Source organism: Chelmon rostratus, chromosome 13 (genome assembly GCF_017976325.1).
Source record: "Chelmon rostratus isolate fCheRos1 chromosome 13, fCheRos1.pri, whole genome shotgun sequence".
NCBI lineage: Eukaryota > Metazoa > Chordata > Actinopteri > Chaetodontiformes > Chaetodontidae > Chelmon > Chelmon rostratus.
Window position 1 is genome coordinate 11,402,090 of NC_055670.1, and position 143,172 is coordinate 11,545,261.

Below are 143,172 nucleotides of genomic sequence, written 5' to 3' on the forward strand. Positions count from 1 at the left end.
TTCTGTGAGCAAGTATGAACTATCAAAATACTCTCAGCTGAAATATGTGAATATATTTTGAATAACTGAAAAAAAACCGAAAGGATTGTGTAATTTGAGGTAGTCATGAAGCACACCGTGCTTCTGGTTATACAGTATACTGTACAAATGAGTTGCTTTCAGTGCTAGTATAAAGAATAGTTCTTTAAGTGTGTATAATTTGCCAGTATTTGTGTAGTGTGAATTTAGAGACTGTTTGGTGCCTCATGTAAATATAGCCTGTCTCAAGGACCACAGAGAAGAGTATCTGTTTTCTCTATTTTTTTCAAATTCTCTATTCTTCCAGGAGGGGGAGACATAGTTCAGCACTTGCCAAGATGTTCAAAGAGCCAATAGGTAGACAAAAGGCCATGTGTTGCTAAACACTTTGCCTATAATCTACACATAAAATGAGTTTTGTCTTTCTAGTGACACAATCCGGCTGCTCTGTCACCTGGATTGCAGGAGTGTTTTAATGCAGCAGGTCTGGCTCATCGTGATTTGTAGTTTAACGCGTTCTGCAGAGATCTGAACATGAATCTCAGCTGTAAGTGAGTGGAATTTTACCAGCGGTGCTGATTGATTGTCTGCTCTGTCCCTTTTCTCTCAGCAGAGGTCCCTGTCTGTCTGTTTTCTGCTGACTGAAGTAAGCCGCATCACATCCTGAAGGAGAGTACAGGTTGAGACACATTATAAAAAGAGGTTGTTATTGATGGCTGAGTGGTCTACTTTGCCGTTTCCTGTAGCCATTAACATGGAGTTTTATCATTTTTATGGAATATGTCCGATCTAGACTTGACTCACACTTGGCCTTTTTCATGTATTGACTTAAGATAAATGCTATTTGCCTTTGTCTCCTTTTGTTTAAAAACTGGCAGCATGTGGTGCAGCACTTTGTTGAGGCATCTTCAGGAAGTGTGCCTCCCCGCTTCCTGGCATTAACTCAGGCCAGTACTCTCCTTTCACTTAAATCGATGCCAAGCTTGTAGACATGAGTCAATAAGGTTATAATCTGATAATGCAGCCGATACCGGGATTAGCAGGATCCAGTAACCCCATGTTACTCCCACCGTCCCTCTGTAAGATACATCATTTTTACAGTAGTCGGTGGCCCCTACGTGGGCAAACATTTCCACCCACTCAGAGGCCCTCACCGTGGCCCCTATCACTATGAGCAAGGCTTTGACTATAAAAGGAGAGACAAGGCTGTTGAGGAGTTATTTTGAAAGGGTGTGTGTACACAACCACATCCTGTCTTGAGTGGGAGATGAAATGAGCAATGAATGCGCTGCAGCGACTACAGACTGCTGTGAAAATGGGCCACTGCTCATCAAAGATATTGTGGCGTACCCTTCGAGGTAATGCGTTTAAATACGGCTGTCGGATTTTATGGAAGTTTACATAACAGTAACATTTAAAAAGGCTATTTGCAACAATCATTGGTGCACTCATTTAAATTCGGTTAACTGTTGGGATAAACTGGGGATCTTGAGGTTGTATATCACTCGAGGAAGATCTGTGCAGAGAGGGGGCTGTGGCTTCCCCCCGCAATAATAGATCAGACCTTGAGAAATCTTTTTGACTACAATTCTGGCTGGAGTATCCTTCATGCCCACCTGTGAGGATGGATAGAACTACCTTTATACAGGCAACTTTCTGATGTTTTTTTATATTTCTCACATTTAGTGTCCAAAAGAAGCCTCACCTCTCAGACTTCAATTGCATTTTTGTGCTAATAGTTGTCATTTTATGGCGTTGTCCTTTATGTGACCCAACACAAACCTCCTGTAATTCAGATGTATAAGTCCAGGTGCTCCTCCTGGAACATCTGCTGCCCCCAGATTACACAATGGCAGGCTGCTGCTAAGCGAGGTTGGACCCAGCCCAACCAGGGAGACAAACCTTGGGGAATTCAGACTGTCTGCGAGATCACACAGACACTTTTACCCCTCAACACGACAGGCTAAACGCAGGCTTCGGCCTCAGCTGGACGCCTCCCGTTCTCCTCTCATTAATAATGCAGCAGCAGACACAGTTGTGCCATGCTGTGAGGGCGGCTTGATGGGGAAGCACCAGACATCTCAAGAGGGTTGATGTGTGGCTCACCATTATTTATTAATGGGCTTGCCTGGTCAGAGACATTACAGTGGCCTATTAAATCTGCCACGGTCTCAAACAAAGCTGTTGCGCTGCCCACTCTGCTGCAGAGCTGATGGTGTACTAGCTTCACAGACGTAGCACCACACTACATCCGATGCTTTGCATCGGGTTGCACCACCGTCTTCCTGTATTAGAAGAGGAGACCAGTCTTTGTTGCATTAATGCTGACTTTCCAAGAATTTGAGTGATGAATAAACGCAGCGTTTTCATGTGATTCAGTCTCCTCGCACACCATTTGTCAACATCACATGTATATGTGTACATGAGACGCAGCGGTTTTTGATCTGCATTTCTTCAAGTCTGTGGTTAGCTAATGGGGAACTTCCCCAGTGCAGATCCTGCTACATGACCAAATCTAGATTCTTGTTCTTTTAAAACAGCCTCTTTTATGAACCTCCTTTACAGATGAGCTCTGGCATCTTTAAAACTTTCTTTTCCTCATGTCCTAATATTTTCTTTTTTGTCACTAATGGTCTGTCCTGGTATGTAGCTGTATTCTGCTTCTGGTGGTGCACATGCTACCAGTGTGTAGTTACAGTCACAAGTTGTTCAATTAGTTCTGGGAAACATGGCAGCCTTTGTATGATTTCTAGTTGCAATGCAAACCAAACTTTTCCATGCTGCTATTATAAAGTTATCATTAAGGAATGTGTTATTGTGATAGTGGCCCCTCTTGTCACAGTGGTACAGTTTCATATTGTAGCTACAATTTGCATTGTTCTTTGATGTCTGGAGGGGTTCCATTCGTCATTTAACCATTTTAAAGTGGCAAGACCCCAAAGGTCAGAGTTTAAAATGGCCCTTTGTTCTTCTTACCTGGGGAGGTGCATGCTGGGTATAATTACACAACTATGTACCCTAAGAAGAGAACCCACTTCACCTTCGTGCAGCGATCATGAAAAGCGCATGCCTAACAGGATAAGACATGCTACAGTATCATTTTTAACTCCCACCGTGTGTGCACCGGAGTTTTAATGCTCCTGCACTTTTGCAGGGGTTATAGGCTCCTGACAATACATTTTAAAAATGTCTGTGCTCTTATGCACTTATGCACAGCACAATGAAAACAACCACATTTCATTTCCTGTCTCTTGTTAGAACGAGCTTTGTAGCTATTGCTGGAGGGACACACAAAAGACAGGAATGAAAGAAAAAAACCTCCAGTAATGAACTGTTTGTGGATGTATACGATATGTAGAGGGCTATTATTTAACTGTTTTGGTGTTTACACACATACTGTGTGTAGGTATGATTTATTCCCAGACAATTATGTAATTCAACATGGTTCACTTTATCATAACGTTTAGCTCTTAGCAGACAGGAATGAGGCTTGTGTGTCACACCTACATGTTCCTCTGTAGCGGTGCACAGCATGAAGTAGAAGCAGCCTGCCTCAAAAGGAAGAGAAAAAAACCCCGTCATAAATAGCAGACGTCGGAAGTTACAGTTCACAAACTAGAAGCAAGCTTTGTCTCAATGGCTTTCATAGACCCACTTTGAGCTGCTGACACACACACACACACACACACGCACGCACGCACACACACACATATCTCCAAGTGCTTATCCACATTAATTAAGGGGCGATCAAACCATTCTCAGATCTAATCTGAATGCCTTAGCTTTAGTTGCCTTGTTTCACAACAAGCTTCTCAGGCTACTGCAAACACAGTTGCAGAGCAGCCATTAGATGTAATGGAAGTCTGTGTGCTTTTGTGATACTACCACAAAGGCAAACATAGCTGCAAGCCTGTACAAAGGATCAACACATAAACCCCTGCACTTTGCCAATATACTGTTGAGACATGCTGTATGTGGCCAGGACTATTGGAGCACCGATAGCTAAGCACATTCCTCAGACGGTTTTCATCAAGCTGTCTGGATCCTCCTGGTTTAGTGTGTTTCTGTCACATGAGCTATCTACTTTCAGCTAAACTTACTCTGGACCATGGTGCTTAGCAGTGAAAGCTATAATGCAGCCATTGCTTATGTTTGTTCAACACGACTCACAAAAGCTAAACACATGCTCGACCCACAATCATATGCGCAGTGTGAAATCTTGACACACACATTAACATCCTGGTGACATCGCCGTAAGTGACCTTAAGTCTCGAGACACACTTCTCTGTTTACCTATGCCTCATGTGAACAGGATGCAGACGTGTTCAATTTTGTTTAAATACCATTTCAGTGTGTACATGCTGCAAGTCCACCAGCACAGTTCATTTAAGAGTGGTTTTGCTTCTGCAGCTCTTTAACCACATCCTGTCACACACCTTTGAAACTTCTGGGTTCAGACGAATTCACAAACAAGCTCCTGCAACATACAGCAGCAATGTAAATTGCACGAAGTGACATATGAGAGAAATTTAAGATTCAGGGAAATGATAGGATTGGATAAGGAGTGATAATATGATTCTGTTTTTTGGCCATCGCTAGACCAGTATCAAACACTAACACAAGTGCTTTGAATAATTTAAATTGGCACCATCTAAGTGCTCAAAAAGTTATTACGTATCGTCTCAGAGAAATGCTAATCCTGTGCAGACAGCGTAACGAGCAGTCTAGCAAGCCGCACTGCAAGTCAGAAAAACATCAGTGTGACTGCGCAAGTGGGAGGAGGAGAAGTTGGCTCATTGAGGAGCTCTGAGGATTTGTCAAGAGCATTATCCTGCTCTGGTATGATGATGTATACAAGCCACACGGACTCAACTGCAGGGCAACGTCATGAGCGGAACTTGTTCTTTGCGTCCAATAACAGCAATCACAGCAATGATATGTCAATGTCCTGTCTTATTACTCATGGGAAATATCGCCAGGAATCTTTCATGCGACTATTAAAACAATGTCTGACAGAGAAAAGCGAAGCAAAGCTGGATTGTTGTTTTGTCTTTCTTGCAAGTATTTCACTATCGCAGAGATGCTTCCTTCAGGAAGGTACTTAACTTAATGTTTGCCTTTCTGGTCACTGCTTCCAGCTCAACTTCAGTCTGCACTGTGGACAGATAGAGACACTCAGCCTTGTCTCATAAGGAAACGACTGCGTGATGTGACAAAGCACCATCTACATAAACTAATGTGGTAAACAAAGGCTTAATAAGAAGAAAAGACAGAACAGAAGAGACAGCTGCATTAGATAAAAGCCATAAAATAGAAAAATCCCTGGCTCCATATCTTAATTCATCTGCCTGTTGCCTAGTAGCTGCATGTCCCTGTAGAGGTCATGTTCATTCATTTCTTTGGAGCCACACGGCCCACACCGCCGAGTGAAAGGACCTCTTACTCAGCATCTGAGACAGAAGGACGAGCCTGAAATTCCTGCATGTGCATTTTTTTCCCGAACGCATTACATTTCCCTCAGCTTGAACTAATGTCACGACAAGAATATTCAATATGCAGATTTATCATCGTACTCATTTTTCCAGTTCTGTTTAAAAATGTACAAAAACCTGATGAATATATGACCTGAAAGCTCATCTCACGAGTCCACTCTCTAAACCTCTCCTGTCATTTTGAATGTAGATGTCAGATATTTTGCTCAGCTGACAGCTTTAAGGCAGCTTGTCCAAGTGTCTGTGTTTGCTCTGCCCAACGACCTAAAACACTCACTTCCAGTGCTTCCTTCACGTGATTACTGCCACACAGTCTCTATGTCCCCCTTTACCAACATGTACACAGGCGTCTCACTTCACTTCACACTTATTCCTGTCACTTCCTGCCTCTTTGTCGCACATGATCACTCTTATCGTGCTCGCTTACACCCTCACCTTGTTCTCAGTAATCTGCATGCGTGATGCAGGCTGTAGTACTGAAGTTATAGCATATAACACTGTGAATTCCTCCTGCTCGTACACATATACTGTAAGGGCAGTAGTGCTGAAAAGGGGGAGGGGGGCATTTGGGTTGCCAGACTCGCAGCTGGTGAGCTACTGAGCTCACCAGGGTGACTCTTGCAGCTGAGAGGTTGCATGCACATGTCACACTGAATCACGCTTCACTGCATCTCCGTCAGCGCACTCGGGTCACATCTGCCTGGCAAATCAGTTTGGAGAAATCTAGTCCGGCACGCCGAAGAAGCAGCAAGCTCTTTCTTCTCGGAAGAAGGTTGCGTTTGTATAATTAACCCATTAACTCTGCAACGTCTCTCACTTCCTCAATGTTCCGAAATACACGCCTGCAAGTTCAGAGAGAGCTTCAGAACAACATTAACACCGCAGATACGCAGGATAAAAAAAATGTTTAATGAATAGAAAAAAAATTACTTGTATTTTTAGGGATTTTTTATGACTACTGAAAAATTTCTCAGGTAGATGGACTCATGACCTCAGTATTTCTGAACTCCTAGCTCCTGGCCCCCTGTTAGTTTCACTACTTTTACTTGTTTCTCTTTTTCAGTTCAGTTTGTGTCTGGCGTATGTTGTCATAACACTGTTGATTGCCAAACCGACACGTCCTGCAAATTGACTTTCTGATCACGAGTGATTGTGAGGGGGTACATCTGTGTTTACACGCTTCTCGCAGCAGGTATTTAAACTGTTCTGTTTAAAGAAGCACAACTCACCGTGGAATTGAGTTGTTCCTGTTTGACTTGACCTAACTAGCTACTTCCAAAGGATTAGCCGACAGCCCATTAGATAGAAGAATACAAGCTCACAAGCGTCAAAAACTGAGAATTTGTGAGGAAGTTTTTTTTTTTTTTTTTTTAACACATTTCACATTCCTCCTACTTCTACTTTAGTTTTGGAGCGCTCATGTTTCACATGATGACCCATAGGCCCTTTTGGCTGCTATGCAATTCTGTAGGATGGACACCATCAATGCTGAGCACATTCTCTACTAAGTAGGTGTTTGCTTGTCATTACTCTAACTAAAGGTTAACAGCCCTCTGAGCATAAGAAACAGGTCAGGCAACTCCGCCTTTGTATTTGCTCTGTTAATCGGGTTTCAAACAGCTATGAGAAATTTTAAAAAGCTCCACAGCTTCTCCAGAGATTCCTATTAAAATCTGCACACAGACAAATATTTGTATATCTCTGCTAAGTGATCAGTTTGTCGGCCAGATGGATAAAAATCTCCCATCTGCCTCAAATCTCAAGTATAGCACAAGGGCACGTTTCTGGGAGTTTCTTTGTCACACATAGCAACCGTTATGGTGCGTCACTGGATTGGCCAGCTCACACCCTCAGCTTTTGTGTCTGCCTATCACACAATAGCTCAACTGCTTTTTCCCACCGTGGCTACGATAAAGAAGACAAAGATGAATTGTCCCTCCCTTAGTGCACTCTGAGTTAAGAGCATAAAGACGCTGAACCTCCCCATACAGAGGAATGAACATTTTTGTCTCTGCTCCAGCTTTTTATCACACTTATGATTAATGTTGGAAATGGAGTAAACCTTTAATGACAGATTTTATCACATTAAATAATATGTAACACTCCTTGTAAGTGTGTATTTGATCCAAAGTGTCTGTGCTATGACTAAGCTGTGCTCATAATAATTTCATCCCATAACGTCCCTCTTCCTAATGTATATATTAATAATTATTCTATTATTCTGCTGTCATTCTGCTCTGTTATTCTCTGCCAGTGAACAAAACAGATAGATAGTCGACACATCCATTTGGTGCCATTAGGATTTGATTTAAATGGACTAAATAAACTTTTGAATTATTCATGTCATGTCTTCTGTTATATTTTGGTGTCCCTGTGGGTTTCTCCTTAGCGCTCAAAGTAAGCCTTTCCTTTCCTATGCAGAATGATAAAGATGGAAACATTCTCTCATGTGGCGTGCACAAGCGTAGCGCCTGAAAATCCTTGTTTTCCTTTCACACAAGGAAGACCCGCCCAAAACATGTTTGATATCTCTTAACGAATTCAAGAAATGTTTTTGTCGTTTTAACTGCGGCATACACGACAGTAAAGTGCTGGCTGGCTGCAACAAGCATGCTGGAGATGCGATTTAATCACAAAAATACATTAGACGGTTCTGTTAGAGCACAATGTATTGGCTACATTGCTCAACCGCATTTGTGCAGCATATTTAAACCCCTAAAAAATGCAAAGCTGTGCCTAGACATGAGAGGCAGGCTTGGACAGGTAGACGATTTTCCCAGAGGGTGTCGAGCGTGTCGAGCATTCTGTTGACAGGCACGGTTTGAAGCAAACCAGCAGAAAACAACTCACTGTGGAATTGAGTTTTTCCTGTTTGACTTGACCTAACTAGCAATTTCCAAAAGATTAGCTGAAAGCCCATTAGATAGAAGAATACAGGCTAATGAGCGTCAAATACTACTGACCTCAGTGAAACCACCACACTGTGTCAAAAGAGAAGTGGAGGCTCAAGCTAGCGCCTGAAATCGCTGCTCCTCCTCCGATATAGTGATTCTAGTTAAGAAAAATGCTTGCATGGATATCAGCATTACATTATGAGCTCTGAACAATACTGCACACTCTCTGATCCTGTGTCTGAATTCTCCTGTCTGCTACCATGGAAACAGAGCGCAAGAAACATGGATGGGGCATTCATGTTTTAGCCTGAACATGAGGAAGGAGCAGAGGCGGAGAGATGAGTTTCACAGTGCAGCAGCTGTGTGAGAGCCTGTCACTTCCTCCTGTGTGTAAAAATAATGACCTGTACGAACAAGTCCTGTTTTTGCCGCTGTGGCATTTCCTGCTAAAAAAAAAAAGAGACAATGTCAGGGTATGATTTTACATGAATCAAGGGGTGTTTATTAAGTCTTACTGTGTGTTTTTGTATAAAAAAATAGACACAGATTGGCAGCAGAATCATGTCAATCCCACTTTTGTTTAAGCCTCCTGTCAGTTATTTCTGAGCATCAGCCAAAGTGACAGTGCACCGTGGCTGTTGGTATACAGAATAAGCCTTGTTTGGGGAGCAGCATTCCCAGTGATTTCATTCTCAAAGCACATTACGTACGTAGCCATAGGCAGTCTCAGAGGCATCTGTGTTCTTCGTAGTGGGCCGCAGTCGGTCCGAGCTACAGCCGGTCCAGAGGGTGCCCGTCACAACACTGGCAGATGGCCTTTTGGCGCCTCAAGCCAAGTTCGCCACAATCAGCCCTTAGTGTCACTTGAGGGTCATTTGCATCCCTTTTCATGGACAGCTATCGGGCCTTGACTAGGAAGACAAGCAGTTTTAATATAAGCTACGTATAATATAGTAAATATTTATGTTAATGTTCTGCTCCCCACACACAAAGGATCAGGTTTAATCTCTCCAACATGTCTTCTCTTGACGTGTCCTTGAGCAAGAAGCCGAACCCTCGAGCTGCGTTCACGTTGAAACGTTGTCAGGATAAATCTGTCTGAGGCTCGATTTATCATTTCTGAGCATAACAAAGTGTGGAGAGAGTGTGACACGGGGGCAGTGCTTTGTAATGTGTAGTATTGGCTACTGTTTTCCCTAAAGCACACATTGCTTTCTGAGGAGCTGTTGTGTGACCGGACTGCACCTAAGGATGGTAGACGACTTGGGGGGCTGGCGTATATAATTGTGGTCTTTTAGTGCTTCTTAAAAGGGCAAATAAAAAGACTAACTAGCTAACAGGCCTTTTTCCCATGCTAAAAATGACTTCTGATTAAACACAGCCTCATGGGAAAGAGGATGAACGTGAACTTGTGCCAATCCCTCAGCAGAGCCTATTGTTGTTATTACAGCACAGCTGTTATGGTCTATAGACTCGTTGCAGTTATGTAATCCCCCCCCCACCCCCCACCCCCCACGCTCCTCTCTCTCTCTTCCCCCCACATGAGATCCAGCTGCTGTCCCTGTGCAGGAGAGTGAGGTAGAACAGGTTCTGTTTCTTCTTCTTTGAATGGGTTTTTCTTTATTGGTGACAGCCTCCATATAGTGCCGCCTCATCAGTGCTGTCAATGAGATCATCAAGGCCAAAGCATTTGTTCTATAAACCCCTCACTTGCATTGCTACTCACTTCACTTACAGTATGATAACAGTCCTGGACCAGGAAACTTGTTGGCACCTAGTTATCAAAGTGTTAGCTTTTGTTACATTTTAACTAACTTTGCAACAAAACGCTCTTTAGAAAACAGAGGCTGAACTTGGGTATTCAATAACTCTTCGGGTCCACCTGGCAGCTGAAGCTGTAAAGCTCCCGTCTTTCTTATCTGTATGAGTGCATATGACCTCAGCTCCACCAGGTTCAGGTACAGGCTGTTCAGTGCGTACCTGTCACCTGAGGTACCCTACAGGGCGTCAAGGGAAACCCAGCCTACAGCAGACGCAGGGAATTCTCACTGCAATTCATTTTTTCTAACATTAGGTTTGCTGTTACAAACCTAATGCTCTTATGCCACAGCATTTATTTTAAAGCAAGTCTGAATGCTGCTTTCTGATCCAGCTGGACACTGAAAAGTCAATCAATGGAGGTCCATTTGACCTGCCTGCTGTTAGGCAGGATAGACACTCAAACTGCCTCTTTGCAGTTTCACAGTGGGAGGCTGCTGTAGCTACAGCTGGGGGCAGAGTGGGGTGGGCGGGGGGCGTTGGGAGAGGTGCTCCTGCTCAGGGTAGGCTGAACATGGGCCTGCAAGGAACGAACTTGTGAGTGCACCGAAACAGGATTAGACAGGACTGCGAGGGTGGTTCAATTCAAGGTATTTTCTCACAAGCACGATGCAAAGGATAGGGTTGCCTCTGGAGTCAAAATATGAAGCAATAAGTTATGGAAACAGCTTAAGGTTTGTTCAGCTGTAGTCATTCCAGGATGTGAGCAGATGCTTTGGAGGGCTTCAGTCATACCTGTGTGGTTTGAAGAAGTCTATTGAAAACAGCTACCACCTGTGCAAGTATAGCAAAATACTGCAGCTCATGAAAAATGGTTTTGATCCATAAGCTTATATATATATATATAAGAAACAGCAATCCTAAACATCTTAACCTTGAAGTGCACGATCAGTTCAGATGCACCAGATTTAATTGTCGTTTTACTTGAGTTATCCCAAACCTCAGCTTTTGCTGTGGGAGCATGATTTACAACTAGAGCAAGCCGTTCAAGCTTTAGCAGTGATTATCAGCACTTTCTAGGTCAGTTGGGAACTTTACTGTGCCGGCACTGAAGACAGATGCAACACCTACAAAGTGTTCACATGCTGTCAGAGCTGCTTGACATTAGAAGCCAAACTTTGACACTCAAGACTGGTTGCAGCACAAATCTGAGAAATTAGTGTACTAAAAAAAAAAAAAAAAAAAAAAAAAAAAAAAAAACCACAAAACAAGGACACATTAAGTCAATTTCCATTTTTTATTTTGCATATTTGACAAACTTGTGCATTCCAGATTTTTACAAAAAAGAAAAACCTGCTTGCTTTGTTAACATTCACAAGTGGCCAGAGCAGGGCTACAAATCAAAGTGTCGGTCCCTCAGTTGTTTCATGGCACGCCTGCTCTTAGACGCCACACTGGAGATGCAGCCGCAGCAACAGATGACCAGGAACCCCATGCTGACATCACGCCACACTTCCTTACTGTACAGAGGGCCATCAAGGCGAGTGGGCAGTGTGGGGTTGCACAACCATTGTTTTGTCAATTAGTAGGTATTTCAACTTGGAATACATATTGGAAAGAAGGGGCCTGTCTAGTGGAATGTACATTGCACAGGAGAACCAGTCCGCATTATGACGACTTCTCCTGTTCGATGGCTGCAAAAGTAGGAAGAAAGTTGCATCATTAGTTCTGCAGGTTGTGAACCACAGCATCTGAATGTTCTGGATTAAAGTCATGAGCTACTGCACGTACTCTCTTTGGTTGGCAGTGTGTTTTTCTCTTGAGTCTCAGTCTTCTTCAGCTTGGTCTTGTCAAAGGTTGTGACTTCTGAGATGTTAGGTTTGTCAGACATGTCTGCAGAGGCTCTTAAAGAGAAAAGACAAGAAACCAGACACTTAAATTATGCTGCTTCTCCCCCAATTGAGTTCAATCAGAACACACCTGAGCATATGCACGGCTAATTATACTAGGTAAGTTTTAACAGAGCCTGAAAGACTAACATTATCAGTTTCATGTAAATGTGACCATAGTGCTGAAAACCACAAGAACATTTATGCAAAACACGCCGCATGTGCCGCTGTTCATCTGTGTGAACAGCTTTGTGTCAGTAGGGGTGTGCAGCTGAGGGACCACCGCCCTTTTAAGCAATCTAAAAAGGAGCGGACTGCCTTCCGCTGTGGCATCCCACCTCTGCACACTACAACTGACTTAGAAAAAAAAAAAAGGGCAGAGCACAGGAAATGTTAGGTTTAACGTGCTGAGCCTAATACAATATTATCCAAGTAACTGACACAGCATGCAGCATTTGATAAATTTCACAGACTGAACACAGCAACAACGTTACGCCCTTCACTCATCCTGTCGCATGTCTTTTCTTTGAATACGTCAGACTTTCGCCATTTTCTGATTAATTCCGGTATCTTTGAACACATCACGCGCAGCGGACACAGTTTGATGTGGAGGCAGGACACTGCGAGGCGACGACGAGACATGTAATAAACTCAACGACCGTGATTTAATCATTCAACGGCGAGGCCGAAATAAAAGCAGGCTCGAAATAACCTGACATCTGATCAGACGCACACAGAAACACACTCACCAGGGTTTTAGTCAGAGAAACGACAGCGTGCACGTCTCGCGGGCGCAGGGACACAGTGGCGACTCCGGCGTCAATCACATCTTAAATACTGCGCAGTATGCAAATGACCCTCTGACGTCACGCCCACTGACTCCAAAACCAGCTTTTCTACAATTTATTTTTGCTTTAAGAGTGATAAGAGCCGAAGGCCGGATATATCTTCAACACATTTCACATTCAGCCAAATCTGCGCTTTAAACTCGAGGAAAACTAACCGCCTTTAGTGCGCTGCGACCACCTGCATCAGATGAGGTGAGTGAAATCAGTTTATCAGTTTCCTCCCGCCCGTCGTAGAAGGCTTCTTGGCGGATCCGGGTGTTTGTTTGTGGCGCAAAGTGTTGAAAACTTGTGCTAAGAAGTGATTTATAATCGAGTTAACTGGCTTAGGTTCGACTTTCATACTAATAGCACTGTATCAGGGACGACACCGTGCGGCCAAACAAAGTAATAACCAGGAAGTAAAGCAACGAGGCGTAGATAGGGATATGTAGATTATTATTATTATTATTATTATTATTATTATTTAACTTAGGATCGCGGAGTCACGACCCGCCCTACTCTGTAAACTTTGTCGGTCGTGTTTGTGAGGTTTAGGCATGATCGGGGTGAGCCAATCAGAGGCAGAGTAGGGCGGGCCATGCCGTCTCCATCCTTGGTAAAAAACAAACAAACAAACAAAAAAAACTCGCCCTTAGCTATGAGTATACATCAGAATTATGTCTGGACATTGAGAAGTTCTATCATTGCGGAGAGTTTTGGTCGTGCAGGTTTTTATTTTAAGTCATTAATAGAATTCTCTAATAGCAAACTACCAGTAATCACTCAAAATAAAGGAAAATGCAGTGCATTTTTTCTTATAATAAATTGCAAAATTGTTGGTTGACCTCGTGACCAAAGATATTTTCTAGGTTAGATGGAGACCAGATAACAGAGTGAACAGTGAACAGGTTTGAAATGACCTTATTTATTCATACACATTTTTTTTACACATAAATCACATTCAGTATCATTCTTATTGTATTAGAAAGCCATTATGAAATAAGGTCTTTATCCGTCTTCTTTTACACCCCAGGCTGAGTGATTAAAGTCTCAAAAACATAAACTTCAAAACCAGGCTCCAGATATTTTTGTCCACATCGTAAAGTCACAAATCATTGTCAGAGAGCTGGCCTTCAGTGGCTGGTGAAGTACTTTGAATAAGTCTTGTTGTATATGACCTGATTGTCTACTCTGACCACATTCCTCAGGTTTTGCCAAAACCAGGGCTCTGCCGCAGCTGTTCGCGGCCACTCCACCACACTTTTCCCGCACAGCCTCCTCCTCAGGCGCAGGAAGTGAGAGTGCTGCAGGACAGGCTCCAGCATCAGCAGCACGATCACGTCCACATTCTCGTCAAGCAGTCTTTGGTGGGCCAGATACATCGCCAGCTTGAAAACCCCGGTCTTAACGTATCCCTCTGTCAAGACAAACAGGGTCTTGTGACTGTATCGGATGCTCTGAGTGAGGTTATCCACCAGCGGGACTCCAGGCGGCCAATCCCTCTCCTCCAGACACAGAGGATATTGCTTCTCTCCTTCCTCTTCCAGTTTAACTCGCAGATTCCTCATCACCCAATCAGAGACATGTGGATCTTTGGTGTCATAAGTCACAAAGACACCATAAGCACTGTCTGGTGAGTTGAAGGAGCTGTATCCCTTCATCTTAGCTTTCACATAGTGCAGGACATAGGAAGCATCCCAGTAAAATAAGTGAGCAACTGTTGTCACAACCATAAAAACAATAATGAAGAAATGCGAGAGAATGTACATCAAGAAGGCCTGACTGCCATTCACACACTCGTTAATGTCAAAGTATATCAGAACTTTATCCTTCTGGTTTGCTGGTGTGTCACAGGTCACCTCTGTGGTCAGTCTCGGGATCTTTATGTCACTGTTTTCAATCCACAGAATGAAATCTAACGAATCACAGGTACACTGGAACAGGTTTCCGTGCAGGAATAAAGTCTGAATCTGGTTCTCAGGTTTCGGTTGGAAGGTGGATTGATTGATGATAGTCAGTTTGTTGTTGCTAAGGCTAAGAACCTTCAGGCTTTTTGCACCCTTTAGAAAGCCATTGTCCAAGTGGAAAATGTGATTATGACTCAGGTCCAGGAACGTCAAAGTGTGGGTGCCGTTTGAGTTCATTCTTGTCACGTTAACTAAAGAATTGAAGCTCAGGTCTAAAATTTGAAGTTGATGGAAAAACCTCAGATTGTCCCATGTAAAATCAGTAAGTGAGTTGTGACTTATGCTGAGTTTAGTGAGATTACGTGGCAAATATTCATAAACGTCGTCTGGAATCTTTGTAATGTGGTTGTAGGATATATCTAAAATTGTCAAATTAGTAAGATTAGTAAAAAGCATTGTATATGAGCCATCTCTCTGTTTCCAAAGAGTCCCAAGATAATTATTTGTAAACTGAAGTTCTGCCAATGATTTGCTGTACATCTGTTTTGTCGTCAGTGTGTAAATTGAGTTATAGCTCATATTCAGCACTCTCAGGGCTGGCAGGTTTTTTGTAAAATTTAAATTATGCGTCACCCCGAATGCTTTGAAGTAGTGAGCATTGTAGCTGAGGTCTAGTACTTGTAGTTTCTTTAGGTTTTTGAAGGCGTAGTCATAGGCCAGATCAATCTTATTGAAGGACAGGTCCAGGTATGTCAGATCAGGCAGCGAGGAGAACTCTGTTCCATTAGGTGCTGCTGAAAATCCGTTTCTTGAGAGGTTGAGACATGCAATATTCCCATAGCCCTTAAATTGCTCTGGAGAAATGAAGAACAGATTATTAGAGCTGAGGATGAGCACTCGTCCGGAGTCGAAGCACTCTTGCTTGACCAGGCTGTGCGACAGCTCGTAAGAGAAATCTTTTGGATGGGGTTTTATGAGCGATGAAATGGAAAGGCCCGACCTCTGATTGTATCCCTCACTTGGATGTGGGGGACTTTGCGCTGGAATGGGATACAGCCTGTTTTCTGCGAGGTATATCATTTTCAGGTGGGAGAATTTGCTGAATATGGTTGGATCAGAGTGAATAATGAAGTTAGTGCCTAAATTCAGTGCAGACAGATTTTTGAGCTGGTACAGAGGTTTGAGTGTGTCTGGTCCAATATTCTGGAAGACCAAACCCTCCAAATGCAAAGTTCTCAGTGATACGAGATTTGAAAACTCCTTTGAAAGATTTATTGTGGTAGGATAGTACTTGAGAGCAAAGTTGAATGAGAGATCAATTTTTTCCAGCTTGGGAAGGTAAGTTAGAAATGATGCCTCCTCAGTAATTGCTTTTAGCAAGAAGTTGAAAGCCAGGAACAATTGTTTAAGCTTGTTCAGCCTCTCAAACCAGGAGGGCTTCAGGTGGTTCAGGGAGTTTCCCCCCAGGTTCAGTATCTCAAGCTGTGTCAAACTGTGAAATGCATTAGGATGGATACCGAGAGAAATGTTTTGGCAAGGAACACAGGGAAATGGAGCATTTTGACATCTTGGACAGTTCCCATGTATTTTCAGGATTTTTAAATTTTGTAGCCCTCGCAAATCATCTTCAGAGATGTACTCTATTTTGTTCGAACCCATCTTTAATGTGTGTAATGATTTGGGCAATCCTTTGGGAACTTTAGTTAAGTTGTTGAGGGACAAGTCCAGAGCCTGCAGTTTGGTCAGATCCGCAAAGCTGTCGTCCATAATCGTAACCACTTTCCCACAAGGATTCCAGAAGTAGCAGTTTCTCGCTAAGAATAAATGTGTCACGTTCGTCAAGCCAGCGAGGCTCCTGTTATCCAGTGACATAATCTTGTTATTGGTTAGCTCAAGGATTTTCACACTGAGTGGGAGATTGCTGGGAATTTCGTTTAGACAGTTACCAGTCAGTCTCAGTTCATGCAGTTTTGTCAGATTTTTGAAAGCATTCGCAGCAATGATCAGTGCATTGTTCTTGTTTGCCCAGCTGAGATTGAGTTGAGTCAGATTCCACAGGTTAGAGAATGAATTAGCTGAAATATTCTTAATGTAATTTTCTGATAAGTTGAGCCAGGTTGCATTACTAGTTATGCCGTCAGGTACGCTATGCAGATGGCGCCCTTTACAGTCAAAGAGGACCTGAGAGTCGTTGTAGGTTGTGACATCACAAGGGAACTGGGGCAACATCCACGTAGGTACACACGCAGCAGGCTGGGTCTCAAAATGGCAACACAGACAGAACAGCAGCAAGCGCATCCACCGTGTGACACTCTGTAGATACACAATATAATTAGTCAAATGAAGGAATTTATACAGTATGACTAAACAGACTATATCATCAGTCATCACTCATTTTTAATGAGCATACATGTATGGACACCTATGGGCACTCTTGTTTTAAGACATACTTGACAAATTGTGAACCTGTCCTTCAAGTATTGAAAAGTACTTTTCAGAATGATACCAGCTGTATCCAGCAGGTGGCAGTAGTCTGTAAATTAAATATCACTCAAATGGAATAACACTCCTGGTATATTCTCAGAATTGTGAATTCTGGTAGCCCCTTACAGCAAGACTTTGTGGTGGGACAATGATAAACACCAAATACTACACTGCAAAAAGTGGCACAAGTAAAGAAAAATCATAAAGTCACTGAAGTGACAGTAATGTCAGAAACCGAAAGTGTGATCATTAGCTAACATTAGCCACCATAAGCTGCTGGTCATACAAGACCAGCTAAGACTTAATCAGCAAAACTCCTGAGTGTACTGAGCAATGGTTTGTTTTACTGCTATGAATTCTACTTTCTAATATCTAAATGAGTAAATTATTTCTTCCTCCAAAAGCTGCATAATCTCTCTTTAACATCCAGTTGCCCCATTAGTTGCTGTAGGTTGTCAAAAGTGTTTTATTCCACACTGATATTTATTCTGTATGAAGTTGTTCCAGCTCTTCATTAAAGCAGAATGATACAGTGAGTTAAATATGGCTATATTCTAAAAAGTCTTATGAATTATTGAATTGAGGGAATTACTTCCTGAAATTTCAGCCTGACACACGGCATTTTATTTAAAATGAGGTTGTCTGGGTTCGCCTCCAGACTGCTGCTTGGTAAGTGGCTAACTGTTACTTTCTAAAAATGAGCAGTGATACTGACAGAACAAAGATGGTATTTCCCCACACGGCTGTGAGTAAAGTTTAATATACTGTATTTACTCTAGAACACTCCATGATCCAAAAAAAAAAAAAGTTTTTGGAGTCAAACATATACACAGTTGGTATTTGTAAGTACAAGTAGCAGTACAAGTATCTTTTGCTGTAAAGTTCTTAGCACAAAACCACATACGCACAGAATCATTCAAGTTTATATTACAGAAACATCCATTAAAAAAGCAAATGCAGGTAACGAGTAAATCCACAAACACATGCTGAGGAAGAAGTCTGATGAGTCACACGTTAGTTCATTTCGAGCAGATAAATCTATTCTCTGCTATGCATGGAGCAAAGCTTAAAAACACACAGAGAAACTTGAATCAATAAAACTCACCATTGTGCATGTGTTGTATTGGCTCGTTGAAAGCAGGTGACTTTCTGGCACTGGAAAATGGACTTCAGGTAAAAATCTATGCCCCCTGTGCGTGTGTCATCAAGTCAACACAAGTCAAAATGTCCTACTTGATCTCTGTGCTCTCCATTTTAATAAACAGCACACTTAAAGAAATCCCCAATGTTGCTGTAGTCAATTACAACAGTAACAAATTGACCAGTTCGCACATCAAAATAAGCCCTGGGACAGAAGTAGCACGTCAATTGAAGAAGTACCTCTGTTTCATTTCCCTATTTCATCATGGGCCGGCAGTTTGATTGCTATCTCAGTGCAGATGACAAAGCTTGCCAGGCATGAGTGGGGGTAAACAGGCGATTCAAAATTCATTGATATTACAAAACTGTTCTTTTTCTACATTTAAATGTGCACACATTAAAGTTCATATACAGATGTACATTCAGAGCAAGCTTACATGAAAGGAGGAGCTATGTCTTACAGTGTATTTACAGTGTCTCTTTAAAGAGGTTGTTGTATTGTTTGTGGCTTTCCGTTGCTAATACACTCCTCAGGCTGAACCAGAAGTATGGCTGGGCTTGAGGGTTCGTCGGCCACTCCAGCACAGACCTCTTATACAGTCTCTTCCTTAACCTCAGGTACTTTGAATTGCAAGGTACATTCTCCAGGAATATCAGAACGATAACATCGTTTTCTTCATCCATTAGCCTTTGGTGGGCCATGTAGAAAGCTGTCTTGAAGTTTCCACTTTTAATATATCTGCTGGTGAGAATGAACACGGTCCTGTTGCTCTTGTGGATGCTCTGGGAGAGGTTGTCAATCAGGGGGCATCCGGGGATCCAGTCTCGTTCCTCCAGACACAGCGTCAGGCGGCGGTCTCCGCGGTCCTCCAGATGAACGCACATTTCCTTCATCACCCACTCTGACACCGCAGGATCCTCCTTGTCATATATCACAAAGGCATCATAGATGGAGCTTTGGGAGTACAGACGGGTGTAGCCTTTGAGCTTGGCCCTGCAGAAGTGGTAGATGTACCAGAAGTCCCACAGGAAGAGATGGCTGGAGATGGACAGGGTGAGGGAGCTGAGGATGAGGCAAGTTGTGAGGATGTAGAGGATGATTGACAGGTAGCTGTGCTGGCAGGCCAGCAGGTCCACTGAGACCACGGGATGACCTCTTTGCGCCCCTGGAGAGGCACAGGTGACATCTGTGGCCAGTCTGGGGATGGGGACTGTGGTCCTGTTGAGCCAATCAACAAACCAAGTGGCGTTGCAACTGCACAAGAACCTGTTTTTGTGCAGAAGCAGCATGTCCATCTGATTAACAACATCATCTGGAAAGCTAGATTTGTCAATGTGCTGTATGTGATTAAAGCTAAGATCCAGATATTTTAAGTTGTAGGCGTCCTTGAGGAAGTCTGGCGTGAGTTTTAGGATTTGGTTCTTATGTAAAATGAGCTTCCTGAGAGATTTGGTGCAGTTTGACAGCATGCGTGGAACAGTAGTTAAGCTGTTTCCACTGAGATCTAAGACTTGCAAAGAATGTAGAAGTTGCAGTCTGCCCCAAGCGAAGGATTTTAGTCTGTTGTTTTTGATGTAGAGCTCAGACAGTTTGCCTGGCAGGCCGCTGAACACTTGCGGTGGAATGAAATTGAGGTTGTTCTGAGAGATGTCGAGGACAGTCAGATTAAGTAATTTCTTGAAATAATTGACATATCTGGTGTCCCCATCTCTCCACAGCATATCTAGGCGGTTATCTCTGAACTCAAACCTCTCCAGAGACTGACTCTCCAGCTCTGTGTTCGTGGAAGTAGAGATCTTGTTGTGGTTCATCATCAGTATCTTGAGATTTTTTAAGTTTTTTGTGAAATTAAGCATGTGAGTTAAGCCCTCAGACTCAAAATAATGGTTGTTGTTACTTATGTCCAAGATGACCAGACTCTTCAGCTCTTGAAATGCAGTGGAGTAGAGCAAGTCCAGGCGGTTTGAAGAGAAGTCCAGATACTGTAAATTAGTCAGATAGGCGAACTCAGAGCCATTCAAACTTTGGCTCATTGCATTTCCGGACAGGTTGAGGCACCTCAGCTCTCCGAGATTTAAAAACCTCGAATGCAAGAAGAATATGTTGTTTCTGCTTACATCCAGGGTTTTGCCAAACTGACTGCATTCTTTGTTGACAAAGGATGTAATAACTCCTAGTTCTTTATCTTTGTATTTGCAGCTGCGTGCATACTCATCATATCTGAAGTAATGTATCTCTCTCACTTCCTTATTTTGGTACTCAGAAGCAGCAGACATGGGAGACCAGCGCAAAGGCTCTCCTCCAGAGAAACCAACAGCATCTTGGCCGTCAGAGGGGGAAGATATTTTGTTGTCAGACAGACTGATGATTTTAAAACTTCTTAATTCCATCAGAATACTAAGGTTTGCCATTTTAATGAAATTTGTACCCAGATCTAACACCTCCAAGCCTGTGAGAGGTTTTAAAGGAGCAATGCTCTCTGGCTTTAGCTGCTGAAACACAAAGCCCTTTATTCTGAGAATTCTCAGGGATTTGAGGGAGGAGAAACTGCTGCTCAGCCTCAGTGTTTGAGGGTATTTCTGCAGCTCATAGTTAAATGAAAGGTCCAGTTCTTGCAGTTTGCCCAGGAAGCGTGGGAAAGCGGTGACTCCTATCTCTCTTGCCAAAAAGTTTGACGAGAGATCGAGCACCCTGAGCTCCGTTGTGCTGGCGAACCACTCAGACGGCACAGATGTCAGAGAGTTACTGTGCAGGCGGAGCGTCTTAAGTTTTGTCAACATCTTGAAAGCGGTCTTGCTGATTTGAAGTGGCGAATTGTTTGGGCACGGGGAGCAGGGGAAGGGAGCATTGTAACATCGAGGGCAGTTTCCGCTGATATCCAGAATCTCAAGGTTTGTTAGGTTTTTGAAATCCTCATCAGTGACGCTCTGAATGTTGTTGTTGTAGAGATACAGCTCCTTCAGACTTGTGGGTAGTTGATGTGGGATAAAGGATAAGTTGTTTGACTTAAGGCACAACAGCCTTAAGTTGTTAAGCTGCAAAAATGCACCCTCCTCTATGTCATACGAAACATTACATGGGTTGCGATAATAGCAGTTTTGACTGAGGTAAAGCATCTCAACATTTCTGATGTCAGAGAGGTTTGCTTTGGAAATATAATAGATGTGATTCACTTCCAAACTCAGCAAAATCAGGCTTGAAGGCAGGTCTTTAGGTATGCTGTACAGCTGATTGCCATCTAGATACAGCGCTCGCAGATTCCTAAGGCCGGTAAAAGTATTTTCCATTATCGCCACACTCTCTGTGCACATGCGGTCCTTGGGGCCGATTTTGATGGGGACACAGTTGCACCTCATGTCAATCTCAGTCAGATTCTCTAGACCTCGGAAGGAGGTGGAGTTTAATTCAGGAATATGGTTGATGGTGAGCGTCAGGTTGGTAGTGTTTCTTGGGATGCCCCGGGGGATATCTTTGAGGCTTCTCTCAGTGCAGTCCACCTTCACTGCACTGCCGTTGTCGGCCTCACTGACATCACACGGCAGAGTTTTTGGGTAAAAAATCCTAGCTGTCAACATGGAGAGACAGCACCACAGGCCCAGCAGTGCCACACACATCTGTACAGAAACACAGGGTGGTTCACTGAGAAATGCATGCAGGTGGAAAGCTAGTAATGCAGCTACATTCACACATTACTCATAGAACACTTAATGCACACATCAATCAGAGTCACATGCTAGTATCAGCATTTTGAGTACGGTATGCACAGGATATGCTGCTTCATAAGAAAACTAGGGACTGGTACAAGCTAGCGTTTCATTTTCCACCTCCCACCTGATCAAACCAGCCTGCCATTTCACTACTTATAGTATGAATGTGAATATTAAACAATACAGTATATTACAAAGTTAATTGATACTCACCAGGCGGAAGAGCATTGTTCATGTGAGAGACTGAAAAGAGGTCCTGCTACGAGTCCTGTTGTCAAGTTAGATCGAGCACTAACAGAACGTTGTAACACTGCAATATTGATGTTCAGTGAAGAGGTGAAAGTAGCAGGTGGCTGGGGTAGCACATTGTGTATATAATTATTCAGAAGCACTTCCCTTTTGTCAAACCACACATCCAAAACTTCCATCTTTTACAGTGTCTGTGTGGTAACAGTTTTGATTGCTATTTGTTATGTAATGGTGCAAACACGTGCTTCATGCTAAGATAACTATGGCGATGACCTGTAGGATAGACAGGATGAAGGATAATAGTCTCTGGCTCTTATAGTGTAGCATAATGGCACAGCTGGAGGAGCTGTGGGTTATTCAGTGGCTACCACCAGTGAAAAGAACGGTTTCATTTCTGATTAGCCTGCAGGGGAAAGTGAAACCTATGCTTGTGTAGAGGTTCATCATCTTACATGGTAAACACGCTAATCTAAGCTAGGCTACTTTGTGGCTCTATGGCTGAGTAACAATCACTCTCACCTGTGATCCTGTTCAGCCAGTATGTATGTATGTATGTATCGCCCTTCATTTGAGACACCCAAAGCAGGAATAGACATGGTGTTTGGATGAAAACATTTGCCTGATCAGAAAAAAGGCATGATGACAAAGTGGCCTTTTAGCTCTATTGATTGCAGTGTCGGCCTGCCTGTTATCAAATATTGGATGCACATTCGTGGTCCCCAGAGGATGAATTTTATCGACTTGTATTTGTATTGACTTCTGACCTCTGGCATCGCTCCCTGTGAAATATCGCAACATCCACCAGGCGGGTCGGCACAAAATGTGACATCCTTGGTGACCCCCCTGACTTTTCCTCTTGCGTCACGTGAAGTTGACATTTGTGGTTCAGAGTGAAATGTCTTGACACGTATTCGATGGGCTGCCATCAAAGTCGATCCAAAAATTGCATGTTAGCATGCTGGTGTTAGCGTTTAGCTCACAGATGCATTAGCATCATGCGGCGTGTGCTTGGCTGCTCTCACACACAACACTGCAAACACTCTCTCCAGCCCCACAAGTGAAATGGGCCATCATCATTATTAATTGAAAAAGCATTACCAACACTCAGGCTTGAGTAAATAGTAAAATCATGAATGATTAAATATAGTTATAAAACTAAACATAGGTCAAGCAACTTTTCTGTATGAATAATGCAATTTTCTGAGCAAACTTGTACAATCGAGAAGAGTCATTCTGTCAGCCTGTTATTCTGTTTTTAATGCTTCACAGGTCAACTGGAAAGAGAATGAATTATTCTGAATGTGCCATGAATGTAGGCTACCACTGCGAAATTATCTAAAAATACGGCTTGTGTGAGGGGCTGGTAATAAACTGACGCGAACTCATGTTTATGAAAACACAAACAGACGAAAAGTATTTGAGATAAGACTTCTTAAAAGTTTTAATCTTTTTAATGATGCTGACAAAAAGTAACAGGAAAGTACTCAGTGTTCATGTGTAAAGTATTCATTAAATTAAGGTGAATCCAGCAAATGAAAAAGTCATGTGTTACTTTTAATTGATCGTCTTGTCCTGTGCAATGATTTGTCTAGAGCTGTATATAGTCTATGCATTTCTTCAACATAATATATATCTTTACAATTTATAAACAAGGTACTAATAAGGTTGTAATAATCTACATGTTATGCCCCTAATATAACCAATAAATCATTAAAATAATCCCTATTATGTAATATTAGAGAATATACTTGAGAGGAGGGTCATAAGATTCTTCATAGAGGCCTTAATATAATCTATTTAAAACTTTAATGACTCATATAATTTTATTTTTACTTTACATAATAAAATATTGTATACACAAGGCAAGTTTCTTTTTCTTTCACAGCAGTTCACATTGGTTGTTAAACCCATGTCTCTTATGTATGGCTTTAAAATCAATAATCAGGACAAAATAGCAACAGTTTATTTGTTGAGCAGTGTTTTCAGTGAGTGAGTTAGTGTGTTTATAATAGCAGACATGGTGGCAGAGTGATGTGTCAATGCATTCACACTTTGGTCACTGGGGGAGCCCCCCGAAGCCACCTCAGCAGCTTTCAGCAGACACACATAGTTCATGACGACCTCGTCCACCTTGGCTACCACCTCGCGCCGCTCGCTCTCGATGCCCAGGCCTTCCACGAGCGACATGCAGGCTTGCGCTAGGCAGCAGAGGGTGTGGAAGCTGTGCGTCAGAGTGAGCAGCAACTCCTCCGGGCTGCCGTACTCCACGGCCATCTGAGCGCAGGCGCTGCTCAGCACTTTGGCCTGCATGAGAAGCAGCTGGGAGAACGTATCCATGTCGGCCTCGTCGACCTCCGGCTTCTCGCCTCTGCGCAAGCGGCCGACGCTGGAACGCAACACGCCGGCCATCTCTAAGGCATCCTTCCGTGCAAGTGCGAACCCTGTGTGAAGGCTGTAGGTTTTTCCCTTCATGGAATTTACACAAGCCAGCCTCGCCTTTAGGCTCATGTCATTCATCTCGGCTTTATGGACGGCTTTCAACATTGCGTTTCCCTTGCAGCTGAAAGAAGCCGAGCTGACGGATACCAGCGCATGTGAGGGCGCCTCTCTGTCTTCATCATCACCATCAGCGTTTGTCTTTCTCTGCAGGAAGCAGTGACTGAACGGCCCACGGCACCTCCACGTACCTGTGTCCAGCTTCGGTGCTGGTGACTCCGGCAGCAAGGGGGAGGCTCCTCTTGGGAGCCTTCTACCAGATGAATTGGATGCGACTGAGCCCTGGGACAAGCTCCTGGGCAAGGTTTTGGAAGAGAACATCCTCTGTACTTTTGGGGGATCTTGAGACTGGAAATTCTTACCATGGCTCCTCCCTGTAAGTGTGGCTTTGGTCTTATCGAACAGCGCTTCTAAGCTCCTGGAAGTTGGCATTATGCTGCTCCAGTTCCTCCTGAGCATCCGGACCCTGCGTGGCTTCCTGAGGCTGCCTGATGTAGGGCCGCGTGAAGATCTGCTTGAGGAGAAAGTCAGGGCGTGTGGGTGGGGCGCGTGGCTGGCCTGTGTTAGCCCGCTCGGCTCTGTGCTACTTCTTAATGATGACGGTGACATGGTTGTGGTGGTGGTACTGGTCTCATGACAGAGAGCTAAAGATGATTCTTCCCCAGTCCTCTTCAGCTGTGTGCAAGCTACACTAGGGGTAGTAGGAAAACAAAGAGAACTGTTAAGCATCTCCCTTACACCACGCATCCTCTGTAATAGATTCTGTTAATAATAATATTTATATACATCTGAAATGATGATATGTGATGATCTGTTTATCTTAATTCCTGAAGGTTAAAATGGATGAAAAGAACAATAGTGATATTTTAAGAAATCTCCTCATTGCAGGCACTTAAAGGCAGGAATGTATTGTGTTTCCCATCATTTTTGGTTTTGACCCGTTAAAGCATCAATGTCTACATGCAACCCCTTGATGCTGAGATGCAAACAGAGTATTAACAAGCTATTATCATGTCTGTATAATATGTCTTCCTGCCTTTATTTGCATGTAGTAAGTGACTTTAGTAAATGGACCTTTTGTTCTGTTCCTGCACTTACACAGAAACAGGTAAGACAGGGCACCCTCCTGTTTAGTTTTACCTGTGGTTTCTTTTATCTTGGGCATTCTGTGACTGCCGTCCCGTGTAGGTGCGAACCCGGGCTCAGCACTGGTAGCTGCATGGATCTTCCTCAGCAGGGTGGGGTCCATGGGATGGCCAGCCTTCCCCTGGACTGGGGGCCCATAAGCTCTCTCCTCAGCAGTTACGTAACTCAGCCCCTTGAGCGAGGACTCTGACAGTACATGCACATTGTCTGTGGCACAAAGGGGAGAATCCATGGGAGTGACACAGCTGCTGCTGCCTGTGCTACAGCCGGCGTCTATGGAGGAACACTGTGAGCTCTGGAGCGAATGAACGCCTTCGCTCTGTATCGATGACATGCGCTTGTTCACGTGGTATTCGTATAGCCGCGCGAGGTCTTGCTCGGACGGCGGCATCTTAATCTGCTGCTGCTCATTATCTTGTGAAGTGGAGTCTCCCTCTGCAGAGATGGGCCCTTTGGACGGGGAGCGGAGATGAGCATTTAAGTGTTGGCTTCTTTCATCTGAGTCCTGCTTCTCTCCTTTTACTGTCAACCTGTCTGCGTGGGAAGCCTGTGACTCATTCACACATTCTGGAGAGAGATTTTCTGCCATTTTGTTTCCAGGCACTCTCTGCTGCCATTTTTGATGCCGGTCTTTAAAGTGAGTTCGCCCCAGATCAAGTTGATTCATGTAATAGGAATCTCTCACGGTGAAAGCGTTATACTTCCCAACAAGGTGAGGGGGCTCCTCTTTAGCGGAGTCTGGAGACATCATGTGAGATCTATCAGAGGACTCACAGGTATCTCCCTGGATTCGGCTCTCCGCCTCCCTCTGCTTTCCTCTCTGCCTGCTCATTACTGAGCCCATGTGCATCTTAGTGAAGTATTCACTGACTGACTTTATTTCCATTGTCTCCGGCTCCATCTCGCCACCATCTGAGTGAAAAATCTGGGAGGAGGCGACGGCAGATGATTTCGCCTCCTCCTCCTGATGCTCCTGGGGGTTGTACTGCATACTTGTCGCGCCACCGTCGCTAGGTGCCGGGACCTCTGTCTTTTCCTCACTCACGGCGTGGTACCCTTCTGTCATGGCTACATGCATCCTCAGATGGTTCTCCGAGTGTCTCTGAGCGGTGGCCAGCTCGGAGCTCTCTGTCATCTCGGAGGAATTTGTCTCGTTGCCAGAATCTGAGGACTCGGGACTAAATGCTCGTGATATTTCTACACCTGTGTACCACAGAAAGACAAACATCTCATTAACAACTTCATCTGCGGTACATGAACAAAATTAGTCACATATGGTTAATGGTAATGACAACTCTGGTTCCAAAATAAGCTCGGACGTTGTAAAACATAGATGAAACAGAATGTGATCATTCGCTAATCCTTTCCGAAATACACTCAACTGAAAACAGTGCAAAAGCCTTTTAGATATATTATATAAATGTTAAATGTTATATATATTATAATATATACAACATTTCACCTCATCAACTTCATTGATTTTTGTGAATATCTGCTTATTCTCAATTTGATTCTCAGCAAAAAATGCTGTTGCTGACTGAAAACGATTGCATTTTGTTTTCATTATTTATGTTTTACACAGCATCCAAACTTTTTTGGAATCAAGGTTATAACTCTGCATGAAAGGGGAGAAGAGGAGTGAGCGATTACTTTGGAATAACACTGACAATTAGTAAATGTAATTTACCAGTAGCATTCCAAGTCCTAAAATTATGGCATCTATAAAATATTGCTGGAAAAGCTGAGGATGACTATTTGTAATAATTCAATTATTTCATTTTTTCTATATTAGCGACAAACCTCACTGGCCTTGTGCAGCGTGCAGTTGAGAAATCAAACAAAACTGATGCAAAAAACAACAACAAATCCTGACAAATGAAGGATGCTGTAATGAACATGAAAGTGTTTGTATGCTCAAATGAATGAAGAAATACTCACACAAATGGAAACATAGAACAAAATGGGCTTTATTGAAAAAAAAAAAATCGACAACAACAAATCAAAAGTGAATGGCTGGAACATGTGCGGTGTTAATGGATGAACGTTACAATAGTGTAAGGAGAACCTGTGCTACTCTCAGACTGGGCTGGACTCTGTTCCTCAGATGCAGCCAGGGCCTCGAGTGCCTGTAAGGTGGACACCACCGCGTCGTTTAGAGGCTCCCTGTGGCCCTCTGCTCTGTGGGTGGGCACTGAATCTATGAGAGACACCGGGATATCGTTGCAGGCCCCCTGGGCTCGAGTCCCGGCCCCCTGCTGCTCCTCCTCGTCGGAGCTGTCCCTGAAGCCGGGAGGAGGAGCAGCGATGGCCAGGTTAAGAGAGTGCAGCAGTACGTCATTGTCCTCCTCGTCATTACCCTCCGGTGGGGGAGGGAGGGAGGTCAAGTCAATGATGTCATCGCTGGACCCTGAGAGCGAGAGTAGCATGGGCTTGTCAATGTCACTCATCACCATGTCCTCCTCACAGCTGATGTCATCCTCATCCTCTGCGTCATCTGTTGTCTCTGCGTAGCAGATGTCGTGCAGCAGCGGCTCCTCGATGCATTCTGCAGGACCAAAGATTTTGGTGGAGTACTGATACCCATCCCCGTCTTCTATGGCATCCATCATCTTACAGTCCTCCTCGAGACGCCTATACATGGGGCTGTGATTGTCTAAAATCTCTGGTCCTTCATCCATCAGTCTCTGGTAGCCCAGATTTTGGGGGTTTACACTGTCTAAGGGAGGATCTCCAAATATGAAGGAGACCTTTGCACTCCTGGAGGAGTCTTGGGGTCTGGGCCTTGGGAGGTTGAGGTAAGTTTGGGAGCAAGGGACTCTGCAGCACTCCACACGCTCTGCCATGTGCATGGAGTGCTGTGGCTGGTGGATCTCAGTTATGTAGACTGGCTGGCCTTCACCTCTCCCGTGGTCGAGGTATTCACACTCCACGTCAGAATAGTCCTGGCTGCACCTCTGGTTGTTTCTGTCCTCGCATCCTTTATGTGGTGTGCTGTATGTGCACTCGATGGCCTGGTAGTTCTGCTTTACTCTCGCTGCATGGCCTGCAAAGAGGAACCAAAATTGAGGCAGGTCTATTTTAACAGAACACTTTCTGATGAGTCACCCTGTGATAACTTCAGACATACTTGTTTCCATACTGTCTGTGCTTTTGGCCACATTGAAGATGGAGCGCCGAGAGTCCACCAGTAATCTGTAGTAGCCAGCAGTCAAACAGGCCAGATTCATCGCATCAACAGACTCCATTAAGAGAGTGATGGGCTGTGAAAGAGGCAGATAAGCAGATGACAATGAGTACAATACAAATGGGAGAGCGGGGGCTGTAGAATGAGGTTATAATGACTGCTGAACAGACTTTGTGTTCTTGGGGCAAAACTATAGAAATATGCAATAGAAAATATATGAAAAAAAAAGTCTGAAGGCTCACTAACCTTTACGTCCAGAACATGCAGTTCCACTCTAACCCTGTTCTCATCTTCTGTATACATCTCAATGCGGTTGACATGACTGAAATCAGCCAGAAGTGCCACCAGGTTTGTTTTGGTGTTAATCACATGGCTGATGCCATATTTGGGCCCCACCAGCAATGTCACCTCTGTGTGCTTCTCGCCTTGCTGTGAAAGGGAAGAGAGAGTCAGCACATATATCACCATTCTGCATGCAAATGAACGGCATGTTCGCAATATGAAAAAACAAGACGTTTTCACTCACAATTAGTGTGGATTTAAACACCCGTCCTCCATACAGCCTCAAGTCACTGAGATACTTCAGATAATGCACCTTTGCCTGCAAGGCGGTCAGCTGGAATGGAGAGAAACAAGACACGTGGGATAAGATACAAGCTGAGATCATTTCAACGAGTTATTCACAGCAGAACGTTAGCTTCAACTGAGGAGCAACATTATCTGTTCAAGGGACCACCCAGCACCATGATTTTGAAACTCAACACTAGGTGGTAGTCAAGAGTCTTTTCAGACGCCGTGCAAGGCCCCGAGAGAGGAAAAGGAAGAGGTAGCACACTGTACCTTTTTACCAGGCGGCACCAGGTTCTGGTTGGTTTTGAGGATGTGAGTGAGGGCTTTTTTGATGTTCTTCTCTTTCATGCTAGACAGCACAGCAGGAGGCAGGAACAACGCCAGACCCCACTCCTTCCTGCAGACGCGCAATGCATAAAGATTAGAGAAGGTCACTCAATCACTGTCAAAAACAGTCCAGTCATCATTTCTGACCGGTGATCGATTTACTTCACCCACAGGTTGTGCATTGATTAACTGACAGGCCACTATCACAATCATGAACTAACCAGCGGGGACGTGTCTTCTGGCATCACAGCAGAACTGTACTAGAGCGATCGTTATTGCTATGTTGTGTAACAGCATTCTGGACTCAGTAGCATCCTCTCCAAATGGAGTAAGTCATGAGAAACAACAAAATGAAATCCTGCCCATGTGGCACAATGTGCAATCCAATCTACTTACTCAATATACTTGAGGGAAACTTTCTGGGACTGCTTGGTATTGATGGTTAGGATGTACATTTGCAGGGCAGCCAGATGGAGGGCCGTGTCGTATTTCAGCTCTGACCCAAATCTCTCCAACACCACATCATTACAGCTCTGGAGGAGCCGCAGAGGGAGAGGACAGCAGGAGGTTACACCTCAGACAACAACACAACGACAGCAGCCATGTGTTTGCTGAGGCCATTATTATAGACTCAACTCTAGACAGGGATCTAGGCCTGAGGTGTTGTCACCATGAACTATACTGTATGCGTTATCTGCATATGCTGATACTCACTTGAACATAGAGGTACTCAAATGCTACAGCGTCTCTCCTAAGCAGCTCCACGGGATCCTTCGGGACAAAAGTGATGCGAAAGAAGCACTTCATCTTATGTGACCCCGGCCTCTGCGTCACCTGGAGCACAAGTCGGGAGATAAGGACGGCCCCATTAGTCAAGTTTTTCAACCGCAAAACAAGCAACATTCGACATGAACTGAAATCGTGGAGTCTGTCAGGATTAATGTACAAATTTGACAGGGATTCAAGGAACAGTTTGACATTTTGGGAAGCTCATTGCTTTCTTGCCGATAGTTTGATGAGAAGATCAATACCACTCTCGTATCTGTCCGTTAAATATGTAGCTGGAGCTTAGCTTGGCAGAAAGACTAGAAACCGGGAGAAAAAGATCACAAAGGGAGTGTAAAAACAAGAAGTAGTGGTTTTCTGGAGGGACAAATAAATATTGATCTTCTCTGAATCCTGGCAAGAAAGGGAGTATCTCCCAAAACATCCAACTATTCCTTCAACATCCTTCATGTATGACCAGTCAAACTGACAAAGAGCCTGCGGTTTTCCTCCTATTGGACTACAGCATGAATACAAAAATACTTTACACCAAAGACAGGGGTGATATCCTCCATCAGCTTTACTAGTGAACTGCCTCTCTCCTGTTCAGCGGCCGAGGCAGCTGTCTCACCTGAGTTAGCATCTCCTGCTCATGCAGGAGCATGAGTTTGCTGGCCGACCCCTCGGCTCGTTGCTCCAGCATCAGAGAGAAGTGCTCGATGCTCTTAATGGATAGCTTTTCTTGCAGGGTCAAGATGACATCCTTTCACACACACACACAGAGTCACGGTTAATACGACATGAGTCCCATGCAGATGCAGCAGTATGCTCATGCTCAGCAGTGACCATAAATCGCTTTAACGGCTGAGCACATACAAAAAAAAAAAAAAAATAGAAACGTGACCACTACTGACCACACAATCACAGTTTCAACTGATGAAGGAAATGTGAAGTGCTGACCATGTACTTTCTGCTGCACAGTTAATGAAGTTCAACATGGTTTTGTCAGAATCCTACTTGAAATTCAAGCTCCAAGAGAGGAGTTTGCACATGCACAGCGCAACTGTGAATAACATTGGACATTAACATCACTGTAGATTACGCAACCTCATTTCACAGCGAAACAAGGCTATTTTACGGCACCTACCTTAATGGATGTGTTGCTGTCAAATTTAAATGATTTAGTCTGCCCGTTCTCCAGGTACACCTTCAGAACATTTGGCATGAAAAGAAGAGAGTTGTCCTTCACCGTTTCCTGAGGATGGAATAAGAATGATCTCATCAACAAATCTCACTGTTTTCGAATTGAGGCTTGTTTATAGACTGGGAGTGCATGGGAGCTGGGTTTGAATTCAGTAATTGCAGGAGAAAATGATTGCACATTCAGGAACTCAGTACGACTGAGGATTAAAGGAAAAGTAAAGGAATGGTTCCACATTTTGGGAAAGATGCTTAATTTGCTGTCTTGCTGGGATGAGAGGACTCATACCACCTTTGTGTCTGTGAGGTATTTACGAAGCCCCAGCCAGGAGACGCTTTGCTCAAGCTTAGCATAGAGACTTGTAGAGACTCGTTTTTACACGCTAAACAAACAATATTCTAATTAGTGAGCTTTTAAAAGTGCTGGTAAGCAGTGCTTTTTTATGCTAAGCTAAGCTCTCCTGACTGTAGCTTCATATTTAACAGATACAGATGCTGCAGCGGTAGCGATTTTCTCATCTAACTCTCTGCAATGAAGCACATTAGCATACTCTCCACATTTAATTCCTTTAAACATGTATGCTACCTCCTGTGACTCCTTCACATTTCGTTTCATTTCGTTGCCATTTTTCATTCAGCCAAAACAGTGGTGAAAGTAATACAAGTAGCACAATGATGCACCTTCCTTAATAATCTCTGTCTGCTTTCATGTATGCTGCCATCCTCTTTGCTCAGAGGATATGCCTCCTTGATGGTCTTCTTACTTTGCGGTTGCTTCGTGAAGAAGCCTCCTCTCTGTGTGACACATCCGACAAATCAGGGAAGCTCTCTGTGAGAGCGTCCCCCTTTTTTCTGTCAGTCATACCCACATGCTCTCTATTTCATCCCCATGATGGCAGTGTGATGAAAAGAAATAGGAGGAGAAGGTGCATTTCTTGCTCATGCGTGTCTTCATTTTTACAGCTCGTGATTTCTAATATTTTCCCTCTGCTCTACGCCAGCTTTTAGAGCTCAACTCCGCAGCTGTCGCCTCCTGTTCAGAGTCTTGATGTGTTTGGAACGAAATGGTGTCCAGTGTGACTTACGGGAACCTGGCCATTGATGATGACCTCTTCAGCAAAGCGGACTTTAACAGGATTGGTCTTTAACTTGGCCTTCTTGGCTGCGCTGATGAATGCCGATTTGGGCGACTTTTGGAGGGAAAGAGGAGAAAAAAAAGCTTAAAGGACAATCAGTTAGTTTGGAGACGAGTCATGTATTTTTTTCAGCTCAAGCCCACAATTCAAGGACGTGCTCCCCTCTTAAAACATGACAACCTCCCATTTCTGCACTCAGTGCTGATGCAATTAAGGTGGCTCTGTGTAAGGGCATGAGAGGGAGGACGCCGGGGCTCACTGCTGGTGTGTCATCGAGGCTGCAAAGAAACGGCTGCTAAACGGAAGCAATTACAGGCTGGATTATGAGAGCTGCTTGGTCCTCTGAGTATTGTGGAATACTACATCCATGCTTTTTTTTCCTGCAAATCAAATCCTCATTCAAGTTAAGCCACTTGTTAAGTGGCTGTTTTTTAAAGACTCAACACTCATCATGCTGAGCCTCTGAAAACACCATGAACAAAATGGTAAATTGAAATGCACGATGAGTGGATGTGTTTAGACATTACATTGTTGCATGGTATAAAACACTATAATCACTGCTGCAGTATATAGATAATTAGCAGAAAAGAAACAGCGTATATGTTGTTCTCTGTGAACTGTGAAGAAAGGCTGAATGTATATGCTCGTGGCACCGTATGTTCACCACCACCTGGTGCTCTGTGGCTGATGGTAAACGTTGATGCGGCAGGTTCAGCTGAGGTCTTGCGAGGATCTGACAGTACAACATGAGACGAATTGGACAGAGTGCAGCAGTTGGACTCTCTTTGAGTTAGCGGGGCTCTGACACTCAGCTAAGGCCGGACTGATACAGTGCCAGCACAAGCATATGGCATGATTAATGACTTGTTTTCATGGAGTCAAAAAAAAATCAGCTCTGCAAACAAACAGCCTATAGGAGGGCACTCGATTTCATTCATAGAAGACAGAGAAACTCACTGGGTACGGCTGAACAACGGTCAACAATATGGACTCCTTGCAGCTCCTGCAAGACACAAAAAATATGTTTTTACTGAATGCTTCATTTTTAACAGGAAATGTAAACGAGGCAAACAAAATGGGAAATCTGGAAATATTTCAGGTGTTATTTTTGAGACATCATGGCGGACAGTAGCAGGAGGAACATTGTGTCCCGGTGATGCTCCAGGAAGCCCTGTCTTGCTTCCACAGTGCAGAGTTTTACTGCAGAGACTGAGCTCATTCAAGGCCACAGGAGCTGTGAAGGAGTGGCCACATGGGCACTTTTCCCTGTGCTAATGTACTGTTTACAGACTGCAGCACAGGTCATACGAGGACCAAACGCTCACAGCCAGCCACTCAGCTGTGTCACTGATATTAATCTAATGAGATGCATGAAGAGACATCAACACCAGCGTACAGCTAAGTCACCGTGCATGGAGCAGGTGGCCACAAAAATGTCCAACTGAAATACTTGTAACAACAAAATGAATAATTTTTATCATGAAATGATGACAACACAATGAAAAAAATATAAATCACGATGGACTAATTCCATGCTGAAAGTATTTACCTCCCTTCAGGAGCCTTCATTGTTTATCATTTACAGCGCTGAGTCATCAGGGATTGAATGTGCCTTACGTTACAATACTGACTCACCAAAAGCTGGAGCTTCTAGATACAGATGTTACCTTGCGAGGCAACATCTGAATCCATCCTGCCAGGCTTCACGCAAAGATGCTCCATAACAACCAGGTTATCCATTACAAGCTGCGTCAGTGGTATGAAATGACATACACTTCCTGTCTCCTAAGTGGGCGTGGTCGCCTCTCTTGGATGGTTCATCCAATCACCTGCAAAGTATTTTTGTGAAAGCGCCTGCCCTTCTCCAGTTTGCATTGACGACTTCCCAGATGGCCCCTGTTTAACAAACCATCTGGCATGTGAGGTTAATACAGATGTACTTATACTACATCTGTAATCTAACACAACTTAACACACACGTGATCTCCATTTAACTGATCATGTGACTTCTAAACAAACTGGCTGCTCCACAATTAGATGGAGTGAAAATATGTGTTGTATTTCATATTTGTCATTAATTAAGTAGAGACTTGTAGAGATCAATTTTGTGTTTCTGTTAATATTTGTCAAAAAAAGACACATTAAGTCTTCTCTGATTCAACGCTGTAAGACAACAAAGCATGAAAACTTCCAAGAAGGGTGAAGAGCTTTTCTAGGCACTGTACATTTATCGACAACAGCAGGCAAATGGCATCTCACCTTAGTGTGTTGTCATACCTGACAAGGTCAATAACCCTCTCCCTGGGTGCTGAGCTGACTGGCTCATCATTAATCATGATGATCTCGTCCCCTGGGATCAGCTTGCCTTCTGATGGACCCCCTGCCAGCACACACCAAACATGAGTTAAGTAGTAATAACTGTGCACAGTCAGGCCATTTTTCCTGATAGTCTTGGTTTCCTGACTTGTGGCTCAAGGCTTTAATGAATGCTTACTCATTGAGTGCTGTTAAAATCAATGAATCATCGGACTGAGTGAATTTCTCCCTTTCTGGCTACAATTTAGGGGGATTTCATCTGGGAATGTGTTGATAATAGCCACGGATCGAGTGAGTCACTGTTGTATTGGAGCTCACAGGCACTTTACCTGGTGTGACTGAGCGGACCACCACAGGTTTCTCACTGCCTGCCACAAATCCAAAGCCAAGCACCGGGTCTCGTCTCATCTCCACCTTCCGGGGCGCTGGTGGCACAAATTTGTCCCCGTCCAGACGAACCTCCTCCAGGGAGCTGCTCTGGGAGATGTGGCTGTGGGAGGAAATGACATGTTTTGTTTTTGTCATTGCTACTGGTTGTTTTTCTTACATTGTACAACACTGCTTTTGTATGCAGTATTGTGAAACCACTATTAGTGCATCTACAAAAAAAGATGTGTAAATTTCAATATTACAAATTTTGCAATGAAAATGTTTGCTGTATTTAAAATTTAAAATTAAAAGGACATATAAAGAACAACAACAAATTCGAATTTTGAGTATTCATGACCCAAAACATGCAGTAATTTCCACTGTAGCTGAAACGAGTAGTTGATTAATCGATTAGTTGACTAACAGGGTATTCAATAACTATTTTGATAAATGACTCATGATGAAGTCAAAGTTTCAGCAAAAGCTGGAAACATTCTGTGACTTTTGCCGATTATCTCCGTGTGTTCTATCGTTGCAAACTGAATATCTTTAGGTGTTGGACTGTCCAAAAAAATCAAGACACGTGAAGACTTCATCCCAAGATCTGGGAACTTGTGATGGGTATTTTTGACAGTTTTCTGACATTCTATGGACCAAATGATTAAAGAAAATATGCCACATTTTATGTTAATGTACAATCAGTGTATAGGTTAGCCTGTTGACCTAGATGTTAGCATGGTGCATGGCTAACGTGGCTAGCTGTTGCACTCCACCAGGCTGAGGTGATGCTGTAATATTGCGGGACAGTCGAGAGACACTGTGTGAGCATTAAGCCTCACCTGAACTGAATAATGACATTCATAGGTTGGATGCATGTAACTAGTTTTTCCTGTTGCTTTATGTGCTTCATACTGCAGTGCTGGCTCAGCTAGCATTAGCTTGTGCGTGTGTTGCAGCTGTATGTAAAATTACTTGATAGACCTGCCCTGAGGGTAGCAATACAACTACAGTATGTGTGAAAAAGAAAAGATCAAACTACAGGAATTAATTTGCTTGGCAATGTTATGTAACTCTGATTAGCACCCAGCAGCTAGCTGGCTCAGTGGGCGAAGCTTGTACGCAGTGCATTCTGGTACATGGTACACATGGCTCCCCGAGCAGGAGATCAATTGATTACATTTACAATCAACACTGATTGAACATCCATGAAACATTTTCCCTTTCCTTAATTGTTAATGGAAATAATCATCATTAGTTGCAGTTGATTTCAAAATAATATAATAAAAACAATTACAACTGCAACTCAGACTGAATACAGCTAAAAATATAACTGCTAACTGTACAGAAAACGGTTGTTTACCTTGTGTCTAAATCAATAAAATGGTTAAAGACTGGATGGCAGATATTGTTTTGAAATAAGGAGCAATGCTGCAAAAATAGAATGTGTGGGCGACGGTAATCAAGCTCTGATGTTTGTGTCCTCACATTGCAGATATGCACTGTGGGTTCTATCGAGAGGCAGCTGCAGGTTTCTGTAGTACTCACACTGTTATGTGTCACAGAGCAGGCTTTTGCCTTGCCACACTAATAAAGATGCAGGACAGGTAGGATGTGGAGCGTCATGCTGCTGAGACCTCCTGACTGCCTGAGTTGGTGGTTTGCTATCTCAATGACTGTAAGAATCCTCCTCTCAACAGCCGCCACCAGGCAAGACTGTACAACTTTGACCTTATTTACCCTAATCAATGCATTTTTCTTCATCCCTGCAATATGGTTATAATTCCTTGAGCTTCTTCAGCTCAGAGGACTGCGCAAACTGTATGTAGCTTTCACACATTCAGAGTTTTAACCATGTTTCTCCACTTTTTCTGGCTGCAGCAGCAGCAGCAGCTCCGTATGGTGCCAACAATGTTGGTTAATTAAAGCCGTGGGCAGACAGTGTGTAATTCACAGTTATTCTTGACACATGTACTATTCAGCACTAAATACTAACAATTAATCTTTCATGGCACAAAGGCACAGTGAGATCTGTCAATCGCAATCCCAATACTATGAAAAACAAGGGCAACAAGATGTTCAATGCGAGGTGACTGTCAACTGATATTTTGGAGGAGGATTCAACGATTCTTTCCCAGAGTTGTTAAACAGAAAAAAAAAGAACATGTGATGTGTCATTCAGATAGAAAATGGAGCTGCTGAACAGATACCAGAAGGCAACAGGCGGTGGAAGGAATGTTTCTACCAGTTTTTTTCAATCTTATTTTTCTATTTTTTGAATATCTGTCCTGAACTACAAGTGAACCCACTCCTCTGCGGCACTCTCACATTCACCTCTACAGAGTTGAAACAGAGATTTTAGATGTATAAATCAAACGTAATCCTTAAGTAAACCTAATCCAAAAGAAAAGAATGTGGGACAAAGTAAGATAAATATTACAACCAGCCTGTAAACAGTGACTTTACGAGCCAATTCGACTTAAAGGGAGCCTTTATTGTTTGGAAAGAGGTTAAAAGGTCTACAGCAAATAGCTACGGGGGGAACAGACTTTGTTGAGCCTTAAAATGAACCACCTTAATCTTTTAGGTCTACAACTCATGTCAAACAGTAGAAATATGCGCTAAATGAACCATAGAGTCTCCTCTTTTAGTTCCAGATAAAATGCTCTCTATTCAAGCTGAACAAGGGTAGTACATCTGATGTAAAAGGAGCTACAATAATATTAAATATCCAACTGCTTCCCATTACCATTATTCCCACTGCCTTGTTTTGCTCTGTATGCCTTTGCACGACAAAGGAAGGAAGAATGAGGAAGAGTCTTTATACCAATAATTAATGGTCATTTGAAAAATACTAAAGTTGTGTATTCTTTAAAAGACATCAGCCTGTATTTTATAAAGAAACATGTCTTTCTGTTACAAAGAATCCACCAAATATTGTACAAAATCTGACCCGCTGGCGCACGCATGCTGGCAGGGGCCGCAAATCTTATTTTTATGGTAATTAGACAAATGCCTCGAAAGTAATGTGGTACTGATTCAATTTAGATGATAATACAAGCGTATATAATATGCAGTGCGTGAGTATTATGCGGAGGCCATAATACATGTGTTTTTTGCAATTAAGTTATTATCCTCTTGTTTCAGTTAAAAATTACATAATCCCAAGCCTTCCACTGATGAGTTCGGTAAAACATCTGCATTAAAGTGTAATCAGAAGATAAATACAGCATCGTCTCTCTTTCGGCATACAAATTTCATTAAAGTGGGATGCAATGAGGTCAGATATATTTAGCTTTATACATGCTGTTTTCCGGTTTTGTTTGTAAAAAATCAAATGAATAAACAAACAACCTGCAATCCCAATATATCAAAATTAATGTGGATACTCGACACACTTAGTCAATCAGTTTTGTAATTCTGCATATACTGTGTGTCTAATTGTCTAATAATTGTCCAGGAGAGAAAATGAGAGGAAGACACATTCGGAAAACGGAGTGACGTATTTGAAAGAACGCATTGATTAATTGGTCAAAAAAAACACAGCAGTCTCTAGTTTCACTGCAGTGTGGCACAGGAGTATTGGCAGGCAGCGAGGCTGGCAATGCTACGTGCAAAGCCTGTAGTAACAAGACTGAAAAGGTGGAGGTGGAATGAAGAATAATAAGCTCAGTGGGTTTCCCCGTACCATATTTACCTGAGGTGATCTCAGGAGTCATTTTATCATCTTAAAAAAAAAAAAAAAAAAGCCTTTGTGGCAAATAAGATCAAATAAGTTTCATTTCCTTTGGTGGCTTATTTAACAAATTCAATTTCCATTAGCAATAATTAGCCCTGAAATGTACTATTATATTTCTCTGTTGTGAAAGCGGCAGGGGATGTGTTGTATGGACTGGATAAAAATGTGAGGGTGGGAAACACTGTCAACACGCACAGACTAAATAAATAAATTAAAACTAAATAAAAGCAATTCTTTACAAATGCCATTGTTTCAGGCCCTGTACGATATTCTGTATAATATTACATTATATTGGTTTTAAAGTCTATGTTTCCGGCTCATTGAAGCTAGAGGCCAGAATATCAAATAGATTACTAATTGTGCATTTAGTAACACTTTTTATAAATATGTTTTTAATTGTATCATTTATGTGCAACGAGCATTTGACTCAGCCAGAGTGGTTTCTTAAATGTATCAGTTAAACATCTGATTGGAATTAAACATTCAAGTCCAGAATTAATTCAGTGGCACACTCGAGCCTCCATACAAACGAGTCAGAAAGTGTTTATCTTTTATCTGTTTTCATGCAATATAGTTTAATACCTGTTAAAGTGGCACATTTTGTCCTCATGCTTGCCAACATTAACAAGAGAAATCTGACAGTCACTAGTCGACAGCTCATAACAACAATGACTGCACAGTTATCTCTTCCGCTTCACATTTCTGGAGGTCCCTCTAAGCGACGTTTACTTTGGATTTGTGTGTCAGTTTCACCTCCGTCATGACAAACGCAACAGATTGTGCACAAACCAAAACCATATGGACCTGTGCATTCAGGAAGAGTACTGTCTCCTCCCCTGCAAGGCCACCTGCTAAACATGGCTGGATTCCCATTGTGCAGACAGCCATGCATCTAATGGTCCCTAATCATACTCATTAGCTGCTAGTGTAGCTCCACGACGCTCTGTACAGCAGTCAGACGCCGCGCTGTCAGCTATGCTGTTAACAAGATGAACAAAGATGAGCAGGGAGAAATGTTGGCCTGACTGTCACTGCACAAAGACTATTGTTGCTCTTGTTTTCATAAAGCATATTTTGGACAAAGTGGCGTAAGCTCATTACCAAAAGCAATATCCTGTCACTCTTGTTTTGAAAGGCTGCTTTGACGCGGCTCGCAGTTTGTTGGTGCTGCGGCGGTTCTAGTCGTCCTGCCTGACACACAACCTTTTTTTAAAATTATGCAATCACAGCCAGTTTGTATTGGCTTTTCTTTTCTTTTCTTTTTTGCAGTGTCACTCGTCCTTTTAGAAAACTGGCAACTGTGAATCTTTTAAACCTCCCAGATGAAATCCAGCTTTGTCTATTAAATGTTTTGATGAGGTCAATTTAGGAACTGCTCGCTTTCCTTAGACATCTTTGTGTGCTGAAAGAAATTGCCACCCTGCCATCTCATGCTCAGTCGTGCTCAATCCGTCGTTTCCCGGTGATATCGATCTCCTCTGTTGAACAATCCTTCAGAATATAGTCTCAGCAGCCTCTAAAATGTACTACATCTACGTTAAACACCGTGAGTCACACTGTAAATATTAAATGTCTACCGCTTTATTCGTGTGGTCCTGTCACGCAGATGAGACATGTGTTCCACTGAGAGATACGGCAGTTTAGTGTCAGCACCCCGGTAGCTTTGACAAACTCAGATGGCCACAGACAGATCACAGAAACACAGACATTTGATTATTTATGAGTCTTCCTCAAACGCACAAAGATAAAGCTGGAGCCAAAACAGCCTCCCTGATCTGCCTCAACCAGGCACACTCTGCATCCAGCACTTCCACTGCTCCTTACTTCTTATATAACTCCTCTGACATCACGCTTCTCATGCTATAACCCATGTGTGACAAGAGCTCACCTCCTATTCCACAAACCATGCAAATATACAGATTTTTTTTTTTTTTTTGCATTAAAGAGATGCATGCAGGGCACAAAAACTACTGTGCACATTGTTCCACTATAATACATATTAACTGAGAAGAAGTAACAATAGTGTGAACAAATGAAAGGAAGATTTGGCAAAAACAGTCCGACTCTAGTACGCACAGGGGTTCATAAATGCAGCAGTATTTTTAGATCTAGTGTCGCACGTCTCGGGTGTGCAAAAATAGAGGAGAGATCAGCCGAATCGACAGACCAGACGGAACAAGCAACACACTCACTTGTTACATCGGAACATGTGCACACAAACGCACAAAACACACAAAGTTTCTTTTTACCTGCCTGCACAGATATCCACAAGTGCCAATTACGAAGGATCAATTACGCCGACGACACTATAACCCAGCATCCTCTGAGGAACGTGCAGACTCTCGGATCAAAACAAAGTCCCTGCACCAGGTGAACGTCCTCATCAGCAGCGGCGTGCATGCACTCTCTAAAGCCCTCTCCTTGCATTTGGGAGGCTGCATGAGGAGGATTGTGGGTGTGCGAGAGTGCGAGGGAGAGTGAGAGGAGGCAGGGGCAGAGTGTGCGCAGCAGTGGAGGGAACGGAGAATCAGTATTCTGAATGCACAGATGGAGACAGTGTGGAGGCAGTGACGTGGCTGGAATAATCACAGGTTGGCAAAGCATCTGAAACATCTGGGACAGAGAAAGCGCCCCCTCTGTTTCTTTAAACACAGGGCACTTACTTGATGTAGCAGTCACGCCCCTCTCTATTGGTGCCCATGTCCCATCCATTGGGGGGTCCCTGCGAAGCACTCCAGGTCCCTGACGGGGGCGGCCAGCCTGAGGATTTGGTCCTGTGGCTGCAGAGGAAGAAAGGAAGGAGATCTTAAACGTAGATCAACTTCACATCACAATGTGTGGTTTCATTAAAAATCTAATTGCATAACACCTGTAGCATCAAGCTCCGAGGACGTATGAAAAGCAGCTAATCTAATTCCAAAAGAATAATATTTGTCAAAGAAATATTTAAATCATTATAGAAATAAATGAGTTGTGGGTTGATGTGAGGCGGTTCAACCCAATTGATAAGAGAATGATCCCAGCGTGATAAACAATGTTCCATAGCCACAGTTCACTCACTGAATACAAATCAAATTAATTACGTAAGCTCGACACACGGGCGGAGTTGTCATGCCTCACTCTTGTGCTTTGAGAGGCATGAAATTGGTTTTATTTCGAGATGTCAGCACATTCTTTGTAAAAGAAGCCCGGAGGAATTTTCTTATAAAGTGGTTATTTGATTTGCATAATGCCAAGAAGATTTGATCAAGTTTATCAGAGGATACGACCAGCTATAACTATCTTTTCGCCAAACAATGAATTGTGGGCTATTGAATGGAAGACGGCGTCTGTCTGAATCTGAATCTCAATTTTAGCTGATTTTACCAACAGAACACGATTCAGCACATAGCCTCGTCCCTGTGCTACAAGTTGGCACAGTGCAGGTATTCAGAGGAACTGTAATTGGCTAAAATGTTTTCATCTGTCTTTTTGTCTGCAGCCCCCCCCCCCCCATGGTCCTCGTCTTCCCTTTATCTCTGTCTTTGTGTCTGCACACTGGTGATGCTATGAAAGCAGTGGCAGTAAGTTATGTCACTTCAAAGGCTTGTCTGCCGTGTAACAGGGCTCTTCGCATTCATTATTCAAAGCTCCTCTTTCTTTCCCCTCTAAATGTTTCCCCAGTTACTGTACCGGCGATAATAAATTGTGTGCTGCGTGCTTGTATCTGCATGGGGTGTGTGTGTTCGCCCTGTGAACACGCGCGGCTGCATGGGCGCACGTGCCCGCCTCATGAGGTATGAATAAAATATTGTCAACACAAAGTAGAAGCTGGGAGAAGGAAAATGCTGTAAAGGTATTCAGTGCGAGTTGGGCACTTGGCTACAAAATGATGCACGTTCCAGGGTCACTTCAATTAATTAACAAAACACCTACAACAACTGGGTGCATTCGTTCATAATTAATTCATAAAAGAACATTTACTGCAGCTGAACATGCTGTTTTTCTTTTCACTACATTTGAAGTAGGTCCCCATATGCAGGAAGCAATGTGATTTCTTTGTTTGGGGGATATTAGTGTTTCCACATGGATATGGATTTATTTGACCTACAGTACATTAGCTGGGAGCAGGCCTCCATGGTGTATATTTAGAACACATTTCCTGCCGCTCAAATGATGTGTGTGGACACAACTGGATACTGTCTGACACTGTTGGAGCCATGTTTACCACAGCGATGAGTCCTGCTTGTTACCCTCCATTTCAGCTTCTGGGATCAAGCTCACAGCCACGTTAACACGAGCGGCGTTTGATGTGGCGGAATTACGCATTTGAGTCGAAAGGTATAAAAGGTCAAAGAGCTGTAGCATATGAATAATAGTTCATTATGACAGTATTTTTGCAGGATCACACCGTTAGCGATATGTTTGACATTTCTCCAAAGGTCTACAGCATAATAAAGCATATTGTACTTACAGTTGCAGAAGCTGTGCCTTCAAAACAAGTTTCTGAACTGACAAATTGTCCCACAAAATCCATTTTCTGTCTCTCAGCCGCAATGTCTCTGTATTAACGGCACAGTCATAGATACTGTGATCTTTGATTTCTTTTGTCTGCAGGCGGGAGGTGCATTATGCCATTGATTCGCAGCACTCCGGCTTGCAGAGAGGCTGAAAAGGTTCACCCACTGGTGGACAGTGAAACTGATCTTCCACAGCCAGCATTAATAAATGATGCCTGCACAGTCACATCGGACTAAGTAATCGAGCGCCAAGTGGGCAAGCCACGCTGCACAATTCATGAACACGTTACCCAAGAGTCAGAGGGAGGACAATTAGAGCAAGAAGCGAACGTGTGTTTCCAAAGGAATCCTCTCGGGACAGATTGCACGGAAGCGACACAATGTTTGTAGCAAGCAAAAAGTCATCTTTAACAGACATCAGCAACAAAAGGAAATGACTCACAGTTCATAAAAATCAATAAAGTACAATGCAACGACATAAAAGCCTCTGCAAACCACGGCGACTACCATCAGGGTTTGAGCATCTAAATTAGACGACTACAACACCGTTTTATTTAAAGACTACGTTTCGTGCATCTGTCTTGATATTTTTATGATGAACAGTGGCAATAGTCCGCCATCCACATCTATCACTTTTAATATGGAAGATATTAGTGTAATTGTACCGTCTGAGGGATGGGGAAAAGATCACTTTTCAGTCCTTCATAAAACTTGCATGAACAATGTGATCCTTCCTTTATCACAGTAGTTCACTTTCGCTTTCATCTCCCCGAATACAAGCTAGCTGCAAAGAAGCATTCTGGTGCCTTGCGAAAGGCTGAAATGCCGTTAATGCAGGGAGTAACTATGCATTATAGACAAGCCACAGCCAGGACGAGCACATTCCAACACAGACACTCAAGTTGGTTTGAATAATTTACACCAACAATCTCCACGAGGGCCGGCTATATGAGACCACACGCTGGTGCCACACGTCTGCCACTACCCATATTTTTTACATGCTTATTCCAAGTGTACTTCCTTATTGAGTGCAATTACATGCATAATGTCGGTTATGATCAAGTTCAAGAAACATCCTGGTTATGTTTTAGCATGACCTTAAAAACCTTATCCAGGTTTCTGAACCATCTCGTAGTGGCTGAGATGGTGAGAAGTGACGACAGGCCTGCAGGCACATGATCAGAAACCAGGATACTGTGATGATCATGTATGCAGGGATATGAATAACCAGGTTTTCACGTTCTGGAATATAATCAAAAACAGGACGAGGCTCAAAACCAGGATACTAACACGCATTTACATTTCTTATGACTCTCCCAGCATGCACGCAGTGGAAGTATCCTGGAGAGGTCCAGAGAGGCATATTAATCTCAATTTTCCATTACATATGCCATTGTCAATTAAGGATCACATTATTCTTCTCCAGTGCAGGCAGTTTGGTGTGTGCGATTGAATGTAGGCATCCGGTCTAATAGGAGCTACTGTATCGACAAGCTATCTCCTTATGTTTGAGCGACATTCGGCAGTTTCTGCTGCATAAACACACACGCAGACAGACACACACCTGATACAATCACACTGTCACAGCCACATTTCCGGCAGTTCAAGATAGAATAATTCAAATCTTTATGGATTTCTTGAATCAATTGCACACTGTGGATCTGAAATCACCTCCGTTCCACTGTTATTACCAATCACACACACATACCCATCACTTTACAGAGCCGAATAACAATAAAAGGCATTTCTTCTCTCTTCTTGAGTGACAGGGTGTTACAAGTATGACTTGAGAAACATAGTGAAGAGGCAGTGACGCTGCTTCTCAGTGCTCTTGAATTAAACAGAGACACTTATGCAGAGCGAGACCGCTAATGTGATTCTGTTTGGATGTGAAATCTGCAGAGAGACAGATGAGATGACCATCTCCTGGGAGGAGGCCTGCGGAGCGAAGCAGAGAAGAGGCTCAGACAGAGAGGAACCGCTCTGATTAAAGGCCTTATGCCTCGACTTTTTTTTTAGACCGCCTCCATCCTGTTGAGGGCACAAACGTGCTGCCTTTTGTTTCAGAAAACGTTTGCCCTCTGTTTGACTTCTCCAACCACCGCCGTGACTCAAATCCTTTGGTCAACATGGCAGCACAATAAAACATATCTGCTATTTATGCGCTGCTGTTTAAAAGGGATTCCAAAAATACTGCTGACCGTGACTGCTTTTTATCCACTTTGCATTGTGTTTACTTCACATCCAGACAAGGAAATGCTGTTTCTCCTGACATGGCTTCCTGATGTGATTTCGTATGAAGCAAAAAGACATCAGCAAAACCAAATCAGGCAGCCTGTGTGACTCAGATTTTGTACATTGTGCAGTACTACTGAAATTTCCTCCACAGTAACACTCACTTCAGAATGAGAGTGTCTATTTTCCCCTCGCTATTCCAACTGAATATTGTATTTCTGTGTTTGTCTTTGGAAGCACTGATATTGTTGCCATGGGAAACCGCACTATCCTGAGCAGCTCTCTGGTGCCTCTATGTAGAAAGGTTTTTGGTTAGTTAATCTCCTCTGGGTGGGAATAAAACTGCATCTGGGAAACAGCCCACCCACTACGATCCTCCTGCTATTTCGCTGTAAGTTAGTCTCAAGTTCACCTGTTAAACAGCAAAACACCACGATCGCACAAAAGAGCTACTACTCGAATCAACATCGACCTGGAGCACCGCAGGAAATAATTTAAAAAATCATGCATGAGCAATACTTTTCTCATTAGGCCCCAAAGTAATTTCATACCCAGCAGTAAAAAGACAGACACAAGAATAAAGAAAGACATCCATATTTTTATTATTGTTTGGTTATTACTCTGCATTTTCCCAAGGCTTGCATTGCTCCACAGTGCTCTATGTAAAACATTCACCAAATATAGTGATGAACTTACCCTGTGGGCAACTCGACTTGGATTCTGCTGCACCTCATTGTGCTACTCACTGCTTTTACGCTAAAAGCTCTAAAGGACGGAACAAAATAAATGGCCGCCCGAGACCTCGTCCACCAGGCAGCTGGCTCCCATTTCTGACCCCGGCCTTCGCCGAGAGCTGCTCGTGTGAACAGCTACCAATGACAGATCTTTTGGTCTTTGTGTACTCTGATGAACATTTAGGCTAATCAATTTGTGTCCAGACCAGTGATTTCCTGTGCAAAAAGTTTGCAGTCAAAACATGTCAAGCAATGGCTCACATAATAGATTTTTTTTTTTTTAACAAAACACAGCCTGGAGTGAAATCATGCAGCCCAACTAAATTTGTTTGAACTGTTCTTCCATATTATTCGTGCTGGAGAAAAACCTTGCAAACGCCATCCAGAAAAACACTTCCCTCACATATTTAATGAATGCATCTGTTATATAAGGGTCACTAAAAATAGTTGTATTATCATACAGTAACACATAATCTGTATGTTTTTTAATGCATGCAATATAAGAAAGCACAGCAATCATCTACACACACATCCATTTCAGCAAACCTATTGAGTCTGGCAATCACAGTGATTGATAATTGACACTTTCCACATGAATACATGAAGTTCATGATCATTATCTCCACAGCGCTGCTGCCGACAAACCATTTCTAACACCCACGGGATGTATTAAAAGTGTAACCCCACTTCCTGCTAAGTTAAGCCAAAGTTCTGCATGGAAAGCTCAAAACAGAGCAGCTTAAACTACTTTGGTCGAATGGCTCAAGCTTGCTTTGTTAGACACAAGAAGACAGAGTGTGAAAGTTTCGATAAAAGAGCATCAAAATGTTGAAACGTTTGCTGGATTTAAATGCGACAAAGAACGAAAGAAAATGGAAGCAAGAGCATGCTTTTGTTCCTGACAGCAGACATATCTGGAGGCGTTGTGTGGCAGAAGGAACAGACAATGGGGGAAACATTCCCTTTCTTGTAGATCTCGAAATACATACAGTGGGTTTCTCTGTAAAATGTTCCATCAACCTTAGCAAAACAGCATCCTGCTGGCTTAAGTTCTTGCTGGCAGCTGAGCGGGAGAAGAAAAAAAAAAAGAGCCCCACCAGTGTAGCAGTGGTAACTCATAATCAGGGACAGCACTGTGTGGCATTATTAACAGTGACAGGATGCAGTGACGTTAGTGGTCCACTGGGAGCCGCATCATAAATGCTGCCATGGAGGGATACTAACTGGAAAACAACAGTGCAATCATCTGATGGAAAATCCCTGCTACAAGCCTGCTCTCCTGAAGGAATGCTAAAAAAATGTGATTTGCATACAGAAAAACTAAATATTGAGGTGCAATATTATGCCTCTATGGCATGGTAAATTGCTGTAATTCTTTCTCCAACATAATTATTCTGTCTATTAAAAAAAAAAAAAAAACTAATGAAAAAAATCCCAGTGCAGTCTTGATGACTCATAAGTGAAATGAAATTCACTAAATGGCCATTCTTGTGACACACACAGCTCCTGATTTAATATTTCACATTTATGATCAGCTGTTCCCACCACTAGTGGTCTGTAGTGTCTCTGATGGAGCCAAATCCTCTAGGAGGATTACTGTCCACTGGGGCAGATCAACTCAATCTAGCAGACCCATGGGTGCATAAGGTGAGGTGTCAGCCCTGGCGATGAATGAATTCCTCGTGACTGCTGGTTTGACGTATACACAAATCACATACTCGCCATCACTCCTTGTAAAACAAACAAACAAACAATTTTGCCAACATTTGCCAAATGAGGAAAGTAAGAGAATAAAATGAGTAAAGACTGAATAAGAATGAAAATGACAATGTGTTGTTTTTGTCCTATTTTTTATTTTATTTTACCGTTTTCGACTACAACAGTTCATCCTCCTGTTCTGGCCATAGGTATGTGAACTTAACCATCACTCATTATTAGATGACCACTGATGTTTAATGATCCTAATGACTAAAGACAGGTCGTGTTCAATTATTCATGTAAAGAAGTGATTTAAAATCTGAAACAAATGCAGCTGATTTCCCAGATCATGCATGTTTTCATGACATCGCAAAACACACCCAGCGACAAAGCATGACCACTGTCTGCGGGATTTGCGAACTTAGACACAGGCAGTTTGCATGCATGAGCCGCATCAGCTTCTGCATCCACCCCCACTCCCATCTACCTCACTTGCTCATTCATTTCACATCATACATGACTGCACAACTTGCTCTCTTGAGCAATATATAGCTCAGCATTTTCAATTGCCCCGTTCCACATGTGATTCCTGTGTCGCTCTCTGAATCGTGCCGATATGAACGCACATAACACCACCTGGAGAACGAACAGGCGCACACGCACGGGCAGGCAAACACACAGCAGCATCCATCGGACTCACCCTGACAGCTTTGGCATCTTCACAAAGCTGAACACATCCATGTGTGCTGCAGACTGCAGTCAAGGCTACAAATCTACCATCTACTTCACTCCGGCTCCATTGTCCCACACTGTCTTCGGCAGCGAGGAATAAATAATTCAGAAAAAAAAAAAAAAGTGGAGCTTCCACAAGTCAGGTGGAGAGATTAGTCCTGTTGTCTGGGCTTCTGCATGGCTGAGTGATTGCTGTGTCCTCGCCTCAGCAGCGCAAATCCACAGCCCATGGAAAAGGATCTGGCAGAGCAGCCTCCCCCGGTTACATCCTTCAAAGCATGCCTCTGTTAGCTGCGTTAAGCCACCTTCATTTAATTTCCATCGCGGTGGAATGATGTGCGGGAGCCGCACAGTAACAACAGCTTTGGAGAGAGGCAGAGCGAGCCAGAGCCAGGGGCAGGGGGAGAGAGGGAGGGACAGGGGTGGCGACGGCGGCGGTGGTGGTGGGATACGAGAGCGGAGGAGAGAGGAAAGCGGAATGTGAGAGGATGTTGTGTGTGTGTGCGTATGGTAGCAAGGGCCACAGGAATTACTACTAAAGGATGCAGCCGGCTTCCAAGAATTCCCCAAAGGCACTGCCTCATCAATCCTCAGCCATGTGGTGCGTTTCCTGAGAGCAGGAACAGGTTGAAAAGGACGAGGGGGATGACATGCCAGGGACACACTGCATGATGTGCACATTATGTGAGTGCAAAAGCAAACAGGAGCAGCGAGAGCAGCTGGAGAGACGGGAGGGCCTAATGGGTCCCCTCCCCAGCTGAGGTCTCTGCCTCACAGCTGCACATTAGGATGCCCATACTGTACACTGCATTTGTTTTGACCTTTCAAAACAGTTCAGCTGCTAAATGCTTCCTCTCAATGAGACCATTCACGAGAGGGCCCCCAAACATTTTAGCAAGCCGCCCAACACAAACAAACACAGAGCCGAGCAGCTGATGCAATGGTCTCAAAAGAAGATCGAGATTGTTAGATCGGCCACGCGCTGAATGGAATTCCACGGCGGAGGATAAGAACAGGGTCCGTGTTATTAATCAATGCCCAGAAGGGAGAAGATGAGGGCTGACGTGATTCACGGTGCTTCAAGTAGTCGGCCGCATGCTAACAGATGCTTCGAGCATCCAATTTTGTCTGTGATATTTCTTTAGATCCAAATACATCTCCATAAATTTTCTTATCTTGCTCCATCTAGCATAAGAGGTAAGGCAATTCCAGTGTGTTCCAGACTCTCTATTTCACGGCAGGGTCCTAATGCTGATAAACTGATAAATGGGCCTGAAATTTTAAAACCTGAAAACCAAAAGGATGACATCACGTATCAGTCCCATCTCCGAGTGAAGAATCACCACGCGTCTATGATCCTAAACAGGAGGAATCACCTTTCATAAATCAAACGGCACAGACGAGGCACCTCTGCACCTCTGCTGAAAACCGCCAAGAGCCAATTAGCCTCGTCTCTGATCCAGGGAGGTTTGATACTTCTTCATGTGGCTCAGACAGTTTGGATAAAAAAGGAACGTCTCACAGCAATCTGTTCTGTTATTCTGATCTGCAACAGCTACACAAAGCTAACATCAAATACGTTCTACAAAAGGCATATGCTCCACTTGTTAAAATGTGTTTGAATACAGCAATTGCCAACAACAAATACAGCTCAAAAAGTCAATAACTGTGGAAACAAACATTTATACTCATCATTTTTGTGTGATAAGTAATGTCAAAATTAACTGAATGTGTTAAAATGAGACGTTTCCCATCCTAATTATATTCATTCTGAATTAAATTACTGAATTGTATCTCTGCAGGGAACTTGGCAGAATAATAAACACTGTAATCAATACAAAGGTCAGATAGTAATGGATGAATGAATACAAATACATAAAATGCAGATAATAGTTGAGGAATTTCAAGCTACAATTTGTTACTGCTTCCAAAATCATGTAGCAACCATCTTATACTAAAATGCCACAGCTTGTAAGGCTCTGCAGGGTGAGTCAATGTGCCTTTGCTGAGAGTGATACATGCAATAAAGAATGTTGTCACTTCCACTCAGCCTCAGATTTGTTTGCAGCCATAAAATAGATGCAACTGGATGGGTAAAAAAAGTGAACCTGTGGATTGTCCCTCCAGATTAGATTTTTTTTTTTACTTAAAACCTCTGAATCTGCTCAGAGAGTTGATGCAGTTGTTTAAAAGAGCATTATTGTGCTAATCCCATTCTAAAGCACAATACTTCAGATGATGATATGTCTCTGGAACGGAACAGGCAGGATTTTTTTTTTTTCGTCGAGTACACACATCACAACATCAAGGATACAGTGATGAGTGAGGAGAACATCTCTGACTATTTGCTTCCAAAGCAACTGTGGTGTCCTGTGGCGGGAGGATTGAGAGACTCAGCGTATTCTGGACAGTCATGTTCGTCCATTTGGGCTCGCGGCCCAGAGGCCAACATGAGTGGCAGAGGATATTAGGGTCAGACAGAAGCGTGATCTAAGGAGACTATGGCTGAAGCTTTGACCTATAAAACCCTGCTGACCTGCTGATCCCTAACTCTCCTCTCTCTGAGTCCCTTTTTAAAACAGCTGATTTCAGTCATTCTGGCACACTTGGCCACTTAAAACCCAGCAGCGCTCAGATTTTGCAAGTCCTGCCTTTGGATCACGTTGCTTGCCTTTAAAGAGCTAAAATAAGCAGAGCATAACCATGCTACGTAGCAAGGGCATTAATGTATACTCACTGCTAATAATTACAATGCTAATACCAATGCTAATGCTAATTATAATATTACATTTTATTTATTTAGCATCCAAACCAAGGTTCACAACATACACAAGGATAGCTTAGCCAACTAATCTCGCTCTCTCCTCTGCAAGGTTGTACCAGAGTCTGGGGCCCTAATGCTCTGTCACCTTTGTTTTTTAGTCTAGATTTAGGAACCAGCAGGAGTGCAGCACTTGAGGACCGCAGGGCCCGTGACAGTACATGGGGAGCTAAAAGGTCAGAAATATAGCTTGGGGCCAAACAGTTCCAGCTTTAAAAGTAAACAAAATTTCAGGCGGTGAGTGCAAAGGTGAAAGGATAGGTGTAATGTGCTCGCGTTTTCCGGTACCTGTTAAAATCCTGCTGGCTGCATTTTGGCTTAGTTATAGAGAGGAAAGGGAGTTTTTGCTGCAGATGGAGAGAAGGAAGTTGCAATAATCTAGCTGGGATAAAATGGAAGTGTGAATAATTTTTCCCCGGCTCAGGGGATGCATGCTGTGCTATAATCGCAGCTGAGATAAACCTGGGTATCGTCTGCGTAAAAATGAAAACTGATGTTATGTGATCTTGAGATGTCTCAATAGCAACATGTAAATGGTGAACAAAATCGTGCCTGTACTGAACCCTGAGGAACCCCACAATGCATCCTAGAGGTGGAAGGCCTAAACCACATATGTCAAACTGATTCCATAAAGGGCCGTGTGGCTGCAGGTTTTTGTTCCAACCAAAGAGGTGCACACCAGGCCAACCAATCTACATCAAGGGATCACTTAGTTATCAGCTGAAGACTAATTGATTCCAGCCTGGTGTGCTCCTCCTTGGTTGGAAATGAAAATCTGCAGCCACACGGCCCTTTATGGAATCAGTTTGACATGCCTGGCCTAAACAAAGCAGTACCAACACAGAGAGTCCTGTCTGTAAGGTGTGACTAAAGGTCCAATGTGTAAGATATGGCCAGAACTTTAGTTTAAAACTTTGAAAAAATGAACAAACATTATCAGCAGAATACAAAGAAATAACAGTTAAGTTATTTGTTACATGAAAGACACCTATGTAATGTGTTGGCATGCTAACCAGCTAGCCCCAGCCTGCCCTGTCTTGTAATTCCACTTTGTACCTCAAGAGGCAATAGTCTAATAAAATAGACCGCCAGGAGCCCGCTGTAGTTTCAGCTGGGAGATGTGTGTGAGTTTGTTACATTTCACAAGCTCTCTTAGAATTTTTGGCTTTTACTCATTGTAAAACACACTTCATTCCAACTTGACAGAAACAAAATTCAATAAAACCGTCTTGTCTTTCCAACTCGGCAACTCTGGTTTGGTTCTTCAAGTTAGTTGCGGCTATATTCCGGCTCCAGACGCTGAGGAGAGGACCAAGATTCCTTTCACAGCGGAGTCAGTAAAGTCTGCAAATCGCCTTGGCGCTGTTTTCGCTGTCATTAAACTGGCCTCCGTCGGTTTTAGAGGTTGTGTTTGGTGTTCACTGGGAGGCTGCTGAGCCCGGTTCTGTCGCCTGTGGTGTAAACACCAACAATCCCCCGTAAGCATCAGGACACTAGATTTGATCAAAAAAAGTCCACTGAATGGGGCTGCAAGATCATATTTTCATATAAAGTGTTATACTGCAGCCTGAGCAGTATTAAAGACTTCAGTGTGCAGTACAGTGATGTGACTTTTTAGCTTCTACTGCCCTCTGATCCCAACTTAGCATTAGTGGTCCTTGGACCTCAACCAGATGTTGTTAAGTGGGGTTTCTGAGGGCAAAAACCTCACTTAAACATCTCAGCTGCATGGTTGTATTTGTTTGTCAATATGCATCTGCCTATGAGCCACCTCAGTACCTCAGCGTTCCCAACCTGTTAGTGCGACACAAATTATGCCTGTGCCACGGCTGATTTATTCAGTGAATTAAACAGCTTTTAGAAGGGAGTTTAAAGATCTGAACGCTGTTTTGCCATGAATATTCAGTGGTGTGACTAATTGGGATAAGAAGTGAAGTGTTACCTGGCTGAGTTATGCTACGCTTCGGAAAAGATTATGGATTTGGTTTGCCGGTTTCACTACACCTGCTGATAAAGTTCAAAGTAATACTGGGAGGCTGTAGCCTATTCTGTGTGGACTGAATAAAACAACATAATGGGGACACTGCCAAGACACATGACACCTACTCTGTGCCTGGTTAACTTGGAGGTTATTAAACATGTGGGTTATTGGCAGGTCATGTTTGCATACCCATCCATCCATTCATCTTCTGCATTTGCTTATCCTGCTCAGGGTCACTCTGGTGTGAAGCCTCTCCCAGCATGCACTGGGCAGGAGGCCGGACACACCATGGACATTTGCCAGTCCATCGCAACTTTACTAACTGTTCTCATTTTGTTTGAATTCTTATCAACACAATTCTTCTTGCGACTAACTTGCTACATGTCGAACTAATCTTTATCTAAGTGCAAACTCCAATTTTGTGTTCCATTAAGCCAAAGCCAGTGAGTGAGCATGCAATGGACCCCTGAATTGAAACATCTAAATGGAATGCAGCCATCAACTGACTACAGTTACTTATTACAGCTGTGCTTTTCCTACTATGACATGTCAAAATGTGACTGTGAAAAAGAGAAATAGCAATGCAATAGATGCAGCATTCCAAGCAATACGCATGTTCAGTGTAATCTATAGCCTTGCAACACTGATGTTTTAATCGAAAACTCTGTGCATCCATACACTAGTTTAAGCACTGTCACTTATGTGCAAAGATATAAAAAGAAGAGTTCTTGAGAAAGTTGTAAACACCAATTATTTTCAGGAGGGCTTTGAATCTCAAAGGAAAACCTTGGCAATCCCACAGGAACGCACAATACATCATTAGTGCGATGCAGTGGCAAAGAATAAGTTGGGTAGCCCACGACCTTCAGGCAGCAATCTGCATCACAACAACAAACACAATACAAGCAAAATCACAAAGCATTCATTTGAGTCCATCATTAATTCTCATCAAAATGACCGGTGCAGGGCTAAAGTGAAAAGCTGAACCATCTCTGCTACCCTCTATATGCACACAGTATTTAGTCTTAACAATCAAAACTCTTTGTACAATAACTACCATCAGTGCACTCATCCCTAGAAATGCAAGCGTTGTGAGTTATCAGGTCTGACTGAATTATAAAGTAAGCACAGAGCACCAATCCGCGGCACACTACTCACTGAATGACAGTGAAGATGCCGAGTTCATTGTCGTCTGGGTCCATTGCTGATGACAAGTCTTTAATGCAGTACTTGTTTCTGTTTTTCCTGTCCAGGCCTTTCAAGACGCTTTTCACTGATGTGTGCTCCCGTCCTGCCGTCCAAAGTTTCTCCCTGCTTGATCTGGACTTTCCATAGGCAACTGAGCTTGTCTGACTAAGCCATTCAGTTATGATTACATACAGCGCCCCTGTCCAAGTGAGTGGCCGGTGCCCTGGGGGAGGAGACCGAGCTTGTCGCTTCTGCCTCAGTAATGAAATAACATCACATTCCGGGCCAGTGCATCAGAAAACACAGAGGGATCAATGCTGAACAGCTGGACTCCAACGAGTCGCTGTGCTGGTTGAGGCTGCCTCAGTGAGCAAGGCGCTCATGAAAAAACATGTTCTGTTTTGGTGAAATTCACCTGCGGTGTTTTCCTATTTCAGCTCGACTCTGCTGGTCAAAGCAGGAGAGTTACAACATATTAGAGTGCTTCCAGCAACTGAAGCAAACATCTGTGTTTTTTATCTCGACGGCATTATTTACAACATTTCAGCACACGACCAAACTGCGGTATCTGAAATATTAATCTGATCCCTGTACGAGGCATTTGGAAACGGCATGTGTTTTATCATCCATGAGAGCTTAAAAATTAAGCTTCAGCCGTAATCCAAACTCTATCACTATCTGCCTGCCAACTGTCACCCTTAACAGAGCCAAACCTAAATCCTATATAAACCACAGAATTAGATCTTAACCTAAATGCTATACAGTGGCATCAGGTATTAATTTACTGTTTGTATTTTGAATTATTTTACACATCTATTATCAAATAATGCACCTCGTCATATTTCTATTGTATGTTTAATCTAATAAATATGGTATATTTAATATTTTTATCAAGCCCACATTTCGGGGGTTTTCAGGGCATTCTCCTACAAAGCCATGGCATTTTAACATCATGATAGTTCACGCTGGATTTTGCCATGCAGACTCTCTCATGCATGAATGGCATACACAGTCTTCCATTAGTTATGAACTGAGGCACGTGTCTTTGCCTCTGCAAGCAAATAGAGCTGCTTGCGTAAGACATCCCATGCTATGTACGCAAGGCAGTCTGTGATAACTGGAAGTTCAGCTTCCTATATAACAACAATGCAATGTCACAGAAAGACTGTGTTTTTTTTAATGAAAACATTTCTTGCTTTTTATCTGCAGTTCCACGCTGCTGTTACAGTGCACGGTGCAAACTGCACACAGCTTCTCTTTATGCATATACAGTAGCTGTGCATGACCATATGGCCACTATGGAGTGCTGCGTGAGGTTAAAGCAGACAAAAGCAGACCTTTCTGTGAGATAAATGCTGCACATGAAACCATCCAATCATGTGGCCTAACACCCGCCCCTGGGCCACAGCGCGCTGCATCAGTGGCCTGTTTTTTCCGTGACACACAAGCCGCACCACTTAGAGCGAGGACAGGGGATGTTCAAAGTGCAATAACCCTGCACATTGCACACGACTGAGAATCACATTTAGCGTGTAGTCTTGGGGTCACAACAGTGATGATTTAAGATGGTGATGAAAGGCAGTGTGTGTTCACAGACTCATCTGATTTAATGTGCTGTTCACTGTGCGTGGGTGGATGGCTCATTTGTTTCCTTAGAACAATGTGAAGCTGCATGCTTCTTTGCAAATTGCTCTGACAGCTTGTATGACAGCAACACACAGCTCGGAATTTCTGATTAATTAGTTAAATACACTTAAGGGCACGTGAAACAAAAACATCCCGCTGCTCTAAACAACTAATACGTAATGGCTAAAACAAACAACCAAATGCAAGAGCTGCAGCTATTTCCACATGCAGAAGATCCACGTTCATTTTCAGTCCATCAAAGCAGATTTGTGCCTCACATCATAACAGCAAGGAAGCGACTTTTGGATTACTTTATGGAGCAGAACAACCAGAAGATGCAGTCATTTGCATAAAATGATGAGAGTTGCTCCATGCAGAACAGGAAAACTCATATTAATATAACACTGCTTGACCCTCACTGAAGGTTACTGATGTATTTGTAAAAGCTGTGGACTGCATTCATTCCAATAATGTGATTTACACTATTTGGCTACAAATCTGAATTGGGATAATTATCTTTTTTGCCATCACAGAAGAATGCCAAATAGGTCATTAATCATAATTAATTAAACAAGTTGGAAAGCCATTAACAGAGTTGGACGACACTGCTGCTCTCATTAAAGTCTAAAAGGTGTTGTTTCTGTTTGAATCAAGCATTAAAGTGCACTACTTAATCAAACTGTTTTCTCAGAATATCGTTCATAATTATACTTTTCTTAGGCACAATTAGTTGTCAGTAAAATAGAACTCCAACAAGCCTGAGGCACAGAAACAACTCTCCTGATAAGCTGTGAAATATACTCATACCATAGACAGGAAGTACACAGAAGTCAATGGCAGTCAATGAGATGCCAGGATATCACATTCCTCAAATCAGATAGCCACTCTCGTGTCAACACACTACAGAGGCTCCTCCCTGCTGGCCTGGGAGGATAGGATTCACAGCATCCAGCAATTATCTGTAATGTGGGAGAAAAATCAATGTGCCCATGGAAAGCTGCTAAGGTCACCAAGCCGACGTTGTCACTTGAATCAGAAGCACTGCGTCGCTGCAGGCTGGACTCCAAGCCTATCAGCCAGCATCTGTGAGAACACTCACATCATTTGTAATGCCATGGATTACGATAATTATTAGCCTGACGATATGAAAGATAATTGGTTTTTGCATGTGATCATGGTCGAACGGAAAATCATCACAGACTTCAGTCAACTATTGGTACAGATGAAAAGTTTCATTTCATAGAAATCATTTCACAGAACCAACACAACACAGAATTTACTTAATTTTATTAGCTTTTATGCCTCTGTCCTAAAAAAATCTTTTTATCTGTATTATTTTCCATAGATAATGGTTTAGTTTCAGTTTTTGTTTTATACCTCAGTCTTAAACAAACTGTCTTCTCAATTGGATTGTTTTGTAGCTGAAATGACACATAACGTTTTTGATCTTTCAGCCAGAATTCAAGGTCTACAGTCGATACTGACGCAGCCACAGATTGGATTTGTTCCTGTAAGATATAACACAGATCGCCGGGAAACATATTTCAATCCTGTCGTAAATGACTCATCATTCTGTGATGTCAATCATTTTGAAATTTGTGGGGGGAAAAAAAGAAGAGAAACAGTCTCAGACTCACCTCTGCTGCTCTTGGTTTTTATCCAAACTGCTGCTAACACAAATTTCAGTTTTGCCTGTAATGCCACTTTCCATGTCTTCTCTCTCAGGTAGAAACACACAACTGGAGCTAATGGAGGGCAAGCTTAGAGTGTGCCCTCTCCCCGGGTGAGAAGATCCCAGCAGTCCGGGAAGGGGAGGGGAGGCCTCCTCGAAACATTGATAGTCTGGTGTAAATTCGATTAACGGCAAGGAGATATTCAGAGGAATGAAAAATCAATACCTTGTGGCCAGTAATGTTTGAAGGATCAGGCTGAGTGGAAATGTGAGATGGCGTGGCCTTGCCCTGACGCAGAGGCAGCTTCTGTAAGTGGTTAATCAAGTGCTTGTCTGACATCTAGATTGCATTTTCCTCTCACCATTACTACCATTTTTCCCCTTCACTGTAGAGAAGATGTGCTATCAAATGTAAGCGATGGTAATCGGAGTAATAACAGCCGTCACCAATGTGATGTAGCTGCACTCTACTAAAGGGCTTTGTCTTAACATCTCAATTTTCAAAAGACAAATGCATTGTTTTTCCCTCGGGTGGCATACGCATGAGCCATGCATGTGTTTGATCCCCAGACTGTACAATCTCCTGGAAAGGATTCAGTGACTCAAGGGTTACAGTGAATTGTTGCCTCTCCAAAGTGAACCATTTTGTTGAGGAGACATACAGCAAAATTATGCAATCAAATCGTATCTCCCGGCGACACAGTGGGCATTTTCGTTAAAATGCCCCTATATAGCTCCAGTTTCAGACAGAACCAAGCCGTTTATCTTTCAGCTTATTGGGGTTGTTGCTCAATATCTGCACACTAATGGAAGAGAAACAGGCGTCATAAAGAGAATGGCAAGCGCAACACTTCCAATGGTGCCGTTTCACTCTCTTTTGGTGGCCCACCAGGACAGATTCTCCCTTTAATATGTGTCATTAAAGGTTCATAACAGTATGATGCCATGGGCTGCTTGCACTAAAGCTGTGCTCGACAGCTCACCAGCACAGACAAGTGACAGAAAGGAGGCACTGCATTTGATCAGGGCTAAGTAAAGTTAGGCACAGTGTTCCTTCACTTATATGTCCCCCATAGTTTCAGGATATTATGTGGGGAGGTCATGATACATGCACATTCAACAGAATGTGCCTCTGACATATTGTATGTTGAAAGTTTTATTCTGAATTTACAGTTGAAGTAAAATCTTACAAATAAGATGTCTGTCGTAAAAGGACCTTTGCGAGGCTTATACTGTTCAGTTTATTGGTCAGACATTGCTGTATAAGATGACTTCATGTTGTGCAGGTTGTTTGGTATTTTTCATGTTATTTTGTCCACAAAGTGGAATCGAACAACACTGCAAACCAGGGCCTCACACATGCATTGAATCAGTGCATCTGTCACAGCAAATAAATGGAACACAAGTGAAGATAACACTATAAGCCTTGCAAAGGTGGAATTGGCTGCGATCGGATTAGATTGCATTGTGTTGTGCAGGTATTATTTTCATTGAGTAATGGAAGAGATCCACAGGGGCCCAGAAAGCAGCTTCAGTGTGTGGCAATTGGTTTGTGGCAAGAAGATTAATTGTAATTTTGTTTGGGAATGTGAGACATATCATATACACCACTAAAGCACAATATGCACTCACATGAAAGTGACCTTAAAGTGGATTTTTGCTATATTACAGAAATATTAGGTTGAGGCCCTGTCTTGAAGAGGGGTCCAATGGCAAAATCTTACATGTAGTTCCATGGTGCATGTTACTAATGTGTGGTTAATCAAATTACCACACAGCAAACCTGGGGCTGTACACAGTGCAGAGGGAATGGGTTGAACAGGAGGTGAATAGAAGCCCAGCAATTAATTTCTACTCCCAGGGTCCCAAGCAGCTTAAACTTGTCATGGCAACAACCCAGGTACATTCTCCAAACCAGTCATTAGTACAACACACACTGCCTTGACTCAGCTGTTGCTGAAGAAGCAGTGGAGGTGTACTACCGCCATCTAGTGGCCTGTTGGTTGAGTGGAGTGGTTGGTTCTTCACAAAGGGACGATCGTTCCAGCTCATGGACTGCTGACCCACACAATCACAGACAGCCTGTCAACTACACACAAAATCTGAATCAGTGTTTTCCATCAACATTCTTCACAAAAAAACCAGTAAATCCTAAAGTATAACCTCTCAGACATATTATACCCGATGTGGCCTGTCCCCAGTGTAAAGGGGACAGCGAGTCTTCTACAAGTTTCCCAGTCTGTTGTTGCTCCTGTCCCAACTTGTTTGAAACGTGTTGCTGCATCAAATTCAGAATAAGCAGATATTTACAAAAATCAATGAAGGTATGAGGTAAAACATGAAATTTATAGTCTCACATTCTGTTTTATTCATGTTTTACACAGTGTCCCATCTGTTTTGGAATCGTTTGTGTTAAAAAAAAAATTGAAATGGTTTTAAATACGCAATATTAGCATTTGGTCTCTTTAGAAATATTTTCACCTGATGGCGCCGCTGTAGATAAACATTGCGGTCATCATATTCTCAACACAGGTTTCGCCTCACATAGAGAAGTCTGTAAGAAAATCTAAATGCTACCGCAGGGTCTGGTTAGCTTTCATCCAATAATCTAATGGCACTAGAGTAAAACTAAATCACTAGGAAAAATGATCTCCCACATATATCCCCAGAAACCTGCATGGTTCCAGTGAGACAGCAATCTTAACAGCATCCCCAGCCAGCAGGCTGCACATTATACTCCTCATTATATTCCCATTGTATAACCCGGCACTGCACAGTAGAGTGCCTCTTGGACAGCTGTTCAGCTGGTGAAGAGCGCAATCATCGTCTACGCTCAGGAAGATGAATTACATTTCGCAAACACACCACATTAATGAACGGTGTCTGCCAAACCTTTATTCTGACATCCTTTACAAGGTTAGTGCATGTAAGGTCCCAAAGCTGCAGTTATCCCTCTGAGAAATGACATAACGGGAAGTCTGATGAGAATCTGCTGGGAGTCTCACTCCAGACCTCGCCACCACCAAATAAGTGGATCAAACGCAAAGCTGCCCTCTTATCACCACTTCCCCTGTCTGTTTGGTGGACTCTGGTATCTGATGAACCCTTATCGTGGCCATACAGTGTCACATGTCACGTTATCACACAGGTCCCTTCCCCAGGGCTCCCACAGGAAGAGTCTGTTCCCAGGGCACTGCATGCCAAGTGTCTGGACTGCCTTACGGTGAGGGAAAAACGCAGTGTGGTCAAGAAAGGACTGTGAGTTTTTACGCACTCTGTCCAGTGTTTCTGTCATTATGAGGGTCTCATAAGGCTAAGAGAGAGACAAATTAGGTTGATTTTAATAGTTATAGTTTGTAATAGTGTATCCTGGCCCTGAAAGTCCTCCACTAAAAATTCAGCTGCTGTCAATCCTTGCAAATCCGTATACTACTCTCAAAAGTTTCAGTTGAATCGTCCCAGTTACCTGATAATGTCACACTTTGTAACCACATTACAAAAAGCAGCAGCATTAAATATACAGTGTGCTTGGTGTCCTAGAAACAATTTGTGTCTTTCTCACAATATTAACTCTTAAGTCTGTGTAGTGAATAATTATATTACCTGAGATATATGGACAAATATGCATTTTAAAATAGTTTGCCACTGCTGTAAAGCAACCAGAATACTGTATTTGTTTCTAGTGGGTTACTATTATTTTGACTTTTTTTTTTTTTTAAAACAAACTGCATGAGTCATATTTGAAAGAGCAATTACCTTGGTGCTCACACTCGCTGGTGTGCTCACACTCGCTGGTGTGCATACTGAATTCACCTTTTTAATTTACCAGCAGGCCGAAGCGCACACTGTGTCCCAGCCGAGCATAAATAAAGGACTTTTGCCCTAATTTCTCAGTGGACGCTTAATTGTTTGTTTTGGCGTTTGGGGGGGAAACACCTGAACGAATCAAATCGTTGTTAAAATGATGAAAAGAGGAAGTGGCCTCCTGAGTCAGAGTGTGTGGGTGGCGGAGGGGGGTGACCGGGGACTCCAGGCGCGTATTTCGTAATCCTCAGCATGGTGACGTGCTGGGGACCCGCTGCTGCTGCTGCTGCTGTACGGAGCCGCTCCTTACTTCCATCCGCACCGCTGGCGGGGACATGAAGCTCTTTTACACGTCTTTAATCGCAAGTTTGGCCATCTGAAAGGAGATTATGTCCGCTCAAGGACTGTTAAGCAGCGTTTTCTCGTGCTCGCTCAGCCCCAAAACTATTTCCAAGCGGAGACTGAGGCAGACCAGGAGCTTGGACCCGGCGTTGATGCGGCACTATGGTACCGAAGTGGAGGAGACGTCGTATAAGGTCAGTGTCGGTGACCTGACAGCTTCGCGATGCGGGTGATTGTAGTTGTCAAACTTGATTTGACCAGACAGCATCCACAAACCCGGAGTTATGTCTGGACCTGCTTTATAGAGGCAGTGGTAATAAGAGATAGACGCTGATGGCGTGAAAAGGTTTTAATGGTGATGATGATTGTGACAACACGATTTTTCTTAAACCGAGGGGGTCGCAGGTGTCCAAAAATAGTCGGCTCACAATGCGATTCAAAAATCTTTACGCATATTACTTTGATTTTTTATATTTTCTCACTGTATTCATGAAGGACTGTTTACAAGAATTAGAGCTCGAGAGCGAACAGAACTTGCGCGAGGCTCATGAGTGTCCAAACTCCGGAAGTAGCAGCAATTCCCTGAAGGATGATGTAGCCAAGAACAGGATTGTCAGCAGGAGCCTTTGATCTTAAGCAGACACATTTTAAAGTTTTCTTACTGTGCGTTTGGTGCATGCTGTTATTATTATTGTATATTCTCAAATGGGAAATCAAAGGAAAGCTCTCACTATTGCAACATCACCAAGTCTGTGACAAATAGGAAAAAAACTAATTAGCTTTGTGTGTGAGCACTATAATTTTGTAGCTGCGTCACTGGACACCAAAAATGATTCAACTCATTCCTATTCATGAAATGATGTCAGCAGAGGCGTTTGCTTGTGCTGACTTGTTGATGTGTAAGAGGTGTGACCACAGACACACATTTGGTAAGTGTTAGACTCAGATAGAAAAAGAAGATGAAGAAAAAAAAGAGGCTTATTCTCTCACATCATAAAAGAGATTTTAAGGTTGAGTTCCGGAAAAAGTGTGGAAGAGGCTGCGATGGGTGGTGGTTTAATCATTTCCTGTGCAGCAAAGCATCCAGCCTGATAATAGCTCAAACATGGCAACAACAGTGATGTGAAAAGTATCTAAAGTTATCAAATTTGCACATTGCGAATGCGTGCATGGCCCTTAGAACAGGACTGTTACTCTTACATAACTCCTAATGAGCCTGAAAATCCAATTCTTCATGGTCACTCCACCTTAGTAAACAGTTTTCCCTGCAATTCAGCTCCCTTTCGAAGTGAGGCTTTTGTTCTTTAGAAATGCAAAAAGCAAAGAAGCTCTGGATTTATTGATGTATTTATTCCCTAGCAGCCCCAGAGATTAATGTCTGACCGCCACACTACGTAAAGCAGCAGAAGCAGTGCAGCAAATGCACACTTAAAAGAACTGACATTTCTGTAAAGAATCGCCTTTCTACAGTATAAAGGTAACAAATCACCTGAGTTATTACTGCATATTAGGACCTGGACACATGGAGAAAGATTACTGCACTTGATTTTCATCTTCATGAGGAAGTGCCTTACTATGCAATTAGCAGAAAGGAGAGGAAAATATAATAAGTCATGTTTAAAATTAATTAAAATGTCCATTTGCTTCTTTTCTTTTCTTTTGCTAGATAAAAGACTTGTCACATCATAATTTGAGCCAATCTGCACTCTTGTGCTGAAGTTAGTCCTCATGGTAACACTGTTTGTTTAGTATAATGGAAAAGTATTGCAGACATGACATTATAATAGGCTTGTAATGAATACCAGGTGTCTGGTCTCTCTAACAGTCATCAACAATAACCCAGGTCCTACGACCAGAGCTCTTAGAAATGTAAATCTGAATGAAGCTGATTAATGTTGGAGACAGCTCTGAGTCACAGAGGATATTTAATGTGATTTATAACTATGGGGAGTGCTTGTGTGCTGCCAACACCATAATGCTCAGGGAGCTGCACTACAACCTAGTTTTTACCAAGCACTTTAAAGGAAAATGCTAACTCCACTGCAGATAACAACTGCAGACACATTGTGAAAATGTAGTTAGTTATAGACATTCTCATTAATCACTGATGATTTTATCACCACCGATACAAGACCTTGTGGACAGTAAAGCTCTACTACCGTATTCCTAGAGCTCCAGCATGCCACTGAGAAGAGCTGACCTCAGGTCTGAGGTGTGAGATCCTTCCTTGGAGACTCACATGACCACGCTGTCAGCTTAAACTGACAGTAAGTAAGCGCCTTGCTGCATGCAAACCTCTGTAAGTCTGTAATGAAAGTCACATTTTCTGGGTGTGCAAATATCCAACCAGCGGTTCATCCAGGGACAATAGTATCTAAGATACCGTCACAACAACATTAGTGAAGTCAGGCTGACAATGTTTCTCCCTTTGCACAAAACACTGCAGCACCTCCACCCAGTAATAGCCCCAGCGCAACAAGACTCTCCTTTTATGACATGTATTGTGTGTCTTGTAACTCAGTCTTGTAAAAATAAAAAGGGGCTGTATTTAGTTCCTTGAATGGCATTCAGTGTGTATTTATTGTGCTCTGCAAAGCAGATAACCATATGCACACACCACAAGCCTGGTGCCACAGCTAGCTGAGTATATAATCAATGGAAATCAATCATTGCAATGTGTTCAGTTATAGTATATCCTAATTAAGGGTTTGCTGTCTGATATAGGGTATGATCTGTTATATGTCTGTGCTGCATAACATTCAAATGGTCACTAAGTGGTAGCATGATCCTGCCATAGAAACACATGCCTCCCCTTGTTTAAAAAGGACTGTCAGAGTGGTATTTCTGATCTATGCTATAAATGCCCTTGCATTTTCCATAGGTTGAACATCACTGTGCTAGAGGTATACTCACTCAGGGTGTCAGTAGGCCAAGCTGAGATGGAAAGCAGAGACATCTGGTTTACATGAAGAAAGCCTCAACTTTTATTTCTCACAGTACAGCAGCATGACCTGATCCTTGGCTACAGTCCCTCGGGCACATATTTCTTCCCACGGGAGACGGTCCACTTGCATGGCATGGAACTAAACCTGCTGGCTCCAAACTGCAGCCCCATGACATCCCGTTTGTGTCTGTTAAGAGGAAGAATAAACAGTGGGTTAGATGTGAACGTAGGTAGTAAAGCATTGTTTCACATCGATTCAATCAAACCTCACTTTCAAATCACCTCTGTATGGTTACATAACTGGTATATATGATCTATTAAGTCAAAGGGTGTTCCCAGCCTCATTGCCAGATATCTGCACTCAGTAACCAAATTCAGGTAACATGAGAAAACTGTATGTGTCTCTACTGCAGCTTTTCAAGGTGCCAGTTCAGCTGATAGAAGAAAGGCGTACGAGGGGATTCAATTATTTTATAGGCGGTCGATCCTTACTCTTCCCAAGTGTTCCTCGGTGCATCACACTGAACGATGCAACTTGCCGTCAACTAAGATCAATGTGTTTACTGGAGAACATTGTTTTAGGTCTAAGAAATGCGATGGACACACTGAATCATGGGAGAGGAGACAGAACATCGAGCAGTGAAAGTTGTATGAGGTTAGATTATTATGGATTCTTTTGGGTCGGAGAGAAACAGACATACAGTTTCAGAAACAGGCTGTTTAGGCAGCATTAACTATATGCACATTAAAGTTCAAATCAAAGTTAACATCAAAGTTAACTTGAGGTATTTCCCTGGTTGCAATACCTTTGGTCTGCATTCATCTCCTGCATACATCTGCCTGCCATATTGTTCTATAGGACTGATCTGGAAGATTTTTGGATGCCTTTGAATGTCATAACAGTACACATAACTGCCCCACTGCAAGTCAGTTACTGTTTAATATGACTGCGGATCCCTTCTCTGATCCACATAAGTGCCTAGCATTGGTTACAGTCATGTTTAGATTCACTTAAACTAATTCTGCATTTAATTTTGGGCGGTTATTGGACTCGCTTCTGGGTATGAAGACCCTGTGAGACACTGGAAAATATTGCCTTTTGGTTAAATCTTTTACGTAAAGAACTAACTTAACATTATTAACTGTAATTCAGTGTCTTTTTCTTTTTCTACTTTCTGGTTTAATAATGTCCACATGAAATCTTGTCTGTGAGAGATAGTGATTTTGAAAGCCCCCCAGGCGGCGTGTGATGTAATTGTCATTTATTCGATATGACGCACAAGCCTTTAGAGAAATACCTTTGTAAGTCACTCGAAACAGCCAGATCAGATATGCAACTATGAAATTACACTTCATTAGATACACTTGTACAGTAAAATGTGATCTAATACAACAGCTCTGCCATGAATCCTACATTTATGAAGCTTTTAAATATTCAGTTTTTGTTGACACTGTAAGGTAATAATTCTACTTTATTAGTGAGGTTGTAGTGGTTAATGGTGTTGTAATGGAGTGCATTATAATGGAAAGTGTTTCTAACATTCTGCCCCTCTCACGTCTATAAAATCATGTAATTTTAGGAATGCTTCTCAATATAATGCAGTCAGTTAAATATCTCTGCAAACTACAACCTCAATTATAAACGTAGTTAAATGAATACCTCTCTGACAGTGTCAGTCAATGCTCAACATTATTATCTTTGCAAAGGCAGAATTTATGGCAGCACTGTTGTATTGGACTACATTAGACTGTTCAATTGTACCTCATGAAGTGGCCAGTGAGCTCAGGCTTCTCTTAGAAACATTGCAGAAACTTACAAAGCCTTTAGAGGGAGCCATTCATCATTCTGTTGTAGTAATATAGGGACCAACAGAGGACATTAATCACTGGGACAAAGATTAGGAGTTGACAGTACAGCCGGTGGTATCCGAAGATGTGCACGCTCATCTTGTATGAAGCAAAATTCTTCAGTTGTGTGTTTTATAAAATGTGCACGGCCATCCTATTACTGTTATTTATACCAGCTGTGCAGTTTTGACATTGTACAAACAGCATGTTACTTCAACATCAGGTTTTGTTGTGTGCTAAAGCTTTTTACCACATATTTCAAATGCCATTTTAATCGTATCCTCATGCCCTTCATGTCAGGCTGAATTTAAAGTTCTGTGGCACATGATTGTGGTGTATTTGTACTAGAATCACTCTTCCTGCGCTGTTTGAGTGTTTCGATGGAATGCCATCTGCATTCCTCTGAGCACCATGGAGGAGAGACGGCCTGAAGGACAAAGAGGTTGGTGGAAACTGAAAACCTTTCTGTTACAAAGCCACTTGAATCTCACCAAAAGGAACTGGCTTTGGTAAATGCAAGAGGAAATATTTTCAAATAAAATCCAGCTTCTTTTCAGAAAATGCTAGATTCTGAAACTCATCAAATCGAGCAGTGTTCCCTCATTTACAATCCTACTCTTAACAATAATTAAGGTGGAAAGGTTAAAAAGCGACAACGGCACTGAAAGCAGGTCTCCAATTTAAGTTTATAAAGGCAGATACTAAACCCAATATTCTCAACTGAAGTGAGTCGTCAAGATGTACTCACTAAACCTTTCAGTTGAAACCCATGTCGGTGAACTCATCAATGCTGCGAGGGAAATCTAAGGAATAAGTGATTTCTAAATAATTCGACACACAGAATTTGATTGCTCTTTTGACTGCATTTGAGAAGGACCCTCACATTGTAGCTGAAGTGGAGAACTGATATTATTCGTCTGATTAGAGTCAATAGAATGGGTATTTATGCCCATCCGTGACTGTTGCAGCTGATATAATATGACATTATGATATTAGGACCCAGGCAGCACCTGCCCCAGCTGCTATTCAAGAGGGTTATCATTTCCTTTATTTTAAAATAATGTGAAAAGCCCAAATGATGAATGATTGTCTTGTTGAGTTCCTGATCTGTATCTACTCTACATTAAGATCATATAAACGTGTTTGTTGGCTTGTACTGTCCAATAAATTGATGGGACTTAAATGTTTCACTGAGAGCAGGACACACGGATCACCAACTATCTCTGTTTAAATGTCCAAAACATTAAGCTATTAACATATTAAAGTTTTTGAGACTATATTGTTGAGTTTTAGTGTTTTTATTACTAAAGACACTGTGCAACCAGAGGGAGGCAACTTCCTTGTGGGGGGGTGACCACCATTATAGTTCTGGCCATCCGGTGTAAGATACATATCAATTAGTCACTGCTGTCTGATTGTTAAAGATCCGGCAAACCCACGGTCCACATACACAGGTTTTTAAACTTATTTTTGCTTGATTAGGCCTACTCTGAGGACTGTGTGGGTTGTAGACTGTGCTTAATTGATTCATCTTTTAACAGCATTTATTATTTCTAGCAGGACCCTGAGCAGATTCAGACTGAGCTGTTTTTAATGTTCCAAAATTAGCTCAAACATAGCTGCCAACACCACTAAACCACAGACATTAAAAACCAAAATAATCTCTGCCAGACAGGTAAAGACTCACAGGACATGCATAAAACATTACCCGAGTAAACAGCAGTTATTTTCAGTTATCTTTTCAATTATAAGAGTTACTTGCCATCAATTTGTTCTTACCACAGTCAATTGCCTTGAAATGATTTCCTCAAACGATTTTGAGACATGTAACTGAGATTTCTACCAGCACCGATAAACAGGTGAGGATTAGCCTGTTCACAGAAATCAGATAGCTAATGTTAGCTAGCTATACATCACGCTCAACAACTCAAATACATTGAACATCTTAACCATGTTCACTTTTGATTTCTTGTCAATGATGGACTGATTCCATGACTGTGGTGCTGTACTTTAATGTTTAGTATGGTGGTAGTAGTGTGTGGTCCAGTAGTTTGTTTTTGCTATTTGCTTTACCGCAGTAATTCGCGCTTTTTGAATTTCTCTCCATAGCAGCAGTGGCTGATGGGTATTGTAGTATTTAGAACGAGTCGGTCTTCCAACTGACCAATAAATGTTTTGTAGCTTGCGTTGAACGACCCTTTAAAATGCTACACAGTCAGTAATTAAACACTCCGACAAGGAGCAATTGTTGGTGCTTTACCGACACACTGTTACGTTACTACTTCCAGTGGAGAAATAGACTTTTGTATGACTGAACCCTGCGTGTACGTTACGTTGGCTAACTTATAGGTGAGTGGCTGTTTTCCCTCGCCTCCTCATATGGCTTTCTTGTGCTAACTTGTGACCTGACACTGAGAGGACTGACCCCTCCCAATCCATTCATCAGTGGAAATGTTATCTACAGGGATTGCGTCTCTCACCGTGATGTAAGTCAGTCGCTGAACTTACTCCTCTATTACGTTGTGTGAGACCTGGTGCCGGGCTTCAGCTGCGGGCATGTAGGCTGTACATATGGGCGTTTCTTCTCCAGTCAGATGGCGTCGCTTTACTTGGCATGAAGTGTTGGTCCACAAGTGTGAGGGGGTGACTTCTCATCCGTGGCGACGCGACTCGTCGCAATGGGGCATCCCCTTATCGAGAGAAGCATCACCAAACTTGTGAGTAGCTGCTGCTTTTGTGGTGCTTTTGTCTCAGTAACTTAGCAGCGTGAACGACGAATGTGTCGGCGTTTTGAAGGCTTACCATTAACAGGAGTAGTTCATAAAAGTGGAGAAAATTACGGGCACAGAGAAACGTAGTGACGTTAGCACAGAATATGTAAGTTATGCTAGCCATGTTTTGAAAAGTACTGAAACGTCCTACACGACGTGAAGAATCAAACTACCCTTAAGTTAAGGTATTAGCTTTCAGGACCGTTACTACAGCTGCTCCCCACTTCTGCCCCCTCCTCATGTACAATATGTCATCACCAGTTGATCAAAATTAACTTATTATTAGTCCAGTCCTCCAAGGACCTTTTGTTAACAGTAGAGATTTCCTTATTGTTGTGTACCATTACCTTGAAAGCAAAAACTAGATAATAGACGTCTAACCTTGCATTTCAAACAGTGGACTCCGTAGAGCACATTTATGCATTTACTTTAAGAATGACAGGATGTGAGTAATTGAATGGCTTTTTGTGTTGGTGCTGGTCGTTTTCAAGTCCTAAATGGTTCCCCAATGTTAGTTTGGTGTTGTCAACACTGGTACACAAATTTGAAAAATATGACATTTGTTAAATGTCTGCAACTGAATGCAACTAATGCATGCTGCAAAAAATACTAGTGTGGAGAAAGTATAGGGGCTCTTGTGGAAAAATCTTCCCACAATGTCCCATTTAATGGCTTCCTGAGGAATATTCATCACCTCACTGGATATAGTTCATGTGTGGTTGATTGGTGTAATCTGAGTTTCCAATCTTGCTGTTTTGTATGAACTACCTTGCACATTTCCTCTCTTTGTATTCCAGGGAGCGCTAACAAAAGCTTTGCATTTCAGCAAGGTTTTGAATTAAAGGGAAGGAGAGTGCACCTTCGCTGAAACAGGAGAGGGCTGAGATAAATTTCATCTGTAGATGCATTTCAGTAGGTATGCTTGCTTTGTTGCCGGCTTTGTTGTAACAGTATAGAAACAGAAACAGAAAAAGTAGCATTTTAAAAGTCTCATCAATGTAACCAATAGCTATTTTAGCATGCAGTTCAAATGTCAAGAAGAAGAGCAACACAAAGGCTTTATACTCTTTCTGTAAAGTCAGATGGCTCATGACGTTGTGGCGAGGCAGCGGGGCAAACCTGAAAGTTTCTTAAGATTATAAAACAGTGGCTTCATCAGTGACCACTGAAATCATGAGGTCAGTGGGATAAGAAACAGCAACCCCATCCAGCAATGACAATGACTGCTTCTGTTACAGCTGGGAGCAGCTTTATGCGTCTGACTTTCTTCCACAGTGATACATTTGAACAAATTGTAAAAGGTTATGTTAGAAAAAGGCATCCACAAGATGATTATTTGTGATTATTTTATAAAAGTATTTTTGTTCACTTAACAGTACTTTTGTTCACTGACAGTTATAACAAGAAGAAATAGTAGATAAGTGAGCAACACTGCACCCAAGTGACCGTGCACTCGATGCCCTCAAACTTATGGTTATGGAGGGCTAGTGCGTCAAAATGCTGTACACAATACTTTGAATTCCAAAGTAATGAGCTTTGATTTGTGGACGTCACTTCACTGACCAAGGGAAACTGTGGGAACCCAGCTGACCCTCACATCAGATAGGGAGAAAGGTTCCACTCCCATGTAATCAAGCAAGAGGAATGTCTGCACAAAATGGGTAGTTTCATGTTTCTCCAGCCAGGCTTAAATGATGCCAAGGCAAAATAAATAAAAATTAGGCCAAATTGATAAATAAAAGTATAATGGAACACAGACCTGTGTTGATCTCTGTCAGTGTTGCTTTGTAAAATGCAGAATTGTAAGGTAACGTGGATGCAAGCTGCAAACCAGAGTGATGAACACCTCAGTGTAATCTAGGCAGCTAGCATACAGATAACAACAGCCAACTGCAGTAAGTAACAGATAACTGGATAATAGTTGGAGTACAATTCAAAATGTTAAAGGATCAAAAAGGATGACGTACTTGTTAACAAAATAAGATGAAACAGCGTTAAACCCAAGGGAAAATGTAACAATTATGCAAAATGTCTATAGTAATATAATCACATAACTAGAATGGAATAAGAAGCTGCAGAGAGAGAAATCATTTCCAGATACTGAATGTAAGGCTAAGGCTATAAGTACACACTGGAATCATTTTATACATCTATAGAGTGAGGTTTTTGTTTCTTTTTCTTTCTGTCGGATAATGAACCAACTATTAGGAATACGTGATGCACATAAATAAGTTAAAATTAATATAAGACTGTTTCTGGAAGGAGGAGACGAAAGGTATTTCATACTTAATGAGGAACAGTAACTGAAGCTAACAGTGCTGATGGTGTGACCCTGATTCCAAAAAAAGTTTGGACGCTTTGTAAAACATTAATGAAAACAGAACAGGTCATTCTGAGCATTCTACAACTTTCTGAGTCTTTTGTTGCCACTTCCCAACTATTTATAAAAATCAATTAAGTTTATGAGGTAAAACGTTGAATATATTGTCTTTGTACTGTTTTCCATCCAAAATGGATTAGCAAATGATCACATTCTGCTTTAATTATGTTTTTCAGCATGTCACAACGAATCAGGGCTGTACACATGAGCAATGACTTGCTAGTCCATTACAAGTTAAATATAACACAGGCATAGCACAGGCTGGTAACCACTGCCTTTTTACAGCAAGAAGGCATTCTGGTCATATCAAGTTGTCTGTATATATTTATACTGTACTTTGTCATGCTGTATGTGTACAAGGAAATCGTATGCTTCTGTAGCATGGTCTTAATTCTCCTTTAATGGGAGTGAGCCACTTTAGTGTAAGCCTTATCCTGATAATGAGTTGCTAAGCCTCTTTGGAACATGGCTCATATGATTGGCTCGATTGTACTGGATCAAAGCACTGTAATCTCCAGCATGGAGATGCTCAAAGGTTGAGGATTTCAGATCAGATTATTTGCCCAGTCATTAGTACAGTACTAAAACTTCAGAATGGCTCACGTCTAGCTATGTTTACTATTTAGGTGTTATTAAGGATCACAGCGTTGTGTGATTTATATTGATGATAGCTTATTCAAAAACGAGTGGAGTTTTGAACTGAAATTATATGCAGCATCATGCTTTTCAATGAGTGCAGCTGGGAGAGAATTACAATGAGGTATTCAACATATACAAGCTCACTGTAATGCGTGTTTGTATTTTTTATAAAGCCCTGTCCTGCAAGACAGCTTTACAAATTTCACAATTCTTCTACAGTTAGAAAAACATTCACAGGAGATTATATAGAAAATGCATTGCAATTGCTGCATGCTAGCATCATGAAGATGATGCCATTTGGAGAAAACAAAGGGTGTTCACAGTGTTAGCTCACTTTTTGTCATGGGAAAACAGCAGATGAGTAATGATTATGTTAAGTGAAGCATAGGTATCTGTCAGGCATGCTGTGGGTCTGTAGAGGGTGTGATGTGTCATGAACTCATGATGGCGGTGATAGATGTATCTGATGTGTTGTGTTAATGTGTGTGTGTGTGTGTTTGTCCTCAGGGTGACTTCACCTGGAACAGCGTGTCAGGACGTAGCGTTGGCCTGAAGCCCGTCCCCCTGCAAAGCCTCTCAGAGTTGGAAAGGGTTCGTCTCCAGGATGTGGCCTTCAGGCGACTGCTTCGCGATCGCGACCTGGGCTGCCACATCACCATCCCTAAATGTATTAAAGCGCACACACACACACACACACACACAAATAGTCCTCATTCAGCTAGTTGCTATTCTGTCCCAAGCAAAAGCTTGTCACAGTATGTCTTCTCAAACACATGCAGACCAGCAAAGTGGCAGAAAGTGTTTATCTTTCTGTCTCTTTTATTATTTTTTTTTTTTTTACATACAATTGCTTAATTGATTTCATGGGAAATTGTCTACTTTAAACATACTGTAATGGGCTGTTTAATGGCAGACCACTGTTAGATTTTAAAAAATGGGTTATTTTACTAGATAGTTTATTCTGGTTTTGTAGTCTTTTGTAACCCTGCAGTCTTACCCCATTATATACTTTGGGAATGGCATCTTTGGTAGCGGTGAGTTTCATATATGTGTTGTCACAAGCCTCGACTTCTTTGTCTTGACACGTTGTGAGCAGTTTGTCTGCTCTTTCAAGTTGTGTCATCATTTAGGAAATGAGCCTAAGAATATGAAGTGGAGCAATCGAGAGCAGGAGCATACTGTATGCACTATGTTTCTTTATCTAACTGTCTGCCTCTTGTCAGACGGCCACAAGCACAAGAAGTCACTCAGACGGAAGCTGGATTCGCTGTCTAAAGAGAAGAGTAAAGACAAAGGTAATGTTGGATGTGCTGGATATACTCCATGCTGTAGGGGGAATGTTCATATCCCCCTCCCTGTAAATTGTCTTCAGAAAAAAAAAAACACACTGGTGATATTACTGCTAGTCTTTCCAAACCAGTGAAGATAAAATGTTGTTTGTGAGGGCTGTGGGAGAGCCACTGAGCCCTGTCAGACTTTTATTCCCCTCTGGTATCTAGTCTAGTCAGCCTCCGACACTAGAAAAGCTACTCCTTGATCCTAAAGCTGCATAAACTCACTGAAGCAGACATTGTCAGCTGTTTATACCAGCGGAGCACTGAGTGATCAGAATCTACAGTACAGTAAAGAAGTCTCAGAGGGAGCTGTGGTCTTAGACTGCCGCGCCCGCTGCTACAATGTGGCAGGAAAGTGATGTTCTCTGTCAGACAGGCAGTCGAGGGAAATAACGAAAACAATCTTAAGTGGTGCCTCATTCATTATAGCCTATCCTCCGGCATGGCCCACCCCCTCTATCCTCTTTTCCCCCTTTTGTTTACAAAGGCACTTCAGAAAGTATGTGCTCCCTGACTGTGAATATTGAGTGTGCACTGCAGAGCACTGTTCTTGGCATATCTCTTGTCATATTTATTCAGAGCAGCATTTATTTAGAAGAATATAGGGAATGAATAAAAACACAGTTTAGACACTTTGTGCAGAAAATACAAGATCCACAGGGTGAAATATAGAATATTTGTACTTGGGGCCAATAAGATGAACTGTAAGTCTCCTTATCCTGCCCTTTCCCCTCACACAGAGACAACGCCCCAGGCATTCGGCATACCGCTGTCGCAGGTCATATCCAATGACCGCACACACAAGCTGCGGCACGATCCCCCACGGGAGGGGCACAGTGACCCCACTGAATTGATGCTATCCTTCCTCCACCTCACCACCAGCTTCAAAAGGGCCAACAAGGAGCTCTCCAGCAGCAACTCGTCCCTTAGCTCCACTTCTGAGACCCCTAATGAATCACCTCTGCCCAGCACACCAGACGCAGCCCCGCGGACACGCAGGAGGGTAGGCTTTTCTGACCGCAAACCTGACACGCTGTTGTAGAATGACAGGATATCTGTATGATTAAACTTGCACAGCAGAAATCTGCTCTGGGAATTTGTGACCTTTTTTTTGGATATTCACTCAGTGGGTGGATGTTGCAGCCACATTTGATCACTCGCGGCACTCACTGCATGGTTGTCACCCATCTGCTCGACAGGGCGGGGTATCTGTTGATTGCATCACTGACCTTGATGATAACCAGTCTCGGCTCTTGGAGGCCCTCCAGCTGTCTCTGCCAGTAGAGGCAGCTGGCAACAGGAAGAAGCGCCGTGACAAAAAGCTCAGCCTCAACCCTATTTACAGACAGGTGCCCAGGGTAGTGGATCTCTGCTGCCAGCACCTGGAAAAACACGGTACACATTATATTAAGTTAACAAAATAACACTGTAGATTGGTACAGATAGTGTACAGTATATGCTACAGATCTCTCCAGCATTTGTCTGTGGAAACTTATGATTCAATAACAAATGCATTTTGGTCTGAATGTGGTTGAGGCTAAATATTAGCCATAATATCGGCACTAAGAGAGCATCTTCGTTCTTGCTTAGGCCTGCAGACGCTTGGAATTTTCCGTGTTGGGAGTTCTAAGAGGAGAGTGCGACAGGTACGATTACAGCTGGTTAGCTTTACACACCTCTGCACTCATGAATTGTACCAACTATGAGCGATAGCGTTGTTGCTGTAATAACTGTCACAATATTTCGTCCAGCTTCGCGAAGAGTTTGACCAGGGGTGGGAGGTACATCTGGACGAGGAGCACAGTGTCCATGATGTAGCAGCCTTGCTGAAAGAGTTCCTCAGAGACATGCCTGACCCACTGCTAACAAGAGAACTCTACACGGCCTTCATCAACACAATAAGTGAGGACCACACGCACACATACACAAGGCAATAAGTCACCATGCTGCTGTAACATTTTCAGCTGTGTGTTTTTTAATTGACGTCATTGTGGTTGCCTTTTTTCTGCAGTGCTGGATTATTCAGACCAAGAGAGCGCCCTCCAGCTCCTGATATTTCTGCTTCCTCCCTGTAACAGCGACACGCTGCAGCGCCTCCTCTGCTTGTTGTCCACAGTGGCTGCACATGCTGAAGACAGCCTGGACAATGGGGGACAGGAGGTAAAGAAACTGTACATGCTCTGTTTTTATGCCAGCGTAAAAACAGATGATTTAACTTGAGATTTATTAGACATGAGGTAGCACATGACAGGGTGCTGATATTTTGGTCAAAAGTGTCCGTGGACCAGCTCTGGTCGCATTTAGTCATACAGCTTGACACTTGCTGATTCCACCATCAAGCCCAAAAATATGTGTTAAGGTAAGGCTGTCGCAGAATAATGCTGAATAATGTAAATACACGGTTTACAAGTTTATTGTGATTATGATGAATTCCAGCATCCATCAGAGGGCAGTAAGACAGATGTTTGTTATAGCTGCAGCCTCTAATTTGAAGAAAGAGCTGTGCCAAAGCGAAGCGAAATATGCATGATGATCCATTGTGGGTATCTTGATTAAATGATGCACAACCAACACGAACCACCCTGCTGCACAACAACCACTCAAACACTTTGCTTCTACATACATCACAGTTGGGTCATAATTGATGTCCCCAGTTGATCTGTTGCAAGCAACAAGAAGTGTAAGAAAATTGTGACAGAGTGGGGAAGGGTTTGTCTCAACATCTATGTATTTGCGCCTACAGACTTTTATCCTGCAGTTTTTATCCTGCTCCATGTAGCCACTGTCAGTCAGCTGTGACTGCAGCACCTGGTTCAAATATATAAGATTAATATTAAGATTATGTGAAAAAGTCCACACAAAAAAGTCCCTTTTGTCATCAGATGGTGTTGTCATCACCACCTTTTTAAATTAATCTTAGTTTTTGACCACAATTGAGATTAATTGTTTCCCACGGATATAAAACCAGTTTCTTCTTGGCCTCGGTCCTAGAGCATACATACTGTAACGCCGAGGTCTGTTTGGTCTCTTTGAACCGACGAAGGCAGACGCAGCCTTATTGAGGGCTGTGTTAGGTGCACATTCCCAACATTATCTGGGTGCCAAGGAGGGTCAGTCTACAACAAAAGACGCTGACCCATAATACGATAATTACTCTATGCGTGTAAGAGTTTTCATTCCTGTGTGCTTGCACATGGACAGATGAAAAGAAAATCGAGTGTAATTTGGCTCCATTATTAACTTTCATACAAATCATTTCAGTCTTGAAAACCTTTCTTGTAATCGCAGGGGTCAAATTTGGGTTATCGCAGATGATCATTTTGGCTGTGATGTGAGAGGCTCACTAGCAAAGCTGCTGAATGAGATTCTTTTTGTTTTAACTTGAAGGATTAATTGTAACAAATAAAAGAAGTTTTAATTAAATAAATCTTACATGTATTGTGTCATGTATAAGGGCTGCTGGCGTGCTTACATTACTGTAGCTGAAGAACGACTGTGTCAAAATATGCAGAGAAAGAGACTGACTGCGTATGTTCAGTCCAAACAAATGAATTCTGTCTTCTGTTTTGTTTAGATCACAGGAAACAAGATGACGTCACTCAATTTAGCCACCATCTTTGGACCCAACCTCTTACACAAGCAAAAGAATTCAGACAAAGAGTTTGCAGTCCAGAGTTTTGCCCGGGCGGAGGAGAGCACAGCCATCATCAGCGTGGTCCAAAGGATGATCAATACATATGACACACTATTTATGGTAAGCCACCGTCACTGCAGACCAAAAGGCATTTTCAGTTAAAGCCTGGGTGTAATCAGACAGTCTCAAAGTCTTAGTCAGGTCGTCCTTGTGTTTTTGGGGACAGAGCTTAATAGAATGCAGCCACCTAATAAAATGTAAACATTAATTTTGCAGGTTTTCACATTTTACAGTCACTTATAAAACAAACTAGTACCAAAGTATAACAGATATCCATGCATTTGTTTTCTCTCTCCTGAACCTTGTAAAATTCAGTTTGGTGAATGCTCATTTTAGTGCATGGCAAATGATGAGCCTCACTGGAGAGGTTAAAAAGTGTCATTCCAGCCTCCCTTTTGTTTATAGACAATGATTGGGATTAAGGGCACGATCCTCATCTACGAGATGTTTTCTGATTTTCACCACAAACTTAAGTGCAGATGCAGTTAATTAGAGTATCTGAAAATTATCTGTTAAGGAAGCCACAGGGCAAAAAAAGGCCCATCAGACATTTGCTCTGCATCATTAGCTCTGCTTTTCTAAGCTGCTGTTAATTATTTTTGCCTTTAACATACAGACAACATGCTGTCTGTGTTGTATAGTGCATCACAGACATGCTGGCAACAGGAAATCGTCGGTGTAAAAGAGCAATTCACTAAAAAAAAATCAGACATTTGTATGCAGGAGGTATATGTGCTTCATGTTATTGTTTGGATCGGTTCAAATGTGATTAATTATGAAGGCACAGTGAAATTAAGTTGACAAAGAATACGATTTTACAGGTTTCGTCTCTTTTTATGTTTCCATTCTTCCAGGTTCCTGCTGACCTGCAGAATGAGGTGCTAATGAGTTTACTAGAAACTGATCCTGATGTTGTGGATTACTTACTGCGGAGGAAGGCTTCTCAGCACTCGTGAGCTTCCGCCTTTTGTCTCGGTGTTTGTGTGTGTGTGTGTATGTGTGTGCGCTGGCCCTCTCCCTCCCAAGCCTCCAAATGATCAACATGAAGAATACATCAGTTCTCATGGCTCACTGTGGATTTTCATTGTATTTTTAATATTTGTTGTGTTTCTCTTTGTTTTTGCAGAGAGCCAGGCATTCTTAGAGCACAAGAGTCCTTCGCTCTGACTGAGAGATGCCTATCTAATGACTCCATCAAAGCATCTAGTGGAGAGGTGTCTCCCTACGACAACAACTCCCCTGTCCTGTCAGATCGACTGCTGTGTGAATACCCAGAGGACAGCAGTCTGCTCTCAGGCAGGATCCCCAGACTTTCCAGGCAGTTCAAACTCAGTGGCAACTCTAAAGACGGATCTGGCAGCACCTCTCCTACGCTTTCTACAGACAAAGGTGAACTAAGTTCATTGCAGTGTGCATTTCAGTATTATGAAGTATCATTTAAAAGAGTTTGATATTTTTGGAATTGTGCTCATTTGCTTTCTTGCCAACGTTTAGATGAAAATTTTGATGCCACTCTCACATCTGTAGGGTAAATATGTAGCTGGAGTGAGCAGCCAGTTATCTTAGCTTAGCATAAACACTGGAAATAAAGGGAAACAGTGAGCCTGGCTCTGCAGAAATGCTACATAAAGGTTTCTAATGCATAGAGAAGTATGTGCATGCATTTCTAATTGCAGCTTTTGTTACCTCTGGATAGAGCTGGGCTAGCTCCCTCTGTTTCCCGTCTTTGTGCTACGCTAAGCCAACCAGCTGCTGGCTGTAGCTTCATATGTACCATGCAGATGTAGGTGGTATCTTCACATCTAACTCTTGGCAAAAACTCATTTTTTTCAAAAGCAATTGAACTATCTCTTGAATCTGTGTCAGTCGTGGTCTTAAAAACAAAAGAACATTTGAAAATGCAGTGATTCTCGTACTATACTCATACTATAATGTCATTTTCAAAAAGGTTAAAAGACTTTTACTACACTACTACTACTATTTTGTTAGCTTTCAAAAACAGCAGGTCCCAGTGCCTCTCTGGCTGATACTTTATCTTTGTTAAACTGAAGGTTTCCAAATTTCACTCATATTACAATAGTAGACAGTCATTTATCTTGGAATGTGGTTTAAACAGACCTTCGTATCGTGGTTTAGCTTTTTAAAACAGATGAAAGAGACCTGAATACATTTTCTAGCCAAGGTTAGGTGAATAGAAACATGCCTTGAAACTGAGCGTGACTTATTTCATATTGATTTAATGGTCCATTAAACCAGAGTAAGTAATCCTCTTGACGCTTTTTTCCCTAATAGAGGCCTCAGATGATCATTTTTGGGACACATGGCATGAACTACTCTGCAAGGATTTTATTGGCCATCATGCCACTGGTAATAGAATCCTCTGTACATGTTGCTGCAGATGCTCTTGAGATATTTAATGAATGCTGGATGTTAATGAGCGGTTTCTTCTAGGCTCCCTTGGAGACGTGTCGGAATGTGAGTCATATGGATCATCAGAGGGGCTAAGCAGTCGCCAAGGTAACAACAAGCTGCCCGTCACACCAACACAAACCTCATTGGGCGTGCTGGAAGCCAGGCCACACCTCCCGGTGACTCGCAGCAGCAGTGGTCCTCATGACCAGAGAGGACAGACACAACCGCAATCATCATTACATCAGGGGTTGGGCGGCCAATCAGGAGCCCTCAGCTCGGACAACTTAGCAGGAAGGACAGGACACCCTACATGTTCGTCACTTAAGGTCAGGACGCATAGTTTGTCTCCCCTTCACTACTCCGGACAGCTGAGGGAGACCCATATTTCTTGCTCCACACCCTCCCTCTTCATGTATCAGAGTGACCCTCAAACCCCACAACAGTCCCAGCAGAGCCCGGCCCCACCGACTGTAAACACTGCTGATGCCTCTGCGTCTGGACAAGTGAAGGGCCCTGATACTCCAGAGTGGCAGAGGGAGAGGTGGCATATATGGCAGATACTGTCAAAAGAGAATGCAGATGCTTTGCCTGAAACCTTGGTGTGATGCATCCTTCGACATGATGAAATATACTGCAAACTTTAAGTGAAAGGGGTCCTTCTCCTGTCACATCGTCAGTTGTTGAAACGCTACTGTGCTTCTGTATGTGCAGAGCTAGTTAATGTTTCTAATTGTGAGACTGATGGAACATTACAACTGTTTCGTAAATGTGTTCTTGTTATTTTGCAAGAGTGCAAGAGTATATATCATTTGAAGCCATGAATGTGTTTTAATGCTGAATGTAAGAATATAAACCCTGTATATGTTTTAATGTTGCTTTAAACTTATATCACCTTGATATGGGCTGAAGCTGCCTTAACACTGAGTTTTGTTACAGGCTCCAATTAGAATGTACTTACTTGGAATGGAAATAGACTACGTCCAAATTAACACCCATGTCTCTTTTTTCCAGAAAACAAAACTGGAGGATATGTTTTGAATATGAATTATGATACTATATTACGTGTAGCACTCATTTTCTGCTTATACGCACCCCTACATTTTGCGTTTTGAGATGCAGGAACAATTGTTAAGCTGCATTGTTCATGGGGATGTATATTCTTTGTAAATTTACATTATTTTGTTATTTAATGAACAGCAACCATCCATGCTTTTTCTAGTTGCCACGTAATAAACTGTGATTAGTTTCGTGGAGAAAATGATACAACAAATGTCGTCCTGTCCTGTCTGATACATTTAAATTCTACCGAAGCCAAAATGATAATCAGATGATATCAAAATAATGTGTTTTTTTTTTTTTCTGTCCTCGTTGGCCTCAGTCTCTGACTGTTGATTGGTCACTTAGACGGATCTGTAAATGTGAGAATTAGTAAACTGCAGACAGATGTAATGTGTAGGAAAATGGCAGCATGAATTTGAATCAATTCTGTGGTGTGACATTAGACAGTCTAAGACGGGGACGGTGGACAAAATAGTTCATGGGTGTCATGTGGTTATGGCAGAATGCGGCACATCCAAAACCTTAATGATTACACAAAAAAAGCAAAAACAAAATATGTTACCACCTCTGTAGATAATGACTGTAGAAGTCATTTTGGGTGCATATTCTATAAGAAGCCGTGTTCTCTGGTACCAGATGGTTATCTAACTGGACTTTTCCCCTGAGGAGTTCATTCAGGAATCAGCATGAAGTGAAACTCTAAACTTGATTGGTACATCTAAAACAATGAAACAATTACCTGGACTGGCCACAAGAGGGAAGCATAAGATCAGGAAATAAATTTCTGTTTTCTTGCCTCCTGGAAATCTACTTCATACGCGTTGTGAATATACAGCAGGCTTTGACGAGTCATTACACATTGAACATATATTTGATTTCATTTCAGTGGCACTCCTTTACCCAAGACAGGGATGCTGTTGATGTCATGCGTTGTGGGTGATGGCTCTTTTTTATGTTTGTAAAGATCTAATTTTACACTATCTCGCACATCATTACACGTCTTCTTTTATCAACAGTAATCTTGCTTTATGTGAACTACAATAAGAAATCTGAGAAGAGGCAATAACTACATTTGGCCCCGAGGTAAACTCTTAAGGTACTGGAACTGCCAGAAATGCTCACAGTATGTATGCAATTCTGCAGGAACAGGATTCCATTGAAGTCTGGTACAGACTACTGGGAGCTGTATTAATTGCCATTAATTACTGAGATTGCTGAAATTGTGTCAGTTAATAGATTGCATTATAAATTTGTGCTTTAAAGTAAGTAATCTGATTATGTCGTGGCAATGTTTTGACAATCGCACTTCCCTTGTTAAGCAAACTCAGGGGATTTCCTCAGCACAGCGGTTTGTGGTTAAACTTTCTCGGCCATATCTGTCTTTACAGCTGTGTGAGCCATGCAGGCTGTGTTTGGCCACTGCGCAGCCCCGGCCCGACGAGAGCAAAGACACAGAACAGGATGCCTGGATGTGTTTTACGCAGAATCACTGCAGTTCTCCTAAGCTTTTGTATCTGCCCCACAAATGTAGCAGTCTGCCTTAAGACTCGTTTAATGTCCTAACCACTAACAGGCCAAGCAGTGGAGAAAAACAGCCTGAAGATACTTTTTTCCCCCCTTCTTCTTCATTTGTGACCGGCCCCTGGAAAGCAAACAATCAAGATCCACTATTTAATTTCACATCTTATCTTCGCCGCGCTGATGGATGCAAGTTGATCCTCTGGCAGAGAGCTGCAACTGTTCCCATCAGGGGGTCCATCCTGTCTGAGTCGGCTCTCTGGCATCAGGAGCAGCTGCAGGGAGGACAGAGGAAGGTCACAGCCGAAATGAGGCTGAACGTCCAGAAACAAGAGAGCCGTGGCCCTGCTGTTTCAAGGTTGAAATTGATATACAAATCTCTACGGAGGAAAAAGAGAGCTCAGCGGAGTTCATTAAGGTGTTGGTGATTGCACCGAATGCCCTGAAAACAAATGCTACAAAGCCTCAGTCCATTCTCTGTCATTGTAGAGGCCAGCTCTGGACTACTTGATATGCTTCTGTATGCCGGCTGCTTGTCAATAACTGTTGATTTTGTTTGTTTTTTTTTTTATAGCTTTACAAGAAAATCCATGAGTGAACCTTTAAAACAAATACAATTCTCGGCGCCAGACACTGTTGCATCAAAACATTTGCAAAAGTTGAGAGAAGAAGTGCTGACTATGATTCCACTTGCCCTCCGTTGTACCTGAAAATGTCTTTCCGACGCCTTTGGTAGGAAGGGACAGTGTGCAGCAGTAATAGTATATGGCGATAATGAGTGAACTCAATGGCCATCACTTCACTAATGGAAAAATGTGCAACACAATAGCATCAGCAGACTATTAATGAGTGCAAGAGTGACACAGGGCACAAATGTCAATATCAGTGACTTATTGGAGTCATGGTCATGACTGGGTAATGAAGTTTAATTAAAGAAAAAAAAATGTTCAAGATTAAAGGATTAGCAGTGATTGTATTAAGCCTCTCAGCTTAGTCCAGTTCAGCACTTTATGAACAAAATGTGAAGTTTTACACAGCGAGTGTTTCACTGATAAGACATGTTCAAGCAATTTGGAGCAGTTTCTGGACCGGATATGGATTCTGAGCGGCACACCCCTCTTTTCTTTGGAGGGGCTTGTGTGAAGTGAAGCTTTCTGGTTAGGTTTCTTTGATTTTTAATTCAATTTCAAGGCCTTTTCAAATCGATTTATTTATGTTTGGAGATTATCAGGCCGGTATGCCGAGAAACGCTCTCTCCTCTCTCCTCCAATCTGAAGCAACACCAGCGCTGTGTTTGCACAGCCCACAAAATCTCATTTCATTCACCCCATCTGCTCTGCCTCAAGCACCGGTTGGGATAAATTTGATAAAGATATTTCTCATTTTGAAACAAGGCCCCGCAGTCGCACGCAGAAGAAGGAAACGGTGCTGAAGTTGTTCATATTGATGTTTGCGTTCAGATGATCGGCGTTCACGCAGACTGTGGAATACAGCGTGTCAGTGAGCGTGCGTGTGGTGGTGCTGTCCTGAACACACCATGGCTTCCAGTGAGGCTGCCAGAATGCCTCCCTCCTCTCTCCATGAGTCCACATGACGCAGCACAGCAGTTCAGCTGGGGTGTGGGCTGTGTACCGGGTGGGACAGGGGATCAAGCTGGGTTGAGCTCAGTGTGTCAGCTCATTGGCAGGCAGGGCACTGAATGATTTGCTGTTTAAATTGTGTTAGCAGCACACTTCAGGGCAGCCACCAAAAGGCCGTTTCCAGCAGGGAGTTGTGTTCAGCCTTCAGACTTGCGCAACAAACAGAGAAATTATGTGGCTGAAAGAACGACTCCCATGCAGCAGTGGGAATTAGAGCATCCAGATGTTTTCCTCCAAAGCTCATTGATATCAAGCTGGTTTTATGGGACAGCTGTGAACACATGCTGACTCTGTCTTATTTCATATTATTATTATCTTTTTTATTTATCTTTTCATCGCTGACAGTCTGGTCGAGGCTGTCAGCGAGTCATTTAGCAGTCACTTAGCATAAATTTTGAGTCGTCTGTGAAATATGTGTTTTCAGTTGGGATGAAGCTGTCGAGTATAAATATGTCCGTTTGCGACTGATAAGACGCAGCGCTGTCTTGTGAAATGAGCCCCACATTCAGGTCACATCAGCCAAAAGGGCGGAGGCTCATAATGTTCCCATCAGTGCCTGCGCGACTCTCTGTTCTATTCTGTTCGTGTGTTTTGTAGCAAAATCTACAAGCGATCAAAATATTCAGTTCTTGGAGAGAAAGTGAGCTCTCGGCGCGCTGGAGGCCGGGTTTGTTAAAATTCCATGTAATTCCCCTTTGTACACCGATTGCAACAGAAGCCGCTACTTCTGCAGACTGCGGAGGACACGTAGCATTAAATCAAGCCTCAAACATATAATCACGCTTTTTGTGGATCAAAGAAAGTGCCAGCAGTTAATAATTAAGCAGAGGATCGACCTGGGTAATTATCATGGGGTGACTTCAAGAATGAAACAGTTCTAAGAGTTACAATGCAAACACACAAACACTTTGGCGATAAGGCTGTGTACCCGTGAAAGAAGAAAGGCTTTAATCAGTTCTAATGGAGACAGGGTGCAGCAGGTCTCTGTGAACCTTCTCCAATGTGTCCTCTAGTTTCCTGCTGGCAGACTTTCCCTTCTCGCCATCTTGGTTTTGTCTTTATTCCCTTTGCTCCTGACATTCAGATATGTTTTAGAAACATGCTGATTCTAATAACATGCTCTCTTACACTTGTCCTTTTTTATGACCTGCATTTCACTGTCAGTCTGTATCATACAGTCAAATCGTATCATCTGTCAGTGTGCAAAGCTGCTAGAACCTACCTAGAACCACCTAATGCAAAGGATTTCAACGTTTTCAGCACACATATGCAAGCCTGAAGCTTTTTTTAGCATTGATATTGAAGCACAGTTTTCTCAGATGTTTGTGAGATCCCCACCTCTCCCTCATGCAGGAGGTTTCAGAGCACACACTGAAAACACAAAAAGATACCAAAAACCTACCGTACCTGGCAATTAAACAGCAGTTAAACAAGTTAAAAGAGAAAGCAAAGACAGTCAAAGCCAAAGTTTTTATGTCATAAAACCATCCAATTTTAAAACCTTTAGCAGATCTAAAAGTTGTGTGACTCTGCGTGACAGAGAACTTATTAATACAGGCAGATTTGGTCTGTTTTAACACAAAGACACAACACAGCATCAGTGGATTTGTATAAATAACCAAACATCAACCGTTTTGATTCATCGGTTTCATTATTATTTGAATTTCAATGAATATCGTCACTATTTGCAATTCTGGCCCCTGAAAGTATGAAATTCGTTTTTATTCGAATTGAGCGCATGCTTCAGATTCATAAGTGACTTGTGATTGATGCTGTGGCTTTCTGGGATCTTTCTGAAGCCTTCTTTCTGTGTTTCTTTTCTTTTCTTTTGTTCCCACAAGGCTGAAGTGCCAAGAATCTTGTCTGTAGTCCCAGCAGCACATTTGTTGTGATCTTCAAAGCTAACGATCTGAAAATGTTCCACCGTTTCGTCAATCTCCGCAGCGATGGCCTCAGTTCTGAGAAATAACTGGATGAAACAAAATGTCATGCACAAAGTACAGATGCATGGTACTATAACTGAAGCCCGTCTCGCTCTTATCAATATCACCCTAATATTGTTTTTACTAGTTCAGTAATACTAATAATAATTCCCTCGAGCACATGCTTTTGAGACATGCACACCCAAACATTTCTCTTAATCTGGCCGATCAGACTTCTGCTGAGGTTGATGTTGAGGGGTTGGCTTTGCTGGAAATCTGCTGAAGTCATCAAACTCTATTTACTCAAATGAATCATACTGCAAAGGTATAATCATCCCACCTTAACAGGTGTGTAAAAAGTCCCTCTAATCCCCAACTTTTTTCCCCCCTCCTGGTCTCCTGATATGTAGGCAGAGCACTAGAACACTCTCTGAGCAAAAAAAAAAAAAAAAAGCCGACAGGCTGCATGCGGGCGCCGCCTTTTCCCATGAATAATTTAGACTGTATGAAGGCTGGAAATACAATCCAAACTACTCCTAACTTAGAATGATTGCACTGACGCTTTCAATCCGCGCTGATCTGTCCCGGTAGACAAGTTAGTGTTTGGCAGGCTATCTAGTTTTCCAGCAGTCCTTTGAGCCAGATCGGATCAGTTCAATGAATACACTCGACTCAATTTCAGATATTTCGCTATGAGGCTACAATCGCTACTCCTCAACCTCAAGATTAGGCGAGACTCAAACTCATTTGTCTCCAGCCAGTTTGTATTCAAGGCCCGCAAACTGGCAACCCCCTAAAACTTCCGCTTTCTTACGGGAAGCTCCGCTCGCTCATCAGCAACCGGACTTTCTTTATCACTCAGTCTCCATTATTTCTACTCTTAAGTAAAAGAACTCTGACCAGTTCCTGTCCATGAGTCATCATCATCATCTTTCATTGCCACCTGTGCCCAGTCGTCTCCGCTTACTCCACCCCCTGTCTACTTCCTTACCTCTGCCTCCGCAACACCCTCAAAAACCCCTAGTCAGCAGTGGTGCTTTGATCTAATTTCCAAAGTACAGCCTCTCACTGAGCCGCTAGGGTGGCTATAGACTCTGAGTCTTGTTAAAGACTCTTTTGAGGGGGGTCGCCCCCCACCGCAGTTATGTGATATACACCTTAACCATTAGGCTATCAGGGCGCCCCCAAACCTAAGGTAATGCTGCACCAAACTGCAGCACTATTCAGAGGTCTGGTTTCCATATGAACAGTCGTCAGTCTGGGACTGAGCAGGCCATGATTGGTACCGGCGTGGTTCACTCTGCTGCTCTGTGAGTAAGTAATTGAGCGCCTGTGCGCTATGTGCCGTCTCTGATCCAAAAGAAACCGTCCCACAGTCTGAGGTTTCTGATTTCTCCCCAGTGGTCTTCTCTCTGTCTATGAGTTTCCAATCCATTGTTCAGTTTTGTTTTCAGTGCGGGGCCTGGCTATTGCTTGGCCCATCCCTGACCTCACAAGCTTTAAAATTTCTGAATTGCTCTCTGTCTTCATCCTTGCCGTTTTTCCTGATGTGGTGACCATCACAGCCTCACTGCACGTTTTTTTTTTTTTACATGCATGCACTCTGAATGTTAATATTCAGCCATTGGATCTTATTAGGAGTTGAAAAGGGGAAATTCCTCAGGGTACGGTCGGGTCTCGCTGAAATTCTCCGTAACCTTGACTTTTTTTCCCCACTTGAGGGATGTACACCCAATTCCTCAAATGTGATCTCATTATTGCAAGTATGGAATTGTGTTTTCAGACTGACTCATCTATCTCTCAGGATGAATTCTCATTAGGGTGGAGAAAACCAATTCTCTCTTGCTTAATAGCAAGCTTTTTTTTCTTTCTCCGCTGCTCTCCTGCCTGCTGGCTGCCGTGGCTTCTTCAACTTGAGCCTTATTTTTCTCTGCTTGGTAACTCAATGGAGCTGCCCGTGGTGACAAAGAAAAGCCCTTCATCCCTATTATCTGATGCTGACAATATATCAGTACCAAGTCCGGCCTTAAACACCCATTTTCTTCTCCTCACCTGTATAAAACGTGCAAAGCTGTTCATTAACAGCACCGTTGCCAGCATCAGTGATGCTAGTAAAAGGAATGATCTTTATGCTTGCAGCATAATGAATGTCTTCCCCTATTATTCCATGTAATGCCAGCTTGCGCAAGGGTTAAGTACTCTTCTCAGGAGCTTTCCATGCTCCTGTGTGAACCTGTAGAGCAGATGGGAAGCAGAGTGCATGTCAGTGAGGTATGTGTGTGCACACACCCCGATGAAGGGGAGTGTACGTGCAGACAGAAACACCTTCAACCTCCCGTCTCCTGTCTGTTTTACCTCAGGGGAGGCAAAGCACCAGCTGCCTAGCAGTCACACTCTGTATTGGCCCAGTGTTTATTCACCAGGGAGAGACACATAGCACCGCAGCCATGGGGAAGCAGGTAAGATCTGATAAAGAAACATTTAGCGGCAGTTTAATTGGTGCTCGGTCTTAAGTTTTGTGTCAGAGGGGCAATGCTTGTCGTCTCAGACTGAGCAGAGGGGGAGCACTTTGATGGAACGACTCGCACTTTTGTGTTGAGTCAGAAAAAAGTGACTGCGAGGCCCTGAATCCTTCACACTTGCTGCGCGTTCTTGAAATGGTCTTTAACGATTTTAGAGTATGACACACCAATCACTGCACATTATCTGTGACACTTGGGTGCTGATTCCTCCACACCGTGAGTCAACACGCTGCAGTCGGGAAAAGATTAGAGACACATATGCATGAATGCCCAGCAGTGAACAACCAGGTTTGTACAAAAAAAAAGTGTTTCCCTATAAGAATTTTAATTTTAGAGGAGAGCTGGATATGTCGTCTCGACAGGTTCAGTCTTGTTTGCACATGCATCGTATCTGCTGGCAGTGGACTGATATCAGCTCCCTTATAAAAACACCTGCTGGCACATTGAACTGGCAAAAATGGAACGCTTCCTGTACCCAGGCAGCAGTTTGTTGTCACGCTTGTGTTGTCCAAGATTGTCAGTTTTGCGTGTTTTTACGAGACAGCTTCGGATTTTCAATGAGCAGCAATATTCTCCCCCTGACTTTGTTTTGGTGAGAGCTAAAGAGATGCCATGTTGTTCTAGGAGAGAACAGAATGCGTGATTGTGCCAAATAGCTGCGGATTGGGAATTCTGGTGAATTCATTTTAGCTTTCAGTACTTTCCTGCATGCAAGCATCTGGTTCTGCTATTGCTCTAAAACGCCTTCTTTCCCTCAGTTTTAAGAGACCGAAAGGAAAGTATTCCGAGCCTTTTGTGCCTTTGGTGTTGAATTGTATTCATTCGGCCATCCTTTGTCATACTGCTAAGTAGACAGGGAGAGCAGTTACTTTGAATGCACTATTATTTCCTTGAGTGCTTTGAATACGTGGTGATTTTTCAGTCTGTTTTTTAAGATCTCTCTCTTCTCGCCGTAGCTGTGTTTCGACAGCGCTAGTTCGAAATGACACACAGAGCCGGCTCTGAGTTCTCCGGGCCTGCGTGTTTCTCGCTGTCTCGCTGTCAGAGCCGCTAACTGGGGAACTGATGAGTGTGGACGTGTATTACTCACCTTGTCAGGACATAAATGTGTTAACATCACACTGTGTGGACTCGTCTTCCTTATGGGGATGAAACACAAATCCCCATAATGTAAAACCTTAGATTAGGGTGAGGACTTGGGTTAAGGTTAGGGTTAGGGTTAAGCTAAGGTTAGGGTTAAGGTTAAGGTTAGGGTTAGGAAAATAGTGGTTATGGCTTGGTTAAATCTCTAGGAAATTAATGTTCAATCCCTGCAATGTCAATGCAGCGTGATAGAAACACAACAGTGTGTGTCTGTGTGTGTGTGTGTGTGTGTGTGTGTGTGTGTGTGGACTCACCACACTGCTGCAACTGAAGAATATTCTTGTATCAGCGATGCCTCTGTGGGGAAAGACAAATGTTTAATCCATTTTCAACTCCGGCGAATGCGCTTCACGGGCCAAGACTGAGGAATGTGTCCTACACTGTGTTGAAGGAATGCTTTGTTGACATGTAGATGAAGTGAGGATTTTCTGTAGGGCCACACCGAGCCAAGGCTCGCAGCGAAAGCAGAAAACCGATCGGTTTGACTGCCTCTTAACCTTTCGAGCATCTGCAACACAGCTTGAAAGTATGTGCGTTATGCGTCCACTGGTGGTTATCAGTGTTAGCGCCGACTGCGACCGGCACGACGCCGTCAAAGGTGTCTCATCCTGAGCAGAGGGTTTTGAAAACATCCCTCAGTCCGGATGCAGCCGACCCAGATCCCAGCAGCTGGGCTCCTGCCTTTGGCTCCGACTTGGTCTCCTTGGACACACGAAGACAGCACACCACAACAGATGTTCAGACCTCCTCCAGCATTTCTTGGTGTAGGAGGTCTGAGTGTGGTGACTCAGTTCCTCTTGCTGCCGCCTGGGGGAACAGTGCAGGTGATGAAGTCAAACTTTACATGCCCTGCAGTATATGTAAGAGTGTAGTGTCTTTAAATAATAAAAAGCAATAAAAGGATTCACAGGCTGGGTTTTAGGTGAAGTTAGCAGACGGGAGAGTGCATGAGAGCTTCGCCGGCACCATCTCTGATAAGATAAGTTCAGTGTTGTTGGAAGATGCTGGAGATTCCTGATAAAGATGTGACACTGGCTTTCTACAGTAGATCCCCTCAGAAGCTGGAAGCAATTACAGACTTCTGCGAGCAGCAAAGAATGTAGCAGGCGTTCACCGCACCCTTTCTGAAGGATGCTTTTTTTTTTTTCAGGAAAAAAAATAAAAGCCAAGGCTTTCAAGCTGTGGTGTGGACTGAACACAACACATGACCTTACTTTCCCAAAACTGTTTCATTTCAGAGAGAAAACACCAGACAGCACAGTATTTCATTGTGTTGCTTTCAGCCATAAAGTTTAACTGCTTCTCTTGCTGCGCGCTGTTTGAATGTTTCCTCTGGCTTTCTTTTCCTTTTGATCGCTTTGGTCACACTTTATATCAAGGTACATATATTTACCACTAACTTGTTGCTTATTAGCATGCAAATTAGTAGCATATTAGCTTTACTGGTAATTATAAAGCACCTATTAATGCCTTATTCCGGGTGTCAGGCTTACTAAGATCAGAATTAATGTATAACAACTTTCTTACCTCCAATCAATAAGCAGTTATTACGAGGTCATTGAGGGAAAACTGTGAGTTAGTGACCTGGTAGTTGTAGAATATGGTCATGCAGAATAAGGCATAAGAATAAGTGCTTTATAATAAAAAAAGAGCTGATGTGCTACTACTATGCCTGCTAACTTGTTAATGGTGAATAGGAGTTTTTATATTCTAATCATGCCATTAAATCAGATTACTACATTTTATATGCAACATATGTACAGTATAATGGTATATCCCTTTAAATGTTAAGTGTCTTTAAGGCATTTCGCCTTAAGAGGATTAAAACTAAGCCGTTTTCTTTCAGCCATGACATCCCTGAACTATCGATATCCTGTTTATGTGACTCTTTTATACTAAAGTCAGTCACACCGGTTCAGATCACAGCTTTTAATTGTTTGCTCCACCCTATTAGAGGAGAACTAGGCTGACATTTGATTCTGTTGTAGGCAAAACTATGAACATGGCGCCAATAACACTGCAGCACACTCAGAGGAAAAGAATCAATTCCAGGTCGCTGCCCACAGCAGTCCTATATGTTCTGCCAGCTAGTAACAAACCACACTAAATGCATGTAGACGCTGGCTAATGTGAGGTGTACCCAGCAGATATTCTACACCCTTCGGTCTCCACCCTGCACACCAGATAAATAGCTTCAGCCATTAGGGGGGGTTCTCTGTAATTCTATATTAAATTGCACCAAAACAGCACGTCTGTTGAAAATTAAAGATAAATTGGAGTCACCGTTAATTGGCTTGGTGTTCGTTTATTTGGTTGATGTTTCGATTGGTTGTGTGTTGCTTAGTAATGGGCAGCATGCCTTGGGGATGAAAGCAATTAAAATCTTGAACCTTCGCCATCATGAGGACAGACTACGCTTTCATCTTATTGTTTGTTGGCAAAACGAGGAGTGGCTGTTTTGGACCGTCCTAGTTACGAAAAACCAAGCAGCGCTGCTCAGATCGGTGTTTGCACTCAAAAAGACAATCTTGATGCCAAAGCATGTGCTAACTCAATTAGGCATGTGCACTCCGACTTTAATTACAGCAGTTTCCGGGGGATTAATGGAAAACATGATGCGATATTCTGCTTTGTGTTGGTTTGTGTTTGTATGTGGTCTGTGATGTGATGAGGGCTGTTTAGGGAGAATGCAGCATTTATTGTGAGGATGTATAGAGCTGTGTATTAAATGCAACCATGCAGCAAAGCCCTGGAGACTGATCCCATCTGTTCGGGGGTCTGGCTGCGCAGCCAGGAACTCATCAAAATGTGGTCCCCGAGGTTTATGCAACCCCTTTTGTCTCCCCATTTGCTACATCTTTGTCTTATTGCCGAGAGGGTGGGGGAGCCAGGGGCGAGAGCTCAACCCCGCAGAGGAGGGGTGAGGGGGGGTGACGGGCCAGAGCGTTAATGGAGACAATATCCATGCGATGACCCAGTGGAAGTGACGCTTCCTGGGCATGTTTTACGCTCGCATGAGCATACGGCTGGGGCTGTGGCAGGGTGGGGAGCTCCAGCAGTGACGGGGGGAGTGTGGAAAGAGACCAGCCAGGATGCTACTGTATGTTTTGTTTAGTCTCTCATCCATGTGGTGCTGAAACAGAGTGCTGATCCGTCAATGGGAGATGCATCTTCTCGCTGCGTTTCAGAGGATAAACCTGGACAACAGCACGTAAGTCAGGCTGACTGCCTTTTGTTTTGGCTGCTAAATCTAATGGAAAAGTTGTGATTTGCTTCAGTGGGCAATTCTGCTGAAGCTGACCATGAGGACAATATGACTCTTGCCCAGTATGAAAGTTTCCTTCTGCTTCCTGCATAATATACATTTGTTCACCTTGGATTGCATGCAGATTGCAGATTTCCTCCCTCGGTGCAAAATGAATTTGCACTTGCCGGTGGCTGAGCACCAAGGTGAAGCACAACCTTGCAAAATGATGATGCAGCTCATACAAATGTCTGCTAGCCTGGTCCCCGAGAGAAGTCCTGCTTCTTCTTTATTCTTCAAAGTTTGTGTAACATCAGGTTTCACAGCCTATTTTGTTCCAACTTCTTATCTGCTCCTTCAGGAGGGCTTTTCTGGCCCTTTTCAGTTCATTTTCCAATTAATACAGCTTGATGTGCCAACCGCCACCAAGAGAACCGCCTCGGGCAGCAAATGGCCTTATTTAGTGGAGATGAATATTCATTTGTTTTGAATAATTATTTCGACAGTGCTGTTACTTATTGATAAGAGAATATATGTAGTAGTATAAAGCAGCATATTTTCTGGAAGTAATTTTACAAGGATTACACCAAGAATGTCAACATCTTGATTGCCACTTATACAAATACATAAACAAAAAATATAATTGTTATTGTCAGCATCCCAACCTCTGGACTAGATTAAACTATGGCTCTGAGGCCTATTTTATCAACTGGAACAGTCAGTTTCTCTTTTGTCTGATACATTATGACGTGGTGGATTCAGTCAAATATTTGGATTTAAGCAATATGATCACGTTTGTTTTGATTTTTGGACGTTAAATTGCCACAGAGGCACAGGAATAGACGAAGATGAGTGGGTTTTTTTGTCCGTTTTCAGGACTGGAAGCCACAGTGACTTTATGTGCTGCCTTGGATCAAGGCTCAGGTTGGGTTTCCACTGGGTGAGGTGGGAACATCTGCTAAAACCGCAGCCTAGACGTGTTTTCTTTTTTGGAATGGTTCAACCAGGCACAGACAGTCCCCCGCTTCATGTTTATTACAGTTCAGAAAGGGGAGTGACTTTGGATTGACCCCGGAGTGGCAAACCATTTTCACCTTTAAGAAGCACCGGCCTCAAATGCCAGCGTGACTCCGCGATCCATGTAAATGTCATGAGTTTTATGGCATTTCATCGCACTGAAACGAAACTGAGTAGCGATCTCATTATTTCACAGACAATTTATGGATATACGGCAATGTGTGGCCTTGGGCAGAGGCAGTAACACTGTCTTGTAGATTTTCTTGCTGTTGTAAATTACTGGGGAGGCGGGCATACATCTGAGGAGTGATGTGAGAATAATTTGGCCCCACTGAATGTGTTTTACATTGGAAATGGATGTTTGCTGTGCTGTTTATAAATCCATTAGAGGAATCACAGCTGAAGTCATGCTTAATTTGCCTTTTGTCTCTCCTTACTCGTCTCGCCGTGGCCGCTGGGAGCAGACCCATCTCAGGAACTGTTTCTCTTGCGAACGGTGTCTTTACACATTTCCCTTCCTTACAAAGCGCCGCAGCAGACTTCAGATTGGCGTGAGGTGTTGGAAGGAGCTGGAGAGTGACAGACAGCAGTGGGCTTGACTGAGAAACAAACAAGCTGTCAAGAGACAGCTGAAGGTTTGCCAATGAAAAGATTAGAGTGGCATTTGGCTGGAGCGCCAAGATGCGTCGTTGCTCTTGCCACACCGCCATGGCAACGGAAGCTTTGTGCCTTCCTCCCAGTCCCCCACTGGGTGACCAGACTGTACCAAAGAGTCATTTGAAGATCTCGGGATTCTTCACGTTGACCCTGACGCTCAGCTTGTTAGTCATGTACAACGTAAAAGACATTTTCATGAATTCAGTCAGTTAAGATGACATTTGCTATGTCAGCTTTGATTGGCCATGCCTTTATTTTCTATTGAATGACATGTAAATGAGTGAGCTGCATAAAAGTCTTTTATAAATGTGCACGTAACCTCAGCTGAGCACCTCTACAGGCCCAGTGCTCCCATTTGTCATGCAGGGCACCTCTGTTCCCCGGTGACCAATCAGGAGTGTCTCCTTGGCAGCCAAAAGCAACCCCCACCACCCGCCTCCTCGCCACCTCATCATCACTTGTGATTGACAGCCTCCCACAGGAAGGAGGGGAGGGGGGGGGGGGGGGGGTTATTTACCTCCTTATGTTCTCATGGGAGTAAGTTAATGATCCCAGCCAACAAAATAATACAAAGAGGGAAAAAGCCTGAGAAGTCGGCGCCTGGTTGAACCATTTGGAGCAGTTTCGGCTTCCTTTAGAGAGGATTAGAGAAGAAGAGGCTGTGTGAGGAGAATTTCAGAGATAGCGGTGAGACAGACGAAGCAGCAGAGCCCAGACAGAAAGTGGGAGCTGAAGGGAGGCTTCTGAGGAAAGCCGGTGTTTTTAGAAGCATCTCTTCCTGGGCTTTATTTCTGTATTCATCTGTCACCCGGACTATGGACTGTCTGTCTGACTGACTAACAGACTGAGAGGTAAGGGATCATCTGTATTTCCAATAGGTGACACTTTAAAAGCCCCCTTTAAGTCTCTTTTAGATTTTCAAGTCAGGCTTTGAGAAAGTTTGCCGTGCTAAAATAAACACGCTTTGCAGTCTTCTGCGTGCTTTTCTTCTTCTTCTTCTTCTTTTGTCTATATGTTTGAAATTCAGCAAATTATTTTGGGATTTAAGTGAAGATCACAAAGAAAACAAATTATCAGTGGTGATGTCATGTTGCAGCTGTGGTCTGTTTTTTTAATTTATTCATTAATTTTCTCTGCAACTGTGTTAAATTATTTTTTCGGCTTCACTGCATGTGTTTCCACTCTGCACAGTACGGCACATACAGCTGTAACCATTGCATTTACATTGAGTCTCGTGCAATGACCAATATGTTAGTGTTTTCTTACTTCGAGTCATTATCTGCTTTAATGTACCCTCAAATATGAGTTGTTTTCATTGCTCTTACATTTCTTTCCATATTTTATTGAACCCCGCAGGCTAAAATGAAACACAAGGAGTCCTGCCAGAGCTTTTTGGATCTCTACTAATCCAAATCAGTCCATGCCTTATGTGCTGTGGTTTTACCACAAAACATAAACATTTGCTTTTAACAGAGATACCTTATTAAAAACACCGACTCCATGTCCCTGACAGGGTCATCTGAGGCAATGGCCTCTAACTGAATGCGAAGCAGTGATGGTGGGCTCGCGTCCAGAGCCGAGACGCTGATCAAACCTTTAAGTGATCAGGCATCACTGTTTGGATGCCAGTCCCGTCAGCCAGCACATGTTTGTGTTGGGAACGTTCTCCACGTAGCCAAAGAGGGGTGCCAACAATCTCAGGCAACTTTCAACACTATCTGAGTCAACTGTCGCAACCGCAGTGCATTCCTGAGTGTTTCCACTTCAGTGTATTTGCATGGAAAAACAGAAGGGTGGATTCGCCCTGAGAAGTAAGGTTGCTGAGTCCCCAGCTGAATGAGGTCCGCTCGATCACTGTCTGCGCTGCGAGGAGCATGTCAGCTGCCAGCAAGAACATGATAGCTGTGTGGATCGCCTGTTCTGGTCTCATGCGTGTCAGTGTTTGCATTGGGCCATTGACTCGGACACAAAGCGTCACTGTCCTGTCCGGACAGCATATACTCATCATTGATTACTGCGTTTATTTATGCACTGTTTCACTCGGCCATATTGGATCTCGCCTCAGGCGTGAAGCACATTTTCAGCTGCAGTAACTCAGAGTTTGCTGAGGATGAATTGAACATGTCATCATACCAGATATGAAAAAAAAAAATCAAGACAGGATGTGTGTTCGTGCACTGAACGTTGTTTTTGTGGTGTGCAGCTCAACTCTTTGGATGATGTTTGTTTGAGGATGACAAACCAAAGATTTGTTGGGAGTTGTGACAACACTCCACGCTCTGATCGCCCCGAGTGGTAGACCAGCTGAAGTCCTGCCCCTCTCGTGTGATTGGCCAGTGCAACAATTTGCAGCCCACTGTGTATAGATGGGGTAGGTGCGGTCCTCAGTGAGAGGAGAGGAGCGGGTGGGAAGTTTCGACCCTCCTACTGGTTTTCAGTGGAGGACAGGGTTAGAGGGTCAGAACTTCACAGGGAGCAGGAGAGGCGAGTCACAAAGTTCAGACCGCTGCACTGGATCAGCTTGGCACAGCCAAAATATCAACACTGACTGACTTTAAAGGTGGCTTTTTCCCCCCTCTTGCCTGTTTATGGATGTAATCATGTGGCGGGTAAGTCATTCTTGACTCAGTCTGTATTTTGTGTTACTGAGCCTCTGTGTTTTGCTACCAAAACATTGAGTCATCATTTGTTTCCAAGCCTCCAGGCACGGCTCTGCGCAAGTGCTGAGGTTGTTTGGCCTTGTTGTGTTCACAGGTTCCTTCATGTTTAGAACTGTGGATAATGCTTGGGAGATAAGATGACTAAGTGAGAAGGCCGAGGGGGATTTTTGAAGCGTCAAAGAGAGTGGGAGTAGCCAAAGCAGGTTTCCAGTGTCAAAGCAGCTATTCAGCATGCACTTTGTAGAATTTCCTAAAATATACATGCTTCTAAATGGACTCTATCTGAAATGATATGATATAATTTGTAAGAGGGATCGCTAGAGTGCGCCTTGCAACATTTCTGAGGGTGCAATTGAAGTCGGCTGTTCTTTTCCTCTTCTCAGTGTCACTTTTTCCTCATAAAAGTTTTTTATTACCTTTACTGAGGGAGATAAAACCAGCCTTTCATCCACAATCTGCTAGCCTCGTGGCCCACAAAATACCATTTACTCCACTGATAAGATAAAAGATACAGACTCTCCTCCCCTGGCTGTACATCTGGACACAGTTTGCGACAGGCCCACATGCATAACACATACACACACACACACACACACGCACGCACACAGGAGTCTTTTCACACCAAGCAGAGGCAGAGATAAACTGGGACATCGCAGTTGGGTCTGTGGTTCCCCTTATTAATTAGTAACTTAGCTTGTTCCTGTGAGGAGGAATGCCAGACATCTTCCCACCAGAGTGCGCTGCCTTTGATCACTAGTGTGACAAATAGATATCAAGCTGTCACCATGGCAACACATGTCGAGGTCTTTATAAAGAAACGTCGGCTTTCAGCGAGGGGTAAGCCGAGGGGGCAGATTTGTGAATGTTAATGGTGACAACAGTGATGATGGTGATGCTGATGATGATGGTGACGATTGTTCGTTGTTGCAACTAGTTTGCTTGCACAATTGGGAGAAATGCAAACAACAGTCGAATTAAGACTAAATTCAGTTTGAAATATTCTTTGAATTGTAGTTATTTTTTCAGTCATAACTGTAAAACGTCTCCATGTAATTTTGGTGACATTTTGAAGGCATGAAAGGCCTCCTCTGAGCAGAGAAACAGCAACATTTTGCTGCAGTCTATACACCCGCCACACGGTGTCGCTCTTTGACCATTTTCCCCCGCCTGAATAAAATCCATTCTTGTTGCATGACGTTTGCAAAGTGCTGCAAACACGCGAGGCAGGACGGACAAACAGGCCAATAGCTGCCTTGTACACGTTTATGTTAAGGAGATGCTTACTTCCTCACTGTAGTTTTAGACCAGTGAGACGTGTCTTCAGTGAGCTGCAGGCTCGCAGCCACATGCCTGGAAAGTCACATTCTGTAAAGTTCCTGTGGTTGTGGAAAGGATACAGTGGGTTTTTTTTTTTTTTTTTTTTTTTTTTTTTTTTTTTTTTTTTTGATGCCACCTGCCAAACCGCGGAGAGGAAATGAGCCTTTTGGTGCAACATGTGACGCTGACCAGGATGACCTGTACAGCACAGACAGTAAGAGAAATGATAGGAAGAACTTGTTTGGCTGACCTTTAAACCTCTATTTCCACTTGTGAGTCTGTAAGAAACTCATTAGCTCCAAACATTATGTACATTATTGATTTTTAGTGCCACTTCCTCCTTAATGGAGTCATCTTTTACTTTCAGAACATTTTTGTGTCTGTGAGCATCAGTTTGCCAGATGAGTTCACAGCAAAAAAAAAAAAGTGATGCAACTCATACACTCGTGTCTGACAGATGAGCTCTTAATCCAGTAACCTCAGTGTTTAGATCTGTAATTAAACTGCCCTCCACAATAATTTAAATAGGAGTAAGAATGGACGCTGGTCAGGGCCGGGCCTCATGCAGCTAATCTCAGTAATGTGTGCAGCTGCAGATCAGGTAGATTTGTCAGTCTGATCAGCTGGCTTGTGCTGCTGCAGCTGGAAATCACATTAGGCCTGAGTGGGCCGCTGCTGAGCTGGCTGCTTTGGGGAGCAGCAACAGGCCACGCATTGGTCACAGCCACGCTGTGGAGACAGGATTACAGATAAATATGTTAGGTGTCTGCCCCGGGAGAGGAGACAAAGAGCAATCATACTCTTTCAGCGGCTGAATACGTGGTTAAGAGCCATCATTAAAGGTGATGAAAGAGCATAACCAAAAGGATTAGGAAACCCTCGAGCAGGTAATTGTCTTCCTATCTGAGACGTTGTAATTGTTTCATCTCTGAATGACCCATTACTTCCTAATCAAATAAAACCCCTCGTGTTAAGTTGGTGCTCGAGTTCATCATTTGACAGAGCGCCACGCAGTTAAGTGCGCATGTCTCACAGCTGTCATATCCGCTGATGTTCACCATTGAGCACCTTGAGTCTGACCAAACCAAACCTGTCTGACATCACTGTGTGAGATTTGTTCTGTTAAATGTCCTTCTCTCCTCTCGGAGTCCTTGAAGAACACGTTCTGTAAACTGCAGCTGTGTTTTCTTCCTCTGAAACCAAAAAACGTCCACACCGCAACAGCATGTTTGGCTCTGCACAGGTGCAGCAGGTTGACGTCATGAGCGCAGTCAGTGCTTCTCCTTGGTCTTCTTCTCCTTCAATTTCTTCTTCCCTCCTCTTCTGTTCTTCCTCTTCATCTTCTTCGTCTCCTCCTCTTCCTCTTCTTCCTCCTCCTTATTCCTCTTCTTCTGCTTCATCTTGTTCATCCTCTTGCTCTTCTTCTTTTCTCCTTCTTCTTCTTCTTTTCTTTCTCCTCTTCCTCTTCTTGTCCTCCTTCATCTTCTTCTTCTTCATTATCTTCTTCTGCTTCCTCTTGCTCTTCCTCTTGCTCTTCTTTTCTTTGTCTCCTCCTCCTCCTCCTTCTTTCTCCTCCTCCTCCTCCTCCTTCTCCTTCCTCTCCTTCTGCGCTGTGTTTATTGGCCAATCACAAAAGCAACTTTAAATGTTTGTGTAAATACTTGACAAAGTCAATGAAAGCAATTTGACTTAATACCACTGTCTCTATTTATCTGCTATCACTTCATTAATAATATACAATCGTAGTAATACATTATAATATATCTTGCATTCCTGGATTTTTCCTCAAAATATCTACCCAGAACTGACATATCTGTTATAAATAGTACCATATAGATATAAATTGATATAGGTTTATTATATACCATGACATAGCTTTTGTAATTTTCTTGTCTTCATGGCTGCTTTACAGTCCTGAGCTTATCTGTAGTTGAGTGAATTGGTCTATGAATCTCTTTGCTCATCATGTCTAACTCATTTTGATTTTAACATTTCTTTTGTAGCCTCTGAATGTAAAAATAGTCACAGTGCAGCAGCATATCAATACACTGTCTGTCAGGATTGAGGTATATTCTAATGGGGTTGGATATGTGATATGGTCCAGCTCTAAAGGTAGTGAAACACAAAGCATTGCATGGAACATTTGCATCGCGTGGACATGTGTGCCATTCATGAGGAAAGAAGACGTCCTAATACACCAATCTTGTGAGCACGTTGTGTTTAAACGCGAAGGAGCGAGCAGGGGGGGCGGAGAATAGGCAGGGGTTTGATCTCATGGTACTAAATTCCAGTAGGGGAATGCCATGGGAAACCTGGGGAATGCCAGTCACATTCCCACGTGCATCTCCCAAGCAGCGTCGCTCACAGCCGCTGCTTTGTGTGAACTTTAGCTCGCCTTTAATATTTACAGCGTGTATCTGTCTCTCAGAGAGGATCGTCACTCTGGGGTCTCCTTTGAATGACAGCAGAATTCAAATGGAGCACGGCGGGGGTGTGTCTGGAAGTTGAGGCACATGGTAGGCAGATGGTACCTCGGTGATTCCCACATGAGGGCCAACTGGGACAGGCTTGTGCGCAGCAGATGATGTTAACGTAGTGTCTGTCTTCATTTGTAGCCTTGTCTGTCAGAGGGGATGCTTAGTTGTTCAGTTTTGGCTGTCAGGAAGTTGAGTGGGGATTTTATAAGATAGTTAGACAGCAATAGTTTTACTTCTTTTTACCGTCTGTGGTTTTCTGAACTGTGGCCCTGATGAGGCGTTTGACATCACAAGCCTCTGGACACACGGACTGTTCTGTCACTTCCTTATTCCACGTCGTCACCTGTTTGTTTTTGGATGGGGAGGGGGAAACGCAAAACCTCTGTCCCACGTTCCAGATGAGTCCTGCTGCCTCTCAGATGGCCTCTCTGCGGCGTTTCTGTCTTCAGCTGTCCTCTTTGAATCCCTGGTGGCGTTGCCAAGAAGAGGTCCAATCCACAGCATTGTGCTGCGAGAAAGCAGAGGGGACGGTCACACGGAGAAACCTGAAACTGATCCCAGTGCTTTGAATTTCTGAGTGGGCAGGGCTGAGAGGACACTAACCTGCCTGTGAGGACATGGGCTGGGGCTGTGCACAATCCTGTGCCTCTGCTTATTTGCTCTCTCTCTCTCTCTCTCTCTCTCTCTCTCTCTCTCTCTCTCTCTCTGTTGTCTGCTCTCTCTCTTCTTCCAGTACTGGCCAGCGCTCCAGCTGTAGGTGGAGCTGGCTTTCCTGGAATTGTCGGGCAACTTTTCCTGTTGTGCTTGCTACCTCTTGCACAATCCCTTGCTTAATGACAGCTCTGCTGCAGGATTACTGGGGCTGCGAAGACTTGTGCCATCTGGATGCCCGTCTCGACAGCGTGCTGGGGTTTATGGCTGGTGCATTTGTTGTCATAAATATGTTTTCATGATTTAGGTCAGAGGTTGTCCCTCAGCAGAAATGTCTCGGCAGTGCACAGTGGGGCGAAATCCATCGGTGGGTAAAGTAAACTGTGTATGAATGGGAGAGCTTTCAGGAGTGAGTAATGTACTGTACTCGGGGCTGCAGGAATGGCTGTGGCTCTTTGCCACAGTGTTGTTTTACAAGCTTTCTGTAACTTCGGGGTGTTTTGTGCCACAGGCGATGACATCAGAGGATTAGCATCTTTGCATTGTGTTTGTCATACAAAGCTCTTTATGCATTTTGTATTAAGGACAGCCCAGCCGAAAGCAAGGACTCAACCTGTTTGACGAGACCTGTGCGAGCACAGCCGCCGCTGTTTTGTAGCTGATCGCTTTGCTAAAACTGACGTGATGTCGTCTCATGTGTCACACAAATGCCACATAAAATTTCTAAAATATGCTGGACAAGAAATATTTTAGTGTGCCACAGTTTGGTTCCTCTGTAGAGCTGATTTTGCTATTAGGCTACTTATATGTACATGAATTATTCCCTGCAAACATGCAGTAGTTTGGAGTTGCAATTGAAATAAAGTGCATAAAAGAGTAGCTGACATTTTAAAGAGAATATGTTAATGACTGATGAAGTGAAAAAGAAAACAAAAGGCTTGATGTTCAACATATTTTGTTTAACGCTGCGGGGTTTGCACAGTGAAGAGGTTGTCTTTGATCCTCTCTTATAACTTCTAGACACCTGCATTCGCCGCTTTGTCTGTAAAGAACAAAATAGCGAAGAAACAAAGGCCCGCAGATGCATCACAGTCGTCACCAGAGACAAATGCAACAATCGCCCCTTGTCTTGTACAGTACAGTGGGATAGCTGAGTGTCTGTGAAGATTTGAATAGAATGGAAAGAACAAAACCAGGTCTGTGGCTCGGAGGTAATTGCTGTATCCTCACAACTTCAAAAGGCTACTTGGGCCCGACTGTCCTGATAATGAGCTTTTGCCTTCTTCACACATAATGAGTGGAGGTAGAGAGTTCACGTAGAGAGACGCTGTGAGCACAGTGTGTCCACTCGCAGCTGGGGTGTCTGACTGGTCGGGAACAAAGGCTTAGTGTCTGCGATAGTGTGGAGCCCCAGCCATCAGCAAGCAGGCCAATAGACTTCTGCTTGGCTGAGCTGTCAGTCCTCACTGGCCTGCTGGCCTGCGGACTACAGTATAGAGAGGAACACATGGGGACAGGCTAGACTATCCCTGTGCCAAATTAAAATGAGATGCTGCTGCATTCTCCGAGTTGCTAGTTCAGCCAAATAGACCATACACGGGTCTGATACACGCATAATATGCAGACACGTCAGTATGTGCACACGTGTGAGTATTCTCCTGCTTGCATGTATTATTTTTACAATTTGCTTCACTTCCCAAATCAGCTATCTCTTCAAATATACACATACAATAATATGCATGTCTTCATATTCAGGAAATTGAACTGAAGACAGCGATGTTTTGTTTTTATTGTCATAAGCACTTGATAATAGAGACAGAATGCATCTGTTTAATGCATTGTTTTCGCGTGAACTTCATGTCTAAACCTGGACATTAGAGCTGCAACTGATTCCCGTTATCGGTTAATGTGCAGATTATTGTCTTGATTAATGGATTATTTGTTTGGTCTATCGAATCTCAGAAAATTGTGAATAATGCTGATGGTTAAAGTTACCTAAAGCCAAACATGATGTCTTCAAATAGCTTGTTTTGTCTGACCAGCGGTCCACGATCAAAAGACATCCAGTGTACTGTCACATGAAGTAAAGCTGAGAGTCCTCACAGTCGACAAGCTGAAACATAGGAATGTTTTTTGCTAAATAACGTAAAGGGTGCTCAATAATTATGATAATTGCAGGTACCAACCAACCCTCTTTTCATAGCTGTCACCATTTATAATTCATTTCTGTGCCGTCTTTACAGATAGCTGATCAGCTTCCCTGGATTTCGCTGACGACCCCAATTTGTTTTGCCTGAAGATGGAAACACTGGAGTCGGAGCTGACCTGCCCAATCTGTCTGGAGCTCTTTGAGGACCCGCTGCTCTTGCCCTGCGCTCACAGCCTTTGTTTCAACTGCGCCCATCGTATCCTGGTGTCACACTGCACGCCCAGCGAGCCAATTCAGTCCATCAGCGCCTTTCAGTGCCCGACCTGTCGCTATGTCATCACCCTCAACCAGAGGGGCCTAGAGGGACTCAAGCGCAACGTTACGTTACAGAACATCATTGACCGCTACCAGAAGGCTTCTCTAAGCGGGCCTAACTCTCCTAACGAGACTCGGCGGGAGCGAGCCGTCCCCGACAGCAAAGCCATGACGTCTCCCGGCGACCGGGTGCAGTGTCAGTTCTGTGAGCAGGACCCTCCGCAGGATGCCGTGAAGACCTGCGTCACCTGCGAGGTGTCCTACTGCGAGGAGTGCCTCAAGGCCACCCACCCCAACAAGAAGCCTTTCACGGGCCACCGTCTAATCGAGCCCTTGCTGGACTCCCACCTGCGAGGCCTCATGTGTCTGGAGCATGAGGACGAGAAGGTCAACATGTACTGTGTGACGGATGAACAGTTGATCTGTGCGCTGTGTAAGCTGGTTGGCCGACACCGGGACCACCAAGTGGCAGCCCTCAGTGAACGATATGACAAACTCAAGGTAAGACATGATCTGTAGTTCGAGGAATGCTTGAGATTAGGATGCACTGAAGAAAGCTGTTCCTACTGAGTTTAGCCCCACAGAATGTAAAGATGATTTCTGCTTTTCATCAAAACCTCTTCTCAGCCTAGTATCACAATATGACTCTGAAACCTGCAAGTAACGATTATTTTCATTGCTCTTAGTTAATTAGGTGATGTCTTCAAATAGCTTCTGTTGTCCAACCAACAGCCCAAATCCCAAAGATTCTTCATAAATGACAAAGAAAAGCAGCAAATCCTCACATTTAAGAATGTTCAACCAGCAAAATGACTGTTTTTTTGATCAACTAATGGATGAATCGACTGATGTGGAGAAATTTCAATTTCAACTTTTAGCATTATTTTGTTGGGTTGGGTTCCGATCACCTTTTCAATTTTGGATTTGGTCCCCATTCAGTAAAATACACACAAAAAAAATCTCTTGTCAAATGTTTTTATCTCTCCTTGTTAGCAAAGACCAGTGTTGAAAACATGCAGGTAGTGTTAGCATGCTTCTCTCTTACAGCCAGTGCTGACAGTTGGGCTTTTGTAGTTCAACAAGGAGCTAGCTGATCGTGGCACTTTTTCTTGTTGTGCATATCAAATCACTCGTTAACGTCATGTCTCCAGAGCCTCCAGTATTTGGATCAATTAGTTTGTGTAAAATCAGCTGTAAATCAGTTTTTCAGTGTGTCAGAACTTCAGGTCGTACCTGCAAGTTGTGAAAATTATCGAGGCTAGCTTAATTGATGTTAATGTTGATTCATTTATAAGATGGTATTTCTGAATCCAAGTCTCAGATCTAAACTAGGGCTTCTCAGTTCATTGCAATATAGCCAAGTACAATATCCAAATTGCAGGGGCTGCAGTTTTTTAATGGAGGTAAAAGGTGTCATACACCTGTCACAGCATGTCACGTTATACCGTTATAAACAAAGTGCTGTGGTGCTGCAGAGATGCCCCGGCCTACACATCACATTCTTCACTTGTAAAGGAACATGCTTGTGTGGTACAGAGCCCAGCAAAAACCACATCATCACCATTTTTATTTTTATTTTTTGAAAGTGAAAATGGAATTCAATAATTACCATTCTCACTAAAATCATGACTCATATTTCAGCAGCAATACCTGTCAAATAGCTGTAATTGCTTTGCACATCATTCAGTCCTCATCTAAACTGAATCTTTGAGTTTTATAATTTACTTACGTGCAAGTGATGAAAGCTAAACTGATGAAAAGGACTTGCATTTGGTAAAATGGTATCGAACCCCAACCCTATTGCTTTGTTGGAAATATATAAAATCAGACCACTGTGTGAAGAACAAATTATGCAAATGATTTATGCCACTTCATAAATTGTGATGGTCCTTGCAAGTGCAAATAAGTTAACACTGCATGATGTTACATCGAGTGAGACACGTCTGTGTTTATTGTTGTTAGTGAAATTTAAAGCAAGCAGTGTCTTTAAGCAAATCTGCTGTGACGCTTCACACAGTATACTGCAAACTTCGCATGACAAACAATATGAAACGGCTAAACCTACTGCATAACTTCCTCATTTATTGGGATTTTACAGCAATGTGTGCGTCTGGTGATATTCTGTATTTTTCTTATTGTCAACAACAAATCCTATGAAAAGACGAGGTGGTGGGTTTATCCCTGCCGTAGATCTCCGCTGTTGTCAAAAACACGTCAGGGAGCTGCACCGTCGCACTGGGTGACATGCTCCTTCACTGCCATGAACACGGCGCTGTTGTTTATTCTGAGTCAGTCCCACATAAACCGTCCTGCTGCTGTAAATACTCGCTAGCTGAAAATAGTCCCAGACCGAGGAGCTATTCACTGCTTTTTGAGAGACGTTTGCTAAACAATACAGAGCCCAGCTGTTTGAGGGCAGTGTCTTGGCTTTTTGAAAACTTATTCATGACTTGTTTTAAAAGATTTACGTCTTCAGTGTTGGCTTGGGGCTTGATTTTGGTCTTTTCTTGGGATTTGTTTACAGTGAAAAATATAGAAATTTGGCAGCCAGACCAAATTTATCATGAGTCTCGGACGAACAATGTAAATGAAGTGGTGGTGGGGGCTGTCTCGCTCTCGGCCACTCTTAAACGGAATGGCACCCATTGCCACAGACTGCTTTCACAGTTTTAGGTTAAGTGGAACTGCTCACTTTGAGCAGATGGGCCAATATCAATAAGGCATGAGAAGAGGCTGTTAGCTGGAGCGTATAAAAAGGTGGCTCTGTATTCCCTCCATTATAGACGTGAATCAGCTGCTATCATAAGAATGAGATTTTTAGCTCAGCGAGGTCACGCTGTGGGTCTCTGTCATGTCTCCAGCAACCTCATGGGATCGTTTTATAGACAATCATGCAGTGGAGCTTGCAGTGGAGCTTTATTGTGAAGACTTCGGCCTGGAAATAGGAAGTTAGCTTAGATCCACTGCATGTGACTACTTTTAAGCAAGGCAAATTGCCTCAAATCATGAGAATATGTGGTATTTTAGTCCAGGAGCATGCCTTTAGTCTGTCAGGTCATCTTGAAGTGTATCCCGAGGATAGCGAGGCATCCACTGCATGAAATAAAAATGATGGTCTGCTTTGTTTTGCACAAACATTCCCACTGTCCATGCATGACTCACAAAAGGGAGGGTGGTGGTGGTGTTACTGTATCGCAAGTAACACTCGAAACCCTTTTGTGCCCACTCCTCTCTTTCACCATGCTTAGTCACAGTGGAACTGGGATGCAAACAGCCTTTTGGTGCATTTTGCAAAGATGGCTCAGAGGACGCGCCTTAACCTGTCTCCTTTGTTTGATCATGCTGTCGTTGTGCAGAAATCTCCTGGCCGCTTTCTCTGTGTGGGGCGTGATCGTTCACACCAGGAGGCACACCAGGTGATCAGCATCATTTCTTCAATTCCACATTCAGGGATATTTTTAAGTGTGGCCTCTCAGGGGCTCAATGCAGCAGGTCGGCCACGTAGTAATGAGGCATGGTAATTATAGAGAATTGTAGTATACTGCTTTGTGTTTTCATTATTCGGTGCAGTTGATGTATTCTCTCTCTTTTAACAAGCACATTCTGTAAGTGGTCAAAGCCAGCAGAGTGTTGAGATGAACAGAGTCCTTTATCCTTTATCTTCTGAGAGACTGACTCTCTGTGATCCGCCTTCTCTTCTGTATGATATCTTCAGCTGCTTGATGTAATTGTAAAGTGGGATGTATTCTACCAATTCATGTTTTCATATGTTTGTGTTGACCTCGTGGCACAAGCACTGCGCCGCATTGTTAGATGCCTCCAGTGACATTAGAAACAGCATTTCCCATCTTAGAGAGAGATTTTTTTTTTTCTTCCTTCGGGCACGCAGGACAGGACCCAGGTGGCACGCAGCTGAGCTTGTTCATAGTTGCTGTTTTTTCCAAACACATGTTTACAGTCACAGTGCCTCCCATTTCTCAGAAATTCCCACACAAAGGGATATTGTGACATTGTAAATACGCGAGTGTGTGCGTGTGCAATCATGCATAATGCAGTAATTTCTTCAGTCTGGCATTATGTGACATGTTCCTGGTCTGGTTTTATGTCTGCTGTTATCTATCCATCATTTACATTCTTTTTTTTTTTAATGGTCAGAGGAGTGGCCGGAGCACATCCCAACATGCAGTGGGTGCAAGGGAGAACATTTCGTCCATTGCTTTGTTCAGGAAAAACCTCAGGTTAACTCTGTCGCAGGGCTTCTATATAAACAGACAAAATCCTCACAGGCATGTTCAAGTTGAGTCGAACAGCTTTGAGCTGTGGGTAGAAACTCATGTAAACACAGAGAGAACGTGCACATTTAACAAAGAAAGCGCCAGGAATGAAACTCAAACCCAGGACCTGCCTGTCGTGAGAAATCATCAGTTATTGTCACAGAAAATAAAATAGCCTCAGTTAAAAATCGTTTTAAAAAGACTGTGCTGAGGTACTGTATCATGTGTATGCATCACCAGACTCATTAATGTCACCTTTCATAGCAGTAAAATAAACCAAACAGACTCCTCTTCATCTGCTAGCATTTCATTCGAAGGTGACCCTGCACCTGCACAGTATGTGAAACACTGTAACAGAAGGCCGCGTGCATCGTTGCATCCACACTCTGCATTGTTTCCGATGAAAGGCTAAATTAGAAAACAGGTTTGGAACCTGCTTTCATGGAGTTGAGACTAGCAGGCGAAGCTCAGGTGTTACTGACAACATTACCAGCAGCTCTGCGCTGTTAAAGTGTCCCCGTAAGTCATGACAGAGCAACAGTACAATACCAGGACCCTGAAACTGAAGCAGCTAAATGGAATTTAGCCATCATTAATTTAAGTATTTACACCACGTGCCTACTGTGATACAGCAGAACACTAGACAATATGCAGCATAAATCTTAATTTATTCATCTTTTCTGAAGCCATCAAGGTTTGTTTAAATAAGTAAAACAAACCCAACAGAGAGGAGAACATGCTAGTGAACATGTGTATAATATGCCGTCTACAGCAAATACTAATTGGGCCTTTAATGCAGTGCATTTAAAGTGTTCTATTAACGGATACGAGATAAAAGTTTGCACACTCCGATGTGTGTGTCTGATTGAATGAAAGCTACAACAGCCGCTCCAACAAAGCAAAAATCACAGGCCGTGTGGTGCCGACAGGATGAAGTGACGAACTCTGACAATGGATCCAATTTCTAATGTTGACACAGGATAAAACTGCCAAGTCCTGACAGTGACCTGTCAGGACCGTGAGAGGAAGGAAGGGAGACTGGCCAAAGCAAAGGTGTGGGACCAGAAGCAGTCACGCAGCAAAAGGAAGCTGCTATTCTTTCCTCTCATCAGCGTGAAATGATTCTGGGAAAGGAGACCTCCATTAGAGAGAGCTGTCCAAACACACGAAGGGTGTTAATGTTGCAGGAAGAGCCGCGCTTTAGGCCCTCTGAGAGCCGCACTGCACCAAAATGGTAGCGGATGTGCATTTGGATGCGTTCGACATCGGCTTTGATTCACGTGTTCGTGTTCCATGCGCCCCCTTTTTAAAAGGTTTGTGCTCACCTCACCTGTACCTGCAGCTCCCAAATGGCTTTCATCACTTTCTCATCCGTTTAAATAAATCATATTTGTGAGAGTGGTAAAATAAAGCCTCTGCTATTTTCGTACGCAGTGACGCACCCACCTTATGAAATCACAATGCGGGACATGTAACCTGAGAGAGGGCTGCCCACTATCTGCTACGAGCATTGCATCTTTACGGGCCTTTTGTCCTCCGTTTGTTCTCTCCTTTTGACTGTTTTCAATATTTAGTTCTTCATCGTGTGCAATCAGGCGCAGAAGGGGAGCGTTCTATAACGTTTGTGCTTTCAATGTATGGAGATAAATTGATTATTAAATCCGCCTCTGACCTCTCAGACGTCATTAACATCTGTTGTTTTCAGCAACCGAGATTGTACAGTTTAATTTTACTGCCGCAACAATTATGGATCCAGTCACATATATTGTTAAGACTCGAAATAATACACCCAAACAAGCATTTTTTTTTCCATTTTAATCAGATTTAACTGAAAACATGGGCTTCTTACAGCATCACACAAGGCTAATAATTTAGATTTTTTTTTCAGCTTGTGTAGTAAAGCGCCTGTCAATCTTTTTTTTTTTTTTGAGTTACAGCCTTTTCCTCACCTCTGGTTTGTTCCGCTTTTTTCACTTAAATCATTGATGCCACGCTTAAATGTAATTACACGTTAATCTTTCATTTAAGAGGAGCTGCACTTTATATCAGAAGGTATTTTGCACCGCACAGTATGCCGTCATCATGCTACCCAATTACAGTGAGAGATTAAGTTTGAAACATAAGCCTTTGATCTGAGTCAGTGATTAACACAGCCGGGGTTTAGTTGTCCAAATCACTGGCAGATGCTCTGCTAAGCTCCGTGGCCTCAGCGGGCAGTATGATGGGATCTTTGGCACACGGGGAGGACCGGGGGGCTCTGCGCTGATCCGAGCCTGAAATGTGGCCACTCATATCCAGAGGCAGCCTTGTGTGTCCTCTCCTGTGCCCATTACGCTCAGGCCAGATACAGTCCTTATGTTCCTGTTCACCTAGCCCCCCTCCAAGATTTATTCAGCTGTTTACAGTGTGATGCGGGGGTGGTGGGTGGATGGGGGGGGCAGTGTGTAATGACATACTCATTTTCAATTTCGCTTTGCAGCAAGCCTTGGATTCCAACCTCAGCAGTCTAATCAAGAGGACCAGTGATTTGGAAAGTCTGATGGGCAAACTTATCCAAACCTGCCAACACGTGGAGGTGAGGTTGTTTATCTGTTCCCTTTCAGGTGCGGGGCTCCTCGCTCCTGTGGCATTTCATGGGCAACAACTCATTAAATTATTAACGCGGTGATGAATTACTGTATCTGAGAGTTGCTTTTCATCACGTCAACAAGATTAAGTGCTCATTAGTCTGGAGATCAATCACTGCTGTAATATGCGTGCAGTCTGCTGCAAATGTACTGTCAGAGCAAGCGAAGGCCAACTGCATATGTATGCATAGACTTGAAATAGAGAACGATGAAGCTCAGCTGACCACTGGTTTGCATCCATTTTCAAAAGTCAGGCTTGTTTTGGCACATTCGAGTGTGACTGTAATAAAAGCGGCTCGTCGCTGGGCGCCACATGCTCATCACGACGGCTGTGATCGCGCATGTGTCCGGGATGAAAGGACAAACTGTGAACAAGGTCGTCTGATGGCTGCTCTGTCCTGCGCAACATGAGGGCGCAGAATTATCCCCTCGTGTGGCTCTTTCTGTCACACGGCGTTTGCGTCAAGTTAGCCGCGCTGTCAGTAATGTGTTTGAAAGAGAAGGACCGAATGAGGCTGCAGTTGTGCAGCGGAGCAAAACGCATAACAAAACCCTTGTGTTGTCGACTGTCTCTTATCTGTGCTTCTGTCCAGGTAAATGCATCGCGGCAAGAAAGCAAGCTGCTGGAGGAGTGTGACCTGCTGATTAATATCATACAGCAGCGAAGACAAATCATAGCAACCAAGATAAAGGAGGGAAAGGTACTGTTTATCACCTTTTGGCGCCTTTGTCTTGACAACCGTTGCTTGTTTGTTTATCACCTTGTGCTCGTTGATAACCCTTCGTCCCCACGCGGCCAGCAAGCCGGCTTACATCTCAACGCCCGAGCACGGCACCCTGCAGCGGTAACAAGTCAGTGTTTTTGGACAAAAACAACAGGTGTTGCACTTTAAAGGCAAGGCTGTGTAACTTGTGAAAGAATCAGCAAAACAGGTTCTTCTTCATAACAATTAAAGGTTTCATCCACAAGCGACAAAACACACCCTTAGTCAGTTCAGTACATGAGGGGTTTTGCTGCTACAGCCTTGCTCACTGTGTACACTTTGTAACTGATACTAATTAAGTCAATTCACTAACTTCTGTTAGTGTTTACAACTGTGACGCAACATTTTAGCATGTCGCAGATTGGTCCCAGTTTGAGTCACAGAGCTCAGCATCTGATTTTCCAAGAAATAAATACTTTGAAAAACATGTAGCGACACTTCCGATCTGCTGATCTGAATCCCCAGAGGTGCTTCCAACTGCCTGGATGAAGAAATAAGGATAAACTATGTATTTTCCAAAATATTCTTCAAAATATTCTTAATCCAAACAAAGATGGTGCTGAAGATGGAACTGACACATGCTCTCACTCAATCTAAGAAAATGAACAAAAAAATGTATCATCATTCATATTGGCACATATTGTTTGTTCAGTGTTTTATATTTCTATACAAAATAGCACAGTAATTGTACTGTGTGTTAATTCCAGCTACCTGGATAAGAAAATATTGTCGCCACTTGAGAATAAAAGTCCTTTTTTTTTATCATGCAGCAATCGTGATACATATAGTACAACAGGAAAACGCAACTCATGTAAATTCTACCTTTATAAAGCTAATAATGCTCAGTCGTCATGGACACTGTCGGAGAGGTATCAATCTAACTGTACGTTTATAATTGAGTTCAGAGTTTGCAGCGATATTGAACTGGACTGCGATATATTCAAATGTGCTTCTAATGTTTTGCCCACCTCATATTTACTAACATGAGGGAGGAAGAATATTAGAAATAGATGACAATATAACCCAGACAGCACCACCTCAGTAGTAAACATGTCTTTAAATTAGCATCTCTTGGAAAGTCTGAATAAAAAATGGAAAATTCTCGTCATCACAAATGTGGAATTTGAGTCTGATCTGTTGTGCTGAACTGCAAGGTCAGTACAACAAGTTAAGTGATGATGTCTGTAGAGCAACTGACTTTAGAGAATCTTGGGAAATGAGGTGAAATGTAACTGTAATCACCAACAAAGCCACACAGTCTAGCTTTAAGAAGCTAAATGCTTTTAAATTTGCTTTATAAGTTTGTCTGATTTGCCCTGACTATGTTTCATCAACTCCAATGGCTGTAGACTTTGTTAACACAGAGAGGCGCATGCAATTCTCCCAATTGAAATTATACCACGAGATTGTCCAAATTGAGGGTTAACCCGACGGTGATGAATTTCTAATTGTCTACTACATTCTAATTAGAAATGTCTCTTCAATTAAACCCAGATTCCAAAAAAGTTGGGACACTGCTTTCTTTCTTTATACAATCATGTGTTCACAAATCGGAGACCCTCGCTCCATCCCTGCTTGTGAGCGACTGAGCCTTTCCAGGATGCTCCTTTCATACCCAAACATGATACTATCACCTGTTACCAATCAGCCTGTTTACCTGTGGAGTGATCCAAACAGGTGTTTTTGGAGCGTTCCACTACTTTCTTAGTCTTTAGTTTCTCCTGTCAGAACTTGAAATGTGTTGCTGCATCAAATTCAGAATAAGCAGATATTTACAAAAATCAATGAAGCTGATGAGATCAAACATTTAATATATTGTCCTTGTGCTGTTTTCAATTGAGTATATGTCAAAAAGGATTAGCAAGTTAGCACATTCTGTTTTATTTATGTTTTACACAGCGTCTGAACTTGTTTTGGATCAGGGTTGTAGTAAACATGTGGGCTCCCTACACGCTGCTCGCTCACCAGACTGCAGAGTTTATCACCGCTTTGTGGTCAGTATCAGTCCTCAGCTGTGGAGTACCTCTGGCATACATTTGATATGCATACACTGTGCCCCTTGAATCGTTTCCCTTCCTTTTCCCCTGTTAGGTGCCATTAGAAAGGCAATGGCATGCCGTGCCGTGCTCTGTCAGAGTGAGGTCAGCCCTGCTTCCTGTGCTGGCCCTCTCTGGAGGAAGACTCTTTCCTTCCTCGGCCCGTGCCTCCTGTCAGGCTCCAGGCTTGCTTTCAGCCACTAAGCCAATGAGGCACTGGTGTGGGATAGGATGGTTACCGTGGCGGTGTTGTGTGGGATGTTTCACAACTACACCTCTCATGCCAGTGTAGCTTAGAGAACAGGTTGAAGCTCGCAGTCTTGTGGGCATTACACAACAGAAAAATACAATTGTCAAAGGTGTAAATCCAATTTCCTTCTGCAGGAATTTTCTAATTAGCGAGGTAAAATCAAATCTAGCATATGGCAGGTTGGTGCGTCATGCAGTAGATTGTGCATTGATGGGCTCTTCACCAAGCTTTTCGCCTATCAACATGTCCTGTTTTCCCCGCTCAGGCTGTGCGGCTGAGGAAGCTCGCCCAGCAGATCGCCAGCTGCAAGCAGTGCATCGAGAGGTCCTCCTCCCTCATCACTCAGGCCGACCAGACGCTCAAGGAGACGGACCACACTCGCTTCCTCCAAACGGCCAAAAGCATCTGTGAGAGGTGATGGAGGAAAGAACACCGTCAGCAGACACGGTGAATAAAACAGTCAGCCACCTAACCGTGTGCTTCTTTATTCCAGAGTTTCGATGGCCACGGCGTCCTCTCAAATCCTCTTACCAGAAATTAACTTGAATGACACCTTTGATACTTTTGCTTTGGACTTCACAAGGGAGAAGAAAATGCTAGAAAGCTTGGATTACCTCACAGGTGAGTTTGCAAGTCAAGCACACTGTACTGCTCCCTCAGTATATACTGCCAGATGAGGACTCACTTGGGCTCTATAATTCCCAACACTGATCATTTTTACATGATTTGTTGCGTTGATTTATCCAAACAGTCCATTTGAAATTGGCCTCACCTCCTTCAATTGTGTGTAATGTTGTCACGGATTGAAGATATTTTGACTGCATGCCTGTTAGTGAGTCGAGTGACAGGAAGCAAACAAACAAAAAGAAAAAGCTCACAAATGTGAGGCCACAGCTTTATTTTCCGCTGAATAAAACAGGTTTGATTGTTTATGCTCAGGCGCCCGTGGTGCAGCGTCAATTTAACTCTGCATGGGGGCTGTAGCTGTAATAGCTGGAGGAATTGCAACCTAGCTTAATTACACTTGTCAGAATTAAAAAAAAAAAGAAAAAAAAGCAACATACAAATGGATGATGCTTTTTAGCACCACTGGTCGCTGCAACACATCATGAGGGCTTTTCTATTTTGGTCATTTTGTGTTGTCGTGTGCAGAATCCACTCTGCTCTCATTCCTGTGTTAGCAACATTTGTCTTGTGTTTTCTGATTGCAGCACCAAATCCGCCGGTAATCCGCGAGGAATTATGCACAGCTTCGTATGACACGATCACGGTTCACTGGACCTCAGACGATGAATTCTCCGTTGTGTCATATGAACTCCAGTACGCCATCTTCACCAGCCAATCAAATGTTGTCAGTAAGTCTATATGCAGCTCTCTGCCGGGAGCACGATCTGATGTTTGTGGTGGAGAACATGACAATGATGGAGGGATTTGAAAGGGATTTCACTGAAGGACTTAAAATTGCTCGGGAGCTGTGTTACAAGGTCCAAACATAATATTGTGTAGTAGCAGCAGAGGAGCGCTCCGTGCTGGCTCTCGTGGGTAATGAGATGACACAAAGTACGCTGCAGTGCATGGGAAGGGATGTGGGAAAAAAAATAACATCTCAGTCAGAGTGGATTTACATCCAGCTGCACATCATAAGCTCGATATTATCTTGGGGTTGAAATGAGCAGCAGACTGTTTGAATTGATTGCTCTAACAAGGTCACCACATGCTCGATCGAGCAATTTATTCTCATCTGCCTCGGCGCTCAAGCACACTTGGATGAGTGGTAGCGCGACTGTATTTGATGAGTCAAAAATAGCAGCTGTAGATTGAAACACTGCATAGAATCACGCCGTATTGTCTCTCTTCTTGATTCCCAATGCTGAGTGATGTTTGCTCTTTGTCGATGACTCTCTGTGTGTCTGGGCTGCAGGTTTGTGTAACTCTGCTGATAGCTGGATGATTGTACCAAACATCAAGCAGAATCACTACACTGTGCACGGGCTCCAGTGCGGCACCAAGTACATTTTCATCGTAAAGGCCATAAACCAGGCTGGGAACCGCAGCAGCGAACCAGGGAAACTCAAGACCAACAGTATGTCAAGTGAACAGCTGCACGGAATTGACTCTGTAATGCTGTAAAGCATTTCAGCAGCCAGCTGGTTTTATTCTTGCCCTCTCTTTAAGGTCAGCCGTTCAAGTTGGACCCGAAGTCAGCTCACCGGAAGCTGAGGGTGTCCCACGACAACCTGACAGTGGAGAGGGACGAGACGTCATCCAAGAAGAGCCACAGTCAGGACCGCTTCTCCAGCCACAGCAGCTACGGTGTCACAGGAAACGTCTACATCGACAGCGGCCGCCATTACTGGGAGGCTCTGATCGGAGGAAGCACATGGTAAAAACATTCAGCTGTTTTCAACCAACGACAGCAGCGTGGCTCCTGGGATGGCAATATGTGTCTGTCAGTCAGTCGGCTGCTTTGGTCCAGACTGAAATATCCTAATGAACTAAAAAACTTTTGCTCAGCTCCACCAAGAGGTCGACATTTGTGGTTTTCAGTGAAAGATCTCAGCACAGACTCTCTCAGAATTCATTGTATTAACTTAGGTGGTTCCTTAACTGCACATCAGGATATTCGTTTGTCCAATATTGACACCTGCAAAAAAAATGACCTCTCCGTTAGCCTCGGCTGTACTCTGTGTTTAGTGCTAATTAGCAAATGTTAGCATGCTATCACGATAACCTATGGTAAACATTACACCTGCTTATGTTACATGTTAACACGAGCATGGTTGTAGTCTTGTTTAATTGTGAATTATGAATTTGCGTTGTTTTCATTTTGGGCATGTAGGTTTGCAGTGGGCGTTGCATACAAGTCAGCACCGAAACACGAGTGGGTTGGCAAAAACTCGGCCTCCTGGGTCCTGTCTAGATGCAACAACTCGTGGGTGGTGCGTCACAACAGTAAGGAGATGCCCATCGAGCCCTCGCCCCACCTGCGGCGCCTCGGGATATTGTTGGACTACGACTCCGGATCGCTGTCTTTCTACGACGCGGTTGGCTCCCAGCACTTGTACACGTTTGACATCGCCTTTGCTCAGCCAGTCTGCCCCGTGTTCAACGTGTGGAACAGGTGTTTAACAGTCCTCACTGGACTGCCCATCCCAGATCACTTAGAGGGGACAGACTACAACAACTGACAAAACCCGTCCTGCTGGATTTCCTTTGTGTAGCCAAAAAGAGACCAGACTGCCTGCACCTCATCGACTGTGATGCCCACATACGCACTGTTGACAAAATACAAGCAGTAACCGAACGAGATGGCACAGGTGTACATTCCTGATCAGTATGTTGAAATGAATTGGAATTATTTAAGAACTGATTTGCAAACATCTGTAGATGTATTTCTTTGCTTTGCACATTTATGTACATTACACTGCTGGATGGGTTCAAGGGTCTGCTTACAGTGTGAAATTCATTGAGGTATTCCCAAATAGGCTGCAGTTTGTTTTTATTATTATTATTATTTCTAAATTCATATTCACACTTTTCCAGTCATGTGTTGTTAAGGGTGATGATCAACCCTTAAGTGCAAGTGACAAGCAGACTCCCTCACTTCAGTTTTTCTGGAAGGTTGTATTATAGCTTATTTTAAATGTAACATTTTTGAAAGATTTTTTAATTCATAGCACTTTGAGAGGACAGAGTTGTCACTATAAAATGCATTTCTAAGCCACTTGTCCCATAATGCAAACGTTTCCTTATAAAAGCACTTAAATAGATCTGATAACAAGAGTTAACAACAGTTTAATTTAGAAAATGTAACGTGAAATTCAGCAGTTTTGAAATATTTATTATCTGTAAATGCTCGAGCACAGTTCGGCATTATGGGATTATTCATCTCCTCATCGTAGCAGTTTCAAAGACGGTCTTTTTCACAATTTTCACATTTAAATTTCTCTCTGACAAGATGGAATAAAAGTTACTTCATTTGATTATCTGTGCGACTTGTCCTCTTCATTTTAAGACATGCGGCATGCTAAAAAATGTGTCTCCGTAATATGATAATTTAATATGCTTCGCACTTGTTGTTTACACTCATTTATACTTGATCTCTCATTAAAGCTTGAACAGGCTCTCACAACATCACAGTGAAAAGAAAACACTACCGCCACGGAGGGAAGTGTTGCTTTACAGGACTCACTCTGACCCACGCTGAGCCAAAATACAACTTCTGACAAGATCTGCTCTGACATCTCTTTTTGTTCTGGAGTAACGTGGCTTGAATTCTGCAGCATCTCCTTTCAACTAAAGTAGACAAGAGCAAAAAGAAAAAAAAAAATCCTGAACTCTGCGTGACCTCCCCCGCGAGACACCCTGCAGACCGAGCGGTAACGCATGAACACGACCTCCTCCGTGTAATGCCACCAGGACATCGCTGGGTTTTGAGATGTGCACATTTCTGTGCGTGAAGACAGAGTGAAAGCCATTTGTGTAATCATCAGTTGCTACACAGTTCTGGTTTTCACTGTAATTTTAGCTCTTAAAAAATCTAAAATAACAACAAACTAATGATTTGAAGCAATTTCATAGAGAAAATATTTTGTAAAAAGATTAAAACAATGCCTGAAGACCACAGAAGTACAGCGCAAAACAAAATTCCATTTGTATTTTGTATCATTTTATCACATAGAAGCTGAAGACAAGATATAAATGTTTTTCTCAAGACAAAAGCCCATTGATTGTGAGGTATTTGGAATATTTCATCACTTCCAGCTGATTGAAACTAAAAGCTGGAAACATATTTGTCCAGTATCTGATTTCCATTATGAGAGCACGTCTAAACAAAGACACTATTTTCTCTTTTCCTGTGGTTTTTATTCTGCATACCTAAAAAAAAAAAAAAAAAAAAACATAGTAGAGCTGGCAGACATTACAGTTAAGGCTCTGTATGCTGGAGGATAAGGCAAATTGTCCTTGCATGTGTGACTGCAACACTTGAGTCTGATCAAATGCTTTACTCTGAGTGAGTACTTAGAGGAAAGAAACTCATTTGCAGACATAATGAAAAAGAACTGAAAATCTCAATTTGAGGTATTAAGCTGTGCCCCAGGGCTCCACCTGCTGGATCTGTATTTTCTGTGATAAATGATTATGGTGCCATAGGCCATATCTGTCCCACCCAGAAATTCAGTCTATCACATTGGTCTATTAGTCTTGTGGTGTTAGCTTTGTAGTAATGATATCATGGGCTCCAGCTGTCACCTAGATGATATGTGAGGCAAATTTAGTTCAAGGAAAATATAGAATAAAAAGCATGTGGTCAGAAAAAATTGAAACAAGACTAATGTCAAGTGAGTCACTTATCAAGATACTGCTACATGATGATTATGAACTATTATAACACAATTTTGTTCGAGCACTGTGCTACTTTTTATTTATATATTTTATTTCTTACTATTTAAACATGCTTTTTATGCATGGAAAGTTAATTAAGAAGTGACTGATTTCATTTGACTGTGTTATAACCAACATACACATGACACACTGGTCCAGATAATTGCAGGAAAGGGAAAATAAATACATATAATCAAATAAAATGAAGTTAAACAAAATGAAATAAAACACACATTCGATCCAGCATGAGACTTGGAAAAACAAAAACAAAAATCTGTAATTCAATGAAAACAAACAAACAAACTGTAAATGGCATAAAAACCAAACAATCTTTAATACATAAAACTGAAGCAAGACACGGTTGTTGTCAGCATGATTTGGGGCAGAAAAGGATCATTATGAAAAGATTCATATTAAAACATCCTTGAGTTCACTGAACTGTTTTTGAGATGCGGCTGTGGCTGTGTCACCCGCGTCACCGCCAGGCCCCGCCCACGCTCCCGGAACAGGAAGTACCTGCGCGTTGCTGCTGACGTTGGTGCTACACAAAGTGGCGATGGCGTTCACGGATCAGTCCCTCCTGGACCTGACAGATAAAGAAATCCGGGAGAAACTGTCGTTATGGGATCGTCGCACCGACGCCATGGCTCCCCTCACGGAAAAACAAATGGACTCTGTCCTGGAGCTCCGAGCCGCGGCTGAAACGCTCTCTGTCCCGTCAGAGGTGAGATGTGACTCCATAGCCAGCTAGCTAGCTAACAGAGTTGCTAACTTACTTTCCAAACGTCGGGGAGATTGACTAAACCATGTAGCTGCCTCTGCATGAACTTAGTTTACTTCTCTGCAATGTAAACAGCGTATTAAAGTTAGTATGTCACGGACTGTTAGCTTGTCGGCTAACTAGCGGGCTTGCACTTGCGCTCCGCCACGTCAAGCCGTCCAGCTAGCTTCACATGAAACCTTGCTGGGTATGTTTGGAAACAGAGAGCCGTGCTTTGTTTCGCAGTTACCCATTGAGGACTTGTGCAGCCTTTCGTCGCGGTCCTTGCAGTCCCCCTTCACAGCGACTGTGCCCGCTTCAACGGAGGACGTCCTGCTCAAGGGTTTCCAGATGCTCGACATGGAGAATGACAGGATAGAAACGGCACAACAGGTGACTTGTCTTTGCTAGCCGTAAACAGTGCTGCAGCCAGTCTGACCTGCTGCACCACAAGATGCATGGTTTTAATACAATGCTAATTTGTGTTGCAGTTCTTTGCCTGGTTCGCCAAGTTACAGTCAAACATGGACCAGGATGAGAACATAAAATACAGGTGTGTCATTGTTAACGTGCTTTTATCTACACCTACACTGTGCTGCCATGCTGAACTAGTGGTCATGTGCTTGTTTAGATGTGGACAGTTTCTTGATAGGATAAGTCAGAAAAAAAAAAAAACCACTTGGACGAGGCACAGACTCATTTACAGTTAACAGCAACATTTCATGACAAGCTAACTCTCTTGCATTAAAATTCATGCTCATCACACACTCACCTTCACAAAGAGTATAAAAACATCTTAAACCAGCCTGGTTTCAGACCTCTCAGCTGCTGCCCATGAGCTGAATGAAATGGCAGTTCAGTCTGATGACCAGGTTAATTCGCCTTTGCACATATGCTGATGGTAATTAATCATAAGCCAACAAACAAGTCTGCTTTTATAAAGTTCCCACAGTTGTGACATATCTCAGGTCAACAGACCATGTGTCCCACAGAGTAGGACCAGCGCTACAAAAAGCAAGGCAGATATCATCTGCTGTGCTGCTCTTTTCTGCTGCACTTCTGGCCACGCCTCAGTTAATGATGTCACAGCTTTGACAGGTGTCACATCTGCTGTGACGTCCCTGTTTGCGGTTCTGTCAGAAGTGCAACATGCATGAAAGTTTCAACCCATACAGAACAGTGCTTCAAGTTTCCAGCTCAGTTATAAAACATGGTCAAATTGCTATGCAAACCACTGGCTAGCTTCACTGCATCATCTTGTCTTTGAATAAACAAATGGATAATGTGTCTCCTTTCCCTTCAGGAAAACCAGAGATGATCTAAACTGCTACCAGGAACAATGCGATGCCATTCTGAAAGACGTCAGCGCTGCTCTGGAGCACTTGGACTCCCTTCAGAAACAATATCTGTTTGTGTCCAATAAGACCGGCACCCTACATGAGGCCTGTGAGCAGCTCCTAAAAGAGCAGGTATGTTACATGCTGTTCTATCCATCTGTTAACCCAAGACACATGATAGACCGATCCCTGGGACAGTAGAAATGTTGTGGCAACATACAAATAGGAGCATCACTCACAAACTCAGAAATTGCAGAATTAACTGTTATGTCTGTATGGTGTAAACTCTGGAGCTGTTCTGAATTAGGAAACTGTGTAGAAACAACTTTAGTAACACCCAAAGGAGTCAGTGGAGATCTAGTTCAGAACAGCATGACATAGATAAAAGCTTGTCTGAATATAAAATTGCTAGAAAGCATTCTGCAGGTAAAACAAAAAATCAGTCTGCTGTGGCATATTTAATTTCTCATTGACGCTGCAGTTTTCTCTCTGTTATTTTATCCTTTGCAGAGTAGCTGCTTATGTTCACAAATATATGTAGATTGGCCCATCAGAGGGACTTGAGCTGAAATGAAACTGTCATGCCGTATTGTGTCAATTGTGGTTTGTTGTTTTCTCTCTTTGCAGTCAGAGCTTGTTGACCTGGCGGAGAGCATTCAGCAGAAACTGTCATATTTTAATGAGTTAGAAAACATAAACACGGTAGGCTTGGTTTTATTGTTGTCATAACTAAATGCATGCATTGGAAATTGTGCTTTTGTTAATTGCTAATTAGATATTAACCCAATTATTCTTAAAGATCAAGACTAAATAGTAAATAATTCCACAAATAAATAGTTCTATGGAACTTGGATTTCAGCTGCATATCCTTAGATTTCTAAAAAGTTTTATAAAATGCGCTCATGAAATTTAGTTTCACCTCCCAAACCTTTCACATGTGACAGTAAAATCTGTAAAACTGGTTTAATAAATTTCACTTTTGTCTGGTTTCATATTAAAAACACCACATGTTGGGCAGCGATGACTTTGCCAAATTGACAGAAATGTTTTAATTATAACGGCCAAGAGCTGGACGAGTGTAATCATTTATGTTTGGAATTACTTCAGACCAAGCTTTTTCTTTTTCTTTGCAGAAACTGAACTCGCCAACCTTGTCTGTAAATAGTGAAGGCTTTATACCGATGCTCTCGAAATTGGATGATTGCATTGAATATGTTTCTTCGCATGTAAGTAGTTTGCACAGAATTTCAGTGTCTGTGCACATCTCATTTATTGCCAGCGATAGAATAATGTAGCACTAGATCATGATTTTCAGCACTAAATGACTTCTCTGTAATTGATGCATATTTATACCAGTGAGGAATTTAAACCAAGACCTTGATAATTTGCTGCTGACTTGTTTTAACTGCAGATCTGTGCTTGTAGTATGATACATGTGTGTGATCCCAATTAAAGCTGTCTAACACTCACTTCTCTCCGTTGATTGCAGCCCAATTTCAAGGACTATCCAGTTTATTTGGCCAAGTTTAAACAGTGTCTTTCTAAAGCTATGCACTTCATGAAGATCCACATTGTAAACACTATGCAGAATCTCACAAGCCAGTTAACGAAAAGGGTAAGGAAAAGTCACATTTCCTCCTACACAGTCAACAGCAGTATAGAGGCACTGATGCTGTGTGTGCCTAGTTTCATGTCAATACTTTTTTTCTGTCTCCCTCAGGATCCAATGGGCTTGGCCAACGCAGACAATGCCTTTACACTGTACTATGTTAAATTTAGAGCAGTTGCACCTAAAGTTAGAGTGAGTATCCTATAGTTTCTTTCCTACCGAAATTATGCATACACCACTTTTTGTAATAAAACGTCATTTTCATTGGCTTTTTCTTTCAGTCACTGATTGAACAGATAGAACAGCGAGCAGAGAAGATTCCAGAGTGAGTATTAGTATTTCTCCAAAAAAAACTAGCAACTTTAGTATTCCTGTTTATATATATTTTTTCCACAGTTCTTGTGCTTCAGTTAACTCATCCCTCATTCTTATATCAATGTGGGCAGATACCATCAGCTCCTAGATGAAATCCATCAGTGCTACCTTGACCAGCGGGAGCAGCTCCTCAGCCCCAGCATTACATCCACCATTACTGACCTGACCAACCAAAACAGCAAAGACCACTGCGCTCTGGTAAGGCATGACCAGTTCAAAGCGGAACTGCCCTTTAGATATAGCAAGGTGACATTTGAGTGGCAAAGAAGTGCCCAGCGTGGTCCCTCTGGGATATTTTCTGCAGTGTTTGGTGCAGACACAAAGCTGTGCACATGATAAATGAGTATAATCTGAGACTGTGTACAGCAGGCATCCAAATCTTACTCCTTTTTTGTTCACAAGTGAATTGCTGTGCCGTGTTGTTTGTGTAGTCTGTCATACCTCATTTATAACGCTGTGACTACTGTGCTGTGTTCTTCTAGCGCTTAAAAATGTAACTCACCTAAAGGTCGGTACAATAATTCAGGATGAAATATTTTTATTGCCATTTCATACTTCAGAAATCACTGATCCTGTTTTGGCACCTGGACAATCTGTGTATTTTGATGCTGTGTTGGCATTTAAAAATACTTGACTAATTGGCTTGATGGGGATCCTATAATTAAAGGTCAGAATTTCATGCAGCAAACGTCATAACAGCCACGGCACCTATCCGTGATTTTTCTTTTAATGAAACTGCATCTCGTTAATGATCGCTGTAATGGGCGCCTCTGTCTTTTATGTGGGAGGATGTGTTTGCTTGTTTGAAGTGGAACCAAAGCAAAGTACTGCTATGCACTGCAGCTGGTGATCATTATTTGTTTGTACAGGTTCGCAGTGGCTGTGCCTTCATGGTTCACGTGTGCCAGGATGAGCACCAACTGTACAATGAGTTCTTCTCTAAGCCTACACCTAAACTAGAGTGAGTATCACCCGCCTCCTGGTAACATGATCAGTGAACACAGAGAGCCTTCGCAGGCAGTATGTGTTTGTTTAAGGCGCAACGTTTCAAAACGCATGAAATCCATTTCAGGTTTTGCTTGATATGTTTAGTGTTTGAAAAACCGATTGACACAGCATGGACAATTTGGATCACTACTACTTTTTTTTCAGTTTGCATAATTATTTTTAGGCATTACTTTATTCCTTAACTTGAAGGAAAACTTGAAGCTTGAAATGAACAGAAAATGTAATTTTAGACTCCTCTCAGTTGTACAAAGCAATTAAATGGTGTTTAATCTTTGACAGCGAGCTGCTAGAGAAGTTATGTTTGTCCCTGTATGACGTCCTCCGGCCTCTAATCATCCACATCATCCACCTGGAAACCCTGTCTGAGCTCTGCGGTATCCTCAAGAATGAGATGCTGGAAGACCACGTTCACAACAATGGTAGGTCAGAGCTTCTGTTCTCCTTAAAGCGTCTCACATGGGCTGTTCAATGTTGAGTTATGAAGAATCAGTTGTGCAGGAGTTTGGGGATTGAACTTACAAAAACTGAAGTGTAAAAGCGCCAATGGCTGTTTTATGGGGGCTATTGTACCCGACTACTTCTTAAACGGGACCAGTTGCCCTGCAACTAGTAGACACTCCAGGAAGTTACACCCGGCCGAGAAAATACACCCACATAACCCCGCGGAAGACGGTGATTAGTAGATTCACATTTCAGCTTTTGTAGGGATTAAACAAACAACGTACGGTTAATTAGTGAGCTTTAGATGTGCTGGTGGGCTGATTTTGTTACCTTAAAACCCACTGTTTCCAGTCTTTGTGCAAAGCTAAGTTAGCCGGCCACTGGTAACTACATATTAACCGTACGGACATGAGAGTGGTATTGATTTTCTCATTTGACTCTCAGCAAGAGAGCGTATCTGTGCATCTCCAGAAAGGGTCGGGAGAATTGAAGATTTTTTCCATGAACAGTACCTTGCTTTTTGGTTCTTATTCATTTCTTTTCCACCTGCTCTGATTTCTTATCAGTATACATCACCTCTATACTGCAGCCCCTATGGGACTTGTGTCTGATGTATCTGCTCACAACAAAGTGTTGGACTAGAGAGCGAAGTTTGTTGTGATCTTAGATATCGGTTCAAATGTAAACTGACCTCATGCATGCTTTTATGTAGCCGCTCAGCTGGGGGCCTTTGATGCAGTGGTGAAGCAGATGCTGGAGGATGTCCAGGAGAGGCTGGTCTATAGGACTCACATTTACATCCAGACTGACATCACAGGCTACAAACCGGCTCCGGGGGATCTGGCCTATCCTGAGAAACTGGAGATGATGGAGGTACGTCTGGTGTGCTGAAAAGGATGTGGTTTCTCCCTGCAGCTTCTACACTACCAGCTTCACACAGCATGGATGTAATGATGGCTGCAACAAAGGATTATTTTCACAACGTTAGTTGTTAATGCATCGATTATTCTGGTTAACTGTTTAGTCTACAAAATGTCATAAATAGGGAAAAATGGCCATCAAAAGTTCCCTCAGCGTAAGACATTAGTTTTCAAAATGCTAGTTATGTCTGACTTTGGCCTGTGAATGTCTGCACATGTAGTTTAATATGCCCTTGAGTCTTGACTGATGAAATGTGTTGCATGTACATCATTTTCTAAATATCAAATCTCCCTGACAGTGCAGTTTTATGCTCTGGTATTTCTTAATTAAGTTTATTAATTTTAATTTTAAAGTTTAAGTTAAATTATGCACATTTAAGGCCTTGGGGTAGGTGTTCTTTGGTCTCAGGAATGTCTGCCACGTTGTTAAACATACCTGTGAGTCTTAACTTATGTTTAACAGTTACTTACATGTGTTGCATCTGCTCTATTTTATGAAACCTCCCTGATGACCCCCCCTTATATTTCTTTAGATGGTTAATTCATTTTATTTTTCCTCAATTTAGCCTTTAAATAGGTGTTGTTGAGGTAAATAGAAAAAACGCGACTCTCCAGAATCCATAGCATCTACTAACTCTAGCTTTTCCTTCTGTTTTTTTTTTTTACCAATAGAGAATTGCTCAGAGCTTGAAGGAAGAGCAGATGAAGCAGATGTCGCAAGAGTCCACGTTTTCTGATGTTCAGCTGGAGGATCCTGATGGTAGAAGAAACAGTAATGCTGGTCCGTGCTTCCAGATTGTGGCACTTTTTTTTTTTTTTTTACGACTTTTGGTGTTCTTGTCATTTGCCTAATGGCTCTACCTCCTTTTGCACAACAAATACAGGGAATGTAGAAGCATCAAGCGTGCAGACGTCGATCTCTCCTGCTGATCTGCACGGCATGTGGTACCCTACTGTCAGACGAACACTGGTTTGTCTGTCCAAGCTCTACAGATGTATAGATGTGAGTCTTCATTTGTTATTTGTCTCTATTTTGTAGTCTCCAACCCTAAAATATGGAAATATGTGTGGTATATAGTTTTCTTTTTGCTCTTCTCGTTCATGTGTTTCTCACTGTGACTTGGTCTTTTTCCAGAGAGCAGTCTTCCAGGGTTTATCTCAAGAAGCCTTATCTGCCTGCATCCAGTCCCTGCTTAAAGCTTCAGATATCATCCTTAAAAACAAGGTTGGCAGACGTGGTTATGAATAGAGTGTAGTTCTGTATTTTTACTGAACTTTTTAGATTTTTATTATCATCAGAGTAGCTGGAAATGTGCCTTTCTTTTGACATAGTAAATAAGATCAGTTCCCTCTTAGATAAAATGTGCTCTTTTATTCAAATTCCTTCCGGCTGCAGGATCCCTAACGAAAGCAGCTGGGATGTCATTTAAGGTTTATTTTAATGGGTGCTTTATTATGCTCTGCAGAGTGTTCAGCAGACCATCCTTTATTTATGGGCCTCTCTCACCTTCAAATTTGCTGTCTATCTGTGCTAACTGGCCCGTTTCAACCTAACACTTCAAATTAAAGCAGCAGCATCAATCTCAGAGCATGTGTTCCCACCCCGTGTTGATGATGTCTTTTTCCAATGTTTTAGTCGCTGGCTGAGCAATAAATGGTTTCAGCTGCGTTTTTTGTCACGGTAATATGTCCCTTTCCAGCTATGGCTAATCAGCAGTTATTAATTAGACATATTCCCTTATCGTCTGTGAGCTTGTGCTTTTTATGTTCTCTGTAGCTTGGCTAGTCAGCAGATGCCCTTTTGTGTTGGCAGCCTGCAGTGTGGATTTAACAGTGTGCTATCACTTTCTGTAGACGCAAATAGATGGGCAACTTTTCCTGATCAAGCACCTGCTGATAATGCGTGAACAGATTGCCCCATTTCACACCGACTTTGCTATCAAGGAAATCTCACTGGACCTGAAGAAAACGCGAGGTAAGATAATTAAAGGTGGAGGGAACATTGGTGTTCAGCTCCATAAAAGCCAGTCATTACATTCTCATGCTCATTAAGCAACTTGTGCCTATCACATGCACCAGTGGCAGCAATTAATGTGGAAATTACAGTGTAATCCAACACCATAATGTACATTAACCGATGGCTCACAGGGCAGATTCGCTCCGCCTATCACATACCTCATCGCTGTCAAGGTCATATTAAATTTGAAGCACTAGAGGGCACTCTAATTCTACACCAGCCCAGATTTAATCTCTGCCTTTGTGTTAAGATGCCGCCTTCAAAATCCTGAACCCTAAGGCTGTTCCCAAATTCTTCCGACTTAACAGTCACAACGCCATACTTGAATTCCTGTTGGAGGTAGTGTTTTTGTTTTTTTTTATTTAACATACCATACACTTTATGTACTTTGATAGCACCCTGCCTTCAGGGAAACGCCACTTGATAGTGCTAAACCCTTTGTCTCCGTGGCCCCCAGGGAACACCGGAGATAAAGGAGCACTACATTGACTCTAAGAAGGATGTGGACCGACACCTGAAGTTCAGCTGCGAGCAGTTCATCCAGCAGCAGACTCAGATCTTTGTGGGGAACCTTGAGGAGTTTCTCACCAAGGTAACTGTTAGAGCGAAGGCAGACTTAGCCCCAGGCAGCGACGGCTCATTCTGACCTTCATTTTTTTTCTTCAGCTTTTACCTTTTTTTAAAAACCTTTAAAGAATCATTTGCTTATTCATTGATCACTGAAGGTCTCCGTGCTGTACTGGCAACTGAGGATAAAATAGCTGTTTTTCATCTAGGATATCTCATTCTGAAGCTTCTTATTAGTGTGTATATGCTTGTATTTTGATATTGTGTTCTGAAATCTTTCAATGCTGTAATTGTGCTGCAATAATTAGTTGGCTGGGTTTTTTTTTTCCCTACCCACCTACCCACCTTACTCACACAAAGAGTAGTATTTACTTGAATGATAATAGAGAACTGAGTTGAATTGGCCCAAGTGGCAGCACAGCGTCTTGTGCTCGTTTTGCACGGCTTACAGTAACACCAGCACAAATTAAGTCTTTTCAAATGGTAACGTATTGTTTTGACTGTGCCTGAACTCAGGTCGCAGCTCTCAAAACTATGGCTATCCAAGGTGGTCCCACGTACAGTCTGTCTCAGCAACCTTGGGCGCAGCCAGGTAAGATTTGTCTCAGGAATCGCCACTGGCATCATACTGTAATTCATCAAAACTGGTATAGCGACTGCTGGAGGGCATGTCAGTATTTTTTCCCCCCTTTTTTTCTCAAAGCTTTTTTTTTTTTTTCTCTCTTTTCAGCAAAGATCAACGATATTGTGATGGCTACCTACCGGGTGATGAAGAGCAAGCTGCCAAGCACTTTACAGAGCATGTCCTTGTACTTAGCCAATAGAGACACAGAGTTCATTCTTTTCAAGCCTGTCCGGGTGGGTGGCAGAAATGCTAGTTTGCAGCATGCACTGTACCGAAAGCTTGAAGAATCAGTCATACATTACAAAACAGGAATACCATGTGCTCTCTCTCTAACGTCCAATCAGCATTTATGTGTCTGGAGTAAAAGCCGTGTCAGTTGATTTTGGAGAGATTCTGATGATAATCCAGTGATTTAATTCTAGCTGTGGGTTGGCTCTTTGACTTGGAGATAGCCGCCTTTAGCTGTAAATGATCAGTGAGATTGAACTCAAGTAGAGACATTTTTGCGCTTCCTGTGTACTGCTCATCAAGGTGCCAGGTGAAGCTGAAAGAGAGACACAAAATTCTAGTGGTTGACATGGAAACAAGATAGTGAGGGGACTTAGGCCAGATGGAAATGTAGTATTAATTTCCCCCCAGCACTGAGTAATAGGATGACTTTTTCCACAGAATAACATCCAGCAGGTATTCCAAAGACTGCACGCCTTGCTTCAGGAGGAATACAGCGGAGAAGACCTTCAAATCATCGCATGCCCATCTACGGAGCAGGTACAGTACTGTGGATTAGCACAGCCCAAAGGCGCCTGACATAGTTTTAATAATACCGCTGCAACATCCAAAACTGCTGAGAGCCACTTCAGCGGAGAAACACCGATAACGAATGCCGGCTAAGTCACGGTGAGCACTCATCATTTTTTACGGCTCTCTTTCAGATTAACCTACTGCTGTCTGTGAATAAGTAATGTCCGAGTTTGGCGCGTGGCGATGCCGATGAGCACTCTCCGGATAGCACTGGGATGCTGCAACTCCAGCCATGACCAGGAGCTGTGAGGCTGAGTAGGCGAGATGACCAGAGAACTGTACCTGAGCTGCAAGCTGGACCGGGAGTGCTGAACTGTCAGCAAGGAAAAAAAAAAAAGAAGAAAAAAAATGAAATCCTGCACAAGGCCAAAGATTCTCCAACAGAGGCTCGAGTAGCTACAAGTATGTGGAGGTTCAGGTTTTCACCTTGAAGTCCACAAGAAGTGGGAAGTGGAGGGTGTTATTTCTGGGTACTGATTTGATCATTTTCTTTGACTCAAATTGAAGGTGGTGTTGTGGTTAGGGTTGTTTTCATGTAGGAGAAATCCATTTTGACGGGTGGATTTGTGATCACGGTTGCATCTCTGTTAAAGGTGTACTATGCAGGAGTTGTCATTATTGTTTATAAACAGTTTTTGACGCCCGCCATTTCCAGAGCGCCCTCTTGGATGCTTGCTGCTTTCGGTCTGACACCTGGTCCCTACCTTTTTATAAAGTCGTGACCTCACCTGCGCACTGTTATTGACTTTTATGGGCTATACACCCACTGCTCAAAGGTTGCAGCCCAGAAACGTCTAGACCACAGCAAAATAAAAGGAAAATAAGACAAGACAGGCGGAGGGAAGGGTCTCTGCAGATAAATACTCCACCACACACATCTAGCGGGTCATGTGGTGTTTGAGAGGGATGGCTTTTGTTGAGTCTGTACATTGCTTTTTAGGAGAATCCTACATAGTATACCTTTAACACCAAGTTGTTTTGAATCAAAATAATTTGCACACTGTGTTAGGGTGGGGGTGTGTGTGAAATGTATTAAGAGTGTTCAGACAAAGACACTGGGGGGGTACAAATAGAGGCACTAAAGGGTTGTTGATCAGCCAGGTAGCTAATGGCCAGGAAGGAGGCTTGCATTAAGATCCCAAGACTCCCTCGATGGGTTTGGAAGGAAAACGAGAAAAAATGCTGCAAAATATTTTATTCCTCTATTTTAAAATGTAACATACAGTAGAACTGTGGCCTGGTGAGCTCCAGGACGCTCATGTCCGACAGGTTTCCAACTCTGATCATAGCAAAAATCCACACAGCTGTCCTTCACGTCTCAGATGTTTTCTCAAAGAAGAAAGAAGCTTTTGTTATTCTGTTGCAAATATGTAAAAAGAATACAGTGAAATCTTATGTTTTATACTCCTTCTTTTTATAAATAGGTTGATTAAAACTAATATACTTTTACTTTTGGACTGACCTTGGCAGTTTTGCACCGTACGCTGTATGATTTATGGGTGAGTTTCGTCCTCGCAAAGCAACAGAAGGGGACACTGTCAGTGTGGCGTTTGCTTCGGTGTGTCCCTTGTAAAATGATGTGTACAGTTATACTATTTATGAACATTCTGATTAAAAAAGGTTAATGATGTGCTTTGGTTTTATTTCTAGAAAGCACTTTGTCGTTGTGTTTGGATTCTCGGAACACTACGGTACGAGTCGCTTCTCACAAATGAGAAACTGCCATTCAAGGACATCCTCGGCTTTAGGGGGTCTTCTTGGCAGACTGTTGCTGCTTCATTGGCAGCCGCTGTCTTTCCATCTGTGAGATGAGGCTTTGCCGGGGCTTGACCTTCCGCGAACTGACAGTCTTTTGATAGGTGATGAGGGACTGGATGTTCTGGAGTAGGACATTGATCTCTGCACTCTTCTGCTGCAGATGCCTCTGAAACATGTCAGGCCCCGGCAGCGTCAGACCTTTGCCTTGATTCGGTTATGACAGCGAGGAGATATAAAGTAAAGCAGAATCCATGATGTGGCCTAAAATTGGGTCTGTTCTTCACTCGGATATCTGCTAGGGCTGCAAATCATTATTAATATCACAAGCCACACTAACTTACTTTCAGTTTTGCCCAGCAGATGTGCTCTGTTGCAGTTAGAGCTCATGGTCAGGTGGAGGGGCTGCCAGGGCTCAGCATGGACGTGATGCTCATTGTCCAGCCAGCTCCAGTGTTTCTTCAAATCTCCTGTGTCACTGCACCAGGTGCCTCCCCATGGAGTGAGATTCACCCTAATAAAGAGAGGCAGCTTGTGAACAGTAAGCCCCTCGCAGGTTTTATTGCCCCACCCAGACAAATTGTTATTTCTCTCTGCTGGCAGTTTTATCAATAATTAAACTAAACTTGAAATGCTTCTACAGAGAGCAGGTGATAATTAAATAGACTCTGATTACAAACTAATGTGATGAATTGAGGGCGGTTATTGTTGCACTTTGAGATAAAACACATAAAACAACAGCCATTGTTGCAATAACAGGTACCCCGTCCTCTGCTGGTGAAAATTGCCTTAATGTGATGCTTAATGTGCACGACTAGTCAGCTGATCGTGCAGCCGATGCAAGGACAGCAAGCCTTCCTGATGGATAGCTTTAAAATATGATTGAGCTGAACAATCAAACGTGAAGTATTTATGATATCACGTCAGTTAGATTCACTTTAAAGGATACCACACATGCACAGATCCATGTGGAAAGATCACAATAAATGTTTGACCACTGTTGTGGCGTTTGACAAGCAGTGTCATCCTCTGTTCAACCAAACAGGCTGAATAATTAATGTAGGCCTACGCACTCTCAGATGTGGTCTTGACGGGGCCTCAGCTGAATCGTGATTTCAACATATGACGGTACCGTCTGTCCGTTTTTTTTATAAAGAGAAACAAAAGGGGAACAAAGCTTCCTTCTTGGCAGTCCCAGCATCGTCTGAGAGGCCGTTGTGTCGGTGGCAGATGCTTGTTTGTGTCCTGTAATGTAGTTAAAAGTGTCACGGCATGGATGAACACAAGGGGAAGAGAAGTAAATTTAATCTGCCTGAGATATCTGTCTGTGGTAGATGGTGTGTGTGTGTGTGTGTGTGTGTGTGTGTAATCTGCTTTAGGGGTCTGACGATCTGAGCTCCTTTCAAATTCCAAACCTTTCAGCCTGCGGTGTGTCATGGAAAACGAAGCATCAGAGATTCAATGGCATGGAAATTTAATTTGAAAACCATTTAATGGCGGAAGCCAATAATAGACAAGAGCGATCCTGACCTTTGATCTCTCTGCTTCGCTGGGCCCATATCAGTCACGCTTTCTTCAGTGATAACCGCTGCACCCTTCAGCAAAATCTCTGATAACTTCAGTGCTTTCTCGCACAAGAAGAACTTACACAAAGAGAGAGAAAAGGACGACTGCAGACACAGAACTGATTCGAAATTCTCACTTTTAGGGAACTTGAATTTGTTTATATTTATCATTATCTCCTGTGGAAGCAAAAAAAAGAGCCTAATTGTGAAATTTAACCACTACTGAATTACTTAATGTGAACAATTAAATACCACATCATTTATAGCCTTCAAATCTTTTACTTTCAAAACCATCTGAATTCATGTCGTTTTCAGAAGGTTATTACAAGCAGTTCTTGAAAAACATTTATTTGACAAAGTTCACAAATTTCGATGTAATCCAAGTGTATAATATGAAAAAATGAATTTTCAAGTTACTCAAGAGAGTCAATTTTTACTCTGAGAATCTAAGAAAAGTCAAAATAATGAGGTGACCCAAATGGCATTAGAGAAATTTCAACACCAAAATCCAAGTAAAAATAAACAGACTTGAACTTGTGGGCTACCAAAGACACAAAGTAACAACTGAGAGAACATGTGATCCGTTCGGGCTTGATTGCTTAACTTGAAGCACCGTCTGCACATCTCCATCGACTCAGAGTCTACAGCTGCGCGAGTGACTGTGATGCTGCACTCTGCAGCTGTGCTTTGGGCTCAATGCTAACGCCAGCATGCTAGAATGGCCACATACTGATGTTTAGCATATAATGTTTATAATTAGTTTAGCATGTTAGCATGCTATCATTTGCTAATTAGCACAAAGCATAAAGGTCGACTGAGGCTGATGGGGTTGTGATTACTTTTGCAGGTGTTTTTATTACAAATTGAAAGTCTGACCTGCTGATGGCGCTTCAGGGGAAGTCAGAAGATCACCAAAGTCATTAAGATTTATCTTCTCTGCACCGCGGATGTTTGTACCAAATTCCATGGCAATCCATCTGATAATTGTCGGGATATTTCACTCTGAATCATAAAGGTCAATGGGCTTCATCCTCTGGGGACCATGAACGTCAGTACCAAATTTCATGGAAATCTTCCAGTAGCTGTTGAGGCATTTCAGTCTTGACCACAGTGGCTGTCAGACCTTTATTCTTTGAGTCATGCCAAGCCAAAAATACTTAATTACTACGTTGAAATTTCACCACCTAAATCCAGACAGTCTTTGTTGTGAGGTAATTCCATGTTAAACATTTAGTGGCATTTCAGATTCCACATGAAGTATTCAGCAGTGATTAAATGCCACATTCAGGTGTTGGCTTGCTTGTAAGATTCAAATGATCACGGCTCTCATTTGTTCCCAGTATCGTCCCAGTTCCGAGCTGCACACATCGACATCGAATGTAGCTCTTCGTTCAGCGACTGGCAAAATGAACAAAATCACACTTTTTTTTTTTCCAGTTCAGTCAGTTTTTCACTGACATGTGCATGTCACCGTATTAACAGAGGCAGCACACTCACGCTCTCACCTCTTTTGGGTCAACACTCTTGGCTATCTGATCACTGGTCACCGGGGGTTTCTTCAGCTGCCGGCAGCGCTGGCAGCAAATGTTGGGCACAGTCTGCGGCCCCTGCACTGATGAGTCCGATCATCCGCTTGATGTTTGGATCTGGAAACACTGTTGGAGTTGACACTTATTTCTTCTTTTTTTTCATGAATCATATTGTCTTTCTAAAAAAGCCACCGTCACGAATACACGGCATCCGAGCGTTCCAGTTAAAGAGGCCTTCAGTAAGCATGTGACAGTCTGCCATGTTTCAAAACAAGCAGCAGCGGACACGGGCGAGTTTCGAAACGAGACAAACGCAGACTAATTCCACGCTCCGTAAATGAATTCATATTTCTGCGAGAAGAGGAAAAAGAGCAGTTTAATCGTGGCATTTTCCCTCCATACCTTGTCCAGATTAGTTAAAGACTCTTCAGTTTCTCCTTGGCAGGCGGCGGGAGCTTGGGGAGTTTCCTCGCTGAGTGAATCCAACACTTCATTATCTGGGGACATCTCCAACTCAGACTTCATGTTTTTAGGAGCGTTCTGAGGAGGAAAAAAAAACAAAGACACTTCATAATTTATTAAATTCTTTGAGGTCTTTAACTTGTGCTTCATGAATAAATCAAAACCACGTCTCTGGATACCATGTCATATCATCTTTCACAAGATAAAACACCGTGACAAGGATCGACAACGCTGTGAAGACTCAAATTCGGTATTTCTTTGCCAATGGTGAAATTATCTCTAAAACACACAGAAAGACCCCAGATATGCTAATTGCATCTATTCGCCGTCTGTCTAAGGTTTCTCTACAAAGTGCCCTTCAAATGCACGTTTAACATAAGCATTTAATGACATAAAAATGCCGTGAAGTTCAGAGAAACCTCTCGTACTCTGAGTGTCCTAGCAGAGCTTTCACTTTGTCAAGGACATCATGGCTGCAGTGGAGACAGAGGAAGGTTTTACAAGCTAGAGCAGCTCGCTGTCGCTTTCTCCTTGTAAACCGTCTTCCGGGTTACCGAGCCGACCCTCAGAGACCCACCTGCTCGGACGTCAACCCCGAATTCTTGTGAGGAGCTTGTGATGTTTGTCGGTTCGGGTGTTTACAGTCTGCAAATGCAAAAGCGAGAAAGAGAGAAAAGAGCATTCATTCATTCTGAAAACGTGTTGATCAAAAGAAGGCCTATAACAGGTGCAACTTTTCTATCTTTTTATCCTTGCATGCAGGAAAGATTTTTTTCCTGTTCTGTCTTTGATGTCCATTAGTTGCGCTGCTTACTGTTCATGATGCTCAGACTACAGTGCCGTCTCTTGCCTGAACTCTGTGCGTTTAGTCCAGGATTGGTTGTTGAATCCATCCCAGCTGATCTGCCAGGTGAGTCGAGCGTTTGGGTCTTTGGGTCTTTGTCTTTGGGCCTTTGCGACAAGCTCGAGTCACTGCGGAACAGAAACCACAAATGAATGAAAAAACAACAACAACACTTTGAATCAGGTGCACAGTGGTCAGATGAAAATGGCATGTTTTGCCCCTAGCGCACCATAGCAACTACTGACCAATAAGCAGCTGAAGAGAATATTTATGTATCTGTTGCATGTTCCCGCCATCTGCGATTTCTGCAAAAATCCTAAGTGTGAGTGTAAATCAGCCATATACCCGCATTCAGTGACCGTGCGAGCTCAATAATTTAGAGGTCTGGGAATAACACTAATTAACAGTCTTCCAGAGGGCCATATATAGTAACTAGATAATGAAAATAAATCATTACAGTAGTCTGCAATTGACTGGAAGTCTAGACTAGTTGTAGTAGATTAAAATAATGTTGCCATCAGCTCCGAGCAAATTGAAAATGCATTGAAACGAAGATCAAACTGATCTTTCTAAACCCACATGTGCTTCTTTTGGCACCTTCTGACTCTGCATGAATGCAGCAATTAAAAAGCATGGGTGACCTACACCGCGACGCATCTGTTGTACTTTCATAAGGGACGCCGCTATCACACTTTATTTATCACAACAGTCCTGGGGTTTCATTTCTGAAACAGCTTTTGTCGTACGTTATCCCTCTCTGCCTCTCACAGACTTGTGGACTGTTCACTGAACAACAGCCCCAGAAAAAGGAGGTTATCAAGTGCTCGAGTTGTTGAGGAAATTGATTGAAAAATAATTACTTTCACTGGAAGTGATGCCTACAATGAAAAGAAGTTGCAATAAATGGCGGAAAATAGCTCAGATAAAAGACTCGCTCCAATGAAAATCAAGTTTTTAATCTTGTTAACATGTCCATGGGATGGTTTTTTTAATACTAGAAGACATATCAGGAATGAAATAAGCAGTCGACGCCATGGCTGAGCATTTCTGCTTTGGAACTGCAGTGGACCAGTGACAGTCTCACAAACATGGTTTCAGACAGCCAGGGTTTCATACATCATGTAGCTGAGGAACCAATCCCGTCATCCTGAAGGTGAGCAGGTATGCTGGTGCTGCAGGCGAGCGGTTGAGGGGTGGGTGGAGGTAGAGGCGGGGACTATTTCCATATAGATCCACGTGCACTAAATGAAAACAAAGGTGCAGAGTTACATCTAAACCATTTTAAAGCATGGAGGGATTTTTCTCATGGAAAAAAAAAATAGTTGAACAGAGATGAGTTTTTGGGGTTTAATCAATGCCTGCAGAGGAACTTTAAAATCTCTTTTAGACCCTACTGTATCTCTGTATGATTTACACCCCAAAGCACTGTTCTATAGTGCATGCAATTTGGCACTTGAAAATACTTTATGTTGTGTTTACTTCCCAAATAAATTAGAAACAAGACACAGAATGTGGACATCCAATTAAAAAACTCCCTTGATCTCATGCCATTTTCCTCGAGGGATCCGAAGGAAGCTGCATTTATGATAAAGCAGAGTAACATAACACACATGGAGGCAGTTATTATTACTACTGTTTGGTGCATCAGTAGCTTGATTTCTTTCCTTTTTCATATAAACGCCAAGTAATTGTTTGTTAGGTAGGATGGGAATATTTCAACTGGGAAAATGTGATGATTTTGGGAGATGAGAGGCGGGATTAGATGGATTATGGAGAGATGGATGAGGGGGGATATAAAATGTGTGTTCTTATGCTTTAGTGTCTTTTTCTTGTTGCTGCTGGTCTGTTTGTAGAGAACGTGTATACACAACTTGTATTTTTCTCTTTGGAAAAACCAATGACAAGAACTAGCTGAACGTGTTGGAAATATTCAAGTCTGGTGTCCTGAAAAGTTGAAGGTCTCATAAGAGAGGTTATTTAAGTGGATTTCACGCTTTTCAGCCGTCATTCATTTCTGCGGTGTGGCTATTCTCTCTCATTAAAAGGAAGCCATGTAGCACTGAATCAATGATCTTATGAAAGGTACAACATGATATCTGCAGGAGGGCTCAAACACACACAACCTCCACATCTTCCCTGAGACTTTTTTTTATTTTTTCTCCTGCTAGATCCCTTCTTCCTCGAGACTTCAACCAGCTGGTCTTAATGTTTACCGATATGCCTGCATCACCGAACCAATTGATCCAATTTTCCATGAATCTTTTTTCTATGAAGCTCGAGCCCTTTGCTGTCTGAATGTAACCATGAGTGACTATAAGCGCCAGATACTCAAGAGATTTAAACCAATATAAGGCTGTAAACTGTAACAGAGCCACAAATGTTATCAGTTTCGCCAATTCTGTATTTCCCTCTTCATTTACATGGCTCTTCATCTATTCTGGGGGTGACTTCTCCTTTTCCATTTGTCTGCTACGCTGCTGCATCCGGTTAATGAAACTGTAAAAGGTGGGACATGCAGGTCGGCATCTGGCCAAGCAGAGAGTAAATCTCTGGGCTCGTCATTTGGATATATCTCTCCGGAATGCTTTGCCCCGGCTTGTCCCGGCTCTCTGCGTAAATGAGCTGCATTAACGGGAAAATAACACGTTGCCCCTTTTCAAATCTATTCTTTTTTTTCTGTGCAAAGCATTCATGACTGCTGTGACTTGCTGCAAACAGTTTGACATGGAGGCTCCCATATTTTTCATATATAAAACAACACTTGCATATATAGTGCATTTATCATTACCTGCCTTAAGCTCTGACCCCACGCTGGAGCACATGCTGTTTTTCTGATGTGCAAAGGCGACGGACGTGTGTTCCTGCGAGCGTGTGCGCACCCCGATGTGTGGGCCGAGGGCAAGGGTCGGCGGCTTGAAGGGAAGGTTACGTGCGTGCAGGTCAAAACAGAACCAATTCCTGCGCCTCCTCAAAGCCCCTGCCTCACTGAGGCAGAGACCTCCAACAGGGGTCAGATTCAACCTTCACACACCGCACAGAGATTAGCAATACACACATCCTGACCTATAGCATGAGACCAGCAGGTTAATCAGAAAGCCATCTCTGGTCAAAAAAGAAACCAAAGAGATCTTAACCGTGTGGTGTCAAAGTTACAAAACATGCTGTTCAGACTGGGTGTGACATCTAATAACATTTGCATTTGAATTAAAAGAATAGTTTGACAATTTGGGAAATTAGCTTATTTGCTCTCTGGCAGACTGGAGACTTAGACGAGAATTATTAATACTACTCTCATATCTATTAAATACACAAACAATGCACCCAACAGCCACTTATCTTAGCTTAGCATAAAGACTGCAAACAGGGGGACACAGCTAGTCTGTGTCTGGGGTGGTGGAGTGGTATCAATCAACTCATCTAACTCTCCACCACAAAGCCAACAAGTATATCACCCAAAATGTGGGACTCTTACTTAAAGGCCTGGTTTTAATGCGGACTTTGTTTAATTTTAGCATAATAATAGTTTAAGGAGTAAAAATTACCATATCATTCCATTGGGATGGCAGCATGTGGAGTGGCCTTTATTTGTGAAAATGCCTTTGATGCCGGGCGCTTCGTCCTTGTCCTCCAAGATTATGTAAGTGAAGTCAGCAGCTTCTGCAGAGGATTTTATAATGGCTGCCGTCCCCGGAAGGATAACTTTGTCTATTAAGGATCATTAACGCTGTGCAAACCTTTTATCAAAGGGAACAAACATGTGCCCTCTCATTAAGTACTTTGACCTTGTCCTTGATTATCCACTTTGTGCACTGCTTAAAAGGACACAAAACATTACCCGTTCCATCTGGACACAAGGTGAGAAAACATTTCCCACTTTTGTAGAACTTCCTCAGTCCTTGCTTTAGCTGCGATGGAAAATAATCAAGTTAATATTACGTTTCTGGTAAATGCACTGTTGATGCAACACCCATTCTGGTTCAGGGGAGGCCACGGCAGCAGCAATGTCATTATGAAAGCATACCTTCAAACATACCTTCAGCTCGCCATCTGCCTCTTCCTGCAGCGTAAACATGCCAGTAGTATTTTTGATAACTATCTTAAGGATGTGAGGCTCATCATTGATGCGGGGAATCTCTTTGACAACCTGCATTTGAGCTCAGTGCAGCCTGAGCAGACAAAGGAGAATATGCTTTCATTGATATTTTGTCAATGAGAAGCATGAAAGACTGCATGCCTCATATATTAGTCATTTGCACTAGTTTGTCTACTATAGGGCCCAAGGTTGCTTACTTACTGAAGCTGTCTTGTTTAGGTTTGCTCTTGGGCTGCAAATGTCTCAATCTGCATTAGAAAATGAAGTTATTTTCGGCATGAAGGGGGGAAAATATACAATACAATGCCAAAAACCTGGAGGGAATAAGATTTAGATGCCACCTCATATTTCTCGCTACAGTCAACATGAAAACACAAGAAAAATGTAGCTCTTTTGTGGCATCCAATATATTAAACTAATATCAATATATATGCAGTATAGTACGGTTGCGTCTATGTCCTTCAGCAGCCGTCCCCCCGATCCCAGCAAGATATAAGATATTTGAGAAGGGAAAGGGCACGCTCGGCACTCACCTCTCCCTTGCCTGCTCTTTAGCAGCCTCCCTCTCCTCCTCACTCATGACGGGCACATGAACATTCACATCAATCTTTCTAACTGACTCCTTCTGCGCCTATTCCTCTCTCTCTTCCAGGACAAGCTCTCTCATTTGTTTAGCTTGCTCACAGCGAAAGAGCAAAAATCAGCGGCACACACTTTTTTCCCTCTTTGTTTTTTTGCTCTCCCCGTGAACCCTTTCCCACCGCAAACAGTCAATCTGAACAGTCGTTACTTCTAATGAATTTATTTTCTGCTTCTTATTGGAAGTAAACAAGCTGCACTCACCCCCTGAAAGTCTGTTTCTCTTTCCAGCAGTTCGCCGTGTATGAAGGGCTGACAGAGCTGCTGGCAACAGTCGCACCGAGCAAGATGCACATCCTGTTTCAGATTCAACCTCTGGAACCTACAGTGCAGCAAAAAAAAACAGATTCACAATCACCTCTGCACCTCTGATATTATAGCCTCCACACACTGCTATTACTGCTGGGAAAATGAAAAAGGCCATCACTGTCATTTCCAGGCACTATAGGCAATATAGAGATACAGAGCTAAGTCGATGGTGCCTTTTCAGCATGAAGAGTTTGTTTTGGCTCTGGCTTGTAATCTATGAGACAAGGCGGACCCTCACAAGGTATATCAAGTCCCGTCTTTGGCAGCTTTTCATCCTCTGTCTCCTGGTGTGAATAAGATTTGTACAAACCAAGACTTTTATATACTGCTGGATGCAAGCTACATATATCCTATATATATATACATATATATATATATATATATATATATATATATATATATATATATATATATATATATATATATATATATATATATATATATATATACATATATATATATACATATATATATATATATATATATATATATATAATATGCTGGTACAGCCCATAAAATAGTGCCTGTAAATTTGTCTTATACAGGGTTTTCCAGACTGTATGTTGCACAGACTGTGAAGCCTTTACAGAGACAAATTTTGGGATTCTGGCAGTGTTGGCAGAAGCAGAAGAATTTTTTGATCATACCTAAGAAAAAGAAATACTCTGTTTTAAGTAAAAGCCATGAATTCAAAGTAAACTACATCAAAATATAATCATACCATAACTAAAAGTACTCATTATGCAGAATGGCTCATTTCAGAATAATATATTTCATATTATTGGATTTTGATTATTGATATGTTAATTTATAAAAATTTCTTTAATGTTGCAGCTGGTAAAAGCTGGGCACCTTAATATATAATAAGAATAAGAATATCAGTTATTCCTATATTACATATTTTGTATCAATGATACAAATCTG

At 42.8% G+C, this 143,172-nt stretch overlaps 7 protein-coding genes, 1 long non-coding RNA gene and 1 pseudogene across 14 annotated transcripts; 4 read left to right on the plus strand and 5 right to left on the minus strand.

The window, feature by feature from the left end:
* Positions 1-11,445: 11,445 nt before the first annotated feature.
* Positions 11,446-12,944, minus strand: tmsb4x (thymosin beta 4 X-linked). Its single transcript, XM_041950587.1, has 3 exons — positions 12,801-12,944; positions 11,954-12,066; positions 11,446-11,856 (listed from the first exon to the last, which is right to left on the minus strand). The coding sequence occupies exons 2-3, from the start codon at positions 12,051-12,053 to the stop codon at positions 11,831-11,833; spliced, it is 126 nt and encodes a 41-aa protein (XP_041806521.1). The 5' UTR covers positions 12,054-12,066; positions 12,801-12,944; the 3' UTR covers positions 11,446-11,830.
* A 31-nt stretch (positions 12,945-12,975) lies between these two features.
* On the plus strand, positions 12,976-36,179 carry LOC121616007. The gene is made up of 3 exons (XR_006007288.1): positions 12,976-13,091; positions 14,087-14,511; positions 33,056-36,179. It is a non-coding gene; the product is annotated as an uncharacterized LOC121616007 (long non-coding RNA).
* On the minus strand, positions 13,805-18,504 carry LOC121616005 (toll-like receptor 8). The gene is made up of 2 exons (XM_041950586.1): positions 18,375-18,504; positions 13,805-17,098 (listed from the first exon to the last, which is right to left on the minus strand). The coding sequence occupies exons 1-2, from the start codon at positions 18,375-18,377 to the stop codon at positions 14,012-14,014; spliced, it is 3,090 nt and encodes a 1,029-aa protein (XP_041806520.1). The 5' UTR covers positions 18,378-18,504; the 3' UTR covers positions 13,805-14,011.
* tlr7 (toll-like receptor 7) lies at positions 18,865-22,454 on the minus strand. The gene is made up of 2 exons (XM_041950584.1): positions 22,331-22,454; positions 18,865-22,024 (listed from the first exon to the last, which is right to left on the minus strand). The coding sequence occupies exons 1-2, from the start codon at positions 22,343-22,345 to the stop codon at positions 18,878-18,880; spliced, it is 3,162 nt and encodes a 1,053-aa protein (XP_041806518.1). The 5' UTR covers positions 22,346-22,454; the 3' UTR covers positions 18,865-18,877.
* Positions 24,329-49,518, minus strand: frmpd4 (FERM and PDZ domain containing 4). The gene is made up of 17 exons (XM_041950583.1): positions 49,478-49,518; positions 42,275-42,391; positions 35,836-35,996; positions 35,468-35,570; positions 34,148-34,193; positions 33,140-33,244; positions 32,002-32,109; positions 31,486-31,617; positions 30,804-30,923; positions 30,486-30,622; positions 30,033-30,159; positions 29,719-29,808; positions 29,439-29,621; positions 29,136-29,268; positions 28,074-29,051; positions 26,003-27,211; positions 24,329-25,548 (listed from the first exon to the last, which is right to left on the minus strand). The coding sequence occupies exons 1-17, from the start codon at positions 49,516-49,518 to the stop codon at positions 24,329-24,331; spliced, it is 5,010 nt and encodes a 1,669-aa protein (XP_041806517.1).
* A 13,374-nt stretch (positions 49,519-62,892) lies between these two features.
* Positions 62,893-82,228, plus strand: LOC121615958 (rho GTPase-activating protein 6-like). 3 transcript variants are annotated; one of them, XM_041950504.1, is made up of 13 exons: positions 62,893-63,137; positions 74,033-74,192; positions 74,749-74,820; positions 75,600-75,862; positions 76,059-76,254; positions 76,450-76,505; positions 76,611-76,761; positions 76,871-77,019; positions 78,434-78,613; positions 79,408-79,505; positions 79,680-79,942; positions 80,846-80,920; positions 81,005-82,228. In XM_041950504.1, exons 1-13 carry the CDS (start codon positions 62,991-62,993, stop codon positions 81,568-81,570), a joined length of 2,376 nt encoding a protein of 791 aa, XP_041806438.1. In that variant the 5' UTR covers positions 62,893-62,990; the 3' UTR covers positions 81,571-82,228. The 3 variants fall into 3 exon arrangements, with proteins under 3 accessions (XP_041806438.1, XP_041806439.1, XP_041806440.1); XM_041950506.1 differs by lacking the exon at positions 62,893-63,137 and adding an exon at positions 70,300-70,452; XM_041950505.1 differs by lacking the exon at positions 80,846-80,920.
* Positions 82,229-89,463: 7,235 nt separating this feature from the next.
* Positions 89,464-119,190, plus strand: mid1 (midline 1). Of its 4 annotated transcripts, none has more exons than XM_041950994.1 (10): positions 89,464-89,563; positions 105,036-105,757; positions 112,010-112,105; positions 112,751-112,858; positions 115,473-115,621; positions 115,701-115,828; positions 116,419-116,562; positions 117,129-117,290; positions 117,383-117,590; positions 118,047-119,190. In XM_041950994.1, exons 2-10 carry the CDS (start codon positions 105,092-105,094, stop codon positions 118,393-118,395), a joined length of 2,010 nt encoding a protein of 669 aa, XP_041806928.1. In that variant the 5' UTR covers positions 89,464-89,563; positions 105,036-105,091; the 3' UTR covers positions 118,396-119,190. The 4 variants fall into 4 exon arrangements, with proteins under 4 accessions (XP_041806928.1, XP_041806930.1, XP_041806927.1 ...); XM_041950996.1 differs by lacking the exon at positions 89,464-89,563 and adding an exon at positions 98,165-98,296; XM_041950993.1 differs by lacking the exon at positions 89,464-89,563 and adding an exon at positions 102,966-103,159.
* Positions 119,191-121,108: 1,918 nt separating this feature from the next.
* cog3 (component of oligomeric golgi complex 3) lies at positions 121,109-132,682 on the plus strand. Of its 2 annotated transcripts, XM_041950380.1 has the most exons (23): positions 121,109-121,316; positions 121,599-121,745; positions 121,844-121,905; positions 122,656-122,821; positions 123,317-123,391; positions 123,823-123,915; positions 124,179-124,304; positions 124,410-124,490; positions 124,580-124,623; positions 124,745-124,871; positions 125,543-125,634; positions 125,961-126,100; positions 126,835-126,995; positions 127,715-127,823; positions 127,927-128,045; positions 128,178-128,267; positions 128,897-129,017; positions 129,310-129,398; positions 129,517-129,651; positions 130,143-130,218; positions 130,357-130,484; positions 130,921-131,019; positions 131,184-132,682. In XM_041950380.1, exons 1-23 carry the CDS (start codon positions 121,149-121,151, stop codon positions 131,211-131,213), a joined length of 2,478 nt encoding a protein of 825 aa, XP_041806314.1. In that variant the 5' UTR covers positions 121,109-121,148; the 3' UTR covers positions 131,214-132,682. The 2 variants fall into 2 exon arrangements, 1 of the variants encoding a protein (XP_041806314.1); XR_006007287.1 differs by having other exon boundaries at positions 130,357-131,019; positions 131,184-131,233.
* A 114-nt stretch (positions 132,683-132,796) lies between these two features.
* LOC121616326 overlaps positions 132,797-143,172 on the minus strand; it is a 12,722-nt pseudogene continuing 2,346 nt past the window's right edge.

Bases quoted from the DNA above. Each gene is read 5' to 3' on its own strand.
- tmsb4x (XM_041950587.1), bottom strand. From the start codon at position 12,053: ATGTCTGACAAACCTAACATCTCAGAAGTCACAACCTTTGACAAGACC. The intron at 11,857-11,953 runs GTACGTGCAGTA...CTACTTTTGCAG, and splicing joins CACACTGCCAACCAAAGAGA to CCATCGAACAGGAGAAGTCG.
- frmpd4 (XM_041950583.1), bottom strand. From the start codon at position 49,518: ATGGATGTGTTCAGCTTTGTGAAGATGCCAAAGCTGTCAGG. The intron at 30,623-30,803 runs GTGAGTATCAGC...CGGCTCCTCCAG, and splicing joins TTGAGTACCTCTATGTTCAA to AGCTGTAATGATGTGGTGTT. The intron at 27,212-28,073 runs GTTCTCCTTACA...TGTGGTACACAG, and splicing joins CCAGTCTGAGAGTAGCACAG to GTGTAGAAATATCACGAGCA.
- LOC121615958 (XM_041950504.1), top strand. From the start codon at position 62,991: ATGTCCGCTCAAGGACTGTTAAGCAGCGTTTTCTCGTGCTCGCTCAGC. The intron at 76,506-76,610 runs GTACGATTACAG...TATTTCGTCCAG, and splicing joins CTAAGAGGAGAGTGCGACAG to CTTCGCGAAGAGTTTGACCA. The intron at 79,506-79,679 runs GTGAGCTTCCGC...TTGTTTTTGCAG, and splicing joins AGGAAGGCTTCTCAGCACTC to AGAGCCAGGCATTCTTAGAG.
- mid1 (XM_041950994.1), top strand. From the start codon at position 105,092: ATGGAAACACTGGAGTCGGAGCTGACCTGCCCAATCTGTCTGGAGCTC. The intron at 112,106-112,750 runs GTGAGGTTGTTT...GCTTCTGTCCAG, and splicing joins AAACCTGCCAACACGTGGAG to GTAAATGCATCGCGGCAAGA. The intron at 117,291-117,382 runs GTATGTCAAGTG...CCTCTCTTTAAG, and splicing joins AGGGAAACTCAAGACCAACA to GTCAGCCGTTCAAGTTGGAC.
- cog3 (XM_041950380.1), top strand. From the start codon at position 121,149: ATGGCGTTCACGGATCAGTCCCTCCTGGACCTGACAGATAAAGAAATC. The intron at 122,822-123,316 runs GTATGTTACATG...CTCTCTTTGCAG, and splicing joins AGCAGCTCCTAAAAGAGCAG to TCAGAGCTTGTTGACCTGGC. The intron at 126,996-127,714 runs GTACGTCTGGTG...TTTTACCAATAG, and splicing joins AGAAACTGGAGATGATGGAG to AGAATTGCTCAGAGCTTGAA.